This window comes from Elaeis guineensis, chromosome 4 (assembly GCF_000442705.2).
Source record: "Elaeis guineensis isolate ETL-2024a chromosome 4, EG11, whole genome shotgun sequence".
Lineage (NCBI taxonomy): Eukaryota > Viridiplantae > Streptophyta > Magnoliopsida > Arecales > Arecaceae > Elaeis > Elaeis guineensis.
The window spans coordinates 18598830-18743008 of record NC_025996.2 but is presented as its reverse complement, the minus strand read 5'-3'; the positions used below and the strand labels follow the sequence as shown (position 1 = coordinate 18743008).

At 37.3% G+C, this 144179-nt stretch overlaps 7 protein-coding genes across 18 annotated transcripts; 3 read left to right on the top strand and 4 right to left on the bottom strand.

The window, feature by feature from the left end:
* The first annotated feature begins 16025 nt into the window (after positions 1-16025).
* Positions 16026-16899, top strand: LOC105043574 (uncharacterized). Its single transcript, XM_010921145.4, has one exon. The coding sequence runs from the start codon at positions 16041-16043 to the stop codon at positions 16449-16451; it is 411 nt and encodes a 136-aa protein (XP_010919447.2). The 5' UTR covers positions 16026-16040; the 3' UTR covers positions 16452-16899.
* Positions 16900-25164: 8265 nt separating this feature from the next.
* On the top strand, positions 25165-27463 carry LOC140856892 (uncharacterized). Its single transcript, XM_073255109.1, has 5 exons — positions 25165-25955; positions 26052-26290; positions 26416-26801; positions 26896-26979; positions 27060-27463. Exons 1-3 carry the CDS (start codon positions 25757-25759, stop codon positions 26662-26664), a joined length of 687 nt encoding a protein of 228 aa, XP_073111210.1. The 5' UTR covers positions 25165-25756; the 3' UTR covers positions 26665-26801; positions 26896-26979; positions 27060-27463.
* A 9216-nt stretch (positions 27464-36679) lies between these two features.
* On the bottom strand, positions 36680-46451 carry LOC140857185 (probable plastid-lipid-associated protein 10, chloroplastic). Its single transcript, XM_073255764.1, has 8 exons — positions 45615-46451; positions 45422-45526; positions 45196-45330; positions 45006-45101; positions 39883-39963; positions 37490-37576; positions 37007-37062; positions 36680-36917 (listed from the first exon to the last, which is right to left on the bottom strand). Exons 1-8 carry the CDS (start codon positions 45777-45779, stop codon positions 36794-36796), a joined length of 849 nt encoding a protein of 282 aa, XP_073111865.1. The 5' UTR covers positions 45780-46451; the 3' UTR covers positions 36680-36793.
* A 454-nt stretch (positions 46452-46905) lies between these two features.
* LOC109505788 (uncharacterized) lies at positions 46906-50736 on the bottom strand. The gene is made up of 2 exons (XM_019850267.3): positions 50545-50736; positions 46906-48959 (listed from the first exon to the last, which is right to left on the bottom strand). Exon 2 carries the CDS (start codon positions 48904-48906, stop codon positions 48475-48477), a length of 432 nt encoding a protein of 143 aa, XP_019705826.1. The 5' UTR covers positions 48907-48959; positions 50545-50736; the 3' UTR covers positions 46906-48474.
* A 6450-nt stretch (positions 50737-57186) lies between these two features.
* LOC105043577 (probable ribonuclease P/MRP protein subunit POP5) lies at positions 57187-62068 on the top strand. 2 transcript variants are annotated; one of them, XM_010921148.4, is made up of 5 exons: positions 57187-57378; positions 58003-58202; positions 58372-58509; positions 61394-61581; positions 61801-62068. In XM_010921148.4, exons 2-4 carry the CDS (start codon positions 58025-58027, stop codon positions 61540-61542), a joined length of 465 nt encoding a protein of 154 aa, XP_010919450.2. In that variant the 5' UTR covers positions 57187-57378; positions 58003-58024; the 3' UTR covers positions 61543-61581; positions 61801-62068. The 2 variants fall into 2 exon arrangements, with proteins under 2 accessions (XP_010919450.2, XP_010919449.2); XM_010921147.4 differs by having other exon boundaries at positions 61754-61893.
* Positions 62069-78828: 16760 nt separating this feature from the next.
* Positions 78829-112342, bottom strand: LOC105043578 (uncharacterized). The gene is given in 23 exon segments (XM_073255763.1): positions 78829-79092; positions 79206-79368; positions 79489-79778; positions 81213-81283; positions 83796-83899; positions 85515-85597; positions 86718-86845; positions 88604-88651; positions 92707-92834; positions 96703-96850; positions 96965-97048; positions 97604-97827; positions 97830-97857; positions 99673-99732; positions 99811-99934; positions 102008-102090; positions 102169-102225; positions 106215-106265; positions 108071-108154; positions 108247-108414; positions 111803-111946; positions 111948-112045; positions 112048-112342. Coding segments are annotated over 23 exon segments (2496 nt in total). The 5' UTR covers positions 112172-112342; the 3' UTR covers positions 78829-79088.
* Positions 112343-113005: 663 nt separating this feature from the next.
* LOC105043580 (AP-2 complex subunit alpha-1) lies at positions 113006-139879 on the bottom strand. Of its 11 annotated transcripts, XM_073255758.1 has the most exons (29): positions 139453-139878; positions 136433-136564; positions 135461-135586; positions 130726-130788; positions 130547-130644; positions 130242-130449; positions 129522-129593; positions 129350-129442; positions 128446-128547; positions 128173-128270; positions 123636-123717; positions 123298-123386; positions 121227-121332; positions 121050-121115; positions 119663-119769; positions 119459-119563; positions 119209-119329; positions 118897-119073; positions 118576-118815; positions 118228-118308; positions 117869-118033; positions 117697-117783; positions 117467-117592; positions 115249-115329; positions 115105-115176; positions 114962-115013; positions 114547-114866; positions 113738-113817; positions 113605-113662 (listed from the first exon to the last, which is right to left on the bottom strand). In XM_073255758.1, the coding sequence occupies exons 1-27, from the start codon at positions 139582-139584 to the stop codon at positions 114862-114864; spliced, it is 2886 nt and encodes a 961-aa protein (XP_073111859.1). In that variant the 5' UTR covers positions 139585-139878; the 3' UTR covers positions 113605-113662; positions 113738-113817; positions 114547-114861. The 11 variants fall into 11 exon arrangements, with proteins under 11 accessions (XP_073111858.1, XP_073111854.1, XP_073111857.1 ...); XM_073255754.1 differs by having other exon boundaries at positions 114547-115013; XM_073255757.1 differs by lacking the exons at positions 114547-114866; positions 114962-115013 and adding an exon at positions 135764-135857 and having other exon boundaries at positions 113006-113662; positions 118576-119073.
* Between the last annotated feature and the right edge of the window lie 4300 nt (positions 139880-144179).

Here is a 144179-nt window from a genome sequence, read left to right as displayed (position 1 = left end):
CAGAATTCCAAGAAACTGGCAGCAAAGTAGCAGACTTCGAACAAACTGGCAGTCCGTGTCCCACAAATTCTGAAGCTAGATGGGAAGAGTCAGATGACCACAGGAGGATCAAACAACATGCCATCGATCGGGCGATTGAGAAAGATAGAATACAGCACGTCAAGGGCCAGAACTTTGCCTCAAAGTAGTGACCATTGGGAAGATAAGCTGCAAATGAATAGAATATGCTGGAGGCCTCATTACAGCTGCTATCAATGCCTCTTATATATAGTCCTCCTCCTATCTGCCTCCAAGATGGAGAGTAAATCATTTGGAATAACATCATGATTTGACCATGAGCAGTTGCCATGAAAAGCATATTTAGCAACAAGATGTGCAAGCCGATTTGCTTCCCTATAAATATGGTTAGTATAAAAATGATCACAATCTAGGATCCAAGAATGTATGTCATGCAAAATTGGATGGCTCTGGTTGGGCTGGTTGGGTAAGCAGGAGATCACAGAGATTGCAAAAGTTGGACTTGCCAAAATCAGTTGGAAGATTTGGATAGCCCAATAATTCAGCCAATTATTACTATTGCACAAAATACTCAATTGATCCAACAAGTATCAGTGGAAGAAATTAAAAATGTAGTAAAAGAAATGAACCCTGACCATGGGCCTTCTCCCCTTCATTCACACTTCCTGCATCATACACAAACCCTCCCCAAACTGCCTATAAAAACTTCTCAAAAAATTACTTTTATGATCTTGTACAGGTCTAGCACATGGCCTATTATACCGCAAATTTTGTTTGTTAATGAATGCTAAAAAGAGAATTATATAAGTGAAATAAATTTTTTTTGAAAGAAAACTTTCGCTTGCATCTCTTTCTCCCCCCTCCCAGTTATTTTGTTTCCCCTCCATTTTCAAATCAAAGTCTACTGGTCGGCGTCGGATTGCGTATCAATTCAGAATACCTTTTCGATCTACTTTTTACCCACATACGTTCCACGAAGGGTTAGGATTCTGAAGGGCCCAACGTTAGGATAATTGGTGAAGGGCCCTGTGAAACCGTAGGTCCACCGCAGTGTCCAACATCGATAGCTCCAAATGCAACCGACGACTAACTGTTCCGTGGACCACGCCCAGGACCATCCAAACCCCACGGTGGATAACACGCCACACTAATCCTTGTACGTCACGAATCCTCGATTACGCGTTATCCACCGTGCAAGTGCTCAGATTTGCGCTGACATTTTTGCCCTGCTTACGACGTCAGGCGGCAAGGCCATGCTTTTTTTTTTTTTTTTTGGTAAATGCAAGGCCGTGCTTTCGGTAACGTGAAAACAAGGTTAAAATAACGGACGTTATAGGGGTCTGAGCTTTGAAGAGATATTTTTTTTATAGATTTAATTATGCATAAAATTTTAAATTTTTTTTAAAATTTTAAAATTTATTTTAAATTTTTATTTAATATAATTAAATTTTTAATTTTTTTTTTTAATTTGAATCTTAATTGTGATTTTCATCCGCCTGCCGTGATAGTTATAACGTGGCTTGTTTATATAATAAAAATCAATAATGGGGCAAAGTGATGGTTTTTATTCCTAAAATTAGTGCTTCTTTGGTTAAGATTTTGATCTAGAAATTCTCTTCTTCGTCTTCCTCCTCTTCATCCTTAGTCCCAAATGGTAGAAAAGTAGATGCAATCTTAGAGATTTCGCATATCGCTTTGATAGTCGATAGCATCGAGATTCCGCTATTAAACTTCCTGCTATCTCACTAAAATCGCTCCAGATTTCGGTGATTCTCGACAATTCTATTGCCGCAACCTCATCAGCATATCCGGAGGCCACCGAATTGAAGCAATCGAAACTCCGACCGCAATCAGAGGGTAAGAAATCCACCTGCAGAGGATTGGGGTTCGGAGTATTAGAATTTGATATCTCGAGATTCGATCCACATTGAGCCCACAGTGAGGTCCACGACGAAAAAATGTTGTCCAACAAGCTCAAGATCACCTCTAACGGAGTTCGGATGGTCGAGATTCGCTCGATTGAAGCTGGCATGAAATTCGAAGCGGCGAAGGACTGCCGGCGACCGACGGTGGGCCGGCAGAGTGACGGTGGAGTGGCGCAAGCAGCCCAGGCGTGACAGCGCGTGGCCCGACGGCAAGGCATGGGCGAGCGCGCAAGCACAGCCCAGGCCCAGGCGCACGTGCGCGCACACGCACAGGTGCGGCCCAGGCATGCATGCAGGTGCGGCCCAGGCCCACGCGCGCCTGCCTAGAAGCCCATAGCCCGATCCACGGTGGACCGGACGGTGCACAGGTGGTTCTATGGATCGAAGGGGCGTTTCCCCTCGGTTTCTCACAGTCCACCATGGACCGCATGACATTTCACGCATGTTTCTCGTGGTCCACAGACTATTCCATGGATCAATGCGTGATCGGATGGCGTGGGGAGTTTGTGGTCAAGATCCAATGGTTCCAGAGATTTTTCTGAGTAATCTAGGGAGTCCTAATCATGTTCTAACTTGTTTTTAAGCTTTTAAAAGGCTTTGATTAAGAAACAGACGTGGTTTTTGGTGGCACGGATGGCTTCGTGCAGAGAACCAGAGGGAGAATGCTCGGGCATGCTGCTAACAGTAGCAGGAGCAAAGGCTTTAAGAAGATTACTGAACAGCAGACAGTGGTCACTTCAGGAGTTCAGAGGGGTCTTCCTAGAGAGAGAGTTTTTTGTGAGGAAGAACTTTCTGTGAGGGAGAGATTGGGTGTACGAGAGTTGAGGATGAGATCTCCTCTTGTAATATTTCTTTTTCTCATAGTAAAGTTTACATACCTCATGGAGACGAGCTTTTTTTGACTGATTCACATATTTGATTGTTTTCTGTTTTATTTCTTCTTTCTTCTTGCTGCAACGTGCGGTACCGGAAAGATCTTGGAAGATGGTGTTTTGGCCAGATATTCACCTATAAGTGGTATCAAAGCGAGACGGTACAAGGACGCAGATTGTAGCGATGGTGAGCAAGATTGAAGATGGAGAAGACATGATCAATCAAGATGGAGATCAACAAGTTTGATGGAAAGAATAATTTTTCCTTGTGGCAGGCAAGGGTGAAGGATGTACTCATCTAGCAAGGGTTGATCGATGCTCTCTTGTGTGAGGAGAAGCTGACCACTATGAAGATGCATGATTGGAGACGGCTACAGATATAAATGGTGAGTACCATCCGCATGTACCTAGCAGATGAGGTATGCTTAGCGAGACTTCCCCGATGGTGCTGTGGTCAAAACTCGAGGAGTTGTACATGATGAAATCTCTCACCAACACTCTTTTCTTCTGGAGGCAGTTCTATCAGCTGTAGATAGCTGAGGGACAGAGCATGCAGGAGCATCTCAACCACTTTCAGAAGATCCTCACCAACCTCCTCAGCATTGACGAGAATGTTGAGGAGAAGACCTGGGCGCTAATCTTACTAGCGTCGCTTCTCCCTTCGTATGAATCTTTGGGACTGCTCTTCTAGTGGGGAAGAGCACCATCAAGATGGAAGAGGTCACCATGGTGATTCTCCAGAATGAGATTCTCAGGAGGGAGAACCCAGCTTTGAGCTCAGGTGGCGGTAGCTCAACTTTGGTGGTTTTTGGAGGAGCAGGAGGCGGTAGATGGAGTGATAGGAGATCACGACGAGGGCGGTCTAAGTCCAGAATGAGGGACTTAAGTAAGATCAGGTGTTACCGCTGTGACGAGTTAGGGCATCTAGCTAGAGATTGCTCTCAACTCAGAGATCGGACGATGGCTTCTATAGCGACGACCAGTAGCAATTCAGAGGAAGATGTCCTGGAGATATCTGATGAGGTATCTACTTCTTTTCAGTAGTAAATTTTTAATTCTGCATGCATCTATCATGTATGTTGCAGAGAGGAACAGTTTGACTCCCTAAAGAGCAGTGAGGGCACTGTTTATCTGCCGGATGGATCGAGCTGTGCGATCAGAGGCATCGGAACAGTCAGTTAGAGGATATATGATGGTACAGTAAGAAGATTGGGAGAAGTCCGATACATACCCGATTTCAGGCAGAATCTTATCTCACCGAGCAGATTGGATTCGAGAGGCTACAGGATGGTAGCTGGTGGAGGAATCCTAAAGGTGCTACACGGCGATAGAATTGTTCTGAAGAGGAAGAAGAGGAGGAGATAATATTATTACCTGACAGAGAGCCCAATGCGAGGTGGAGCTTCGGGAGCCAGGAGGAGTCCAAAGTGAGGTGGAGCTCCAGATGGAGGTGGATCGAGCACGAGACAAGAGACTCGGGAGGATGAAAGGCGATATCGCATGGTGAGATTCTTATTTCCACAGGATGATAACCCGAGCAGGTCTCAGGTCAGGAGGATCACAGCATACAATGGAGATGGGATTGAGCGACTTGGCTCGACTCCCATGTTTGTCCATCCATGATCAGCAGGCGATTATCCCAGGACATAGGGATGAGGAGATCCAGAAGCTCTCGGAGTCAGAAAAAGGCCGAATATCGAGTCGAAGTAGAGATTGTTAAGATTTGATGCCTCAAGTTTCAGTCCACATTGAGCCCATAGTGAGGTCTATGATAAAAAACAGAGTCCAATGAGCCCAAGATCACCTCAAACGGAGTTCGAATAGTCGAGATACGTTCGATTGAAGCTGATACGAAATCCGAAGTGGTGGAGGACCACCGACGATGGGCCGGCAGAGCTGCAGTGGTGCGGCCACGTGCGGCATCCCGTGGCCCAGGCACGGCAGTGCACGGCTCAACGGTAGGGCGTGGCCCAGGCCCCAGCACACGTGCATGCGGGAATGGCCCAGGCCCATGTGCGCCTGCTTAGGAGCCTATAGCCCGGTCCAACGTGGATCGGACGGTGCACAAGAGGTTCTGTGGATCGAGGGGGCATTTCCCCTCGATTTTTCACGGTCCACCGTGAACCACGTGGCATTTCACATGCATTTCTCACGGTCCACGGACTATTTCATAGATCGGTGCACGATTGAATGGCGTGGGGAGTTTGCAATCGAGATCCAACGGTTCCAGGAGTTTTTCTAGGTGATCTAGGGAGTCCTTGTCATATTCTAACTTGTTTTTAAGCCTTTAAAAGGCTCTGATTAAGGAACAGACGTGGTTTTTGGTGGCACGGACAGCTTCATGCAGAGAACCTGAGAGAGAATGCTCAGACATGGTGCTAACTGTAGCAGGAGCAGAGGCTTCAGGGAGGTTACTAGACAGTTGACAACAGTCACTTCAGGGCTTCAAGGGGGTCTTCCTCGAGAGAGATTTTTTTGTGAGGAAAAACTTCCTATGAGGGAGAGATTGGGTGTACAAGGGTTGAAGGTAAGATCTCCTCTTGTAATATTTCTTTTTCTAATAGTGAAGTTTGCATGCCCCATGGAAGCGAGTCTTTTTTGGCGGATTTATATATTTGATTGTTTTTTATTTTATTTTTTCTTTTTTCCTACCGCAACGCACGATACCGAAAAGGTCCTGGGAGATAGTGTCTTAGCCAGATATCCACCTACATGGGGAAGCCGGCAATGGAGCGAGGAAGGAGGCTACGCCCTATAATTGGGGGGTTAGTGTTTTGGTGAGCTCAGAGAGATCCTATTTGATGCCCTTCGTTAGGGTTCCGGGCTCCATAGGCTCAGGACGATTTTTTAGGCTTCTCCTTTCTCTTCTCCTCATCATTGCCATCATCATTATCAAAGCTCAACAAACATACGAGAGACCTCACCAGCCATGACATCTTCGTTTTTCTCCTCCCTTTTTTTTATTCAATATGGGGAAGAGAAGCCTTTATCTAAAGGCATATAGAGTTATTTATACCGCCATTGTGATGGATGGGAAACATAATTTACACACTATTTTTTGTCATATAAATAGTTTTTGCCATATAGATAAATCAAGTCATAACTCCAATATGGCAGGCCGACGAAAATCATAACTAAAATTTGAATCGAAGAAATTTAAAAGTTTGATGATTTAATTATATTAAATAAAATTTAAAATAAAATTAAAAATTTATAAAAATTTAAAATTTTATGTATAATTAAAATTTTTAATATTAATAAGAAGTTTGGATGCGAAGACAGTATAAGCCGGACCCGGACAGTTGCCCCATAGTTTTGACAGTGTGTCTGCAAATTAAAATGCCCAGCAAACAAAGCTTTGACAGCGTGTCTGCAATACGGAATTTGTGGCGCCAGCTGAGCATCCAGAGACCACGTGTTAAAACAACTAAAAGAGCTAATACAAAAATAAGTAAACATGAAATAGCTTAACACGACTAAAAGAGCTAATACAAAAATAAGTAAACATGAAACAGCAACCGGACACCTGAAGCATACGAAAGTATGATAGACAAGCCGAGCACAGCAAAGCATAACATAAACCCATTGAAATAGGTGGAGAACATGAATATGAGATCCAGGTAGCAACTGCAAAGAGAAGTACAAAAGAAAAAATGATCCCATAACTAGTGCAAAAGCAAGAACGGAACACTCAACCGGATCGACCATAAGTGATACCATAAGCATCAGCCTATAAAAACAGGGAGAAATGCGGTGGCAAAACATCGGTGGCACTAAAAACAAAAGAGCCTTGAGTGAAGAGTTTTTTACCCAAATAATAATAAAAAAAATTATAAAAATAATGTATCTTTCAACTTATTTATAGAAGTAATGCAAAATTATAAAATACTATTTGGAATGACATTTATTGGATAGAAAACATCATTTGGAATGGTGTTTTTTCGCTACACATCCCGACCTTCGTGGCACACTTCAGTACATGTGGCAGTGATAGAAAAAATCGAAAGCGCCATTTGAAATGGCGTTTTCAAATTAATTTTTTAAAAAATAATCCACCACCATCTTGTTAATTTTAATTTTTTATTAATTTTTTATTAATTTTAAAATAATTTATGAAAATAATTTTAAACTAAATTATGAAAATAATCCACCTTCGATCAGAACCGATCGTCCTCCAATCTGATTATGCTAGCTCTCATCTCATCTTCTGATCGAATCTGGATCCTCCCAGCTCATCATTCTCATTCATCCTTTGATCAGATCCTCCAGCTCTTATCCTCCGCTCGGAACGGTCGAATCCTCCCAGCTCTTATTCTCCGGTCGGATCCGATCATCCTCTAGTCGGATCCTATCGGCTCTCATCCGATGGATCTGGATCCTTCCATCTCTCATCCTTCGATCGATCGATCCTCCCAGCTCTCATCCTCCAGTCAGATCCGGTCATCTTCGGATCCTCCCAGCTCTTATCCTTGAGTCGGATCCGATCCTCCCAACTCTCATCGGATCCGATCGTCCTCCAGTAGGATCCAGATCTTTCCAACTCTCATCCTCCAATCATCCTCCGATCTGAACTGATAGGATCCTCCCAGCTCTCATTGAAGGTCGTGGTTCGATGATCAATCAGAAGATGATCTCCAAGCCATCATCATCATGGATGTGTATGGATGCTGACCAGTAAACCCTAAACGCTAAACCTTAAACCTTAAACCCAAACCCTAAATCTTAAACCTTAAACCCTAAATCGAAGGTCGCTAACGTCCAACCAATCTTGTGATGTGCACTGATGTGGACAGAACACTGTAATCTAATCTGACCTAAAGTTCAGTATGATCTGACCTGACCTAAAGCATCGTTTGACCTGACCTAAAGCACTTGGATACTGTGACTTGACCTAAAATTTCTGTGATCTGACCGATCCGTGACCCAATGAGCCACCCGTGACCCAACAGGCCTACATCTGATTGTAGGCGCCTACAATCCAGATGTTGGCGCCTACATCTGGATTGTAGGCACCTACAATCCAGGTTAGGTGTCTAATTTTTTTTTTTAAATTTTTTTAATTAAATATTATTTAAAAAAATAAAAAATTAGATATTTTTGGATTGCAGGCACCTACAATCCAGATGTAGGCGCCTACATCTGGATTGTAGGTTAGGCACCTAATTTTTTTAAAATTTTTTAATTAAATATAGATAATAGTATTTTATTTAAAAAATAAAAAAATTAGGTATTTCTGGATTGTAGGTGCCTACAATTCAAGTTAGGCACCTAATTTTTTTAATTTTTTTAATTAAATATGGATAATAATATTTTATTTTTTTAAAAAAAATTAGGTATTTTTGTATTGCAGGTGCCTACAATCCAAATGTAGGCGCCTACATCTGGATTGTAGGTGCCTACAATTCAGGTTAGGTGCCTAAATTTTTTTTTAATTTTTTTAATTAAATATAGATAATAATATTTTATTTAAAAAAATAAAAAAATCAGGTGTTTCTGGATTGTAGGCACCTATAATCTAGATGTGGGTGCCTACAATCCAAGTTAGGTGCCTAAGTTTTTTTAAATTTTTTTAATTAAATATGGATAATGATATTTTATTTAAAAAAATAAAAAATTAGGTATTTTTGGATTGTAGACGCCTACAATCCAGATGTAGGCACCTACATCTAGATTGTAGGTGCCTACAATCCAGGCACCTATTTTTTTTAATTTTTTTAATTCAATATAGATAATGATATTTTATTTAAAAAAATAAAAAAATTAGGTGTTTCTGGATTGTAGGCACCTACATCTGGATTGTAGGCACCTACAATCCAAGTTAGGCACCTATTTTTTTAAATTTTTTTAATTAAATATCAATAATGATATTTTATTTAAAAAAAATTAAGTGTTAACCACATGTAGGTGCCTACATCTGGATTGTAGGCGCCTGCAATCCAGATGGAGGTGCCTACATCTGGATTGCAGGCACCTACAATCCAAATGTGAACGTCTATTTTTTTTAATTTTTTTAATTAAATATAGATAATTAGATTGTAGACGCCTACAATCCAAATGTAGGTGCTTATATTGGGTTGCTCCCATCTTCGACTTTTATATATTTCGAAATAAAATACTCCTTCATCTTCATCTACTTTTCTTCCATCCTTAGCTCTACTACAAAACCTCCTTCCATCTTCTTCTCTCCATCTCCTTCAAAATTCCTAGCTCGTCTTCACAACCATCTTCTCTCCTTCTCCATCTCCTTCTCGATCAGAATTCCTAGCTGTCATCTTCACAACCATCTTCTCTCCTTCTCCTTCTCCCTTCCTCTCCTTCTCCTTCTGCTAAAACCTCCTTCCATCAACCTCCTCCATCTCATTCTCGGCATCAACCTCCTCTATCTTGTTCTCAGTCAATGGCTCTGAAGATGCGTCTTCCCCAATGCCAAAAAGTAAGCAGAAGTCAAGAAAGTAGAGGAAGGAGAAGAGAAACAACCGAAGCACCATCACCTCCTCCTCCTTCAAGATCTCCTCCGACAACTCCTACCTCAAGATCACCTCTTCCTGCGAGATCTGTAAGTGACAAAAATATTCTTTCCAGCCATGTTGTTGATATGAATTTTTTAGATTCAGAAGAAATTGAGATTGCTAACTTAATTAGAGTCATGGGATGAAAATTTATTTGCACTGCTGAAGCTTCGATATTTATGAAGTTAGTTAGAGAATTTTATAAAAATATTTTATTTGAAGAACATAATGTATCATCTTTAGTGAAAGAAGAAGAAATTTATTTGGATGATGAAATATTTGAAGAAATTTTAAAACTTCCGACGATGGGTGAGTTGCAAGACAGTAGAAGAGATAGAAGTATAAAAATCAAAACTATTATTCAGGTAGAGGATAATGGTCAGTTCCAGAGAATTTATAGAAGATATTTAAATATTAAAATAAGATTACTACATATAATTATTTGTTGGATTATACAACTTCAGGCTGGAGGATTTGACATTATAATTGAGAGAGATTTAGCAATTATGTATCATGTAGTAAAATGCATTCCACTCAACCTTTCAAGAATGATAATCAAGGTTATGCAAGAAGCTATCACTAGGGTACAGACGTCTCTACCTTATGTAATGATGTTAATCCATATTTTTAAACATTATGGAGTAAGATTTCAGGATGAACAATCAACAAAATTAGGTAGAGGTAGCAAAATTAATGAAGGAGCCTTACACAGAATGCATTGGTTTAAAATTGATGGTGAGTAGATTAGAAAGGATAGAAGGAGAGAAGATGAAGATATTTCAGGTGAGAAAAGAGTTAGGAGTGAAGCAGGACCTTCTTCTAGGAGGAGCAGGATCTCCTCTACCTCATAACCCTGCACTTGCTCTCCTCGTCAGCATTTTATATATGCCTTTTTGAAGGTTGAATGTCATTACTCGATGCTGATTAGCTTTAAATTGATCTTCAGCAATCTTAATAGCAACATAAGAAGTAAAAAAGATTATTTGGATTCTCCTGTACATATCTTAAGGCTTGGACATGTCTCGTATTAAAGTATTTCACAAGACGGTAAAATGTCATCTGAATACAAACTATAATTGGCACATTTCTAGCTTCTCGTAAAATACTGTAAAAAATCTTCGATAAATTTATAGTTAACACACCATAGCGCAGACCATCATCATGTACCAATATTCACTTCTCTTTTTCTAATTCAGACAACTAACTCTAAGCCTCTTCATTCACTGTTCTGATCCTGCCCATGATAAAATTAAACTTGCGAACTTGATGAGTGCTTCCTGCTTGCCATACTGCTCTTTTAAGCTGCATATTTTTAAAATGAGTGTTGAAATTACTGCAGATATGTCCTAAGCAGTATCGGTGATAGGCACATGTGGATTCTATCCAATAGATTCATCTGCAATGGTATTAAATGTATCTGGATGCCTGTCAAAAATTAAGCATACTCCATTTCTGTCTTTGACGACATGTATTCTGAGCTGGAAAAGAAACCAACACCAACTGACAGTCATCTCTTTATCCACAATTGTATATGCTAAGAAAAAAATCTCATTCTCTACATCAATTTCTGTTGCAATTAACATCTTACCTTTAAACTTTTCATACAAGTGTGTGCCATCAATACTGATTACAGGATGACAGTACCTAAAACCCTGGATGGATGGTTTGAAAGTCCAAAAGATATAATTTAAAACCCAAACATCAAAATTTATAGTTTGAAAAAAATCCTATAAAACAACAGTATCGGGGTTTGCATGTTGGAGTGCAGCTATATAATAAGGTAATTTTGCATAAGACGGCTCCCATTCTCCATAAATATCAATTAATGCCTTTTGCTTTCCACATCATACTTTTCTGTAAGATACTGTGTACTAAAATTGATCATTAACGGTTGTCACAATAGCTTCAACTCTAACACTGGGATCCTTCTCAATAATATGTCAGATTAGTGTGCCAATCATCCTTCCACTGATATGTTTGTGGTCTCGACTCAACTCCGTAAACAAACAAGTAGAGGACCCTCATATTTTGTAATTTGAAAATATCCATACTTTTTCAACAATACAACATGAAGCCTCCATTTATAATTTTGTACGTTACCTGATGATGCATATCATACGGACCACAACTTTAAATGTGACTGCACCATATTGTATGTCCAATGCTTCATAATGAGATAAAGATCAATAGCTCTCTTTAGATAATCTTTACTATCAAATATTAGATCTTTAAAAAATTTAGTCATCGAGGAGTCTCAAAACTGATAGTCAGAATTCAATCTTCGATCAGTGCTAATACAACCACCATCATTTAAATTTATATTGTTAAAAAATTATGGAGGTTCGTGCAAATAAGATTGAGGTTCTCTCACATTAATATCATCTTCATCATCATTTTCATCTTCATCATCATCACCGCTACTTCCTCATCCATCCAATGGTCTTCTCCTTACTTTCATCTGACTCAAAACCTAGATTATCAAAATTTATTCCATCGTCTACCCAATCATCATCTCCTATATGAGTCTCGTATCCTGCACTTACTACTACTTCCAACATAGGAGAAGTCACCATAGCAGAAGATATCATAGGAGAAGTCACCATAGGACTTTGAATAATGGGACAACTAGGACCAACAGTAGTAGAATATTGTTCTGCAAACATTGTCTCAACACTATCCATTTGCACCATTGGAGTTACTAAAGGAGAAGAAGGCCCAGGAATATTGCCATCTTGGGTTAAAAGCCGACTAAGATATCCAAAACTTGGTGCATCTTTTTTTTCAATATATAATTTTAAAAATTGACATTCTAAATATTTTTAAAAAAATATCAGTATTTTTTGGACATCTTCATCGTCATCAATTAGTACTAGGATATACTTGCTCTGCATTAACTGCCCCAACAGATTAGGAGATCTTCATTTCAATTTAAGTTCATATTTTTCTTTATCTACAGGAATACTACTGTATAAATGATCCAATAATTTTTAATATAATAATAATGAAGATACTCTAATCATTCAATTTGCAAGATAATTATACTACATGCCAGATTCATCATTCTGTATTATGCCATCATAATATAATAGTAGACGAATCTGAGTAGTGTCCATTTTCTCACAAAAATTTATGACAATATTAAAATCCAAAATTTTGTATTAATAATTATTTTATCATTTCAAATGACTTACATGATAAATATGCATCCTATCATCAGCTAAAAGGCAAAGATAGGTCCTATCCCATTCAGAAATTGCATCAATTCTATAAGTTAATCACAGTAATCAAACGATACACAATAAGGACAGAAAAAAAATTCGACAGTATTTTTTCTTAGTTCTCTCCATACGACTGAAAATATGTGAGGAGAACTAAAGTAAAATACTATCCGAAATTTCTTTCGAACTTTTTGTATATTGTTTAATTACTATAATTACTTATAAAATTAAATACAATTCTCAAACTGTCCAAGCTGGACAATCAATTGATTAATATATATATTTTACATATTTTACAGCTTTCATATAAAAATATATAATTAAATTCTAAAAAATATTCTTTGAGTTTAGGTCGAGATTATACTTAAGTCTAATATTTTGAAAAATATACACCTACAGCCCAATATTTATGAAAAATCTACAATTTAATCCTTACTTTAGGGGGGTTAACATGTAGATTTTTCATAGATGTTAGACATATAAGTGTATGTTTTTCAAAATGTTGAACTTATGTGGTAATTTCGATCTAACCTCAATAAAAAAAAAATTTATAATTTAATCATATATTTCTGTCTACAGATATCGTAGAATATTCTACATTACTCAACTGACGGATCTATGGATGCCGGATGCCGTAGAATATTTAAAATTTTTAAATTAATCAATAATATTAATCAACAATATTAATCAAATTGAGTTTAACTCAGACAAAAAAATAAAAAATAAAAAAAATAAAAAATATGGTAATGGTGGGACAGGGGGTTGGTTGAAGGCTCTGGGCGAAGGCACGAGGGGTGGGAGGGAAGGGGTCCCACGACGAGAGAGGACCGTCAAAGGGAGTGAAGGGGGCAAGGGGGCAGCCACTGCCGCTACCAGAGGGTGAGGGAGGAGGGTGGGGAGGGGGCGAGTGCCGGGGGAGGGGTGGGGCTGCCACCGGCTAGAGGGAGTGAGGGGAGGCAGGAGGGGAGGGATGGCGGTCGCTGCGAGGGGGCGAGGCTGCTGCTAGCCCACTGTCGCCAGTGGAGGTGAGGGGAGGCAGGTGGAGAGGGAGCGCGACCGCCGCTGGGGGACAGGGCTGCCATCGGGCCACTGTCGCCGGGGACAGAGGAGAGGTGGGTGGGGAGGGGGCGGTCGCCTCTGAGAGGAGAGGCGGGTGGGGACGGGGTGCGGTCGCTGTCGCTGTCGAGGGTGGGGCTGCTATCGAGCCAAAGGTGGGCGGGGGCCAAAGGGGGGCGGGTGTGGCTGCCGCCCCAGTTCAAAGTGGGGGCGGAGCTATTTGGGCTGGGGGGGTGGGAGTGGCTGAGGGGGTTCGGGGTGGCTGCCGCCGGCAGTGGCAGCGGGAGAGGGAGAGAAGAAGGAGAGGAGGAAGAGAGAAGGAGAAGAGGAGTTTATCGGCACGAAGGAGGAAGAAGAGAAGAGATCAGTCACTGCTGGAGATGGGGAAGTCGCTGTCGGAGAGAAGGAAGAGGTATGATTTTTTTTTGTATGATTTTTTTTTATATATATAGGAGAAACAGAGATGGAAATGATGTTTTTGAAAACGCCATACTGAATGACGCTTTCAAAAAACGCCATTTCACATGGCGCTTCTCTCTTTTCTGTGTGTCCTGACGGGATAGTTTTTTCCTATGTGTCCTGACGGGATAGTTTTTTTTTAATTTTTTTCCTATGTGTCCTGACGGGATAGTTTTTTTTTCTTATTTTTTTTTCTTTTTTTTCTGTGTTGTCCTTTTTTTTTCCATAGCTAACTTCATTTTTTTCTTTTTTTTTGCTGTGAGGAGGTAAGGATTGAAAACGCCATTTGGAATAGCGTCTTCAAAAACACCATTTAGAGTGGCATATTCAAAAACATCATTTCCAATACCGTTTTCAAAAGAGATTCACGTCGGAGAGATCCATGGGGGATGGAGGAGGTCCACCTAGGGAATAGGGGGAGGTGACGTGGGCTGAAAAATCACCATTTCAAATGGTGTTTTCTATCAAAAAAACGTCATCCCAAATAGCGTTTTATGATTTTACATTAGTTTTATAAATAAATTAAAATATATATTATTTTTTTAAAAAAAATTAATATTATTTGGATAATGGACTCCTTGAGTGAAAATATATGTAGCCAACCAATCAGCAACCTAGTTGATTTCCTCGGAAGCGTAAGAGATCCTCAAAAAGTGTAAAACCTCCATCCAAAGATGCACATCCTGCGAGAAAGGCATGGATCAACAGATACGATGATTATGCGATTAAGATAACTATTGCACAACAGTCATTAAATCCCCCTCAATCCAAGATGTTGTAACTGAAGAGATTTAACGGCCTCCCTAATATCAAGCCAGGCACCTAGCAATTTAGCAAAAGGAACAGTAGAGGAAGGAAAAAGACCTGACCAGTAGCTCTTATAATTCTGATGAGAAAAGCTACTGTTGACTCGTGGTTACATACTAGAGCATCAAAAGGAAAAAGACCTGACCAGTAGCTCTTATAATTCTGATGAGAAAAGCTGCTGTTGACTCGTGGTTACATACTAGAGCATCAAAATTCAGCTTACACACTCAAAGGGATGAGGGTTGCCTAACAACATGAGAGGAGAGACCCTATCTAAAAGAATAAGTAGGAGAACAACCCCAGGTCCAAGACCGAGTGGTGAGAGCAAATCAATAGAGAAAAGTAAAGCATTTAATAAGGATATAGTAGTACAAGAAACATGCTGAAAAATCCGTTCATTCCTTGTATTCCAAATAAGCCAAGCCATATGTGCAAGCAACACCTGATATTTTATCTCTATCAAAGCCTCAGCTAGCACATGCACCAAGGTTGACAAAGGTGACAATTAAAAATCTTGCCTGCAAGCATAAGCAAGATGTTGCCGACATTCAACTGGAAAAGGACAACAAATTATAACATGTTCACGATAGTCTTACATATAAGAACACAAATCGCCCTCTATAACATCAAGATCCAATACATAGCAACGAGCTAAAACTTGGAACAGGTTCATTGCATACCATATGCCAACTTTAAAAATTGAAATGCTAGTTATCTTGTAGTAACATTTTCACCCCTTTTTTTTCTCTTTTTTCTTTGTAATGGTGAAAGAGAAGATTATAATTTTTTGTGTAAAATAAACACTCTTAATGACCAGATTGTAACTTGATTGTGATTAGCAGTAGAAAAGATTTAGACTGCCGTATATTATTAATTATTAATAATTATTTCTGTTATTAATCAATATCACAAATAACATTCGCTGTAAGCAAGTACTGCATTACATCGTTCCAAATAATGTCGATCCAGGTAGACTCTCCACGGGAAAACACCGAGGCCGTCATAACGGCGTCAGTGGGGTGGACTCCACTTCACATCAACCCGGCCACGCACCACCGACCGTCTCATTATTGGATGGACCAGGTCCGGGATTTGGGCTGGTCCACTGGACCTGGTCCATGTAATAATTTGTCCACCCGACCTCTCTATTCTCATCTATTTAAGCGGATTCCACTCATGGCCTCCAAGAAAAGGCGGACCGAGTTGCGGGTTCGTTACCTTTCCGTTCATATCCGGGTGGCGCTGGGGATGGCAGCGGCCGGTAAGTTAGGATTCCGGGAGGCGGCGGAGATGGAGGAGCTTCGGCGGAAGAACTCGGAGCTGGAGAGGGAGGCGGCGGAGGCGCGGGAGAGGGAGGAGGAGACACTGCGGGAGCTGGAGCGGACTCGGGAGAGGCTGAGAGCGGTGGAGGAGGCGGAGGAGCGTCTGAGCGTCGAGCTCGGGGAGCTGGAGGCGGAGGCGGTGGCGCAGGCCCGGGCTTACCACCTCCGCATCAAGGCCCTCTCCGACCAGCTGGGGATCGCCCACGACATCCTCACCTCCGCCGGCTGCCACCACAATCTCGTCACCCTCAACAAATCAAATTAGATACTAAATCAGCTGCTACTTTAAGCTTGAGCTTGAAGCCAAGTCGGGTTGCATTCTTGCTCTCTGTACTCTTCTTTTTGTTGTTGTTTTAATTCTATTGGATCACTTACATGCAGCAGGAGCTGTTGGTGACGGTGTGTGTGGACAGACTTGCTGCGTATTTAATTTAGTTTTTTTTTTTTTTTTGGTAGAAATGTAATTTTTTCTGTTAATGCTTATTAAGTTGTGTATATATATATTTTTTTACCTTTTAATTAAGGTTTGTTAGATGAGATCCATCTTGTATACTTTATTATTGAGACTGGGTGGCTGGTCTTTTCTTAGTTTTTTCCTGTCCCATTCTCCATGCCTCCATGTTACGCATGTCAGAAATGTCGCTTTGCTTAGCTTGGCAAAATAATGATCACCATATAAATTAAACTATATCCAAAGGATACTTTCTCTCTTCTATCCTATTTCTAATTTCTCTACATCTGATGCAAGGTTTCATAGTTATGTCTTCTTTGATCACCTATGGGTTGTATGTTTGGTGTACGTTTGTATGTTTCTGTTCCACTTAACTTTTAGTTCCAGCTGCTGTATTCACTTTATGTGTGTAACTTTACCTTATGCTTAATATAAGACATCGGTTTCTTGTTTATCAAAAAGAAAAAAAAAGAAAAAGAAAAAAACTACATCCAAAGGAAAAGAAAATTGCTTGTATTTTGTTTTTTTTTGGTTTCAGCTTGTATGTTGTCTTGGCAAGGTCAGCAATATGTATCTCAAAACAGCAATGAAAAAACTCTGAAAAATTCAGAAGCATCATAAAGTTGAGTTATTATAGAAAGTAGATTTATTTTACTTTTCGAGTTATTAAAAAATTACACACAGCCAGCACACCAGAATATTTTAGAGAAAAACTAGTGATGATGATCTCACAAGCAATTATATATTTGTTGTCCGTTTTTGATCACCAGACCGACCAACTTGAATCAAAAACATTTTCCCACAGCAAAATGCGTTTGAAGTGAAGCTGACTTTTTTTTATAGAATTTTTTTGATAAAAAAAGCTGACTTTGGAATGCTATTGGATGAACACCAAAATAAAAAATGCTGCCGTACAAACCTTACAATAATAAAAAAAACGGATCAGATTTGATCGGTCGGCGGTTGGATCTACTTCCTTTTGCTTTCGACTTTTCTTTTGTCCCTTTTTCTATAGGTTTTGATTACATCAAAATGACTTGGCACGATTCAGTCTTTTTTTTTTTTTTTTTTTTGGTAAACCATAGATTCACTCTTTGGTGGAGCCTAGACCTCTGTGAGAGGATTTGCTAACTGGCGACGGAAACAGCAATTCGTAGATTCACTCTTTCTTTTTTTGGTAAACCATAGATTCACTCTTACGTGGCCTCCTATCTCACCGTCCTTTCGGTCTATTCTTCATCTTTCGCTATAACAAAAATAATTATTAACAATATCTTTAAATATTACTATAGATCAAAAAAAATATCATAAATATTTTTATCAATATTTTTTTATTTTTTTCTTATATATCATTTTAAGATGATGTTGATAATTAATTATCATTATTTTAAAAAAATATCTATAAAAAATTTATTTTAATGATATATATAAGTACCTTTAAAATTTTAATTACATCATATGTAAGTGTCTTGACAAACTTTTAGCTATCAATTTATAACTTATATTATTAATTTATAAATATAATTTATTTAACTTATTAACTTATGTTCATGCCATTAAATAAGTAATACTAAAAATATATATGTATAATAACATATTTTATGAGATTGGTATCACTACAAGAAATTTGATTTTTTGCGATGAAATTTTAGCGACGAAATATTTTTCGTCGCAAAAAAAGTAGGCTTTTGCAACGAAATTTAAATTTCGTCCCCAAAAATTAGGTTTTTGCGACGAAAAAAATTGCGTTGCAAAAAGTTATATCTTTTGCAACGAAATTTTTTTTTTGTTGCTAGAAGTTCGTTTTTAGCGACGAAATTTTTTTTCGTTGCAAAAAATAGTTTTTTTGGCGACGAAATTTTTTTTTCGTAGTTAAAAATTTATTTTTTACGACGAAATTGATTTTTCGTTGCTAAAAAAAAGATTTTTGCGACCAATTTTATTTATATTTAGCGACGAAACTATTGCGTCGCTAAATTTTATTTTATTAAAAAAATTTTAAATATTTTGCGACGAAAATTTAAATTTCGTTGCTAGAATTGATTTTTAGCGACGAAAGTTTTTTCATCGCAAAAAATATTTTTTTTTTGGCGACGGAAAAATTTTTCGTTGCTAAAATTTTTTTTTGCGACGAAAATAATTACGTCGCCAAAAATTTAATTTTTAGCGACGAAATATTTGTTTCGTTGCGAGAAACTTGATTTCCCGATCATTTACGACGAAATTAAATTTTCGTTGCCAAAAATTAATCATTTGCGACGAAAAATTTTTCGTTGCTAAATTTTTTTTTTGCGACGAAAATAATTACGTCGCCAAAAACTTAATTTTTAGCGACGAAATATTTGTTTCGTTGCGAGAAACTTGATTCCTCGATCATTTGCGACGAAATTAAATTTTCGTTGCCAAAAATTAATCATTTGCGACGAAAATATTTTTGTTGCAAAAAATCAAATTTTTTGGCGACAGAAAATTTATTTTTTGCAACGAATTTAATTCGTCGCTAAATATGCTTTGCTTAAAAATAAAACCGAAGGTATATTCTGCCCTAATTTGATTTTTTGCGTTTTCTCCCTCCCGGCCCGATCTCCGCCGCGCTCATCCAAATCTGCTCCCTCCCCGATCTCCGGCGACAGTCGTCGTTCTCCGGTCGCCGGTCGTCTTCCCGGTAAGTCCTCTCCCTCCCCGCCACCATCCTCTCTCTCTCTCCCTCCCCACCGCCGTCGAGCCCTCCCTCCCCGCCACCGTCGTCGCTCGAGCCCACCTCCCAGCTTGCCGGCCATCTCCCTCCCGCCTCGCCACCCTCTCTCCCGCCTCCCTCCAATCCCTCTTCTCTGGCCTCTCCCTCCCTTTCTCAGTCTGTGTTTTTTTTTTTTTGTAGGGCCGCCGCAGCCGCCGCACCGTCGCCGCCGGGCCGCCACCGCCGCGTCGTCGCCGGGCCGGCACCACCGCGCGATCGCGAGATCGCGAGATTACGAGGGTTCTGGATGAGTGCCGGCTCTCCCACGCCGTGCACACCCGGAAGCTGAGAGAGCTCTCCGCCCTCCGCCCCTCCCGGCCTCTTCTTCCCTTCCTTCGCCCGAGCCCTGACCCCTGTCTTCGACTGCGCCCGCCGCTCCCTCGCCGCCGAGCGCACCGTCCGATTCGTCTCCGCCTTCGCCGCCCTTCCCGACGCCAAGGACGCGGCCGCCTCTGGTGCCTTCCTGGAGGAGTTCCTCCTGTTCCTCCTCGTCGCCTCCGGTGCTGCGAACCGGACCGCCAGGTTCCGATCGTTCCAGATCATCTCCGAGGTTTTGTGCCCTTCCATGATTCTGGATCTAGGGTTTTAAATTTTTTTTTAAATATTTTGATCCTTCATAGTTTATCTTCTTATCTTGTGGGATTGGGATTAATTCGGTAGATAGTTTATCACTAGCACATGATAGTCGGAAGCTTGAGCTGAAGGGGTTGCAAAGCACTCAGGCATGGGATCTAATGAGACGTTGGAAATTTCCTTAAGACTGTTATCAGGGAAAGTAGAAAGGGGAATAAAAAAAGATAACTTGGACTTTTTTTTTTTTTTTTTGATGGAAATGTTGGGAGGTTGAGAGTAACCACCCAAAGTTTATTGATAAAAGCAGCTCAGTACAGAGGTTTTCAGATTTTGGTGAGGTTCACAGCTGACGATGCCTGTTCGTCCCCACAATCGACTGCCTCACGGAGACCATAACCCATTGTTAAATCTAAAGTGGTAAGTACAGTAATTTGGAGAAGAGAGAGATTGGAATATATGGTGGGTTTGTGAGGCTGTTACTGTAAAGGTTCGTCATTGAAGCTTCATGTTGTTTTGTTAATTGCTGAGCGTCTGAGTAAGTTTCTGAATGTTTAGTTTCAGTTCTCCATTATGAGCTTCAGTCCAGCTTTCCAATAGGTTGATTGCTTTCTTCAGAATTTGCCAAGGCGAATTTGCTTCCCATCTAAAAATTCTGACGTTTCTTTCCTTCCATATCAACCATATCAATGTTGTAAATAAGCAGTCCAATTCATTCGGTCTTGTGGTGTTCTTTCTTGATCTCCATGAATTCCACATGTGAAGCATGGTGTCTGGTAGTGTATGAATAGATAACTGCCTTTGTATTTGAGACCATATTATTTTCGTGTAAGCACATGTAAAGAAGATATGGTCTGCTGTCTCATCCGCTTCTCCACACATCACACATGCCGTTGATTGAACCCAGTTCTTCTTTCTCATGTTTACTTTTGTTAGTAATTTAGTATTCTGTTGTGAACAGCTAACCAGTTGAAGACTTTGGTTTTTTCTGGGAAAGAGAAAGTGAGAGAATGTCCTAAAGAGCTGGAGGAGTTGGGGGAGAAAATTGTATCAAAATGTCAAGGGTTGCCACTAGCTATCGTCTCTTTAGGCAGCCTGCTGTCCCTGAGAGAGAAAACCAAGTCAGAATGGGGGAAAGTTTATGATCGGCTGAGCTGGGAGTTGAATAACAACCCAAATTTGGACAATGTGAAGCATGTTTTGAATCTCAGCTACAACTATCTACCGAGATATCTTAAGAACTGCTTCTTGCATTGCAGCATGTTCCCGGAGGATCATGTGCTTCGGAGAATCTTTATCTACCTTGTTTTATTTTATTTATATATATTTTTTTTTTGTTCATGTTGGTAGTGTAACCGTAGAAATTAGCTGTTTTTAAACTGTGTTGCATCCTCTGTCTGCAAGCTTGTTATCTTCCTTGTCATATGTGCACGATATACACCTATACTTCTTTTCTATACGGTTTACTACATTTACAGCGCTACCTGATACTCAAGCTTGTCTTTCTTTCAAAGCTCTCTAAATTTATAAGCCTTAGAATTTCCGTTCGAGGATAGCGTGCAAAAATCAATATTTTTTTTTTATGAAAAAAATATTGGTGCTTTACACACTATTCTCGAATTGTCCTCGTGGACAGTTTGGGCACGTGAATGAATTTAATATTGCAACACATGTGCTTGTATATCGCAGAGTTTTGTCGGTATTTTCGATCATGTTCTCTGGATACATAGCACAATTTTAATGCTTGTGTATCTGGAGAACTGCGTCGAAATGCTGCCGAAATTTTTTTGGTATACAAGACATGTATTGCAATATTAAATTCTTACGTTCCTGAATGGAATAGGACCATCACCCTATAGGTAGGAGATATAAGGCGTTAGTCAACTATTATTACATAAAATTGATTGTACAGTTTGCATCATAAATATGTAGGTATGGATCGTGGTTGGATGTCTTTGCGTGATAAGTTCTGTCCCGAGTATATTACGGGTGTGACGACTTTTATGAATGTGGCGTCCAATCATACTAGAGAAGATGGGAAAGCTCGTTGTCCATGTCGTCGATGTAGGAATTTATTTTGGTGTACCTTATCGGACATTCAGAATCATTTATACGAATACGGTATAGATGTGACTTACAAGAGATGGACTTGTCATGGTGAAGATTTGCCGACTAGCTCGAACATGTTGTCCAGGAGTCCCATAAATCCGTCGTCAGTCGGTGGATCATGCAGTCGTGAAAGACAAACACTTGGTGAAGAAGATAGAGAAATTTTAGAAGATCTTCATCCAGAATTATTTGAAGTAAATGTAGAAGCGAGAGCAGAACATCAGCATTCCATTCCGAGACAAGAAGCTGAAGAGGACATTAATATATCTATAAATGATAGATTCGAGCGTCTATTAAGAGATGCACAAAGTGATGTTTATCCTGGTTGTAAGAAGTACTCTCTGTTGTCCGCCGTAATAAAGTTATTACACATGAAGACACTTGGTAAGTGATCAAACAACTCGTTTAATTGATTGCTCAAATTTTTGAAGGACTTACTGCCAGAGGGAGAGTTACTTCCGTCAAGTCATTATGAAGCCAAAAAATTATTGAAAGGACTCGGTTTGGGAGTCGATGACTTGGGCCTACGCTGTGAAAAGATACATGCATGTCCGAATGATTGTGTTCTATTTCGGAAGGATAAACAAGATCTACAAGCATGTCCAATTTGTCATTCAAGCAGATGGAAAGAAAGTCGTGGTAAGGATAAGAAGAAAAAGAAAATACCATGCAAGATTCTGCGGTACTTTCCGATTACACCACGATTGCGTCGATTGTTCATGTCGAGGCATACTGCTTGTGACATGCGGTGGCATAAGGAGGTAAATAATATGGACGATGATGTCATGAGACATCCATCAGATGGAGATGCATGGAAACATTTTGATCGTGAACATCCATGGTTTGCAGCTGATTCACGAAATGTCAGGCTAGGGTTGGCAACAGACGGATTTAATCCATATGGTAATCTTAGTACTGCTTATAGTATGTGGCCTGTTATGGTATTTCCTTATAATTTACCACCATGGAAGTGCATGAAATCACCTTTTAATCTATTGGCCTTGTTGATCCCGGGTCCCCGTGCCCTGGAAGAGACATAGACATATTTTTAGAGCCATTGATCGAAGAGTTACAATATTTGTGGGAAGAAGGATGCGAAACATATGATCATGTTGTAGGAGGCATCTTTCGTATGCATGCAGCATTGCTTTGGACAGTTAACGATTTTTCTGCATATGGAGATATTTCTGGATGGTGTACAAAAGGGTATAAAGCATGCCCAACTTGTAACGATGATATTACATCGGACCGTATTCGCGGAAAGATTTGTTTTACCGGCCATCGACGTTTCTTGCCAGATGATCATAGATGGAGGAGAAGTCTTAAGTTCAATGGCAAGCATGAACGACGTGCGCAGCCAAGATTCTGGTCTACGGACAATATTTTAAATCAGTTACCAAACCCACAGGATGTCATATTTGGTAAGGGTCTGGCCAGCCAAGTAGGGGTGCGAACAAGTATCGGAAATTGGAGAAAAAAGAGCAAGTTGTTTGATCTTCCATATTGGAAAACGCTTCTTCTTCGACATAATCTTGACGTCATGCATATTGAAAAGAATATATTTGATAATGTATTTTATACCATTCTCAATATCGAAGGAAGAACAAAGGATACCGTGAAGGCTCGTCTTGACTTAGAGGATATGCGGATTAGAAAGGAATTACATTTGATTCGACGAGGGGATAGGCTGGTGAAGCCATTGGCATGTTATACACTGAATCGAAGAGAGAGAAATCAATTTCTTTCATATTTGAGATCAGTGAGGTTTCCTGATGGATACGCCTCAAACTTGAAACGGTGCATCAAGTCGAAAGATGGGAAGATCGTCGGGATGAAAAGTCATGATTGTCATGTACTTCTACAGCATGTGCTCCCAGTTGGTTTGCGCGGATTGTTGCCGGATAATGTGTGTGATGCGTTACTTGATCTGGGAACTTATTTTCGAGACTTATGTGCGAAGACATTGAGACGAAGTCAGATCGACATATTGGAGAAGAAGATTATCATTACTCTCTGTAAGCTCGAGATGATATTCCCTCCCGCCTTCTTTGATATCATGGTGCATCTTTCTGTTCATCTTCCACATGAGGCTAGATTGGGTGGGCCAGTACATACAAGATGGATGTACCCAATTGAAAGGTAATTGCATGATATTGTAATATTTATTATTCATTATTGTATTCTTATTATATGTGATATCAATTGATAATTTATTGAATAGGGAGATGCGTGAATACAAGAGTGCCGTCACTAACAAAGCACGGCCTGAAGGTTCAATAGCAGAGGCACATGTTATGAATGAATGTCTGACATTCTGCTCTATGTACCTTCGACGAGTGGAGACCAAATTTACAAGGCCACAGCGGAATATTGATGTTGATGAGATTCTGACCGATGGATTGTCCGTGTTCTCCAATGTTGCCCGACCATATGGTAAAAAAGATTTTCGAATGTTGACACCACAAGAAACGGATGACATGCATTGGTATGTGCTAAACAATTGCGAGGAGGTAGAAGCCTACATGATGTGAGTATATACATTTAATTTTTATTTGTTGATATATCAATGAATGCACGTGGACTCTAAATTAAAATATACATGGTATTACTGTATCACTTCAGAGAACACGAAAGTGAGCTCAGAAGAAGTAATCCTACATTAGCAGCGGCACGACATAGGAATCAATTCGCATCATGGTTTGACGAACGGGTAAGTTATGTTCATGTTCATACATGATTAAAAGTTTGTTTATATAGTATTTATCTTGTCAAATTTAACCTGCTTATTGTTCTTTTAATTGTAGATAGCTCAGCTACGTATAGACAATCCTAACTGTATCAGTAATGACTTAGCTGCACTTGCACGAAAACCTGACAGACGTGTATCAGTATATTCAGCATGCATAGTCAATGGTGTGCGATTCTTAACGGAAGATCGCGATCGTGATCGAACCACACAGAATTGTGGAATAAGCGTGGAGGGCGAGCACAAGGGTGAAATAATAGATTTTTTTGGTGTTCTGCATGAGGTTATAGAGTTGAGATATAGTGGTCTTCGACGGATTGTGTTATTCAAGTATCGATGGTATGACTTAGGACGACACAGGCCAATTGTTATAGATCCTCAACTCGTCAGTGTCCACACTGGTCATGTATGGTATGAAAGTGATCCTTATATTTTTGCAAAGCAAGCAAGACTAGTATGGTATATTGATGATAACAAAATGAAAGAGCCTTGGCGAGTTGCAATAAGGGCTCAGCATAGGCATTTGTTTGATCCTGCACTTTTCATATGCCCGAACGATGAACATCTTGAGAATGAAGTCTGTGCAATTATTGAAAACGAAGCATATCAAATGCAAGCACCAGATAACATATTAGTGCCAGATGATACGATTGACATAGGACAATTACAAAGAGACGACTATGAACCTGAGGATGTTTCTGTTGTTGGATCGTCCATAAGGGCACGGACACGAGCACGATCCAATAATGACTTCGTTAACGACAATGATGATAGTACTTCAGGGTCGAAGTCTTCTATGACTCCCGTCGAAGATGACTATATGGACACGAGTTCAGAATCTGAGGACAATAATTAATATGAATAAGTAATTCAATTTATTTTTTTTTATTATATCATGTAATACTTGAGTTTTGTTGATTACTTACTGATTTAAATTATTTTAATCATTGCAGCATCATGACTGGTCCTGGACGTAGACATTCACGGGATAGGCAGCAGGCTCCGCTTGATGATACACATCCTCACTTTAGCATTTTGCATGATGACTCAGAGGATTTAGATGAGACTCAGTTGCCCGAGTCCACAGAGCCGCCTAGTGCTCAGCCAGAGCTTGCCCAGTCGGAGGCCATGGTACCGCAGCATCATCCCCTTACAGGTACATCTCTATCAATTTATAAACCATATATATTTTTTTGTTATATGCATTTAGTGATACATGATATATGTTCATTTCATCAATTTTTACATGTAGGAACACAGCATCGACGTGCAGTGCGTGGTCCTAGTAGGGGTCTTGTTTTGGAAAAATATGTGCATACACACAATGAAAAACCGAAGGTACATATATTTCGAGATCATCCGGTTGGCACAGAGGCCAGTATCGTCGCAAATGAGATCAGTTTGTATATGTGGAATCATTTTCCGTGGGCTGCTGAAAGTTTCAAGCATGTAGCTCCTCGATACCGTGATGCTCTAGTCTCTCACATCAGGGTAAGAATTAAATTTGGATGTCTTGCATATCATTACATGATCCATATTATTTTTGGTTATATAAATAAATTTTTTATTATATGAATAATTTCATGTATTTGCCTTTTGGTATGATTACTGTGTAGGATAATATTGACTTCGAGGATTGCACTGACGAAGAAGTGACGGCATGTATTCTCAAAATGGCTGCAAATAGATACAGAGATCGGCGATGTAGGCTTCATAAATACTGCAATGAGCTGCAGGCGAAGGGGATTGATCCTGTGACCCAGTCATACAGAAATTGGGCTGGGTCTAGTGACGATTGGCGGTGGTTATGTGAGCATTTTGGAACTGAGGCATTTCAGGTATGTCTAGTGTTCCAAGTTTTTTAATTATGTTATGTCCTTTATTGGTTATAATTGTATGTATTTTGTAGCGACGATCGGAGGCGAATAAGGTGAATAGGAGCAAGATTGATTCTATTCACACGCAAGGAAGTGCCTCTTTTGCACAGGGAATGAAGAGGATGGTATGTAACTACATTTGCAATCATACTTTGTAACTTTTTATTAAATATTTACATTATTTTGATATCTTTTTTTTCTTTTTTTTTGTTTGAACAGGGACTATCCGGAGTCGACGCCTATGCTAAATTCTATCAAAACAAGAGTGGCGAGTTCGTGACCGAGGAGGCGAGGCAGCGTCATGTAAATATCATTACTCTACATTTTGAATACTTTTAAAGAGTTTGAAAAAAATTTATGATTTTATTTTGTTTATTGTGAAGGAAAAAATGTTAGAATTGAGAGAGCAGGCGACGAGGGAGGTGGGATCTGATGGTGATACTGGATCGCAGCAGGTTTGTTTGATGACAGATGATACGATTTTGGATACCGTCCTCGGGCGGCAGCTAGGATCTGGTCATAGCATGCGGTCCAAAAAATCACGCAGTTCGTCATCCGGCCGGTCTGATGATACATCGGTGCCAGAGGCAGTTAGGACATCCATGAGCATGATGCAAGATCAGATTAGTTACTGGATGAATCGTAGTCAGACGCTCGAGAGGATCGTAGCTGCGGTGGCGGGACGGCTCGGTATTGATGCTTCTGAGTTAGCACCTCTACAGCCACATGATGCCGCCTCTGCACCACCATCGCGACACGTATCGGGTCAGGGATCGACGCCTGGAGGAGGGAACGAGGCTAATGAGTCAGATCATACTTAGTTTGTACTTATTTTAAATTTAAAATGGTGTATGGACTTATATTTTTGTATATGACAAAGATGGTTATGAAACTTTTTGTTATTTGAAATTGGTCTTTTGACTTAGAATATTTTTATTGTGTTAACATATTGTTTATTTAAAATATGGTTGATCAGATAATTTGTATTTGAGCAGGTTTTTTTGAAAAATTAATAAAAATTTTATTTTTTATCCAAAATTTATTTTAGCGATGAAATATTAATTTCGTCGCAAAAAAATTTGTGAACCCAAAAAATAAAACATTTATTATTCATTGCGACGAAATTTTTTATTTCGTTGCTATTTTTGCGACGAAAGTCTTAGTTTCGTCGCTAAAAATTATAACTTTTGCGACGAAATTTTTATTTCGTCGCAATTATGCCAGAGAATATTTTTATTTCATCATCCTTATAGCGACGAAATTATTATTTCGTCGCCATTATAGCGACGAAATTTTTTTTTTCGTCGCAACTTTTGCGACGAAATTATTTCGTTGCTATTTTAGCGACGAAAAAAAATTTCGTCGCTAAAAATTTAAACTTTTTGCGACGCAATTTTTATTTCGTTGCAATTTTAGCGACGAAATTATTATTTCGTCGCCATTATAGCGACGAAATTATTATTTCGTCGCCATTATAGCGACGAAATTTTTTATTTTCGTCGTTATTTTAGCGACGAAAATTTTATTTCGTTGCTATTATAGCGACGAAATTTTTTTTCGTCGCTATAATGGCGACGAAAATTTTTTTTTGTCGCAATTTTTGCGACGAACTTTTTGCGACAAAATATTTTGCGACGAAATCCGTCGCTAAGTTTTGCGACGAAACTAATTTTCGTCGCAAAAAATAAGAAAAAAAATTTTTTAATCAAAATATTTAGCGACGAAATTTTTTTTCGTTGCAATTTTAGCGACGAAAATTTAAGCTCTTGCGACAAAATATTTTCGTCGCTAATACAGTACATAACTTCGTCGTCTGGGTTTACTATTTTTTGCGACGAAATAAAATATTTTCGTCGCTAAGGTCTTTTGCTACGAGGCTTTCTCTACAAATTTTTAGCGACGATATATTTCGTTGCAAATACTATTAGCGACGAAAATAAGATTTTTAGCGACGAAAAAATTTCGTCGCAAAAAATCAAATTTTTTGTAGTGTATGATTAATCAAGTTCTATATAAAAATTAATAATTTAAAATTTAATGATAATTTTTTAAAATCTTACAAATTATGATATTATGCACATGCATGTTAGTTAAATGCTATAATAATAGTTCTAGTTTTCCTCATTTCAAGTAATATGCTATAAAATATAAATTTTTAGTGATATTTATAATAAAGTATTACTAATAAAAAAATATTTATTGAAAGATAGTGATATTTTTACTGAAATACAATAAAAAAAATTTAACAATATATAATAAAAAATATCGTAAGTAAGTTGTCTCAAAAAATTATTTTTGTTGTAGTATTTCATCGTAGTTTTTCACTTGATAGCTCTATTATTAACAAAACATATATATATTTTTAATATAATTTTTTTAAAATTTTTTTTTAAAATTTTTTAAAAAGATAAAGTAAAAACCAAATGTAGTGTTGCTGGTTGTTTTGACATCACTATGTTGTACTTGAGTGAAATCAGGGTTAAAGCATTTGTGTCTCTTTGAGCGATATAGTGTCCCAAAGGCATGACGGTGTACGTATATGCTGCCCAATCCTATTCTGTTGCTAAAAATAAGGGGCAGACCAACGCATTACGTAATCATATATATATATATAGAGAGAGAGAGAGAGAGAGAGAGAGAAAGAAAAAATTTATAAATCATTGAGACTATCCACATAAGTAATTATTTTTTATCTATAAATATCACCTAAAAATAAATTAATATTCTATAAATCACTTTTTCAAATTTTTTTTCAAACAATTTTTAATATTTAATAAAAAATATTAAATATCAATATTATATTATTAAAATATGAAATCCATTCATATATATAGTTGAGAATATCAATCAACACTAGCATTCTGCATAACACTAACATTTCGGATGGATGATATTTTTTAATTTATAAATAATTTTTTAACATTCCATAGGTCATGTTTTCAAATTTTTCTTCCAAATAATTTTTAATATTTAATAAAAAAATATTAAATATTAATATTATATTATTAAAATATAAATTTTATTCATATGTATAGTTGAAAATACCAATCAACACTAATATTTTATATGGATAATATTTTTGTTAATTTATAAATATTTTTTTATAAAAAATATTAATCTTAGGATTTATGTGCAATGCATGGATTTTAAACTAGTTGATTAATATAATAAAACCAATGACGTTCGTGATGAGAAGAAAAAAATTATTGAAAATAATAGAGGCCTCCAAAGTTACTTAATTATATAAGACAAGTGTATATGTACCGCTCACGAGGCTCCAACTAACAGCATGGAAGTCTCCGTCACAAGGGTCGTCGTACAAACCGTCATGGGATGTTTTGCGCGAACCTTTAGTTTGTTCGTTGGTCACGCCTCTCAACTAATGATGATAATGTAAGATTCAGTCAACCGATCCGATCTATAAATAATTTATTTTAAATAAATTTTAATTAAATATAAATAAATTTAAATTATAAATAAATTAATTTATTTGAATTTATTTATTAACTAGATCAGATTTAAATTTAAATTTTTGATTTATTTAATTTATTATAATATATTTAATAATTAAATCAGATTATAATCCAACCTATTTAATTTTTTTTAAAATTTATTTAATTGTATAAAATTTGCTAAATTTATTTTTGATATATTTAATTTGACTAATCTAATCTATTTAATTTGATTTGATCTATTTAATAAATAAATTATACAAATTGAACTGAATTATTTATTTAATAAATATATTAAATTTATATTTAAATTTTTAATTTATTTAATAAATATATTAAATTTAAATTAATAATTTTTATTCGATTCATATTCAAAAGATTCGTATATTATCTAAGCAGATCCAATTGCCACCTCTATTCTCTACTAACTAAGTGAACTATAGATCCAATACAAAATTGAACATTTATCTTGTGACAAGGCATAGAAGTATGGTAATGGGGAATTTTGTTACTGCTCTGCTCCTGATTCTGGCCGTGCCAACTCATCAGCCTTACCTTCTTCTACCGGTAATCCTCGTAACTTAAAGAGATCAACTAGATACTTCCGCTATTCACTGCCTTGATTGTAATAGTACCGATGAACTGGCACCGCCTACCCTTGGAGGCAATGACAACGAGTAGCAGTCGTTTCGTAGCCGTGCAATCACAAACGAGGGGACAATGACAATGGCACGCGTATCAGCGCATGCACCATCAGTCATGACATTTCCCTATCAACCACCGACACCAAAAAATGAAACATTATTGTCTATACATCCGTACATCCAATTACAACCACTGATTATAATAATAATATATGAAAATATATATTTGATAAATAAGATTCATAAAAATTAATAATTATTATTGATTATATGGTGCATGCAGCGTAGATAATAATTTTTTTAAAAAATAATCAAAAAAAAAATGGATGAACAAAATCACCTGCCTCTTGGTTCTTTCTGCTTTGCGTGTAGTCGGTGTAGATTATCGTCTGACCTCATCCTTTCTTTAATATTCTTTATTATTATCATGCGTGCTTGCTTGGGATGAGTTGGGATTCAATTTCTCTCTCTTGATGATGTAAAGTCATGCATTATAATTGCATATACCTTTTTTTTTGGTTAAAAATTACACTTATTCCTTGTCTCAAGATAAAGCAAGGCGAAAAGAGCTTACATGATGCGTGGATGCATTATCTAACGTTTCCACAGCCAACTCCTAGTAAGAGATCAAGGAAGAGCACAATCTTACAAAGTCGAGCATGATTTTGTTGTCCCCAATTTTTCCTGATTGGAGTTTTCTTTTCTGATGTAATGGTAGGTAGGACCTACCTAATATTTTATTTCCTCGATTGGAAGATTTTCACTGTTCCAATTTTCCTATGGTCCTTCTTGCGTCCACATTGCAATGCTTCAATGTTGCAATTGGTCCTACACTTCGTCTGAGGCGGAAGAGCTAATTAATGGGGGTTGGAATTATTTCTTTTGCGTGAAGATGAATGATTGATTTTTGTTCACAATGTCAACTATTGACTTGTGCTTTGTAGAGCTTTCAAAGCATAATAAACCTTTTCCACACCATAGATGATAAAATCTTAGAAGTTTTGTAAAACATGACCTAGATGGTCGATGTTACGAAAGAAGATCGATCATTATTTTGCACAAAAGATACAACCCGAATCCAATTAGTGACATGCATGCATAGAGAAGGCAACATTACGTCAGTCCAGACTACAGAGAAACGAGACCCTCTAAAATCTTTTTTGAGTAAAAACAGACTCTCCAAAATCATTGTGTGAATGGCGCTAAGGTAAAAGCCTTTTTTTTTTTTTTTTGGATATAAGAAGACATTTTTTTTATTTTATAAAAATAAATTAAGTGGTAACCACGAACAGCACAATTTGCCAGAACTTGATAGATAACGCCTAACTAGTGGAAACTTCTCAGAATTGAAAAGTGGCCTGGGTCTATAACTACATCAGGGAACATCTCTTGATAACGTAATATGCGTGCTATGTTTGCAAATCATGAAGTTGTCCCTTTATCATAGCAAGGCCAAAGTTATTGTATGGTAGTGACCCCTAAGGAAATTTGGGACTCGCACCCTTGGCAAATAAAATGTGTCCGATGAGTGATGGATATCTAAAATAATAATAATTAACTAAATAAAGACCAAGATGTATGGGATAGGATGTGTCCGCATGAAATTTATACGCATGTTCGGAAGCTTGTCCATATCTTGTCCTAGAGAACGTAAGAAGTGTACAGGTTTGTATTCCCCTTTTTTTTTTTTTTTTTTCCTTTCTTTGTGAAAAAAAAGGATATGTTTAAGTTGCAAATAAGTTAAGCTTTGGGACTTTGTCGAATCTAGATTCTAGATCCTTACAAAGTGTTTCAAGCTTGGTCCCTTCGACCGAGCTTAGCTAAAACTATTCAAGCACGACTCATGAGCTCCCTAAACAAGCCTGTTCAAAGCTAAGAATCGGCCTTCAATTTTATAATCTGGAGACTAACAAGCTTGCCTCTTTCATAACCGAAGTCTTGAGATGTTTGAGATTGGCACGTTATCCAACATCTAAATGAATGAGCACGAACCAGTCAGTTACAGTTTTTTTTTTTTTTTTGATGAAATAGGAGGTCAAAGGACCACCCCAAAGGAGATATTATTAATGGTAGAAGACCCTTTACACATAGGAGAGTTTACATCAGTACAACAGGGTCCTGAGAGGAACAAAAACCAGCGTAGAAGGAGGACCTGTTAACTTATTACCATTGAAAAATCTGAAATACAGAGCAGGTGAGTGATGCCTCCAGCACTTTTGCAAGGAGAGCTGGGCCAATGGATGAGCATAAAAGATTAGAGCGATTTGTGAGAGGTACCGTTCTAATCTTTGACCAGACTTTTGTAAAATCTGGTAAGAACCAGCCAGTTATCAAGTCTCGTTCCAGCTGTCATGAATGGTTTGTTTCATTTGCAGTCCAAGATAGGTTTGAGATAGTCAAATTTGTGACAATTGTGAGAAAGGAAATAAAGATAAGCGTGGGATACGGAACACTGATAACACTTTCAAACTTCAAATCTTCCAAGAAGTCATGCAACCAGCCCACAAATTTGTTGCTGCCACGGTTTCCCTCATTGATAACCTTCCCCCCTCTCTCTCTTCCTCTCTAGATAATGACCGGCACTGGGCATCTAGACGTTCTTTAATTAGATGAAAGAATGATTAAAATTATTTATATGGCAAGATATCTTTTTGTAATGATGTTATGTTAGGGAATGCCATGGCCCAGTTAGGTTTCTCCACATCTATGACCTCTTTGTCTATGTCGTTGCCATCCGCAGCTCTAACTTCAGATTGGTGGTCGCTTGGCGGATATCACCTATTTGATGGTACTGTTTCTGCAGCTGAGCTACAGATGGCTTGAGCAGATGTCTCCTTCACGCGGTTGCAGCTGTGGACAAAGAAACTGATGATAGAGAGTGATTCATCTGTGATCATCGATTGGTTGCAGAAGCAATTGAAGATTGGAGATGCTCATTCTCTTTTTGATGGCATTTGACATCTTATACAGGGTTGCTTCTCGACTGACTCCAAACACATCTATCGGGAGGCCAATAATACAGTGGATTGGGTGGCCTCCCTTGTGCACCGAGGACTTTCTGTGATATTCTTCTTTTCGATCGTTTTGGTTGTATTCAAACTCATAATATATGAGTGCTCCGCTTCTATCATATGTGTGTGTGTGTGTGTGTGTGTGTAACACTAAGAGAATGCATTTACAGAGATAAAGAGGCAAGCAGTTCACTATTCTTTCCTGGGCGAGCGAATAGCTAGTGCTGCAATGAAAGTATAGCAGCATACAGCCAAAAATATATCTAGCTCATCATCTCCTAAATGACGCATATCAAATTTCAGGTGCGGCCATTCCACTATGGGTGTACAATCTTCATTCATCACATCAAGATACCAACCTCCCATCCCATATCCATCCTTCTTGCATCTTTTCTCAAACTAAAAGAGGCTAAACCTCGCCTTCCATCCTTCCTCTGCATGACCGACTCTAGCCCGAATGAAACCCCTACCTTCTTGTCCAAGTAACAAGAGGCTGAAACCAAAGGGTCTGGTCTTACATCTGCCAACCCCACTCTGTATGGTATAATACGAAAACTCTCTTGATCTCTTGCAATTGTCTGGAAAAAAACAGATGAATAAAAATATAAATTGACACATCTAGATTAAATGGATATAACTTAGCAGTCCGAAGCATATGGTATGACAGAATGTTTAATTCCCATTAAAGTTGCAGCAATTAAACATCTTAAAAGGTGACACTACAGGCGGGCCTACAATATCCCCAAACTGGCTGAATGAGGCGGAACTATATGCCACGCGTGTAATTCAATTGTCGAGTCTCACAGGTCAGGCTCAGAAATTATTAGATGGACAAGCCCACGTGGATTAGTCCAAAAGTCACTCACCATAGCCCATAGGTACCATCATTCAAAACTTCAATTTCTTCCTTGAATTTTGCTATAGTACTCCAAAACTTTTTTTTTTAGTTTGTTTATCATGGATATTTTTTAACTCTCTGATTTAAGATGAATGACTTTAATTTATCTTCAATAATTAATTTTAATTCATCATGTACGTGATTGATGCGGTAAATAATTCGAACTGCATAGACATTTTTGCACCAAAAGAAATAATAAGTCCCTGAATTTTGAAACGAAAGATGAGATCCAAGAGAGTAGGATGCCGATGGCCTGATCCATGACAGTCTTGAGGATCCTTGTGATCCATGCACTGCCACCACCTACGAGGACGAGAGATGGAGAGGAGGAGGATCATGGGGGGAGGAGGAGGAGAGCTGCTTGGAGATTGTGGGGCCACTGTTGCTCGAAGATCGTGGGAGATGACCGCTCAAGAAAGAGGAGAACAGTACGAGAAGAGAAAGGAGGAGAAAAAAGCGGAGGAGAAGAGAGAGGAGGAGAAAGAGGAGGAGGAGGAGCATGACACGAAGAGAGGGAGAAGGAAAGACGTCAACATGGGAGGCGATCAATGCAGTGGAAAGGAGGCTGAGGCATTCGACGCAGTGGAGAGACGATCGATGCGGTAAGAAACGACGGCGAGGGGAGGAAGAGGGCCGATGCGGGAGAGATGGCTGTGAGACGAGGAGACGGCCGACGCTATAATTTAATAATGCATTAGATTTATAATTGAAGTTAGAATGATCATGTCTTCTAATATATTTAATTCATAATTGAAATAAAAATTAAAATAAAATTTAATATTAAAAAAATATGAATTGAGTTTTAAAAAATTAAAATAAAATCAAAATGCAAATATATGGGGCTTTGTTCAATCAATTAGATAGAACAGCAGGCGGTCATTTATTTTTATTTTTATTGCTGGGCTTACCTTTTCCGGACAAGATATAGTGATGGTACCTTTATCTATTGGTGACCACGCAAGCCCTCCGATGGCCACTTTCAAAACCCAAAAAAGTATCTTTTGGTGACCACTGGTACGCAAACCCTCCGATGGCCACTTTCAAAACCCGAAAAAGTACCAAATGCCGGCGGCCGACGCGGGAGAGGTGGCAGCGAAAAGTGAAGAAACGGAAGAGAGGGAGGAGGAGGAGAAGCAGGCATAGGAGAGGAGGCCAGTAAGCGGCTGACTCAACGGTGAGGAGACCATTAAGCGGCTGATTCAACGGTGAGGTGAGTCAGCCGGCATAGGGAGAGATAGTCAACCAGCGTAGAGAGACGGTGATGAGATAGGAGTTTTTTGTGATCTTTAATTTAAATTTTTTTGACCATCTCTATCTAATAAAATATAATTAAAAAGCATAGAAGCAAAATAGTTCTTCCTTTTACTATTTAAGATCAAATAGGATAATATATCCCGTTCTCCACCGTACAAATGCCCTGAGATTTGATGCCCATCAAATAATAATATACCCCGTTTTCCACCACGAGCTGCTTACAAACTTGTTTGCCATGCGTTAATACGGTCTCGCTGTACTGCAAGCTGTGAATTGGATAAGACAAACCGAATTCTTATCATATTGCCAAGATTGATGCACTAAAGCAATCTGTTTCCAAACTTTCAAGATTATCGTTTCCTCCGATATTTCAGGCAACATCTTTCGAATTTAACTTGAGAATTAGTTCAACTTACATGTACATAATCGGATGACATAGGCAACGTCGATTTCAAAATTAGATAATTCGTTTCATAATTTTTGCTTTTCCTCATGACCCCTAATAGTTTCCACCTCTCAGAATGTCAGGTTCTGATTACACCTCAGTAATCTGCCTCGCAATTAAGGTAAAATTGTAATGTTGATAAAAAACACAGTAATGTCTGCCCTCAAAAAAAATAAAGACAAACGAAATAAAACGTGGCTGCTCAAAATAAATCGAACAAGCATTCAATTCTTCCCATGACTATATAAAGAAGATTACCTGATTTCCAAAGTCCATATGTGAAGCATGAGATCAAGATCTGGTTGTAAATCTAACATCAGCCTGACAGCATAACTTCCATTGATATTATTAACTGTCAACCATGCATTTATGCTTGTATGTCCTTGGAAATTTTGGAAGGAAAAGCCAATTCACTATGATGCAAGAGATTGTGCTCGGGTGAAAACAAAAACCCCACCACCCCCAACAGAGCGGCCCAAAAGCATGTCACGGTCCACATATGATAGATAATACAACCCTCCGGGTGATCGTCTCCCACTGCAATGAAGGTTGGACTTGAGCTATTCACATCCTATTAAAGATGAAATTGATGTTTCCCATACACAGAAGGGGGGAAAAAAGGGTACCTTTCTGGACTTGTCACTGGCACCTGAGCTCGAAAAGTCCTAAGGAACTGCAAAATCTGCATTCACACACACCATTATGAAGGTAGGCTAAAATAGTCGGTATCATTAAACAGGCATCAGGATTTTTAACACTGAAACACAAAAGCAGCAGCACTGGCACTAAACCAGCAATTGCTGTTTACCATAGAAGCCCGTTAATTTCTAATTACATAATAGTGTCTACAGGGAGATTCAAATCTTATCCACTGAACTCGAAAGGCAGTCAGAAGAGAGCGGTTCAGCCAACAAGCTAAATAGGTAGATGTAAGATATGATTCAACCAGTTATTTAGAACAATTAATAGTCGACATGTATGAACTTGTGCTTAGCAATTTACTCATATGAATTTGTCCGGTACCTAAGAGTATCATATATAATATGGTTTAAATTTCAACAACAGAATGAATAACAAGGTTGATAAACTTATGATGCCTTATGGCATACCTGTAGGTTTAGAAAAGAACGAGGAAGAAGAGCTGGAGCTATCAATGCTTGCAGCTCTTCACTAATCTTGATATTTTCAACAGCAACCTATGAAACAATAGATCAGTGAATCATTAGAACTCAAAGCCACAAAATAATAAGCAACAATATAAAGAACTTTCTTTTTTTCAAAATTTTCTTGACCTAGAAAACAATATGCACAACAATAGAACGCAGTCTTTTGGGAAATTAAGTGCATCATTATGCTAAATAACTTATGTCATCTTTGTCATTACCAAACTTAGATATCAGAACGGACAGGTATGTAAGTCATGTTGCTATTATTTGATATAGAAGTATAACGTATTACATATGATTATAACATGGAAGACATGAAGTGAAGGAGAGAGCCCAAGAAAATATATCAATCAAAAATGTCTTCTTTATCAGGTACATGCCATCGTCATGGTGACAAGGCACTTTGGTAGTGTGCACCTAATTGACAGGGTATTCCTCCTTAAAGTCCACTTTGACAAAATTTATCTTCACCATGCAAAGCAAGTGGTGTTCCAAGTTTCTTTTCAAGAAATTTTAGGTTCGCCTAGTTCATTGAAAGGTTTGTCTAACTCTGTGAGATAAAACACATTACAGAGGCTCTTGAATTGCACAATACTTGAAGAAGATAATATACCCTTGCACCAAAGGACAAACCCAAGATTTTCAATGTGCTCATGAATATCTCAAGTATTCAACAATAAAATATAAAAAAGTGAGAGTATGTCTTCCATGACCTCTAGACGCATAGCCCTTTTGCATAAGTCAATCCTAGTATGTTTGTGTCGAGTGTCCATAAGGGCCTTGTTATACGCTCTTATGTGAAGAAAGTAATCAGTGCTGACTTGGAAAGCCTCTCATTATTTTATTTATCATCAAGGCAATGTTTTAAAATGCAGTTTTTGAGACCACAAATGCACACACATGGTGGATGAAGCCTAGTGACCATACCGCATTGGAGCTGGGCAGCATTGTAAGCTATCAAGTGCCTACATAAGCCTAAGCAGCTCATGTGAGACCTGAGCCCCCACATAATTGTAATGATGATGAATGATATGTTATTTTCTGAATAATATTGACTTCAGAGTGTCTATTTGAATGCTGGTAACTTACACACTACATGTCTAGTTTACTAGCTAGATACTTTAAGATTAACTATAAGCCATGAATCCTTGTTGCTCATTTTTGTTAGTTCATCATTTATTATTCATTGTGTTTGTCTGAAATATGAGCATAATGAGAAGGAGATTTCTACTCCATTTAACATGGCATAATATATAAGACAGGCTGTAAAATAACAAGTTACCAACCACAAAGGTGCCCACATATGCACCCATATACCACATTGCACTAGGCAGTAATTTGATAGCTTGCATATCATGGCTGCTTTCAAAACATTGAACACGGGTCTGACATGGACACCTACAATATAATCTACTCACTATAATCTATAAATAACTCTACTTCGTATAGAGAACCTTGTAAGCTTCCAAACAATGATCTTGACTTCGACTAGCTTTTTAGAACTGAAGATTATGAAAGAGTCCCTTAATGAAAATTTATTACGTGTGCAAAAGGGCTTAAAGGGCAAGAATAAAACTTCAGAATGGAGTAAGCTGTAAGTGATATTCCTGCAACTAAGCACAAGCTGCCGAGGCAGTAACAGATACTAAGAAAACAATTTGACCAGGAGAGATTGCATATATCTAAACAGTACTTTCAGCATTATTTTTAGGAGAATATGGTAAAAAAAATAGCCATTGCAAGTACCTCTGCTGTATAAAGCAAGAACTTGATGTCAGTCAATCATTCTACCTCATTGGAAAGTGGATTGAAGCTCCCCTTTTGAAAAGTCTTAAGTTCTAAAGCAGACATCAGGGGTTCATAGGCATCAAAGAGATAGAAACCAAACATATTGGAATGGGAAATAAATGAGAGATCCCCAAAAGTAAGGGCCAACTTATTTTAAGGACCTTTATGCATCTAAGAACCACTTCTTTCAAGGACTTCTATCATCCAAAACCAGAATCAAGCAATGCAAATATTAGATTTTTGCTTGTTAGAATTGATGGTTCGGCTGATGGAAAAGTGCTTTGAAGTTCTAAAACATTCTTATCATAATTTCTTTCCCATATAATAGCCTGTTCCATTATCACCAAATCATATCTTTAACTTTCAGAAGAAAGAGTTGCATCAGAAAACACAACATTTTAAAAACCACAATCACTCATCAGTTCATTTGGACCAGTATGAACAAGACATTTAAAAGCATGTGCAAGATGAATGGCCTACGAGATATCATACAAGATATCATGTGTATAAGAGATACTACTAAAATCTTATGTGCAAAAAAGGCCTACCTCTTCAAACTGAAGATAGATGTTGCGCTTAGAAAGAACAGAAAATTTTGCAGAGACCAACAGTGTTGCACCCTCTTGCTCCTATAAAGAAAATTTTTATAAGGTTCAAAACATCAAGAAAACCAAGCCCAAAAAATTGCAAAATAAAAGAAATGTATAAACAACAGTGGCAGCACATGAGTAGAACTGTTGCAATTTTATGCAAAAAAGCACACATATAACACACAAAATCAAATTCATGCATGTCATGACAATTGACCAAAATTTGACAAACAATTTAAAAGCAAGAATCCACTTGTAAGAGTTTTCTGATCTTGATCGGATGAATCTAACTGAGACCACTGGAGGTCGTCACGTATAATTACATAATGCACTTTCTTCTATGATATTAACCTTTAACCAATTAAAGCCCGATATACATTGTTGGCCCTTTCCCTAATGGTTCAAGCTTTTGAGGTCTAGAGATTAGTTAACATGATATCAGAGCCTTACAGCCTTGGTGCAATCCACCAAACACTCTTCCATTACTTTTGGTGCTTCTTCAACAATCTTGCTTTGGCATTGTTTTACTTCTTCAAGTGGTCTTCACCTTTGGTGTTGTTGTTCACCCATGTTAGCTCCTCTATATGTTCATCACTGGTCAAATATTCCTGCTGCTCAAAGCTTGTTCTTTTATCTCTATTGAGCCTTCATGGTTCGCGCTACTGCTGCAATCACCAACAGCAGATTCTTTTCTTCAGCCTTATTACACTTTTCTGTTATAGCATCCACAACCTGTTTGAGAATTTGCTAAAAAAGCACCAGCATCTTCCATCTTGATCCAGTTCATTTCCCACCAGCAACAGCAAGGTTTAGAAGCAGCCGACCATCTTCTCTTAACAACAATCAACCAGCAGTGCATTCTCCAAGATGCTTGTAGTACTTGACAATTTGCCTGTTAGGCCTGCTGGTGTTTGCTGCCACTTTGGCCTGTTATTATGACATTAGGCTTTCTCTTCTCATACTGCCCTGAGCAACAAGAGCCCATTTTGCTGTCCTTGCAATTATAGTAGTCTCAATTTGCTCACTTGCAGCTTGACATGCTCTTTTTTTTTTTGAGGCTGCAACTTCAACAATGTGGAGCTGCAAATGGAGCTGCATTTGCTGCTGAAATTGGATTATTAACAGCCTTGGCTGGGAACTCTGCAAGGTCCAGAATAGCATTGTGAGCAAGTAGCATTACTTGCACAGCTATGCTCACCAACTGTTTGATGAAGGGTTTGTATCATTAAGACATCAGCCTAATATTATATAGTCCACTATTTGTTCCTGACACGGCCTAGGCCATGTTTCGATGGAAAGAGAAAGAAAACCCACGAAACAGAAAAACAGCAAAAGAAGAAGAAACTCTCTTCTTCCCTTGCTCTCTTTCTTTGAGCATCATGGAGCCTTCTTGAGTTTTTCCGGTGCTTGGTATTGGGCTCTTATGGCTCTCACAATCAATTATTTTGTTGGAAGTGATTTGGAATTAAAGAAACCCTTCAATCATCATGTACGGACAGCCATTTTTTCCTTCCAATCTACTTTAGGTAGGACAATTGGGTCTTTTTTCTTTTCTTTTTTTTTTTTTCTTTTTTGCAAACATTTCAAGGCCAAAGGACCAACTATTTGGACTTGCAACAATCTCTCCAGGATGAAGAAGATCAACAACCATGTTCCACCATTGCAGGTGCTGCACTTACAGGCTCCTCATGTATGGATGATAGCCACTCCACCGATCGTTCCTTCATAGGTCCATAAGGGATGCTAGCAAAATCTCCCCTTATAAATCACCGATAGTAATTCATCAATCCAAGAAAGGATTATAGCTCCATTACAGCCGTAGAAGGCTCCCACCCCTTGATGGTTTGAACCATTTTCTTCCCTATCAAAATGTTCCCATGCCCAATCTAATGACCCAAGAAGCATGTCTCTTGTTAGGCCAAAGAACACTTTTCCTTCTTTAAATAGAGTTGGTGTATGTGTGTGTGCATATATGTATGTATGTATGTATGTAGAGAGAGAGAGAGAGAGAGATGGACTAGGCTATATTCAAGTTGCCAAGCTCGGACCCAGTCGCCTCTACCACTGTTGGATCAACTCGGATCATGAAACCTAAAAACAAGCTGTTAATAATAGACCCTCCATCGTTACATCTAAAAAAAAAAAAGAGGCAAAGCATTTATGGAATGGGACAGCACTCGTACCCTTGTCCCCCTTTCTTGGGTACAACACTCACCTTTAATGGGATGAGGCATGACATGCCACCCCCTCCCCCGCCACCCCCCCCCCCCCCCCAAACCAAGGCTAGGTCCTTTTTTGTTGTTTTTTACAATGTTTGTGTTTATTTCCGCAAATTAGGTGTTTATTGTCTAGAGGTTGGTGTTTATCGTGGACACATTAGTGTTCATTTGTTTAGAGTTGATGTTTACTTCCAGCAAGTTAATGTTTATTTTCGAGCACCAAGCATTTACTCCAAACTTTCTATTTATCCTCCTTTGTTGTTGTTTACTACAAGGTAGTCCTCACTTAACCAGGGTGGCCAGATCTTTTTCTATTTATTTCTGTATTATTTTTATTTATTCTCACAGACTGGGTGTTTATTATTTTGGTGTTAGTGTTTATCTTGGATGAGGAGAGAAGAGGGGGATAGATAGAGAGCATGGCAGGATGCATCCTGAGGAATAGGTGCTAGCATGGACAGCATGTCCCATCCCATTAATTAATTCTATTCTTTTTTTGAGGAATGGGTGCTGGCATGGACAACAGGTCCTATCTCACTAATTAATCGTTCTCTTTTTTTCCTTGTCATACAATGGACCAGGCTAGGCTGTTAATGGTTGTTTGGAATGCCTCAAGATCCATGCCAATTCGGCAGTGGCGGAGGATACAAGGTCTGGGTTTGGCTACACTTGATTGTAGCCTGGTCCAACTATATGTATATTTGCATGCATGCATATATATATATATATATATATATTATATATATATATATATATATATATAGTTGAGACGAGCATCTCACAGGATATCTTAGATTGTTGGATCAGCTCGAGATGCTCATTCATGCTATCTACCTCCAACTGGATTCTTGATTCTAGAGCCTCCCACAGATGACTGCTAATGTCCTCTTGGTGCACCCATCACTATTGTATACTCCTTTTTAGACAAATAGCTCTCCCTTATCAGTTACCATAATAGTAGTCTTACTCCTCAATTTGATGCTTTAGTTAGTTTTCTATTTCTCATGTCATGTTCCTAAGCCTGCCATGAATATTTATTCCATGAGTCAGCTTGCCAGCAGCCATTATACTATTATCTTTAATCAAAATTTTCCGAGCTGGTACCACCAACCGTATCGACCGACGGATGGTACAGTTCGTACCATACCGAACCGAAATGAATTGATGAAGGCAAGTGGATCCGAACCGGAAGAAGAAAAAGAGAGAGAGAGAAATAAAAAGAGGAGGAAGAAAAAAAAACAAGGAGAGGAAGGAGCCGGCGGGGCCACCAGATGGCCTTCAGCTGGCCACCTTGGTTGTCGAAGGACGCAGTCCACACGCGCGGCACTGCGGGCGGAAACAGAGGTGACGCCCTTGTTTCGTGAGTTTTTTTTTTTAAATCTGGTTTTAAGTGAAAACGGCAAATAGTTTGCCGGCTTCACGGTTTGATTTTTTTATAAAAAAAAATCCCTGAAGTCGGCAACTGAGTTGCCCACTTCATCAGTTTAAAATCAAAAAAAAAAAACAGAACATGCGACTGCCTGTTTCGAAAAAGAAGCGACTCCGCCCGCTCGACGGCCGTCAAGCCATCGGCGTCGGCTCGCGGACCACTGGGGCCTCGCGACGGAAGTGCTGTTCGTCCGATAGATCCCTCCCCCGCTCTCTTTCTCGCTCTCTTGAAAATCCTATCAGGCAATACGGGCTCGAAAGCCCTCCGACGACCGCAGCCAGCCACCGTCGGTCTCTGACAGCTCCTTCCCTCTCTCCTCTCTCTTTCTTTCTCACTTTCCCTCTCCCTCCCGTGCCGTCAATGTACCAAATTTACTGACCGAACCATGCCAATTCTCCGCCGGTCTGATACGATACAGGATGTACCGGCCAGTTCGACATGGTACGAAAAACCCTATCTTTAATTCTTCATCATATTTAGGGTAGGACCGTCATACTAGGAGGGTGATTGGGATGGGCTCCAGACAAGAAGGACTCTACTACATGAATCACTTACATCTCTTAGATTCTGCTTCCATTACCGTAACTAATACTTCATCTCTTACTAAAGTTCATTGTATCAATGCATAATTTCCCATATTAAGCATATCATTTCGTACCGATATGGGAACAAAACTCGGTATCGGGGTGTACCGAGTCTAATTATGCCTAACCGACCTTCATGCTAGGTAGACTAACTTTGTACCAGCATAGTATGCATATAGGATCCTGTATCGAGAATGTGAACCTTGATTAGTCTGTTTGACTTATGGCATGGATAGATGCATATACTTGTCTACAGACCGAACATGGCTTTTCCTTCCCTTAAGTTAGACCATTTGAATAAACCTTTATAGTGCATAGACCTGGTTCTAAACAAAAACATACAATTTCTGTAAAAACTTTGGCAACTATAACTTCTTATCTTTATGTGATGTTTTTGTCTGGAAGCATCAACAGAAAAAACAAGTATTATTTAATGTTATTAACAAATAACAACTCCAAACTGCATACCAAATTTCCACCTTCAAAGAAAGAAACGCTAGAAAAGTTAACATTCTAAAGATTATCTTTTTATAATGGATATTAACTATAACCACTGCTCATACTTCTTCTTCTTCGTCTTCTTCCTCTTTCCGGGGAAAGGGAGGGAATCCTGCCTGTATTATAATTACTTGGGTCTGAATCTGTGAGGATGCACCACTCGAGACAAACACAGAACCTCCAGTTGTTTTATATGCAAGTTGATATGCAATACTAGGAAAACACATCCATTTTTACAGTTGACCAAATGCTTGCATGTCCTCTTTTTTTTTCCCAGTTACAGACAAATTTTATGGAACAAAAGCAGGGAAAACTTTATATCAATGAAGAAAAAGCACATCTATCTGTTACCTCTAATAGGGTTGGAATGCTCCAGCGCACAACATTCCTTACAATTCCTCCATCAGACCGATCCTTACATTCAAACTTCTGAAAAATTTGTCCCACCTACATAAATTTCCCAGGGAATGGAAAAAAAACCATAAGCGATCCAGCAATCCATGAAAAAGAAAACGAAAACAAAAGGGAGCAGGATAGGGACCTGAAGGAAAGGGAGCCTGGCGGCAGCCTCGAAGAGGACAAGAACATCGGAAGCCGAGGTGTAATTGAGCCGCCATGTGCCGTCAAGCTTCGATAGGTCCACCGGCGAGCCCGCATCATATCCTTCCACGCGCACCTGCCCACCCAAGTCCGTGGGTTTGGTTTAGTATCAAGACAAGAAAATTCACCAAGAAAGAAAGACAGTGCCGATGTCTTGTGGTACATACCAAGGCCTCCTCGATGGAGGAGCGTTGGTCGGCGGTGGTGACGAGGCCGCGCTGCGTGTCGTGGACAGCTCTCAGGAGGTCGTACTTCCTGTTCTCCAACTCCACCTACCCCGCCACCGCCTAATGAGGGAAAAGAAAAATTTCCAAGCAAGGGCACCAAAAGACAGTAGGAGAGAAAGAGGAGGATCGTTACTGGAGAAGGGGCGGTGGTGGAGATGGCCGTGACGCGCGTCGAATAGGGCCGAGATGTTCTCTTCGGTGGTCGTTTGGTGCAGGGGTTAGGCCACGGGATCGAATTTCTTGTTCGCTTCACTGTTGGGATTGGGATTTGTAGGAGTACCGGGAAAGGAAGGTCCATTTGGCCCCTTCCTTCTTCCGTAGCGTGGAATAGCGAGTGCTACCAGTGCTGAAGCTGTAGCATTATCACTCACCGTTCCATTTTCGTTTTCACCGTTTGCCTAGAAAAGTGCTACTTGAGTCTTTTCTTCAATTTTAAGATCTAGATGACTAGATCCAGCTTCAATAGGTCCATTAAGAGGCAGTTTGAGTCAGGCTACAGCTCCGGCTTGCTACAAATTGGCTAAGGCCTGACTGCATTATTAACTTGAACCTACAAAAAGTATTGTTAATGCACAATTCACTCTGGATGATACAATCAGAGATCAATGTTAAACATTGTTAGATTGATGGTGTCGGGGACCTTGCCTGCACTCAGAAAATCATTGATTTCCACATTCCCTGGTAAACTGCCTGCACTCAGAAAATCATTGATTTCCACGTTCCCTGATAAACTGAGTTATCCATAGGGGATAATCTATAGCTTTTCGCATTAAAAAATGTTAGTACGAGCCCTACGACTTTACTAAGGGGATGTTTGATTTACAACCAGATTTAGAATGAGAATAAAAATCGAAATGACTTAAAATCAGAATCAGAATGACCAAATTCTCCTAAGCGTTTGATTCGTGACCAAAATCGAAATTGAAATGAAAAATTGAATCCATAAAGAAGAGTAGAGATTGAATTCTATATAAATTGAGCCATTCCCATTCCGCTTCGAAATCGAATTCAAATGAGACTCCTCCCAATCAAACGGTTAGAATGAAAGTCACCTATTCCAATTCCGCACCCCCACTCCTACAAATCAAACACTCCCTAAATGTATATCCTCTCCGATACTCAAGATCTTGAAATAATAATTCTTTCATTAAGAGACTGATGAAAAAGAGTATTATACCTGTTATTGACCATTATAACATTAACGAGCCCATGCTATTTGCCAAAATCACTATTCATATATCATGGTACTACTTCCACGATGCTGCATTTGGTTCTTTGAATGCAAAAAAAAATGGAAATAGATATGGAAGGCAGGAAGTTGGAATCACAGATCCCATTCCCTTATTTGGATATGCAACGACGGAATATGTGGAAAAGAAACAACCGTGACATTCAATATTTCATTGAACTAACAATATATCAAGTTAGAAGCAATAACAAAATGAACGGTTTATATAGAACCATGGAAATGAAAAAGTTGCAGATAAGACATCCCCAGAAAATTTATAATACATCACCATAATACAAAAACTCTTGAGCAATAAACTACTATATCATCCCCAACAAGATGTGCAGATAAACAGTGTGCAATAAACAGATAAACAGATGAGACATGAGAATACGTCAAGAATGACCACCATCCTAGCGTACATGGTCAAGCTTCACAGTTCTTAGAAAACAGTATAGGTGGAGAAAGCTCATGCAGGAGACGATATTCTCAATGGAAAACATCAACATGACCACCTTTACAGGCGCAGCCTGAAGCATCGATGGGCACAGTGAGAGCCTCAAACATGTCAAGTACAGATTAAACTAGCTCAGGACAAAATGACCCTAGTTTCAATACAGTCCAACCATGGTATGCTTCATGAGATCAAACCATCCATTAGGATTTCCTCTTAAAACCTTGCTGCATTGACAAGAACCATTGCTGTCTTTCCACACTGTGGTTAAGCTCCTTGATAATTGTACATAATGTTAGAAGAATTAGCTAGAAGGAATTTCTATGAGCCTTGAGCAGGAATCGACTCTCTGACTGTTGTGTTGTGACAGGCTACATGATAGGAACCATCCTTTTTGTACCTTCAAAATGAAAGGCATCAGGTTAGAGTTTCTACAAATTGAAACGAACAACAATTAACTAAACATCATTTTTCAGTTCTCCTGAGATTCAAGTGCCTGAGTGATCCTGCAAAATAATTTGAAACGTTCACAAATATCAACATGAGAAGCAAAAGACTCATGTCATATGTAAAAATATTTCACCAACAACCTGCAACAAGCTAAGAGGCACGATAAAATAAATAAATAGATAAATAAAGTTTTACCAGAACAAAACAATAGGAGTACATTGAGTGAACCGCCAAAACCTGTCAATTCAAATAAGTCATAGATAATAATACTACTGTTGTGGCAGACAAATTCCATACAAAGGATCTTACACATAAGCAAGATTAAATGACACTCAAAACTAACAATGGAAAATAAAGCACACTTTCAATATAAAGGCATTAAGAAAGGAAAACCATGACTCAAACAAATGTACAAAGAACAGTATTACAGAGCATTAAAATTGCAGTTCATCAAGAGAAAATGGCAGCCAAGATGTCAACATATGGTACCATCTGAATTATCTAATCAAAGCTAAAAATGATGACAGTAGCTTTAGAAGGCCCTCTGTCTAAATTATGAATCAACATACTGCTTGAAAGAAGTAGTAGATCTAATCTGATGGCTTGAAATGCTCGATTAAAAAAACATCCATAAATGGTGCTAACATCTGTTGTAAGTTTTAATGAAATGTTAAACAGTTAGAATATCACCATTCCACTCAGATGGTGCTACAAAGGACTTTCAAGAGTTTCACAACATGTCCATAACATATTTGGTTCACTTCCAAGTCTCAATAGAGCAAGGGCATTCCTAATATGCATCGCAAAGGAAGCAAAGGAAGGTGAAGAAGAAAAAAGAAATGGAAATGGAGCCAATGAGCTTTAACTCATGTCCATGCCATCTCCAACTTGACTGCAGATTGGAGACACCACAGTGAAAGACCTCTCAAAAGGAGGAGGATGCAGCTGTGCATCTCGCCTGCGCTTAAAAGCACAGCCATCAGAGTTCTCTGCTTCAAGCTTCCTCCGAACTCCTCTAACTGCCTGCTGTTCTGCTGGTGAAAGAGGAAAGACCTGCCCGCTCACTCTGCAAAGGGAGTTATAGTTATCATACAAAATCCTCTGGTTACAGTTCTTGTCACAGATGTGTGTAATTCCTGTTAGTTTGCAGCGGTACATGTTTCCCAATACATGTTCATTTTGGCATCTCGTATCACATTTGTGACTAGGGATTGGCTCTTCCCTGTTAAGAATACTGGACAAAAAAATCACATTACTTGGCTCAGCAATCATAGATTTTCCATATACCTCCATCACTCAGTTGATTGATACTTTTGTATGCGTCTCTCTTTCTAGCACCAAAGCCTCTGCAACCCAAAAAACCAGGAGTTTCTTTAGAATAAATTAAATGTTTCATGTGAAATGTGCACCCATTAAAATTAATGAATTTTCCCCTAATTCTACATTTTGGCATGAAACAAATGACTGTTTAAGCTAGACATGGAAAGAAAGCAACATCAAGAGGTAAAAGGTGCTCTATTAGGAGATTTGAGGTCTAAGATGGACACAATCAAGAGAAAGAATAGAATGGGGCATGAGAACAATTGAGCAGACCTAACTACATCTATGTTACAATGCTTGCTCAGGCAACAGTCAACAAGACTATTCTTAACAAACTTCCATCATCACAACCTTATCTTTCCATATGCTCTGAGTTTTTATTACAACTGCAAAAGCTAAATATCAATAATACATCTCAATGGAAAGTTTCCACTGGCAAACTGCTAACTATAGCATGGTCAGAAATAAGTCATTAATGTTTGCAATATAAAGAATACTTAATACAGATAAAAGTTGGTTAGATGGGTGCCACCAGAATTTCAATCATTGGTCATCTAATTATGTCACAAAATAAACATATTACAATACCAATTGGCAATCGCCAGGTACCACTCATGTTATGTCATTGCTATCCTTCTGCACGGGCATTTGATCCTTGTACACAGTGAGCACAGAATGATTCGCATATCAAAGACACACATGGCAATAGTGCAGCGAGAGACAACAAGAAATACTGTTTGAAAACCAAATTTCAAGGCTCAAATCATAGGACCAATCTTCTTCAACCAAAATATACATAAGTCATGTATTTAATTTACCATAAGTTAAGCAACCAAAATTGGGGCTTAAGCACCACCTGACATGGCCAGATAACACACAAAAACTCGAAGCTCCAAGTACTAAACCACAAAGAAGGCTCAATAATGCATATCTATCTGATCATATCACTTAAACAGTATTCGTCTTTCTATCTTGATTTGAACATATCCGACTCATCAAATTACATATTTATAATATAGATCTACATGATATGGCACCTAGTCTCCCAAAGCCAGCTAGGACGTGTAGTTCATGGCACCATGATGACAACGGAAGAGATGGATGTTAAACACTCGCTTGTGGAGACACTGGACAATACTCCCTCTTATCTCAGACCGAGGCTAAGGTGGGCGAAAAAAACCGAGCTAGGAATACACTCCGACTGAAGCTACGATGAGGCCCGAAAGAAATCCAGAAAAAAAAAAAAAAAAAAAAAAATTGAAGCCCATACAACATTACTTGTGCTTCAAAGAAACGATATCAAATTAAGGGAAAAAAAAAACATTGAATAAAAAGAGATTCAGACAAAAATTCAAGCAGTGAAAGAGAAACATCACACTTTTTATAAAAAATTAGTATCAATAATACCCACCAAACCCAATCAAAAATCCACCCTTGAAACCCAGTGCAATTATAATGTTTTCATTTCATAAAAAGATTATAAAAAAAAGACTAAGAAAAAAATCTCACTCAAGATAAAGGGTTGTTCACCAAACCAAACCCTAGCACGAATAATTCGAGCAAATAAAATAAACATTTAGAAAAAAAATAAGAGAAAGACAAGAGACTTACTGTGGTGTGGGTGAGAGATAACCTCAAAACTGGAAGTCACGGACAAGGAAATCAAAAGATCAAAGAAAAGAAAATAAACAAAAGCTAATATCTCCCCTCAACGGACTCGGCCCTCCCCCTTCTGTTCAGACGCCCTGCTCCCCACCTCGCCGCGTGCCAGTCAAAAACGCTCCCGAAGGCGACGCTTGGCTCGCCTATTTATAGAAGATAGACGGACCAAAGGGAGGGACAGAGGTTGTATATTTTGCGGGAAAGATGGATTCTCCTTCCTTCGCTAGAATCCACCGTTGGATCGCTCATGGTCGCCCCGACAGATGTGCATCGGACGAATGAAGGAGTTTGTAGTGCTTTACGATCTATGCATCTAGAGATCCAACGGCCGATATCGTGAAATGAGACCAATCATTCTGTTCCGCGAAAGGTACAACCGACCTGGACCCAAGCACTGCCCTTCCAACTTGCCCGCTAAACGACAGGGCGCACTTCGCTTGATCCGTCTAACGGCTCAGCTGCGTCAGCTCGGCTTACTTCTAAAGAAACAGCGCCATGCCAGTAGTATAACGACACGGGTCACACGGAGGGTTTCTTCCACGCTTTAACCAAGCCGCTGTAGGGCGCGGCAGTAGCTCCAGAGCCACGCGCTGAGAAGTGAACGAGATTTTAGGTCAAGTGGACCACGTGACCAATTAAACAGAACAACGTGGGTCGTTGATCAAGTGGTGGGGCCCGCAGCGACTCTCGCATAAAATACCTAATTTCTCGCTTGACGTGTCGTCGTTTATGGAATCCGAGGAACAATGTTGCCTGACGCGACCTAGCTCGCTCGATGAAGATCGGACGGTCGGATAACGGAGAGGAACCATGGGACGTCCCCTCGTGTGCTAGGATCTTGGGGATGCGATTTTTTGATTTCAAAATCGTTGGATAACGTTGACTTGTTGCGTGAAATGAGGAGGATCGTACGCCGAGAAGGGAGCCATGACGCGATCGGCTATGTGCAAAAGAACGCGAAACATGTTGGCTGCCGTTGGCGCGTCGTAGCGTGGTGGGTGAGTTGCGTGAAGCAAGAAATTTCTTTCTTTCTTCTTTCCTTTTTTTTTTTTTTTTACTACATGATGACAAAAAGAAATAAAAAAGTTGAAGAGATAAATAATGCATCAGAATTTTCTCTCACAGACATTTTTTTTTGCCTCCAAAAAATACTAAGTTTGATTAAAAAAAGCAAATTATTCACGATAGCTTAATCAAATGGTACGTGCATAACAATTTGTTGTTGTAATTTTCTTATTCCATTAACAAATATATTTGGCACTCTTTTTTTTTTCTTATACTAATTTTTCATTTTTATATTTTTTTGAAACATATCAAATAAAGCCTATATTTTGATGGGTGCAAATTTAAGGCTGTAAATGGATAGAAACATGATCGATCCTGATCCAACCTAATGTCATATTCGGATTTTAATGTTGGATATAGGCACAACCCAATAGAAATGCAGGTTGGAATGGATCCACGGAAGATTTTTTGGACCACTGGATTATTTAGTTCTGATCAAGATCACATATATCTTAGTTGGATCTAATAAATTCAAATTTGAATCAACTCATAGCTATATGAGAACAAGACTTTGGTTAATATACCAGAATACTTTCACTAAGATATCTTGTAAAATCAACTTAATTTGCATTGCTAACTTACAAATAAAAACACTACATCAAGGATCCTAGCCTAAGGGTGCAATCAAGTTTAGTCAAGTCAAATAGCTGAAAACTCGAGCTCAAACTCGACTCGATTCAAAATACTTGAACTTGAAATTCAGCTTGAGTTTGATCGAGTCTTAATATTATAAACTCGAACTCGATACGATAAAAAAATATAAAGCTTGAAAACAATTCAACTTGACTCGAATATTAACTAAGCCATATTCAAACTCGAAATCGAGTCTTAATTTACTAATAATATATATAATAATATATATATTATAAATAAAAATAATATTATTAAAAATATATATAAATTCAAATAGGCTCATAAATTTTCGAATCTAGTATTCTACTGCTCAAGCTCGATAATAACCAATTGAGTCAAGCTTAAACTCAAGTCGAGCTCAAGTAGCTCGCGAGCAGTTCGACTCGTTTGCATACCTAATCCAGCTAACAAAGTTGATAGATAACCTAGAAACTGAAATGTATGCAGAATTACAATCCGGTATAATATGAAATTCTAGACCGGAAACAATGTTTCGTGGGCTTTACGAAATAAAAATACCGGCACCGGTTGAGAGAAACGTGAGAAGAAAAATGTAAGAACAATTTAGGATGACTACAATCCTAAGTGATTCATTGCTCTCGGAGTAATGTATGCATGCATAGGCTTTTGTGGGCTGTGAGCTGAATCTATCTTATCTTCCTCTCCTTCTGGTCTCCACTCAACTCTTGTTACGAATCTACAGTGGTTGTAAAAGAAATTTAGCACACTCTTTTTCTTGCTCCAAAAGTCGTCTTTCAAAGGTCCATTGGTTCAAAATTGCTAGCTAAAAATCTCTCAGGCTTCCATTCTTCTAGTTGATCCGAGTACATTTTGTCCATATTAGATGCATAAAGATCGGCAGCAATTTGTAAACATTTGCGAGCTTCTTGAGATGACCTATGCAGTACTGCAAAACCGAAAAGCAGATTTTCAAAAGGTCTCTAGTGCTTAGAATGCTCACTTGTGTCCCAACCACAATGCCATGGCCTCCTACTCGGGTGTCTTCATGGGCACATCTAAGGGGAACAATAGGACAAGGAGATACTTCCTCAGATATCCATGGAAAACAGCATCCAGGAATGGCACCCTTTTTTTAAAAATTTTTTATATCATGGATTAACAAGTCAAATGCGTTTGGGTCGGGTAAGGTGACAAATAAGGACACCCAACTTATCTATAAGGAAAAGCCGGGTTGGGTTGTGTCAAGATTCTATAAACCTAGACTCGATTAAGAAATGCCGAACGAATCCGATTTTGAAACCAAATCCAGCCCTACGGGTTCCTAGAAACAAGTTAAGCCGGGTCGGATCATAGGTCAACTCGGTCCCTTTACAGCCTCATGCAAATCCAAGGAATTCAACAAAAATGATAGAGGTGATGGGCTCCAGCAAGCTGAGAAGATCCATCCGCATTGCTACACAAGTGAAGTTCGCTTGACCAATCCGATCCGATTACATAGCCTCCATGTGAAGATCCTAGGGCACTAATGGCAGAAGGAGATATTTGTGGCCACGCCCTCGTCCTAGTACTTCTAGGGACAACTATGGTAATCTTATGTAATGAACCTTGATCTTGATAGCAACTATTGATGACACTAAATTGGGTTGCCAGGGCTCGAGGATGAGTACTCAGATCGACATCCATGGCCCATTATTACCAGCTTGAGGATAAGCATCTTGGTGGCAACCATCTGTGGCCGCACTGCCCACACCTTGAGCAGGTTTCTCTTGGTAGCAAAATGAAAACCTAGAACATCATCTAACATAACTAGTAGTTGGAATTCATGCTCAAGATTCCATTTAAGTTTGAGGTCCCAAGTAATGAGCTCTGATGATGGTTGTTTGCCTAGAAATATTTTAACCAAACAATGCTTCCATGGCTACCTTAAGCAGTTGAGCTTAACATTATCAAACACAATTTGCCTTGGTGAAACGTGCTGGGGAGGACTCAACATTCTATAGCATTAGCAACTAGGCTAGCAAGATGAAAAACTCCTTGGTTATCAATACTAAGGTTCTGTTTGGCTAAATTTTTAAAATGTCAGAAAGTACTTTCTGACTTTCAAAATTACTTTAAATGATACAGTGATATTTTATTTATAAAAATATCGAAAAACTATTTTAATTTTATCGAAAAGCTGAAAAATGTCACGCTTCTGACCCAAAATCGCAAGTCAGAGGTCGCGGCAACCGCCGCATACTTATGAAGAACTCTCTCCATAAGCATGCAAGACATCTCATCACGATATCAATGCATCACAGCGAAATAAATTTAAATAATTATTATTCAATTTTAATTTAAATAATTAAATAAATATTTTACATCCAATAAAGTTTCACTAGAAATAAAACAGTAGATCTAAGTTCAATGAAATTGACAATGTTAAATCTCACATCTAAAAGCTTTGTCCCAATATTAATTCCCACGCTCGTAATTAATTATCTGAATCTGAAAAATAGAAAGAAAGATAATGAGCTAGACAGCCCAGTAAGTAACAATATCTCAACTAGATATTTAGATATTATATAATTTTCAAGAATAATGCTGCAAATAAATATAAAAATATATTTCATGCTGATTTAATGTAAATTCAATCTTTTCAAATATTCACATATAATATAATCATAAATCGATTCAATTCAAAATACTCGTAACTCAACAGCCTCGACTATGACCAACGTTTAACCTCCACTAGTAGGGTCCACTAAACACCAGTGCACAATCCACTGCAGGGTCCACTAAATACCAGGCACAACCCCCACGGGCAGAGTCCACTGAGTACCAATGTATAATCTCATTGCGAGGCCCACTGAAATATAGTTAGGCTGAGAGCATAAATCGATCTGTATCAAAACACTTTTGTATTATAACATATCATAATTTCTATTGAACATATGTATAATCAATAAACTCATAGTATTTCAGGATCACTTTTCGTTCAAAACATAATTTAATAAATCATGCATAATTTCAAAGAATAATTATTTACTTTCAGAACAAATATGAAATATCTCGAAAGATGATTCATTACTTACCTTTCATAGACCACTGAACGAATAGATCGATTAATCTCTAGAGATTCTTCAGTACCTATTATCCAAAATTATATTCTTGTATTAATTTTATTTCAAAATTAAATCTAACAAATCACAGATCAAAATCTTTCTTAGGATTGGACTCTTACTAAACTCGATCAGAATCATCAAAAGAAGTCTTTCACTATGCTAATCTTAAAAAGATAACTTTGAAAGAGAAACATCTATCAAGAGAGAAACAATTAAGAGAGAAATTTTAGAGAGAGAAATCTAATTCTAAGAGAGAAAGTAAGGGTTCAGACTGAAGGAGAGAAGAAGAGAGAAACTTTCTCTTATTTTTATTTTATTATTTATTTATTTATTTTCTTTCCTTTTCTTTTCTTTTTTTTTTCTTTTTTCTTTTTCTTTTCTTTTCCTTCTTCTTCCTGTGGCCTCCCATGGGTGAAACAGGTAAAATAGGAGACCGTGAGGTCTCCTCATAAGGTTGGCCAACCGACGGCCGGTCGGTACGGAATGGTCGATGGCCGGAGGAGAGCGCACCACCATCAAAAGGAACCCGAAATCATGGCTGGTGGCGACCACCGGCGTCCCAAAAATTAGAAAAAAAATCAAACTTTTATTTTGACAAAATCCGACAACCCCGATCACCGATGAGCGTGCACGTTGGCACAGGAAGGAAGGGAGAGAGGAGAGGAAGAGAACCATATGCTTACCTCAAGCTCCGACGACCTCTCCAGTGAGGAATCGCGGTGAGCACGGTGATGGTTTCACGAAATTTCTGACGATTTTCATCATTTCGCTCCGAGTTTTTACGATTGGAGGAAGGGAGAAGGGCTCCCCCTTAAATAGAGCCAGAGGAGAGGAGTTTGACTCCTCTCCGATGAGGTTTCCGACTCCGATTAGGAGTTGGTCGGAAAAAAAGACTCCATGCAGGAGTCTTCTTCATTTTTTATTTTTTGTGGGCTGGGTTTAAGGCCTACATGGCTAAGTACTACAAAAGACTATTTGGAAAAACTGTATTTTGAAGCTTTCTCCAAAAATACTTTCAGCCTAATATCGGAAAGCTGTTTTGCTTTCTCCAAAGTATTTTATTAATATGGTTACTAAACCGCAAATAGCTTTTTATAAAAGCACTACTTTCAAAAATTCTACTTCTCAAAAGTACTACTTCTAAAAACTTCAAAAGCTCTACTGTCAACAGCAATCCCAAATAAAACCTAAAAATAGTTACTTGCACCATGATGGCCAATGGCCCCTTGAACCACGGAGAGTGATGTAAAGGCCAAACTTCACTTATCTGGCTTGCTTAAAGTGCTCTTCTATGCCAACACCAATGCCATCTCAAGTTGCTCTTACTTGGTTACTCCTAATTATCGTAAGATACTTCTTTGTATTGCATGTGAATGTACGTACACTTTTGAGATTTAATTTCTTATTTATAAATTAAAAATAATAAAACATATTTTTTAACTATTTAAAAATTAAATTTATTTAAAATAGTGCTAGAGTAATTACTATCTAATAAGTCCTCAATGCTCAACAGAACAGTAACTATTAAATCAGAAAAAGGAGAGGACTTCGGAGTTGATGTTTTATGATTTTGATCCTAATAAACCACCCACACTACTACCGTACCAAAAAAAAAAAAATCATCAACTTCGAAAGGTTTATTGATAAATATAATTAAATTTAGAAAAAAATTTATAAATTTTTTATAGAAAATGTGAATTAAATAGAGTAAAAATATGTAATTTTATTTGCCTTTCCCGCATGCTCCGGATTGGGGTTCGGGTTGATAAGGGCCGGACCGGGCCGGCCCGAGGGCGCTTATAGAAGGGGGAGCCTCGCACCAGTAGGTTCAGCCGTTGTTCCCAGAAAAACAGTAGGTCCAGCTGTTGTTCCCTGGGCGCCCTCAGCTTCCTCGATCTTGTAAATTTAGCCCCACCCGATGGTTGTCCGCGGACGATTCTGCGGCTAAGATTTCGGCAAGGCATCGGTGAGCTTTGGCCGATTCCATCTCCGGCGACGAAAAGCGTCCAAGATTCATCGGGTATGTACTTCCTCCCGTCCCCAAGTCCACCGTTCTCTCTCTCAGCCCTAAATCTCGCCAATGGAGCCCCCAAGACTTCTAATCCCACCCGTTAAGCTCCAGTCTCCTACTAAACTCAATACGGCGAAAAATATAATCCCTCTTTGAACCAAATCCTCCTCCCTTGGTCCTCAACGCCAACCGAAGGTTATCTTTTCTGTATTCGGTTAAGGCATGCTTTTTTTCCCATTGAGGGCATGATTTTTTTCTCCAATAAATTGTCAAATGTTTTGTTAGAACAATCTGCTTCTACTTGTCTTCATGAAAACGAAAAGGAAAAAAAATTGTTGCCTTAACCGCAACAACATTGCATGTTCGACTGACTCCGATTTTCATAAACGATGTTTATAATGATATCCATAAATTTGATTCAGCTGATCAATTTAGTATGAAATTTATTTATCGTATACTTATTTGTCAATTTTATATTCATGATGCTTGTTGATTGACTTTATGGCTTTTTCCATGACTTTTTCTTTCGTGCTTTTGTTGCAGTCTGTCAACTGTTGAGGTAGACAAATAATTGGCAGTAGGTTGTGAAATCATTTAGATGTTTCTTCTGACCTTTTTGATTGGCAAGTGCAGGTTGTATATGAATTGAAGCAGCATGGTGCAATTTAAAAATAGATATATGGTACTGGAAGTCTTTATAGATTCAAACAGAGACTTGGCTGACAATGATCCAATAATTATTAGTGATTTCAATGTGTCTAAAGCTATCAAAGATAGCATCCAATTAAACTTTGGGGAGTGTGGTCTGGCCTTAGCACTTGGATCATTTCAAGGTAACCTTCTTTGCAGTATCCACTTTAGTAATTAAAAGTACTATATTGGTGCAGAATCCTGAGTTTCTTTGTTTTTTTAAGTGCTGTTATTTTTATATGGCACCATTTTATGTTTTTCCAAGGTCACGTGTTTCTGAAACTTCTGTTGTGATCATTTCTGATTGTATAGTTAAATATGTGAACTCTACAACCAAGATATGCATCATCAGAACGTCTCGCGAGGATCACAAAAAGGTGTGGTCTGCTATTACAATGGTTAGGAGCATTGGAAAGTGCCCAGTAACATTCAACTTACTGAACTTGAGTGGTAAGTCGAGGGAAATTTGGAACTTTAAATTTGCATCGTGGATTGTAGACTGAACTTAAGCTGCATATTTTCCTAACATAATATTTAATGGAAATCCATATGCTAATATGAATTTGTCTCCTTACTTAGAAAGAATCACTTGTATCTGAGCTGTATGCAACATATATTTCTTATAAATTTGGAAACAATGTTTAAATTCATGCTACCAGTACTTGTCTTGGTTTGGTCAAGGATTGGTACACTACCATCATGGATCAGGGTGGAACAAGATCGACTGGAACAACCAATAACAATTATAGTGGAAATGGAAAAATAACCAGGCCATCCCAAGTGTCCAGACGTACCTACCAAGATGGTTGGGATGCCCTGATTCATTAGCAAACCTCATTGCAATGGTACGATACTGGCAAGATGCATCGAGATGTGAATCCTTGCTTAGCGAGCGACTTTATGTTGTAGCTTGACTGATCAAGTGCATTATCTTATTATCTTGATGCAAATTTAGTAGTTTGGAAATATGTGGTGGATGTTCGAATCTTGCTTCTGGAGCCTTATCTCATGTATGTGCTTGAATACCATTTTAGCTATATTTGTCTAACATGAAATTAGTGCTTACCATGCTATGTAGAAAAGAAATTTATGTGGTTCAATCACAGTAGTCCACTAACAAAGATCGTGCTGCACCATTGGCATGACTCGATAATCTTGAATTAGGGCCAACTCATTTACTACTAAATAAAGAATATAATTCAACTAATACATGGTAACCATCCCCAGTCAAGGTTTGCGAAACCAATCCGAATTGCTTGGTCTGTGGCATACTGAACCAAACCAATGAGAAATTAGGTTGATTTGTTGGTTTAGTTTGGGACTCAGTTCAAAAATGTCTGAACTGAGTGGACCAACTCGGTTTTGCTTGGTATGACTCAGTTTGAGTTGGGTCCCTGCCCTCCCATGAGTAAAAGGGAAGGAGAATGCATCTCGATGCCTGGCTCATCTCCTTTCTGCTAAACATGAAGAGAAAGGTGGGAAGGTTAGGAAAATTGGGGGCAAATATATATATATTTTTTTGTTTGGTGGTTTTGAGTGTCAATCCAAGCCAAGATCAAGTGTAATCTCCTTCATCCTTTCCCTCTCTTTTTTTCTTTGCCTAAATTGGCCAAAAAATGGTAAAATAAAGGGAAATCGTACCAAAATTTTGTATTTTAGCATGATTTCATGACATGCTATATTTTGGTCTTGTCTACAAGTTGCATATAGACTCCATGACAGATTAGATGTTGGTATGTATTTTGTAACTCAAATCTATTAGATATTTATATTTTTAAGCTAAGAACTATGCAATGTCTAATTTATTTATTATAATTGCATCCATCAAGCAATCATATGGTCTACAGGGTAAATATGAAATAAAATAACATTAAAACAACATTAAAATCATGTTTTCAGGATCCCTAAATGTTAAAATAAACATAAAACAATCGAAATGACAGTTTGTAAACATTGAATAGCATTGTACTGATATGCTTCTGCATACCAAGTGTCGATATGGTGCAGCATCGTACTAACTCGAGACCAGATTGGTAAGATTATTGGTACCAAGATTGCAAACTTTGCCATCAAGTGTATTGTTATGGAAAATTGGTCTATTTTTTTGCATTATGATGTTATATTATGATTATAGCTTTTTGAGAGAAACGGAGGGAAAGCCCATCCAATTCATTAAGGGCCTATTTGGTTGGGAGTAATCTAGTATGGAAAAATAAATCCCATGTCAGATTACTATGTTTGATATGAAACGTGTATGAGAAAGATAGTAAAATAAATAGTGGGTCCCATATCCATTTTCCTGAGAGAGAAGGTAAAACATATGCCACCAGGAGGTGGTATATTTGGTTCATCTTGTTATTTTAGTTTGATTCATCTTGTTATCAGCTTTAACTATCTTGATGGTATATTTGGTTTGAGTGAATAATTTTAAATTATATGCCCCCGATGTCTAAATTAAATCGATGAGATTGAAAGCATGATGTTGCATGATCGAATTGATTTCACATTCAAGTGAAAGAATGCAGAGTTTCAAACAACACTCCTCTATCTGGAGGAGGTCCCAGGCAAACTGCAAAGGTGTTTCCCAAGTATTTGACCTAGGAAATTTTCAGATATTTTTCTAAAATAATTGGTGGTTCCCATATGGGCATTTTGATAATTATAATATTTTCTCCTCTCTCTCTCTCTCTCTCTCTCTCTCTCTCTCTCCCTTTTTTTTTTTTTGTGGAAAGAAGCCAACTGAGCATCTTGCTCCAATCTCCCTCCTTATGAGTCTAAACAGTATTTTAGAAAAGTGTCATCACTGAGAGCAAGTGTTTGTGTGTAAGTTATTTTTCTTTATTTCAAGTTTTTGATCAGGTGCTTGTGTTACTCTTTTGTAGAGTATGTGAGTTGGTTTCATCTACATGAATCTGCAAGTGCACCTTTACTTCAGCACGTATATTTTAAACCTATGACGTTCCAGTAATATTTAATTGCTTTTGATTGACATTGATAGGTCGGATCATGTTCTGCATTCTAGATCCATACAGTTATTGTGAGTTTCAACTATAAGCATTGTGAAAGTAGCTGATAAAATTCACGGACTGATTTTGGTTTTCCTGGAGTAGCTGATTGTGTCTTAATCACTAGTGAGGAGTTGAGTGAATACTTCATCTTTGACTATTTCACGGTTCTGTATGTTAGATCTCTTATTGCGCACTTAACTTTTTCACCTATTAGAACTACCCCAACCTTCTTGAGTTGATTTATGGTTGAAGATGGGTTGCTTGTGTAAATTTTTGATGCAGCATTGTTATTGCTAACGTTTGTACCTTTTTGTTTCTCTTAATAGGAACCATCAAAGCCTGTAAGAGGGCTGCCTTAAAGTGTGATGAAGCAAAGTTTGAACAATACAAGCTAGCTGCTGGAGATCGTGTCACACCAGAGATTACTCGTTATGTAAAAGGTCGCTTTGACAAAATCAAAACTTTAGAAAACTAAGGGCAGGAGGTTGCCCATCTGCAGCAATTCTAGGTGGAAGTACGTATATTTAAAATTGCAAATGTTATTGGCCTCTTTCTTGTTTTGTACCATTCAGTTTCTGAGGCTTTCTTTTCCCCCCTTTTCACTGAGCAAAATATATCATGTTAAAAAGAACTTGGGCTTCAGTCTGTTGATCAATTTCTCACCTTTATTTTTTGGTATTTTTCAGTACCAGTTTTCTGCGTTTGCAAAGCTTTATTGGCAATGTATCTGCAGGGGAAAGAAGAAAGAGAAAAGGAAACAGAAGGATATGTTGCCAAAACAAGGAAAGAAGAAAAGAAGGGCCATACCCATACGCCTTGCCTGTTGGAGTTCTAGCATCAGTTTCAGCGGCAAAAGCGCCGTGACGGTGTTTACAAGATTCTTCCAATTACCCTTTTCAAAAAAAAAAAAAAAAAAAAATTATTTGCACTTTTGGTTGGTATATATTTCATTGAACTGATTAAGTCCCGTGATATATCTCAAGTATCTTATAAGTTCTACGAAGTCTAGTTCCTCTTTGTATGCGTGAAAGATTGCGTAGGGAGGGCATGATTATTTCTACATGTAAGGTTCATCATGGATATGGTGAATTAAATAGAAAAGCAAAATAATTAGGATCTTCATGGGGAAGGATATTGTTTTGATAAGCAATTTTAAGTGTGTGGTGCCGTAGGAGTACCATGGCGTGGTTTGAGTTTGTTGAACCAGGCAGTTTAGCCCAGCCAACAAATGTTTTGGTGCTTGAGAGGATGACTTATTTTACTGGTTCATTTTAAATATGATTGTGCCATTGTCCAGAACTTGCTGTCTTGAATTAGTTCAGGCCAATACTGAATCTAATTCATGGTCTGGTTGTACCGATAACGTGCCACATGAGGCCGCCCAGAAATTAAGTAAATTTGGCCCTTGTTTCATGTGAATTTATTTGAAAACTATGCATTCTATATTGTGCCTTGGAATTTCATGCGCATCGAGTATGATCTACCTTGACGCATTGTTGGGTTGTGGTTTGTGATGTCTTGGATTCAAAGGCCGCAGAGAATCTCATTGACTCGTCCTGTAACCCCAAGATCTAGAGACGACATCAGCATTATGATGATGTTTAATGGTTTTGTTCGTTTACCTCCAACTAACCGTCACATGGTGCAGCTGAATTTCATTAGGCAAGATGCTGGGTCAGAACTACCATAAGATAGGTGGAACTCAAATAGAATGTATCTTGGAGGATAAGGTTTGAGGTAAATGCTTGGCTCGGGAGGTTGGTGAATTGCTATACCCTACATATGGATATAACCGAATAGTCCATGAGAATTACCAGGCTTTGATGAGTGAGAAAAGTTCTGGAGGTTCTTCTTCGGGAACAAGGGGAATCGTGGAAGGGTGCTATAGGGAAGGAAAAATTGGGAGAGGTGGAGGCTTCTTTGCCTCTCAAGGGTGGAGATACCCATGTGTGTTCCAAGGTTTTGGACTCTGGGAGCTCATGGTCGCAAGTTGCGCAAGGGTTCAGAGGTTCCATGGAAGACATTTCAAGCTACAAAAAAAGAGTTCACCGTCCTTCAGGAGTGAGACTGAGATGTTGTTGCATTTTCAACCAAAGAGTTGCAGTCGGAACATTGTAATTGGGGTTCTACTAAGTTTTTGGGCTGCGGTCTCCCGCTTGCTTTTGTGCAGAGGGAGTTGAGAGCTAGGTGGGGCATAGAGCACGAACTCTAAATTATGCCGCTCTCCAAAGTTTAAGCTACCTTCTTAGCAGGTGCAGGAGATGGTCCTGGCGAAGGGGCCTTGTGCTCTGGCCAACCAACACCTTTCTCTTTTGAAGTGGCAGCCTAACTTCAAGCCTGGTTGAAATGCTATATCTCATGCAGCTGTATGGCTGCATACGCCGAACTGACCAATTGAATTGTAGAAGAAAGACAAAATTCTATGCATTATAGAGAAGGCAGATAATCCTCTGCTTTTGGATTGTACTGATATTTTAGCTAGGATTGACGATACTTGTTTGTGCATAAGTTTGGATCTTTCTTGTCGGGTATTATAGAGGGTTATCATCAGGATGCAGGAGGATGATCGTTGAAAACAATTTGCATATGAAGATTTGCCTAATCTGTGTTATTATTGTGATCATTTGGGTTACTTATCCTAGGCTTGTTCACAAACCCTGGAATTGACGACTGGCAACTCTGAGGAAGTTTACGGTCGTTGAATTCGTGCTGCAAGGGTGCCGATTAGGGAACCATTGGTCACTCTCGTCTTCTAAATCTGCCTCCGTTATGGCATTTCTCTGTGGCTAGGACCAATGTATGGGCTCCAACTCAGAGGATGGCACGCCGCTGATCGCCGAGAGCTTCATCATCAGAAAAAAAAAAAAAAAATGGTTCCTGATATTAAAGCCTCCACTTTCGCCTTTCTATACGTAGATGTGTCTGGTGATGCCATGAATTTTCAATTTTTGGCGGGAGGATCAATGGCGGGTCGACAGCCGGGTTCTTGAAAGGAAAAGCATAGGCGGTCTCCTTTACAATGGTGAAAGGGGAGTCGTACTTCGGGGTCTGCAACGCCACCTTAAACCAAGGTGCTGGTAGTGTAGTGGATGATATAAGTTTGGTCACCAGCTATAGTTGCTGCTACTCAATTAGTTCGTTCGCCTACCGTGCAATCTTAGCTAGTGGAGGCAAAGTCCCGGCTGGCATTGGATGAAATGCCATGTTATCATCTGCAGCAGCAGATGTGACATCGTGAGCCAAAAATCATAACAATCATCGCATATTCATAAAAAAAATTTTTTATAAGCATACAAAATATCTTATCATTCTATCATAAAACAACAGCGAAATAATTAATCGATAATTTAAATTAAAAATATAACAATCTAAATTTTAACTTTAATATTTCAATAAAGTTAACAAAATTTCATAAATCATACATTAAATTCAATAAGACTTTCAGTCTAAATAAACGTATGAAAATTTTGATTCTAATCACTCTTCCATTCTTATCTTATATCATCTTAATTTCTCAACATCTGTAAAAATAGTAAAATAAGAGATAATAAGCTAGACAGCCCAATAAGTAATGATTATTTTCAATAGATTTCATCAGGTATTTAAGTAAATAATTATTTATAAAAAATAAATATATAGAGTTCATCAATTCGATATCAATTTCGATTATGCAACATAGTTCACGCTAAGTTCATTTCTTTTCAAAAATTCAAATTTTTTTCAAGATTTCAACTTCTTTTATTCTTAAATTTTTTTCATCAGCCATGAGCCCATGAGCTATGACCATATTTTTTCTGTAGCAGGATCATAATACCGCATATCTTCTTACGGTGAACTACGAATCAACTGGCAGCAAAGTCTTTCGGAACCGCTGGTCTCTCTAGCGGTTTGTCGCTAGTCTCTCTGGTGACATGTCGTAGGTCTCGCTGGCGACATAAACCCTCAAGACAAATCAATTGTCAATGTATATGCCCCATTGGCGGGATCCTTTACATAGTCGGGTTGTCAATTCATATTGTTCTTATATCATAATTCTTCATAAATCATATTTCATATTCTAATTTCGATAAGAAAACATATAATCATGTAGTATCGAAATCAATCAATATAATGCATCATGAAATTAATATGTTCAATCATACTTCATCATAACATTTCAAATAAGATATTTTTATAACAAAATATCATTCATCCAATTCATGCATCGTTTTACAAATCATATCAGAAAAATATATTATAATTTATCGATAAATCTAGAAAAAATGAAACATTACTCATCTCGAACGTATTCCAATAAATTCATATAAGTCTATAATTTTTTTTTCAAAATTCTTCAGTTCATAAATCATATCACAATATCCGATTATCAGGTGTCAACGATACCTATACGAGATCAAATTCAATAATCAGAAAGAATACGAATACCATATTTCAACGATTTAGATTGGGTCCGATCATCTAATTTCATCTAATCAAAATCTAATTAGGACATAAACGATTCAAAGTTTGACTATCAGATCAAATCGGATTTGAAGTGATAGGATCGAGGTTTCTCCATTAATTTCATAAAATCAAGTAGAAAGAGAAAATCAGAAGAGAGAAAATTTATGAGATATAATTCAAATTGATCAGGTAACACAATCCAACATTATGATTGGTCCAAAATCTCGATTAGTGAAATCAACATGATCTAATCAAGTCATGACTAGATTGGGATCATGGATGATCAAATCTAATGATTCATGGTCTGATCAAAGTGCTGGCATACTACCTGACAACCACGGATCAAGATGCTTTATTAGAATCATTCAAACTCATCATCACTCAAACTCATCAAAATAATTTTTTTTTCTTGATAAATTCTAAAAAAAATAAACTTCTAGAGAGATACAATTTTAGAGAGAGAAATTCATGAAGATGAATCTGTACTAATTAGGCGATACGGTTCAACAAATTTAATTGATCAGATCAAGATAAATTAATCAAATCATGCTAAAATTATCACATGGATAATTCAATAGAATCATAGGTGATAAAATCTAAAGATATTTGGTCTGATCAAGGTGGATGCCAGTACGCTGTCCGACAATCATGGATCAGATTCTTCATCAGATCAGAAATATTAAAAAAAAAATTTATTGATAAATCGATCAAGAGAGAGAAATAATTTTAGAGAGAGAAAATTCTAAAAAGAAAAAATTCTAGAGAAAAATTCATCTTGAGCTCTTCAGACGATATGATTCAATAAATCCGATCGATCAGATCAAATTATGCTGAAATTATCATATGGATAATTCAATAAAATTATGAAAAATATAATCTTAAAAAATATTAGGTCTGATTAAGGTGGATGTCGGTATACCATCCGACGATTATAGATCAAAAATCCATCACTAGGATCATTTAAATTCATCATCATTCTTCTCAAAATTTTAAAAAATCTTAGGAGAGAAAAATAATCTAGAGAAAAAAGTAGAGAGAGATTAGAGAGAGAAAAAAAAAGTAGAGAGAAGAAAAAAGGGAGAGAGAGAAAGAAGAGAGAGAAAGTCTCTATCTTTCTTCTTCTTCTTTTCTTTTTTCTCTTTTCTTTTTCTCTTTTCTTTTCTTTTTCTTTTTCTTTTCTTTCTTCCTTTTTTTTCTTTTTCTTTTCTTCCTTCTTCTTTTTTTTTTTCCTTTATTCTTTACGGGAGAGGGGACCCACGTGGTCTTCTTCTCTTCTTCTTCTTCTTTCACAGAACAGGGGATCCTTTGATCCCCTTGTTCCCAAGGTAGGGGAGGTCTCCTCCCAGCCGATGACCTCCCAAGGTCGAAGGGTAATCTCAGGCGATGACCGACGACCCAAATTCGATGATCGTTAGTGACCAAAGAGGAAGAAAAAAAATCCAAAACAACATGAAAAAATAGGAGAAACAATTCGAGCCCCTTATTTGGCCAAAATCCGACGATTGTTAGTCAAAGTCCCAGCACCTATAGACTCTGAAAGATGAAGAGAAGGATTGGAGAGAGTTCTTACCCTTTTTTCGATGATCAACGGCCTTGATTTTGGTAAACTCGATGAAAATTTCTCAAGAGAAAAAGAAGGGGACGAAAGGCGGCCAGAGCTCATGGGGTTTGAAGGGAAGGGTTGGCCTCTCTTTAAAGAGGACCAGGGGAGGAGTTTGGCTCAGATTAAATCTACTCATTGGGATTGGAAGAAGACTCTCAACAGGAGTCTTCTTCCTCTCATCAATCCTTTGTTTTTTTTTTCAATTGGGCTTGGGCTTTGGGCTGGATTATAATATTCTTCTCCCAAAAAAAAATTTCATCCTCAAAATTTTTCTTATTTAAGTCTTCATAATTTCTTACTAGAAATTTATGATAAAAATCTTACCCACGAATATTTCAATATTCTAATTCTTGATACAAATTCATTCAATCATTTTATAAAGAAAAAGTCAATAAATCAAATATCGATCTGAAACAGAACCATTCATTTCTTATTATCAAAATCAATATCTCAAAGATTTTCAATATTTTAAGATTTCAAAATCGTGCTCTTGTACCCTATAAAATAATGTTCAATATCTCATGACTTGATCAAAATCAAACCTATCTCTTGTAAATAGAAAAAAAAATTAATATCTTAATTTTTTAAATAAAAAATTTATTTTTTTTCAAAATACTAGCCACTTTTAATCAATCAACCCATCGTAAGATAGGAAAACATACTTCTATGAACCATATAATGACATCCTAATCAATCAAAATTCAAAAATATTTTCTCTCAGTCATACTTCCAAAGATTGAAGATTCACTATTTTAATCTCATCCTCAAACTTTTGATATTTTATTTTTTTTATACCAATTCATTATTAAATCATTTCATAAAGAAAAGATCAATATTACTAATATTGATTAGAATTAATATCACTATTTTTGATCATCAAAATTAATCTCTCAATTCTAAATAAGAATATCAAATTTCTCACCAAAAATTCTTAACTGCTCATGATTTAATCAATTCATCACAAGATCATAAATAAATTTTACCACATTCTCCATAGATAAAAATTTAAGATCAAAATTATTATTCGATAAGTAATCTCAAATTCTTTCTAATAAATAAAAAATTATTCAATTCTAAGATAAAAAATTTATCTCTAAATATTTTAAATCTAAAATCAAAAAATCAAGGATCCACTCATCCTAGAATTAGGATGCTAAATATTTTTGGAGCATAGTAGGTGGAAGCACTACTTTTAAAAATCACATTAAGGATATCCAATTTTTTTTTAAAAATATTATTCTTTCTAATATCGATAAATTTTTTGTATCAAATCATATCATCTATCATGATTCTTTAACTCAAAGAATCAACATTACTGACTTACTCAAAATAATCCAGATCACCATGCTTCCGCTGCGCACTCTGTTCTAATAATCAAAATTTTTTAGGTTCACCAAAAAAATTTTGATCAAATTATTTCATTATCTTATCAATAGAAAAGATCTAAAATTTTAAATTTCAATTGAAGTCAAAGATTAACTTTCGATTCTCATTCAAACTTTTACTGGTGTACAATAATCTTGATTAACTCTTGAGTCCAATATCATATTCAAAATCGTCATATAGGTTTACTATAATCAATATGAATCAAATCTTAATTCTCATATCAATTAAATTCGATAATTTTAAATCAAAATCTTTATAAATCAAATTAATGAGAAAATCCTTCGATGCTTCATTAAGTTAGGACATAATCAGAATATATAAAAATTTTAAATCATTATCTTTTCTAAAATTTCTATTATCAGGATCTTCAATATCTATCAAATATGCTTTCATAACAATCATACAAGTCTCAAAAAATCAATTCTCTACTTAATAGATTCAATCAGAGATCTTATTAACAAAAGTAAAAGAACTCCATATCAATTCTTAAATCTAAATTTTTAAATTATAAATTCATATGGATCTCAAAATTTTAAATAAATATAAATCGAATCTTTTATCTTAATCTAAAGATATCAATTTTTTTATTAACAATCTCAACAATAATATCAGAAAATCTCTTGATCAACTTAGATATGAAATTTTTCAATTAAAATTTCATACACATTATGTAGTCTCTAAAAGATACAAATAAGATCTATTAAAGATTCCAGCACAATGAATTTTCTATAATCTCATAATCAATTTCACCAATAAGAAATAGACTTCTTTACAATATCTCCAAATATGCATTCATCCTTGTTGGGTATAAAATACCCACAGCCGAAGTCCTCAACAGAATCAACGATTCCGTCCACGATGCCGACCTCAAAGGAAGACTCCGCCCGGACTCTTACGGGAGCCGGGCTTCGTCCTCGACTCCAACGGCTGCAGACAGACTTCGTCCGGACTCCTACGGGAGCCGGACTCCGCCGACAACTTCGACCTCAAGTAGACTCCGCCCGGACTCCTACGGGAGCCGGGCTCCGTCCTCAACATCAACTGCTGGTAAGCCCCATCCGGACTCCTACGGGAGCCGGACTTCGCCTTTAACTTTGATTGCAGGAAGACTCCGCCCGGACTCCTACGGGAGCCGGGCTTCGTCCTCGACTCCAACGGCTGCAGACAGACTTCGTCCGGACTCCTACGGGAGCCGGACTCCGCCGACAACTTCGACCTCAAGTAGACTCCGCCCGGACTCCTACGGGAGCCGGGCTCCGTCCTCAACATCAACTGCTGGTAAGCCCCGTCCGGACTCCTACGGGAGCCGGATTTTGCCTTTAACTTTGATTGCAGGAAGACTCCGCCCGGACTCCTACGGGAGCCGGACTTCGTTCTCGACTCCAACGGCTGCAGACAGACTTCGTCCGGACTCCTATGGGAGCCGGACTCCGCCGACAACTTCGACTTCAAGTAGACTCCGCTCGGACTCCTACGGGAGCCGGGCTCCATCCTCAACATCAACTGCTGGTAAGCTCCGTCCGGACTCCTACGGGAGCCGGACTTCGCCTTTAACTTTGATTGCAGGAAGACTCCGCCCGGACTCCTACGGGAGCCGGGCTTCGTCCTCGACTCCAACGGTTGCAGACAGACTTCGTCCGGACTCCTATGGGAGCCGGACTCCGCCGACAACTTCGACCTCAAGTAGACTCCGTCCGGACTCCTACGGGAGCCGGGCTCCGTCCTCAACATCAACTGCTGGTAAGCCCCGTCCGGACTCCTACGGGAGCCGGACTTCGCCTTTAACTTTGATTGCAGGAAGACTCCGCCCGGACTCCTACGGGAGCCGGGCTTCGTCCTCGACTCCAACGGCTGCAGACAGACTTCGTCCGGACTCCTACGGGAGCCAGACTCCGCCGACAACTTCGACTTCAAGTAGACTCCGCCCGGACTCCTACGGGAGCCGGGCTCCGTCCTCAACATCAACTGCTGGTAAGCCCCGTCCGGACTCCTACGGGAGCCGGACTTCGCCTTTAACTTTGATTGCAGGAAGACTCTGCCCGGACTTCTACGGGAGCCGGGCTTCATCCTCGACTCCAACGGTTGCAGACAGACTTCGTCCGGACTCCTACGGGAGCCGGACTCCGCCGACAACTTCGACCTCAAGTAGACTCCGTCCGGACTCCTACGGGAGCCGGGCTCCGTCCTCAACGTCAACTGCTGGTAAGCCCCGTCCGGACTCCTACGGGAGCCGGACTTCGCCTTTAACTTTAATTGCAGGAAGACTCCGCCCGGACTCCTACGAGAATCGGGCTTCGTCCTCGACTCCAACGGCTACGAGCAGACTTCGTCCGGACTCCTACGGGAGCCGGACTCCGCATCTGATTTTGATTGCAGGGGATTCCGCCCGGACTCCTACGGGAGCCGGGTTCCGCCCGCAACTTCAGCTCCGAGAGGGCTCCGCCCGGACTCCCATGGAAGTCGGGCTCCATCCACGACCCCAACCGCAAGGAGGACTCCGCCCGGACCCCTACAGAGGCCGGACTCCGACCGCTGCCGAACTTCAGCCGATGGATCTGCGCCCCCTGGCAGGCCACAATAACAACCATGATCCTGCTCCACTTCCTGCGGCGGATTTCGCGCAGCTCCGTCACCCCTGACAGGTCGCGGTAACGGTCGCAGCCCTGCTCCACTTCCTACAACGGATCCGCGCAGCTCCACTACTCCATGGCAGGCCGCAATAACGGCCACGATCCTGCTCCACTTCCTGCGGCGGATTCCGCGCAGCTCCGTCACCCCTGACAGGCCGCGGTAACGGTCGCAGCCCTGCTCCACTTCCTACAACGGATTCCGCACAGCTCCACTACTCCATGGCAGGCCGCAATAACGGCCACGATCCTGCTCCACTTCCTGCGACGGATACCGGACGATTCTCCCATCCGCTGGCAAGTCACGACAACGGACGCTGCTCCACTCTTCGCAACTGATTCCATGTGGCGAGCTACGGCGATAGCCATGATTCCGCTCCACTACCCTTCGCAATAAATTCTCCCTGACTATGGGCGGCCCACTACCAGACGGTTACAAACGTCGCCATCAATCCGTTACCTCCTCCGCCTATAAAAAGGGGGACCCAGATATGTTATTCTCTAAGCTCTCGTCTTTTTATCTAAAAATTCTGCTAAATTCTCCGTTCGAGCGCTCCATTCTTGTTGAGACAGAGAACTGACTTGAGCGTCGGAGGGTCTTGCCGGAGCAACCCCACCTCTGGTTTAGACTTCCTTTGCAGGTCCCGGCGGCGACTTCCCCAACTCCAGCTTCTCCGGCGCAAGCGGATTTTTGCACCAACAATCCTAATATGCCACTTTATATATGATCCACATATCAAGTTCAATTTTAATAAATATTTCAATCAAGCATCATAAAAGACTTTCTTAGTCCATCCTGGAATAATATTTTATCATCAAATCTTTATCTTGTCAATAATAGTCAACTTCTCAATTAGAAGTAATATTATAGTATTATTCTCACATTGAATTTGAACTTACGATTCACTTGAATAATCAACGATCAAATTAATAACCATAATGCACAATAAAATTTCATGCCAATCTTTTTGTAATTACTTTCGATCAAAATCTAACTAATCATATTATAATCTATAGATCATCCATCATATTTCAAATTCTATATGTCATAATCTCTTGTGATCTTTTCATATATAATCTCAATGTTTAATAAAAAATTATAAAGATTTCTCCCACTACAATCATCAAAGATCTACACCATAATGTCCCTAGTGTCTATCCACTGATACTCATTCTATATACATCTTAGTTCATCCACTAATGCTCTGATACCACCTTAATTATCACACCTCTGATCCAAGATCGCGAATCGAGGGTCATAGCAACCGCTGCATACTCATAGGAAACTCTCCCTATAAGCATGCAAGGTATCTCATCATGCTATCATAAAACAACAACGGAATAATTAGTCGATAATTTAAATCAAAAATATAACAATCTAAATTTTAACTTTAATATCTCAATAAAGTCAACAAAGTTTCATAAGCCTTACATTAAATTCAATAAGACTTTCAGTCTAAATAAAAGTATGGAAGTTCTGCTTCTAATCACTCTTCCGTTCCTATCTTATATCATCTTAATTCCTCAACATCTATAAAAATAGTAAAATAAGAGATAATGAGCTAGACGGCCCAGTAAGCAATGATCACTTTCAGTAAATTTTATCAGATATTTAAATAAATAATTATTTATAGAAAATAAGCATATAAAGTTCATCAATTTGAAATCAATTTCGATTATGCAACATAGTTCATGCCAAATTTATTTCTTTTCAAAAATTCAAGTTTCTTTTGAGATTTCAATTTCTTTCATTCTTAAATTTTTTTCATCAACTATGAGCTATGACCATATTTTTTCTGTAGCAGGATCATAATACCGTGTATCTTTTTACGGTGAGCTGCGAATCATCTGACAGCAAAGTTCTTCAGAACCGCTAGTCTCTCCGATGGTTTGTCGCTGGTCTCTTTGGCAACATGTTGCCGGTCTCGCTGGCGACATAAACTCTTAGCACAAATCAATTGCCAACGTATATGCTCCCATTGGTGGGGTCCTTTACATAGTCAGGTTGTCAATTCATATTATTCTTATATCAGAATTCTTCATAAATTATATTTTATATTTTAATTTTGATAAAAAAATATATAATCATATAGTATCGAAATCAATCAATATAATGTATCATGAAATCAATATGTTCAATCATGCTTCATCATAATATTTCAAATAAGATATTGTTATAACAAAATATCATTCATCCAATTCATGCATTATTTCACAAATCATATCAGAAAAATATATTATAATTTATCGATAAATCTAGAAAAAGTAAAACATTACTTATCTTGAACGCATTCCAATAAATCCACATAATTCTTTAAATTTTTTTTCAAAATTCTTCAGTTCATAAATCATATCACAATATCCGATTATCAGGTGTCAATAATACCTATATGAGATCAAATTCAATATTTAGAAAGAATACGAATATCATATTTCAACGATTTAGATTGGGTCCGATCATCTAATTTCATCAAATCAAAATCTAATTAGGACATAAACGAAGTGATAGGACCGAGGTTTCTTCATTGATTTCATAAAATCAAGTAGAGAGAAAAAATCAGAAGAGAGAGAATTTATGAGGTACAATTCGAATTGATTAGGTAACACAATCCAACATTACGATTGGTCCAATATCTCGATTGGTGAAATCAATATGATCTAATCAAGTCATAGCTAGATCGGGATCATGGATGATCAAATCTAATGATTCATGATCTGATCAAGGTGCTGGCATACTACCTGACAACCACAGATCAGGATGCTTTCACTAGAGTCATTCAAACTCATCATCACTCAAACTCATCAAAATAATTTTTTTTCTTGATAAATTTTTAAAAAATAAACTTCTAGAGAGATATAATTTTAGAGATAGAAATTCATGAAGATGAATTTGTACTAATCAGACGATACGGTTCAATAAATTCGATTGATCAGATCAAGATAAATTAATCAAATTATACTGAAATTACCACATGAATAATTCAATAGAATCATCGGTGATAAAATCTAAAGATATTTGATCTGATCAAGGTGAGTTTCAGTACGTTGTCTGACAATCATGGATCAGAATTCTTCATCAGATCATAAATATTAAAAAAAAATTATTGATAAATCGATCAAGAGAGAGAACAGTTTTAGAGAGAGAAAATTTTAGAAAAAAATTCATCTTGGACTCTTCAAACAATATAATTCAATAAATCCGATCGATCAGATCAAATCATGCTGAAATTATCCTGTGGATAATTCAATAAAATCATAAAAAATAGAATCTTAAAAAATATTAAGTCTGATCAAGATGGATGTCGGTATACCATCCGACGATCACAGATCAAAAATCCATCACTAGGATCATTTAAATTCATCATCATTCTTCTCAAAATTTTAGAAAATCTTAGGAGAGAGAAAAAATAGAGAGAGAAAGTAGAGAGAAGAAAAAAGGGAGAGAGAGAAAGAAGAAAGAGAAAGTCTCTCTCTTTCTTCTTCTTCTTCTTCTTTTCTTTTTTCTCATTTTTTTTCTCTTTTCTTTTCTTTTTCTTTTTCTTTCTTTCTTCGTTTTTTTTTCTTTTTCTTTTCTTTCTTCCTTTTTTTTTTCTTTTTCTTTTCTTCTTTTTTTTTTCCTTTCTTCTTCACGGGAGAGGGGACCTGCGTGGTCTTCTTCTCTTCTTCTTCTTCTTTCACAGAACAGGGGATCCTTTGATCCCCTTGTTCCCAAGGTAGGGGAGGTCTCCTCCCAGCCGATGACCTCCCAAGGTCGAAGGGTAATCTCAGGCGATGACCGACGACCCAAATTCGATGATCGTCAATGACCAAAGAGGAAGAAAAAAAATCTAAAACAACATGGAAAAATAGGGGAAACAATCCGAGCCCCTTATTTGGCCAAAATCCGACGATTGTCAGCCAAAGTCCTAGCACCTATAGACTCTGGAAGATGAGGAGAAGGATTAGAGAGAGTTCTTACCCTTTTTTCGATGATTAATGGCCTTGATTTTGGTGAACTCGACGAAAATTTCTCAAGAGAAGAAAAAGGGGACGGAAGGCGGCCGAAGCTTATGGGGTTTAAAGGGGAGGGTTGGCCTCTCTTTAAAGAGGACCTGGGGAGGAGTTTGGCTCAAATTAAATCTACTCATTGGGGTTGGAAGAAGACTCTCAACGGAAGTCTTCTTCCTCCCGTCAGTCCACTATTTTTTTTTTTTTCAATTGGGCTTGGGTCTTTTCAATTGGGTTTAGGCTTTGGGCTGGGTTATAACAGGTAATGAATCTGATCCACATTCTCTTTTTTGTGGTTTCTTAAATTCTCCCTTGGAGCTTCTCCAATAGGAGATCAGGAGCATAGTGTTATGCAGTGCGGTGGTGCTTTGCCAATAGTTGGTCTGCCAGCAAAGGTTAATCGAGGTGTCGTGGGGAAATCAGCATAAGGGCTGACCCAATCAGCTGATCCTCATTTCAAATGAATCTTTTAGTTTGGAATTGCACAGGTGCAGCTAAGCGTCCTTTTGTCAATTATGCTAAGATTTTAATTCATTGTCATGGTAGTAGGCTATTTTGTAAAGAGCAGGCTGTTAGAGGGATCTCTGTCTCAAATTCAGCATTTGATGGGTCCGCCTGCACTAGGTAGGTCCAATGGTATTGTAATAGTGTGGCAGAAAAATGTGGGTCAATTAAATTTCACCTATATCAATAGACCAGTTGTCTATGAGGTTGTTACCCCTTTTAATGATGCTTCTTGGATGTTAGGTGTGTTATATATGAATACAAATGCTCTTTTACGTAGTGTAGTGTTGGAATCGGTACTACAAATATTATGTACAAATCTTTCTTGTTTATTAGTTGATAATTTGAATTGTATCTTATATCTTTCTGATAAAAAAAAAAGGTAGACCTTTTAAAATCAACAGGGATTATAACAATCCAATTTCATCCAGAAAAATTAGTTAGAAGATATTATTTGAATTTCTTGATCTTGTATGAATATCTAAAATTTTTTTGATAAATAACTAATGTGGGACTAAATATATATCTTCATGGGTCCTTATAAAGATATTCATGAATTCTCCATCATTGTGTTACAAAGAATGATCTTAGCTTTCAGGGACCATCGTATACTTGGTATAGTTATCAACAGGATGCTGCAAGGATTTCCGAAAAGGCTAGATCACACATTTGCTTTGGACGCCTGACTACATAAATATCCGAATTCTATAGTGCTCTGTCTTTTGAGGTTTGCGTCTGATCACCATCCTATATTATTGATTAAGTTGATTGCTAGTGGTAGTTTAGGGTCTAAGCCATTTAGGATTGAAATATTCTGCTTGTCTTGTCAAGAGACTTATCAGGTAGTACAAAGGGCCTGACATTATCGGGGCACCATTTACTAGGGTATGGCTTGCCATTGCTACATAATACGAAAGTGGCATTAGGAAAATATAATTCACGATATGTCGGGATGTATTCCGACATGGAGATGCTCTGTACCATGCTTTGCTGAATTTACAGGCTAAGGAAGCGTACTTACGGGGGGGTCATCTCAAGCGGAGCATCTGAATTTGTTACATAATACGTGGAAGGCTTTTTCAATGGTTGAAAGAGTAATCTTGCTACACTCCGTATTATCTTCGATTTCTCTTTGGTCTAGTTCTTGTCTTTGTATGCCTTTGCCGTCGGAATCAATTGGAAAGGGATTTTCAAAGTTTTTTTCTGGGGCCATTCGTCCAATCGCAGTGGCTTTCATTTGGTTTCTTTGCATCAAGTCTGTTCTCCAAATCAGTGGGGGACTTGGTTTCCATGATTTGGCATTTAGACAGCAAGCATTGCTGTGGAAACAAGCAGCTCAATTAGTGTTAAAACCTGAATTTTTATGGGCATAGTTAGCCACGCAAAAGTATGCTTTTCTGCGTTTTATGGGCTCGTAATGTCTCTTCGATCTGGGAAAGGCTGTCGACTGTAGCTCACTACTTGCAACGTCAATTTAGATGGGCACTTGCTAATGGGACCTGGGTGCATGTTCTCAATGATCCATGGGTTTCATCATCGGCCTGCATTCTTTAATGTTGACTACAGGTTTCTCAGCTGTTATTACCAAATCGAACTAGGAACATGGATCTCTTGCAGGTTCTGTTTCCAGCTGATATGATTACTCACATCACTGCTACTGTTATGTTGGGTTGCTACAAGATTTTCAAGAATTTTAGCGAAAGATTTCTACCATTTTGATCAGAGCCCCTGCTGCCTCAGGTAATCGTTATAACTGTGGCCATATTTGGAAGCTGTTGCTTCCCATGAGGGTTAAGATGTGTTGCTGGAAATTACTTTGGCATCGGCTTCCATGCAAACAATATTTGAGTCGAACTGGTATCCTTCGGATTTAGTGTCCTAGATTTGTGCCCTGCTGAAGATGAGGACATTACCCATGTTTTACCCTGATGGCCCTTTGCCATTCCTTGTTGGAATCTCTTGCAATCTAATTTTCTTATTGGCCCTATCCCGGATTCCTTGCCGGTCTTAGCTATGTTTATAATCAACACCATGGTAGAGATGGGGATTCACTCGGTATGCTTATATGCTGTGGTTGCTGTGGAACGCAAGAAATCTCAGGATTTTCCTGCTCTCTCCCACAACTCCATTACAGTTATTAAGAATGGTAATGTATTTTGTTCATGATCGAGGCCGTTCTATTTATACTTATTCTGGTACACTGTTAAGGAACTGGGGTGGTCCTATTACTCAAATAAACTCCTCTCTTACTCATGTTTTACAGCTGCCTTCTCCCCCCAGGTGTGCTCAAACTAAACTTTGATGCTTCAGTGACGGCATTTGGCTGCAGCTGCTTTTGTGCTCAGGGACTATTCTGGACGATTGTCATACGCTTATGGTAAAAAACCACGGGCCTTTCGGAAACCATTAATCAGTTTCATGCAGGTCAGATATGGGTGGAAGGAGATTCAGCAACAGTTTTATCTTGGATTAATGTACCTTGTCATTTATTAACCATCCCTTATTACAGGATATAGTCCAATGGAAAGGCTGTTTATTTGCTTTTAAAGCTAACCATATACATCGACAGTCGGTTATGCATATAGGGGAGTAGCGTCTTGTTCTTTTCCTGGTACGGCCTCCTCTATGTATCAAAAAAAAAAAAAAAAATCAATAGGCCAAGTCAGATAGACCAGTACCATTCGAGCTCTCTCCCGTCACATAACGATGTCTATTGGACATCATGGCTGTCATCTAGAAACTGTCATTAAGGTCCTCTAGCATGCACTGGCATGATATACTTTGTTAGACTGATACTACCAATTCAATGGACCTCCTTTCTTTCTTTCTTTTTTCTTTTTTTCTGAAGAGAACTCTACAAAGACATTGTGATTCAAGATTGGAAGAAATTGATACATGGCAGGCATGGCTATTTTGTATCAAATGCTTTTTCCTTTTTTTTTTTTACCAAAAAAAACAAGGCATCCCCTTGGCTGCCAAAATTCCTTCTTCAGCACAATGTTGACCTTCCTAAACTCCAAACATGATCGTGTTCAATCAGAAATTGGGTAAAGTGAGCAATCAGTTGTTGTTATGGTTGATTTATAATTGCAGAACTCATCCAGTTCCAGATTGCCTGTCCGTGAGAATGGTGCCAGTCTTTTCCACATCAAATCAATTCTCAGATTTCAGTTGTGCTAACTTGAAGGCAAAATACATAAAGTCCACAAAATAAAAAGTTGCAAGTTCTTCATGTTCAAAGGACCATTTGCTGAATTGTTAGCGTGCAACAACAACCAAAAGATCGTACTTCAGACTATTAAGCTCGTGGCCTCACCAAACATGGCGAAGAAACAATTGTTATTTGAAATTAAGTACAGCGGACTCATATTCCATAATTGTATTGTCACTATATAAATTAAGGTGTACACAGAAACTTCACAAAGAAAAAGCCTATGAATTAGGGAATGATATTTACACGTCTTGACCAAGTCATCTGCAATATAATTGTAAAACAGAAACCTATTAAATGGATTTGACGAGCTGCCGGAGGCTATTATCATGATGTATCTACAATAAATGCAGTTGACATGTCAATGGGAATCTTACACTTGTTGGGTCTCAATGTCTTTCAGTTTTAATCTCAGCTTGATATTACTCGTTTGGACTAGGATCTCCTTTTTAGATGCTTCCACTTTTAACACTATTGCATGCTTACCCAGAGAAGGAACATGAACTGTATCACCAACGCTTGGAATTTTGGTTTGTTTCTCTGAAAAACAGAAAGAAAAGTGTGAGAATACCTTACACCTATTTGGAGACCAATATGAGTTTTCCTTTTCCTATGAAGCATCACCATCTTTAGATCATTTTAAAGTGGCTTAATACCCACCACGAACAAGTGGTGCGTCTGACAGTCTGATCCTTTCTGTAGGAATGGTGGGCAATGATGACTGCTTGACGTTTTCAATGGAGTGCCTGCTCCTATCTGCCTCACCATTTTCTGGTGTCTTTTCAGTCATTGCAAATTGACGAACCTCGTGTAGTTTCTTATGAAGGATTGAACGTGCTGTAGCTGCATTCTCTGAAATCACTTTCACCTTTCTCTTCATTTGGATAGAAACATGGTCTGCAACCTTCTGCTTTGCTATGAACAGACTTTCTTGAAGCTTTCTTGACAGCCTAACATTGTATCAGTAGACACACTCAAATTCAATGTTATAAGGTAACAGATACTGACCTAAATCATATAACAATATTTCCATTTCATAAAAATACAGAATGGATTTCCTGACTTGAACTCTTCATCGTCGATGCAACTAATGGTACAAAATTATTAATGGCACATCCAATAAGAAGATCCGCATTATTGATCCATCTAGATATCAAAACTCATGTTTCTAGAGGTCTCATATTTGAAGCAAATACAAGATATATGGTTTTTATAACAAAAAACAATGATTTGCCTATCAAACTTTGGCTCATGCATGTTTTCAGATGCACTGATGATGACCATCAACATATATTTGCAACACATCCCTATCACACATATTAGCATATTATGAGTACTGCTACATCCACTTTTGTGCCCACAGATACATGGATTGGAGATCTCCAAAGCATGTGGTGTTTACATGCATTTTAGTGCAGTATACTATGTAACATGAACTAGGGCTTGTTTGCCTGGGTGTGGGTGCATATTGAAGTGTCAAATCTATTTAATATCTGAGAATTTCTTTTTACAGAGACACGTTTGAATGGCATACCATTATTTGTGTCTTAAGCATCAACTATAGGCACTTTAGGCTAAATTTAAGGGTCTGGTAACATGGTCAGGAAGATCATGATCAGTAGTGCAGGTCTTCAATTTGGATGATCACTCAATATTTGCTGCATCAGCAACTTTGAATGTTTAATGGGAATCTTATGACATGGTTGGATCAACTTCTCACAGAATCTTTATCATTGGAACCAATAATGAAAAACTAATACGGACCATCCACATTGAATATCCACACTGCTGATTGTGATCTATAACACTCAAAAATACCAATTAAACCAAAGGTTGTAATCTATAATATCATCTAAAGATAAGTGACTTGGATGCCAAAGATCAAGATCACATACAGTTAATGAAAAACTTAGTTTTTTATACTATAACAATAGATTTTTTTTTTTTACTACAATAATATATGCAGATATATAATTTAAGCAAAATAACTTCATAGAAGATAATGCCACATATCTCAAAAACATTCTTGGGGTACCGTTTGAATCTTTCCATGATCTTTTATAAGGGAATGAATCTTTCCAATATCCACTATCAGCTAGGATGCACACATCTTATTGTTTTTTTTTTTTTTAAATGGATTTATTTGTGCAAAATCAATGGTGGGCCAGTCAAGTAAAATATCTGCACCATTGATTGTCATCTACAACTTTTAAGATACCAAAACACCAAAAATCATATTTTCCAGAGGTCTTATGCATACCATTTAAAGAACTAAAATTTGCCCACCAAATCCAATCATGTGGTTTAAGAAAGACATAATTAAGTCTGTTAGACTATATTTATACACGCAACTGTAAAATGTAAGTGAAAATAACTACCCTCACATTAGATAATGTTGTGCCTCTTGAAGATGTTGCTGGAAGTTATGTTTAAATCTTTCCATATCAACTATGACCTGCCCACAACAATTTATATGTCAAACAGAAAGTATTGTATGGGTAATGATCACAAAACATCAAGGTCTTGGAAAAAAGCACGATGTTCCACTTTCAGCATCTCATATCCATGAATTTTTAATAAAGTAAAATAAAAATTTTGCAAGTAACATTGGTAGAGTTATTTATAAGAATTTACATTTGTTGGTTTCTAATATGATAGAACATTTACTTTATCACTCTCTTCACAAAAGAAATTTACATACATAACAACCCACATTTTGGAGAAATTGGTATACAATTGATATTCATAGTGATTGCATTATGAGAAAAACAGTGAAACCTATACCCATGAGGGCAAGTACGGAGTGCAAATTTACAGATACAGGGAACATGTAAGGATTGAAGTATGATCAACCAATGTTTGAGAACTTTAACACAACCTTTTCCAAGTCGCTGTTTTCTAAATAGGCACCAAATTTCAACAAGCTCAAGACCAGCAAAGGGCTTTGTACAGTAGCCTACAAGGCTAGTTGGTCCAGAGGGAGTTCAATCTGATCAGTTATGCAGTTTAAACTATTGAAACAGGCAAAAACTCGATGATATGCCTAATTCAGAAAGAGTGGACAAAGAGAAAAGATATCAAGGTTCATATAGGAATTTTCTCATGCAGTGATTATAAGACAAACAGCCAACAGAAACACAATCTCTTGTAAAGTGCAAAACTCTGCCTCTGTTTACATGAACAACAATATTTTGCAAGTAAACATTTTGCATTCGAAATACGGTAGTGCGCTAATAAGGTAAACAAAGGGAATATGCTGTCAGATTTGCAACTTTGAACATCAAAATTCAAAATTCTTTGACATATATAGAGAAGAATTCAAGTGGCAATACCCACCCAAATTCAGTAACTACAAGTTGACACAAAAAATAGTAGCCTCAATAGCCAACTTTATGTATATTGCTCTGCAAGTCAAATAATGTATGTTGATTGGTTGAATAATTCAGTTTGAAAATTCTTATGCCATAATGAGATTTGTCTAAATTTTCTGCAACGGTTATATATTTACCAATAACATTTGATCCTAGATTAACAAAGAATATGGTCATGCAGAAAGTTGTGTTGCTTTTACAGAGGATAAAGGGCTAAATTGACAAAATATGACTTGAAGATTTTATAAATACTTCATATTTACGTAGAATGACTTTCACTAGTAAATAAAATATAGCATAGGTATGCAAGGTGCAAGAAAAGAGAATACAAAATCCATAAGAAATATAAGTTTGGTCAATGAGAATGACTTACAAATGAGTTTGACATCAAAACATGCTTCTATAGGACACCAAGCAAGGTTCGCCATTTCAGTACTGGATCCGATACCGATAAAATCCTGCTGTAATATCGGTACACGATTTAGTACGATACGATAGTATCGGTACGTTCTGGATGACGTACCGGTATGGTATGGTACGCTCCATACCAGGCGGTATGGTATGGTATGGTATGCCTCATATCGGACAGTAAAGAGTGATACAGTATTCCATAACACCAAGATTTTAAATCCTAGTCCAGGACCTAGTATCAATCAAGGACTAGGTTGGGATGGTATTAGGACCATACCATCTCAACAACTTGAAAATTGGGATAGTATTGAGATGCTATTTTCTCCACACTTGGCATAGTACCAAAATGGTACTGTTTCAACACTTGGGATAGGGCTGGTATCCCAGTAATTCATTGGGAAGCAGTTTTTCTTTTTTATTTAATTTCTTTGTCCTTTGTTTCTTCTGTTGTTTGTTTTCAGTGATTATTTACAGGCCCTTTATGGTTCTCCTATATTATAATTTAGATTAAGGAGTCTTTTAAGGTAATAAGTGGCAGTGCCTACTGATACGGTACCAGAACTATGTTTCTTTTGGTTGTTTCCTTCATCCAGAAGAGGAAGGACAGAAGGGAGAGAGGGGAAAAAGGGAAGAGCCATATCCAGCTTCTATTGCTCAGATCAAGCCTTCTTCAAGTCCAATCCAAATTAAAACCCGGTAATCTTCCCTGCTTGTCTCCCACCTCTCTTTTTATTTTTTGCCATTTTTTATCAGAAATCAGAAAAATCTGTTATCACTACCACAAGCCACCTATTGCCACAAAAACATTCCCTAATCCTAAATTATGACATAAATAAACCCTAAAAATATATAACAACCATTAAAAATAACAAGCAACATAAAAAATGGGTGTCCTAGTAAATTGCTGGGACTCCAACCCATCTGAGTTTGTACCAGCTGGTACCAGTCAGGAGTACCCAATATTTCATTTACCATGGTCCCAAAACCCTCCTAGGACCTGGTATCTTATCAGTCCACTTAGCGATGGACTGGGATAAACCAGGACTACTAATCCTTGATAGGAACTGTTAAACATCAAAATATTTTAGATAGATGCTCTCAAGACTTTTGAAGCAATAGTCACACAAGGAAACACAATTTGTAATCAAGAGAAGAATGCATATAGAATTCTTTAGATAACTTTACCTCATTGACTTCAGCATGAGCTGTTCCATGAAGTTTGCGCGCTCTATCTAGAACATCATGGGGTAAACCTAATCTTTCAGCAATATTAACTGCATTTGAGCGGCCTGTAACATGGATGTTTCGAAGATTAATATTGAAGGCCAGAAAAGAAAAGGATAAAATCTTTACGCACTTAGACAAATTAAAGATGTTCAGCATTAGCATTTGAAAGAAATAAAAATTCACATTACATAAAAATGATATGAATTGTATGAGGGGTGTGGCTTAAAGGCATCACAAGATTGACTTGAATTACTTTCTATCCATTGCTGTATTAAGAAAAGGATAATTTTCTTTTGCATCAATAATAAATCCCATCATGCCAAAGGCCTCAGTTTCAGACATTTTTATTTCTCCATATATTCAAAATTGTGAATCAAATGACCTTTAGGGATCTTGTTCTAGTCTATCTCATTAGCTTACAATTCGTGCACTAGAGATGAACACAATTGTTTTTTTAATATCAAATTCGCCATCTCACCTCTTTGACTAGACTATTTTGAGTTTAAGGTGGACCTTGTACAGTACCCTCCACACCTCAAAATAATTGATATCAAACTAAAATTGGTCAGAGGCATTCAATAAGATGTTAAGATGCTATTCACTTTTCTTATGGCCTGTTACCTCAAAAGATTTTCTAAATTTTAGTTGTATTGCTATCTGAAATCGCTTGCAGATTTGTGAAGAAACAATGATCTTGTGATCAGAGCTTTGCAAAGAATGCCTTTTCTCCTTCAAAGGACTCTGGTTGTAGCTTTCCATGTAACTTCACACTTAACCCATCCTACATCACCTTATCATCCAGTGTTAAAGCATAGTACTTCATGAATATCATTTTTGATATGTTGCAAAGAACCATTTAGCTTTTGCGCTTCATCACAAATTTCACTTTCCATTTTACCTCCTACTGTACAACAGTATTGATAAACTTTATTAACAAATCAATAACTGAAAATCATAAATATCCTTCTGTGACCTCTAATTCTGCTCCTGCTCCCACTCCCTCTAACGGATTGAAAGGTTCACATCTTTTACAGGTTCAATATGCACTTTCCATTTTGTTTGTTATTGATGTAACATAAGGTTGCAGGCACCTCCACTATGTTCTTTAGAGCACTTTCTTGTATACTTCTTTTGAAGTTTTCATCCAACCATTTTGTTCTTAGGTAGTATAAGCATTTAACTCCTGGCAGCACTGGGCATGCCAACCCGTGGCCCACACGGCATGGCACACTTCTAATGCAAATAAAGAAAAGAGTCTTAACTCTTACGCATGGCATAAGACAGTACCAACATGCTGGGTGCCAACCCAGGGTTGGGTGCTGGCACCGGGGACAAACCCAGTTCTGGATGCCCGTCCTGGTCCGCAAGAACCAGCATTTGGCAGCACTCAGCAGTTAAATCCATGGGGAAATGTCACTTACAAATATGGTTAATATTCGGATGGATGATATTTAACATGGTTTGTTTAGAAACTAGACACAGATTCTATTCATCATTCATGAATCTAGTTCAGCATATATAATGATGACCAAACTATATTAAAAAAAATGAAGTTACTTGCTCATCTTGTTAGAACTCAAAGTACCATAATCAAAAGCATAGCAACAGGAAAAAAATCTTAATACATCATTAACATTCTGTTAATTTGAGCAGAGGTGCATGAAATAAGGAAAAAACCTGGTATTCCCCAGAGTATCTTATATGTTGGCTTTAAGCTCTCTTCATCAAATTCTACACATGCATTCTCAAATGCATTATTGCTGCAACAAGGTCATTTAGAATTTAAATTTATATATTCAAAAGGCTAGAAAGTAGAAAGCATTCTATGGACAAATATCTCAATGAAATAAAGATGAAAGTAAGCAAAGACATAGGGTTTGAAATAGCTGATTCATATTTGGTAAAAGGAGGGTCAACATCATATCCTGATGCATGAGAGCTCACTTTGATCTCACTGATGGTACAACCATACCAGTGCTCACAATAAGTGTATTAGACTGTCCGAATTTTTTATGCAAATCAAAAATGGTGCTTTTGTGATAACTTGCTGTTTGACACCTTAATCCAGAGAAACTGTAGAGTGTAGACTTTCTAATTGGACCAATTACATTACGTTGTCCTTATTATCAAAATCTAGTTATTGTTGATGTTATTTACATTACTTGTTACTATTAGCTTCTTATTGTTTTTCATGATATATAGAGCAAACAAAGCCTCCAAGACAATATTTAACATGTTGTTTTAGCAAAAAGAGATAACAACTTGCATAGCAAGATGGACCAACAGCTGCTGCAAAAACTAAAGACTGCAGTTTTTATATGACAAGACATGTCAGGCAGTACATATGAAACAATGAATAAGTCTAGCAGACAAAAAAGTTCACCTTAGTTCATTTAAAGCAAGAATCAGACAGGACATTATGGAAAGACACAAGTATACGAGGGCCTTCCCAAGAATATTACCATTATCATAACTTCCAAACCTAGCTACCTCCTTTCTATGAATGATGTACTTATGGCTAGCTATAGTGAGTTGAAAAAATCTACTTCATCTGCTGAACTGAATTAGTCATAAGGGAAAATTCAGGTCCACCCCCTCAAATAACTGCATTTTACATTTAGCCCTTGTTGGGCAAAAAATTTCTCTCTGACCCTTGATTTCAGTGTCATTTTATGTTCAAACCCTGGCCCATGCAAAAATTTGTCCAGAACAGGCATAGCTGTGTGCAGAAACAGGCATAAATGTGTGCAAAAACAGGTCTACATAAAATGCTACCTGTGTCAGGGCTAGAAGTAAATTGGCAGTCAAATGAAGGACTGAGTGTTAAGTTCTCTTATTCATAATGACAACCATCTTCTGTTAACATGAAGTGCTACAAACCTGTATTTCAATGTTTTTAGTTCTCCATGATGGGTAGTTGCTATTGTTAAAAATGAAGTTTCAGCAAAAGATTCTAGAAGTGACATCCCCAAAGCTGCCCCTTCAAGTGGATTGGTCCCAGCACCAACCTAACATAATAAGAAAGTTAATAATATATTATCAATAGATATTATAAATGAACCATTAAAAAATGTTTTTCTATTAGTTTGCCCAGTCAACAACTTGTCAACACATACAAATGTTTACTTGCAACCAGCACACCATTTTAATTTAAACAGATCCTACCAGACACAAGGAACATTATAAATAGGACCATGATTAGTTTGCTAAAAGAGGTGACTGATGATAGTTTAGCGCTCTAGTCCTCAACTCTACCTTCTGCCACTGACTATATGCAAATACACTAGGAAATGTGTCCCATGATTTACCATGCTAGCAAGTCTTCTTTTGTATGCAACCCTTGCAACGTCTAAAACTCTAAATTCTGGGTGAAGATATGTAGCTCGTAATTATTTATGTTCAAATTTCTGTCAAGAAATGATAGCATAAAAATTGTTTAGGACCTTAGGTACACAATTTCTACATAAGGATTTTGATCAAGCAAAAGTGGGATAAGCCTTGCAGTTTAAAAATTTCTATTACCATGGATTTCGTTTTAGTTTCAAATTCTTCATATGAAATCATTGTAAGATGAAATAGTAGGTTTAGTTTTTAGAGCCTTTTCATTTAATTTTTTTTTCCTGAAATGCCGTTTTAACACAAAATTTGGAGGGACATAACTTTAAATTTGGAAGCTGATTTTGACATTGCATATGCTTCTAAAGTAAAAACAGTTCAAATTGCAAAGCACAGCAAAGGATTTGTATGGACAGAATTATATAGCTCTGAACTGTGTTACGTTGTAAAGCAAAATGACTGTATGATTATATATCTAGCTGATATAGATGATTAGGTAACACTCAGTTTTCATCAATGGTTCAAATTGATAAAGTTTCTCACTAAATCATTCTTGCTTTTAAGGAGTCTGAAGGGTCAAGCAACGAAGACAAATCATCCCAAAAATTTGGTTTTTTTTTTTTCCTCAAGAAGTAGTTCTATAGAATAATATCGTCAATCAGAGGCCAATTAAGCCTTGTTTCAGAAAAATGTAGAAATTCACTAGGAACAAGAAGACAGCTCTAGGCATTGATACTTTTTATTCTGAGTCACAGAAAAGAAAATTTTCACATCATTATTTTTCCATTATTATATTTTAGAATAGCTTTCATTTTATCTATCTGCAATTATGGAGCAATGACCAACGAAGACACATCATTTTCACCATTTTGATTGGCAATAACAATCAAGGATGATACACAAGACATAGAAGCGCCATATGATAGAACAAAAGCAGACTTGGTTGCATTGTTTTCAGGAATGAATATCACTATTTGCACACTGAATTTCTTTAGAAATTAGAATTCTATGAGCATGTAGGATAGGCAATCTTATCTAAAGTTCATGCATAGTTTATTACCCTATTTGATTTGTGTATTTTTAAGATATAATGATCATCAGATGAAGAAATTACAAATTTTATTTAATCCATATTTAACAAATTCCGGTGAGCTTGATGTTTAAAAAATAAAATCATATCAAGTTATCAACAATCACCAAAATGAATCAGTCTAGATACGGCAATCATGGACTTAAACATTTCAAGCCACTCCATTAGTTTTGCATCTGCAAACAACATGAAACATTCCATTAAGAGCTCTTAATGGGAAAAAAGGGACTTTCCCTTAACACAAAGCTGTTTCTTATGCATAATTATGACCGATCCCTGAAATTATAAAAAACCAAAAAAGAGCTGACCAAAAGCACTACTTTTCTTGTTGGGTACATACTTCATCTAAAAGAACCAATGATTTTCTCGTCGATTGTGAACGAATAACCTGGAAAAATAAACTCAAAAGTAAGATCAAGAGTTCCATCTTCAAGATAATTTATAAAATTAGTTTCAGGTATGAGCAGACACTAAGATTATACATTGCTATCATATTATTTGAAAGATGCTACAATTTTGAAATGCTTATGTTTCATGCAAGATGATAGATGCAAAGGTACTAGAATGAGCCAGCTTGACAAGATATTACGATGTTGTAGTTTTCAGCCATCATAACATTAAGTACAACTAAATCGCATCTATAATGAAATACTTTGATAGATTTCTCAAGTTTATTCAATACTTTTGAACACCTACCAATTTTAACTGCTTTGTGTTCAATTTGTAGACATTCGTAATTAGTAAAGATAGTCTTCAACTAACCTATATTAAAGCTAGGATTATAAATCATTTTTTAGACATCTATGCCACTTGCAATTTAACATGTGTATTACATAATTTAAGTAATTTGTCAAATAAATTAACATTATCTGACAATTTTACAATTAGCAATACTAATAAGCTCAAATTCATAATAGAAATATAGGGGAACATGCAACCATGTCTGCACATGAACATGTTTAAAAACCTAACTGTTTACACATTGTTGAGCCGGTACCATCGGTCGTATCGACCGGCCGACGGTACGGTTCGGTATGATTTCGTACCGTACCGAGAAAAATCGACGAAGGCAAGCGGACCCGAATCGAAAGAAAAAAAAAGAGAGAAAGAGAGAGAAATAGAGAGAGAGGAGGAAGAAAGAAAGAGGGGAAGGAGCTGGCAAGGCCGTCGACGGCCTCCGACTGGCCACCATGGCCGCCGGAGGGCGCAATCCACGCGCACAGCGCCGCGGGCATGAAACAGGGGCGACGCCCCTATTTCGCGAGTTTTTTTAAAAAAAGCTAGTTTTAAGTGAAGCTGGCAAATGGTTTGCCGGCTTCACGATTTTTAAATTTTTTTTAAAAAAATCTCTAAAGTCGGCAACTGGGTTGCTGACTTCATCAGTTTAAAACCAAAAAAAATAAAAAACAAAAACAGACGACGATGTGTTTTGAAAAAGAATAAGGGGGCGGAGCCGTGAAGGGGCTCCACCCGCTCGACCGTCCTCAGGCTGTCGGCTCGGCTCGCCGGCCATCGGGGGCCTCGCGACGGAGACGCTGTCCGTCCGGTAGGTCCCCCCCACCTGAGCGCTCTCTCTCTCTTTCTCGCTCTCTTGAAAGCCCTATCGGATGATACGGGGCTGGAAGCCCTCCGACGCCGCAGCTGGCCACCGCCGGCCTCCGACGGCTCCCACCTCCCTCCCTCTCCTCCTCTCTCTCTTTCTCATTTTTTTTTCCTTCCATACCATCGGTATACCGAATTTACCGGTCGAATCATGCCGATTCTCCGCCAGTCTGATACGATACGGGATGTACCGACCGGTTCGGCACGATATGAAAAACCTTGGTTAGTACTATAAGAAGCTTATACACTGATACATTTGTGAAAAGCTTATTTCCTTAAGTTTTTTAATTGAAACATCAAGTATGCTCTATGGTCCTTCAAATTCTTGTTGTGAACAAAATAATAGGAAAGAGCTGTTGACCACCTAGACTAAAAATAAAAGCTATTCGAGATGGTTGACTATAGGTTTAATTGTTTAAATGGAAAAGCTGTGTAGAAACCTCTAGTATAATTTATCAGATTGCATTTATTAGTAAGGAAGATGGAATGGTCTCGAACCACCTGATTCGGGGCATAATGAGCCGTACTAGTGGCAGATTGGGATAGTTCTAGCAATAAAATCAAGAAATCGGAGACGAAGGAGGAGAGGGAGAAAAAAAGAGATGGAGAGAGAGAGAGCAGAGAGAGGGCTTTGACCCTTCATGCATTAGAATAGGGGCTCTGCCCATGTTTTGAAAGGAAATAGAGGCTTCGACCTTTTTATATTTTTTGATTTTTTTTTATGAAATTGGCAGCCACTACCAGCTTCACTTATTATTTCTTTTTGAAATTTTTATGGCTACCAACTTCACTTAAAAAATTCAAAAAATAATAATAATAAGTGAAGTCGGCAGTGCCCACCCACTTCACTATATATATATATATATATATATATATATATATAAAGCTCGAAGCCCTTATTTTCTTGTGTAACAAGGGCTCCACCCCCGTTACGACCCATAGACAAGAGAGGGCATTGGAAGCCCTCTCTCCTCCCTCCCTCGACCGTGCTTTGGCAGCCACCTCTCACCAGTGCACTCTCTCTCTTCCTCTTCCTCTCTTAAAGCCCTCTCTCCTCCCTCCCTCAGCCATGTTTTGGCAGCCACCTCTCACCACCGCACTCTCTCTCTTCCTCTTCCTCTCCTTCCTTATCCCTCCCCCCTACTGCACTCTCACTCACTCCTCTCTCTCTCTTTTCTTCCTCTCCCTCTCCCTTGCCGATTTTCCTGTCGGTTCACATCGGAACGGTACAGCAGGGAGCATACCATACTGTATCACTGGCCTACTGGCATGGTTGCCGGTTCCGATGCTACAGACTTGTTTATTAGTATACGAAGAGATATGCATTGATACAATTAGATGCACATTGATGTGGGCAAGCACATACTCTTGCCATGCCAATAACATGCCAGGATGGTATCATAGGTAGGCCATGGTATTCTTGATCCCTGATGTGTGCTACCATGATATGCTATAGTAAAATAGTATGTCGGAGCATATGCCTTGCAGAAAGTATGGTAAGCCGGTTTTGACAAACTATGTCAAATATGACCTTTAAAAGGCAGGCGGTCAGCAATCTATCTAAGCACGTGACCTGAATCCAATACCTTGGTGAAGTTTTAAATTTGCTCTCAAGAGAAGAATGACTAAAATATGAGAAAGAATCATTCATCTTAAAGGTAAGCAGCCAATTGCCTTTTCTTTTCTTCTTCTTGCCCTGCTTTCTTTTGTCCAATCTTATCAAAGAGTTGTTGACATAGGCAGTCCAATATGTTCTTTATACAAAATCTCTTCTATCATAAATCCAAAGCTCCTTTTGACAAATAGGGTTATTGCTTTTTCTGTAGCAGAATCAATTAACTCATTTCCTTTTTTACTACAATTTTGCCTATGCACAAGCTTTCCTTTTTCTCTTCAATGCCTTGTTACATTTTATTCTTCCACATTGTAGGTTCTTCAAATGAAGGGGATGATTAATAGATCACATTTTTGATGGTTCATACTTCATACAACTGAATCTATATTCTAATTAAAATTTTCTTATCACCCGTCAAATTAATGTACCACCTAAACAAGGACATTGTTTTTTTGGCATTTCAGGTTTGGACATTGTACAACTCTTCTTTGATCTTGAAAATGTAAGAGAGTGTATTTTTGCATTTGTTCATTCAATCATTTAGAGTAGTGATAGAGTTGCATATAGAATTGAGAAGGTAGGATTTTTTTTTTTTTTTTCAGTGAAAGAGTTTGTTATCATGATTGACAAATATTCTACAATAATTATTTTAGAATGGCCGAAGCTGTTCAAGTCACTCATATCACAAGCTCTTGCAGCTTGATGGGCTTACATGCACTGATTGTATTCATTACAAACATGTTTTATGTTTCATCTTTCAACATTCTTGCTCTCAATCCTAAATTTTTGGGATCTTCCTACCGAACCAGAAATAATTAAAATTTTATCATGCTGCTCGGATGTTTTCATAGTAGTACGCAACTAGGTTAACTTTATGCATCACATCAGAAAAATCTATCCAAATGAAGTCTATCATGTTAGACAACTATATTGTGGATTCAATCATGAGACAGTTTTTCTCTTCAATATCTCATGTAAACCTCCTCTATTTCACCACTGGAGTAACATATGCCTTGGAAGTAACATTTTAAATTTACTTGCCTACATCATCCTCTCAAGGATGGTGCATATTTTAGTAGCCATCAGGAAATCAAAACAGTAAACAAAGTTTATTATTTCTCTATATGCCCACAGCTTTTGTCAAGGTGCAATAAATGTCTGAAAATCATCAGTAATCCTGATATAAATGGATTAGAAATTGTATCCAAAGAATCCAAAGAACCTACACCAATCTGTTTTAGGTGGCCAGAAAAGGTAGACAATGATTGTGTCAAAGACTGCTCATCACCAATATCAGCATAAATTGCATCAAACCATGGGATTTTAACAGGCTCGGAAGCCATAACATAAAGACCTGCAAAGATCAAGTGATATTATACACTATTCCATACCCAAGATCTGAAATATAATTTTCAAATGTGTAAAACAAGTCAAATGAAAAATGAATGTAGATTCTCAAGCTTTGCCTTGTCTGACGATCCTGATCTGAAAATATGTATGGAAAAAAAAGGACAATACCATTCTGAAAGATGAGCAATATATTATTTCAATAAAAAAGTAACTAAATTTTGCTGATGTTATAAACTTCATAGAATTAGCTCCTAACCTCAAATAGCATTTCCAAGCATGACAGAGAAGTTTCTTTTGGGGGTGAAATTTTCATGCCAGAGGACATGGACTTGGTTTAAATATGCAATTTTAGAATTCACAATCACAATTCAGCGAAAATATAAAAGTTTTTATATGGAAAAATAAAAAATTAGAGCGTGAGGCAAAGCCTTGGTGCAACAGTAAGGCTGCATCATTGTCATTGTAATTTTGAGGTTACGCATTTGAAACACGAAAACAACCTCACTGCATATAGGGTAAGGCTATATACATCTGACACTCTCCAAATCCCACATTGGCAGGAGCCTCGTGCACTAGGCCGAAGGAACAAGTCAAGATTGTTAGCAGCAGTTTGAATATGTAAAGAACAAAAAGATCAATAACTAGCACTAGAGGGAAAAAACCATCTTTTTTACTTTCGCCTACTGCTAACATAAAACATGTAGTATGCTATCATAGATTAAAAATTATCCACACTGAGTAGGAGCTGAAGAGCTAAATGATGCATATGTAATGCAATTATAGTTATATAATGGTTGTAAATGAGGCTCCAATAAGAATTCATGGTCAAGAGGGTAACTTTGAGGGATCATAATCTCTATCTTGGTTCTACAACATAGAAAAATGGAAAAAAAAGAAAGAAGGAATATATTGTACAAGTCAAGCACAAAGAAATGGAGAGCTTTTGAGTGCCAATGTACTACCACTACTTTCTGAGGCTTGATGAAAAACTTTTGTAAGCTAATAGCAACAAGGAAATGTGGTTTAAGTCAAAAATGTTGGCAAGCAACGATGACAAAATAGAATGATAGCTAGGATAGGAACACTGAACTGCATGCATGGTAAACTAAGAAGCATAGACTTAATTAAGGGAGAAAAAAGCAAAAAAAGAGGATAAATTGTTTAGGAACCAATGATGATGGAAAGTGGCCTAAAATAGGGGCTAGAATTTGTTCACAGGATTCAAGAAACATACAAACTAAGAATGTTGAAGCCTTATAATGTGGTATATATAATAGGCTCATGAATAAGTTAAATCCAGCATGCCGTGCTAAATATCCGAGCTCACCCAGCTCGAATGCAAGTTGGGTCGACCAAATCTTGGCATGATGCAACCCAATCAAGGATCCCAACAAGACCCAACCTGGAACCTGACCTAACCTAATTTCCAATCGAGGGCGCTGTGAGGCGATCATTGTGGCCATTCTATCTTTGCCCTCTCCTTTGCCTCCGCCCTCACACCCTATTTGTTGCTATCTCTTACTTTCCTCACCCTCTTCTTCACTACCATCTCCTACCTTTCGCACGCTGGTGCCATCATCAACCCCTATCCCATCTCTGCCCTATCCTCTATCTCCTCCCTCTTGTCCCTCTTTGCAGCCACCTCCTCCACTCCTCCCTCTCTTCTCTATCATTGCTTCCTTCATCACCCCAGCCACCACCACCTCCTACCTTCCTCATTGTCGCTAATCCCATCCCATCTCCACCTTCTCCTCCACCTCCTTACTCCCCACCCCTCTCCACCGCCACCTCCTCCCCTCCCCTACCACCCCCCCAAGGTGACAGATGGTGGAGGTGGAAGCATGGCTCATGGCTGTGTTGGGAAGAGAGGAAAACAAGGAAGAGAATGGTGGATCTGTTTGGGTTAGGTTGGACCCATGATGGCCAGGTCAAGTTGAGCTCAAGTCACTATGTAGGAGTTTCATGCCAGGTCAGGACTCGACCCGTTAACAGGCTTAGAATATAGCCCTTAATAGTAATAGATGCTAACAATGGATTCATACTGCCAGACCACACTAGTCAGAATAAGGCTTGTCAGTTTAATGCCATGGTTATGAAGCATGAAAATCTAGTTGCAACAACTTCTGAAAAGAAAATCTGGTTGCAACGGATGACCAATAGCATTTACTGTGGCATTAAAAAGCCATGCATCCTCATATATTTGCATGTGTAATTTATCTTTAAATAATACTTTATTTAATTGAAAAAACATGGTGGACTTGTCATGAAGACCAAAACTAACTTGAAAAAAATTATGAAACATTCAGATCTAAAATGACATTCTTACCCAAAGTAGATGGGTAAAACTGGTTAAATTATGGCTTAGGGTCTAACTTGTAAAATGGAAATTTCAATGCTTTTGTACAAAAGTTCTATTGACATCATGGTTCAATGTCTCACTCAAGTCGTGACTTGCCAGATTTGATTAATGCATGCTTCAGCTGTGCATTAGTATCATCCAAATTCATTAAAGTTCAAGTGACCAAATATGTTAGTCCTCACTTAGGCCATGTTAATCTACTTATAATTGCTCAAACAGAGTAACATTACATCAGAGGAGAGAATTGGAAATTAGATAAGTAGATCAAAAGGTATAGATCAACTGAGGATGTCATACAGTCCAACAGATTAGTATACCGAGAAAGTGACTTTTCACTTCAACTATTCTGGACCCATTATTTACTTTCGTTTATGTACCTAAAAGGAACACTTAATGGCTGGGGAGAAATCTCAGTTTAATAATGAATGGAGCCTACTACACCACAAGAATCTTACATTGTGATTCCACTTGTGGTTCTCCCCGTATATCTGCAACTTTCATTTAAATTATCTTCCAAATTAAAAACCACAATGTTATAGCAACAAAGTGACCCAAGTACTTAGCAACATATGAAAAAGGTCTGAAACATATTTGCTCAACTCATTCCACTTCCTTAAATACCACTGGAACGTCTATCATGTCAAAACAAGAAATATTTCACAGAGTATTATATCAAAAGCAGACAAATGGGCCGTAATAAATTAGATTTGTATTGGAAGACACCTTTGGGTCATATAGGATACACTAAAAGAATCATGGCCTGCCATATGGACCTGTACCATCTCGTACCGGATGTACCACATCGTAAGGTAAGCTACCAGTATGGTATCGAGGTTTGATTTGAATTACGAGCAAAACCAGTCTGAACCAAGTGGAACCGCCCCATATCACCCAGTGCAGTGTTGCAGCAACCAGTACCACCCAGTTTTATTTTGCACCATGCTTGGGGAGGAGGATGTGATGTGTCGGTACCACATGCATACTGTATCGTACCAATAAGGTACCCCATACGGCCATACCAATAAGGTACTGATACAGTGGCCGGTACTTGCATAGCAAACCTTAAAAGTAATTTTGGTAATTTGGTATTAAACCATATCATTGCAAACTTATGCATAATTCATTGGTAGCATATATCTGTGGGGTTAGAAGATTGTTAAAAGATTTTTCCTACTTTCATCATGTTATTTTTGAAAAGTTCTATATTTCTGTTTTATGTGACCGAACTTCCATGGGTATAATTTTGGCTTGTACATACTGGTGACCTGATTTGCTTCATATCTTGTCATGAAAAAAATGCATGACCAAGTACTTATCCACGAATGCACAACCACAAAATTTTGGGTTTAATATATTAAATTCATATAATTTTTGGTTTTCTAAATTTCTTAGCAGTAATTTTGTCTAGACAAGTGGTTGGCTGATTAAAGGAAAGAGTGCTAAAATAAATTCTATTAAAAGGGTAAGCATGACAAATATTATAAAAACTAAAAAGGATTTAAAAAGAGCCAACCTGTTTTAGCCATCAAAGATGCTAGACCAACTGTCTTCAAGCTGATAGTTTTGCCCCCTGTATTTGGACCAGTTATAACCAGCACTCCAGTTTTTGCAGAAACCATAAAATCTACAGGAATAGGATGATTCTTTCCCAATGCAATAACCTGAAAGCAGAACACAATTAAAATTAAGGAATAAGAAATTTCAAACATGTGAAGCTCCCAAACAATTGCATGAAGAAAATTGAATTCCATTTCATGTCAAAATTTAAATATCACCTGGAGTTTCATGGATGCAAGATGTGAATCCACCTCATCTTCTTCTGTAATATTCTTCCCTTGAAATTTTCTTCTCCTGATTTCCTATAGATTTAAAACCATCACAAATTCACAAGATGCAAAATCCAAAACAGCAAGTGATGGAGGCAACTTAGGCACTGTTCGGATGCACAAACAGCCTATTCATGCATAGCCTCTTCATATAAGAGATTTTAAGGGACATTTGTGTTGGAAAGTAGTTTTAACAGATTAGGAGAGGGATTGAAGGACAGTTTGATTCGTTTATCCCTATTATGTAATAATAATTTAAATCATCTTTTTGGTCAAATTGTTCGTCCTTATTTTCAGGATGACTTGTCTTGACCAAGTTTTAATTACCTTCAAATACTACTCCAATGCATCAGTTGCTCCTCAGTCCATTCTTGTGTGGGGAGTTATGCACAGATAATTCATCTGCACATCCAAACAGGCCCTAAAGGAGCTTTGTAGTTGACATTTCTCATTATTTTAATATGTACCAGATAATCATAAGTTTCAGTTCCAAAAGCTGTTAAATGGTGAATTTTTATTTTTAACCAGATAGGGGAAAAAAGAAATGAGATTAGCATATTAGCTATCTAGTTCTGAATTTCAACTCACAGCAGTAGCATTAGCAACATCCTTTCTGGCCCTACGTAAGCAATCATGATGCTGCTGAAGTAACAGAGGATGGTAGGCTTTTGGCATATATAATTTCCATTCTCGTGGAGGGTGAGGAGATAGGGAGACCTTGCTGAAAGTTTTCTTTAGAGAGAAGTTGCTTTCAGTGATGCATACTCCACCCTTATCACTTGGCAGATATAAGTCTGGAAAGGCACCATCAATGCAACACTGTACTTTGCTCGTGCGGTGATCTGCAACCAAAAAGAAACTCTGAAAAGAATTAGAAAAGCAGGCATATAAGAGATGATGAAAGCAGTTGCATGCGCACAACTGCAAATATTAGCTAATTATATGTTGTAAAAGTGCTAGTCAAAGAAGACCCATCCAAAAAGTTGGAGAAAACAGATGGGAGGAAGAAAAGCAATTAAAATAGACTCAATTGACAAATGGGAGACAAGAACTAATCATTAAATGCAACTCAAAGAAAGCTTCACTATGTTTAAGCAACCCATTTGTAGATATAGAATTCTCAGAACTGACACTGGATTCACTGGAACCTACTCACATCCATATGTGCTAAATAAGAAGATTTTTTTCAGTTATGAAAAGAAAAGAGAGAGAAAAAAATCTAAGCATGATTTAATTCAGCAATTAGTTAAGAGTTTGATAGCATCTCTAACCGATCAATGCTGAGTTCATTAAATATTTAATCTTGAACTTTGGCCAGATCAGATTACGTGAGACTTATTTCATCAAATCTGTGAGATTTATATCCTAAATTGAGCTAGCCAGCTAAGTAGCTAACCAACAACTTAAGTCTAAATCAGTCACCAGGACCCTTTGCTTCTTATCAGCTAGGGCTATGGCATGTGCATCAGCACCAATTTTTGGTACCATACGATCCATCTAGAATTGACTAACACATGAACAATATACATCATATTCTAAGCATGCTCACAAACATCATCTTTAATTATTAGTAAATGAACATGAATTATTCTTCTCATTATAATGGTAGTTGGTTCACAATTTTGCACAAGAAATTTGGAAAATCATTACATCCCATGATCTATCTAATCTCACTCCTTTGTCAAAGATGGTGTATAAGTTCCAGTCTAGGTATGGACCATTAGGCTTACCTAAGGGAAAAAAATTGAAAATCAAAGAAACAGTAATTTGTCCTCATGCTTGAAGTGCATGAAACTAGAAGAAATGATGAGGTCCGTGTTCTAGTGGCATGCTTTAAAAGGAACAACTGAATTTGCTCTATGCAAGGATTGAGGTATCATGTATTGGTGCTGTGCTAGCTAGCACTGACACTGTATATGCAAAGGTGTGCCAATGCTTGGCATGCTCTTGGCATGCAGCTAGTACCATGCCAGTGTCACATGTCAGTAAGGCACTGGCATCGTACATACTACATGCAATGACATATCAGCATGTCAACTGGAACTTTAATCCACGGTTATTCTATTATCAACATGTACTTGCATGGTAGGTGCCTCCTTAAATTTTGTCGGCTATACAAATTGAGTTTGGGTGGAAAAACATTTTGAGGGATCTATGGGTATTAAAAAGCTAACACTGGAAGCTCTAGCATATTGTCGACTACTGCAATTAGTTAATGACAAATGAGCAAAATATGGACTTATAACTTGAATTCCACATCATTCTATTAACAATTACACAGAAATCAGGTGATACATAAGTTAATGTGCTAAATATACCATTAATAAAGGTAAACTATAATATCACCAGCAAGAGATACTTTTAGGCTCTTGATATGGAACAAATTGCTGAAAACTAAGTGCTCTGGAAAACACTCAATCTTATGGATTGAATACAAAAGCAATGGCAAAGAAGAGGGGACACAATTAAAAAACATGGAATCCATGAAATTATATACATTATGCATACCATAGCATTAGCTGGTCCCAAAAAGTCTCACCATAATCAATTGCAGACAGTAGAAAGTCTGTACATTTGCGGATGCATGTGCAATATAGACATGATTTTAAATGCTATCATGGAGGTTTATAAGAGAAAAAACATTACGAGACACTTACCACATCAAGCCAAATTATGGTGTGCAACAAATTTTGGATGTCATCAAGTTCTGCCAGCATCTGTAAATAAGAAATGGAATAGTCAGATAAAATCATAATACTATCAAAAGCATAATGATTTGTCAAGCGTGCCTGAACCTTATCAGTTAACCTTGACAGCACATCTTCCTCATCTCTGGCGACTGAAACTCTGGCTTGTTGCAACTCATCATTTAGTGAAACAGCAACAATTGGCTCTATTATACTTCCAACATCTGATCCACTAAAACACATGATGTATATCAAGAGAAGCATCTCTTAGACATTTGAATAAATTATTCACGTTAACAGTGTAGAGCAACTTTATAAAAAAGGGGCTATGCTAGATTCATAGAAGCATAAGTTGAAAAGCCATGTTAAAAATAGAACAACATCCATATGTGGAAAAAGATGCACAGTCAGCCCCAAATAAATAGGTTAACAGCTGTTAGTAATAATAATTGTAACAAATCATTTGAACATGCAAGTTCTTAACACCATTGTACTTCATTCCAAAATTCAGCAACATGCAAACAGATAACCAACCTTTTTTCTCAGTTATTCGGCATTTACTCTGGAATTTCTATTTGACTTCTGTTTCATGCTTAATCCAAGTTTTTTAACGTTGTAACTTTGTAAGTATGTATATCCCTTTCTCAAAAACATGTTTGGTCTTTAAATACAATATCTGCACCTAATCTAGGACCCCTTTGACATATGCTGCAGACTTCCAATTTTCTATCCTCTACTTGTACTGTTTCTGACCTTCTATTAATGTAACAATTTCAACTAATTTCTTATTATCTTACAATAGACCCAACCAAGCATCCATGATTTTTGTTTTTCCATGCTTTCTAATTTCTTGCGAAAGCCAAGAACAAGGAGCGCATTTCATGCTCAAAGTTGCTGCATTGATTGCTCTAAAAAAAAAAAAGCTTCTGACAGCATTTGTAACATATTGGAACAAAAAGGTGAACTTTGTTAAATCAGCATTATGATGTTTAGTTACTGGATTAAAACTAGCTCAGACAAATTTGTTTTACCACTTCAACAATCTTGAGGCACATAAGCACCACGTCCACTTTGCAGGCAGATTTAGAAGATTTAGTCCACAAAATTAGTTACAAAGAGTAAATACTTGGTGGATGCTGTAGCTTCAGCATGAATAATTATTGGTAGAACATGTGCTACAAGTTGGAGAAAAATTATAATCTAAATAGGTAAACTGAGACTATATGGACTATGGATGAAATAACAACAGTCAAAACTGCTCAACTCTACGCTTTAATCCATCACCATGCAGAGCAGAGTACAAAACAAGATAGGTGTTTCTACAGTATGATAGATCAAGGATGTACTTATTTGGTCCTTATGCAGTTGCGCTTCAAATCACCAAAAGCCTGGGGGAAGGAGGGGGCAGTTCAGTAAGTAGGTCTCACATGTCACCTCATAGGACAGAGAATGGTAAGACCGTAAGAGAGATAATAACCCACACAGATTTTTAAAGAGGTTGCTACCACTGAAAACTAAATTTAAACATCCAATCCTGAATTCAGCTGCACTAGAAAGAAGTGAAGAGCATGGAGGTTGTTGGGCCTAAAACATGGAAATATTCTTTTTTTTCTTTCTTTTTTGTGAGAAAACAAGAATCTCACTTCTTATAGAAAGCTAGACTATGCATCCAATGGTCAAAATGGATATAATACTTATTTTTTTGACCACTACATCATAGGCTAAGGATCTCCAAGTCAGATAGGTTTTTTGATAGTAATCAATTTAGAGATAGTAGATCACATTTAACAGGTTGTTTCATCAATCCTTAGGCCCTGGTCATCTAGTGAAGACCGACTTTATTTGCACTATTAATTGGGGACCTACATGTTATCTCTATATATATGCACATATGTGCATATTGCAAGATTTGCCATACTGATCGGTAACGATGCAAACCGACCGTACCATACCACACCAATACTAAATAGGTACATAGTATGGAGAGCGTATTGACACTCGGTATGCCGAACCAGCCTCCATACTGGATGTACCAACACTATAATAAGATAGTACGGATATAAGGTCCAGTACCGATATGGCAAACCTTACAATGTTGCTTAGCCCACTCACTTAAATATCAAAAAATTGCCCACAAAAAAAAACATCTCAACATGCAACCTCCATCTTGAGACTGCATTCATGAAATATATGCATTTCAGCTGAACAAATATTTGCACACAGGCACAGACAAACACAACAGGCACTAAGAAATGCATGGAGCCATGGACAATACTTAATGTGCATGGATAATACTTAAATACACCTGGACAGTAGTAATCCATCGAATGTTGTAAGCTGATCAGCCATCACTTTCAAGCAGCATCTGCCATTAACAACACAAACTTCCTAAAGCAAAATGTGAAGGATGTTCACTACTTATCCATGCAAGATGCAAAAGGAAATTTGCCAATATTAAGACCATACCAAAGTGGAAGCTTCATTATCATTGTTCCTTATTAACTTGTCTATTAGCTGATATAACTGAAGAACAAATAAGAAGAACAATTAGTAGCTGGAGAGCTGGTATCTACAATTTAAAATGAGGAATCATGCACAAATATGCCAGACAACAATATAATGCATGTCAAGGTGTAAAATACTGGTACCAAGATCAATATAACAGTATAACTAAAGCATCTCTCTCTTCCTCCCCCTCCCCATCTCTCTTTCTTGGTCTCCACCTATAGTACCCTCTGAATAATGCAAGTAGAAGAGAGCCTGGCTCCCTGCAACCTATGTTATCTGGACACTCCATTTTTAAGCTATTTGGAAGTGTCACTTGGACACAATAGAAGATGACATCACACAGTTGGACACTCATAGTTGAATTGTCTTGCTGATATCGGTACAAGTGAAGTACCCAATACTTGGCACTTTTTCTGGAGTGTAATGCAGGGGACTCCTAGTTTTAACTGCTGGATACTTCTAGTTAAGTGCCGTTAAGTTTTCTTCGACACTTCAAGTCTTCAAGTATCCTTAAGATTTCAAAATAAAATTATCAAGCAAGGTTTGCTGTACTAGTATTGGCTATCATAGGGTATCTTAGTAGTGCAATATGGTTGGTATTGTACAGTATGCACGCTATATTGACACAATATTTTCTGAAACCCTACCATAGTACTGCCCAAAATCAGGAAATAAGGGTCTGTATAACAAAGAACTCGGCAGTATGAGGCAATTTCCACTCAATTCAGACTGGTGCAGCACATATAGCCAGCCGAACATCAGTATCATATCGGTACTTATCAGTATACTATAGGTGGTATGGGGCGGTACAAGTCAATATGACAAACTTTCTTATCAAGATTAAATGGATATTTTACACAACATATTATCACATATTTGCTATAAAATTATCACAGTTTCAGGAACACTTTAAACAAAATCTAATTATATGTTAAATAAAAACATATCATGATTAGATATCATTTTTAAGTATCTTACTACGTGTTAAAGGAACCCACAAAGTAAATTGAACGACTTGCAAACTTTCCACTAATTTATGTGTTAAATATAATTCTTAGTTTCTCTTTTTTTGAGTAAGCATCAAAATACACAAACATACTACACACATCCACAAAAATAGATAAATACACAAATACATATAGTCAATATAACTGAATTTTACATATGTGCGGTCTCCCAATGCCTAGATTTTTGGAATGTTGCTGGGTCCAACACTTGAGGACACTTAGATAATTGGCAGCCATGCCAAATATCTACGTAACACTGCCCACTACTTTCCTTTTTTCTCTTAAAAGCACCATCAATTGATCTTCACTATTCAACCAATGCCTATGGATGTTAGCATGATTTCATCTCCCAGTCAAGTGGGTCCATGGTAGCTAGCACATATTGTGCTAAGCTATATGGGCACTAGGCACAAGGCTAGTACCATGTACAAAAGCTGCATGGTATCAAGCAATGCCGATCAACAACTATTGATGCAAATCTTGCACAAGCCAAGATGGCTTGTTTCCAAGCCAAAATGGCTCTTTGGTTACTTGTTTGTTTGTTTGTTTTGCACAGCAGAACACATGCAACATGACACAACACGTGTAGCATGGCACATGCATGGTGCATCCATTGGCTAAGATAGCATGACCTATGCCAGCAGCATGCAAAAACCCTTACTTCTCATCGTACTACTAATATGTGTGTAATGCCTATAATGTGTTGTTAATGCGTGTTTATATAGTACCAATCCCTTATAAATTATTATAATGAATTTTGAGCTTATTTCTATTGCTAATGTGCAAATATAGCTGTGTTGAAGGCAGCAAATGAGTCTAGTTGACCGTGACCTAATCCAACCTGATCCAATCCGTTGAGATCCGATCCGAACCATTTTTAAGGAGCCGTGGAGCCGAGCCGGGTTTTAAAATTGGACCTATTATATTTTTCGGGTCGGGTCCGGGTTTACTGAATTCTAACCTGACCCGCTTAGTTTTTTAGGTTGATTTGGATCTTATGCTCAGTGACCTAACCTGACCCGACCCAACCTGACCTATTCATAGTCTTTAGGGTTTGGATTTTCTTAAGACAGGCTTTACAATGTCATCTTAATTTGTCTACCAAAAGGAATAATATGCATTTGCTTTTCCAATATTACTGCTGCGGAAAGAGTGGAACATTCCTTTTGAGTCCAAACAAGAGCTTCAATCGCAAAAGAAAAAGCCTAAGAAGCCATTTTGAGAGATTGACCAACAATCGTCATCTTTTCTCAAGTATGAGTTATCCATCTCACTAGCCAGAAAGTTTTGATCTATGGGCCCATTAGTGTTGCATCTATGACTAAAGATCATTGCTTTAAATAAAATAAATATTATTTTGTAATCAAAACGATGATGAAGGGAAAAAAATGTGAAGTATAATTTTGTATATTCTTGATCCCTAAAATCTTAGTAGACTAGATACATATTGTGAAGTACTTTTTGCATATCTTTCTATTAAGAAGAAAATATTTTTCTATATAGCATTTTATTAAGAAGTATGTTTATTAAGTACTATACATGTAATTGTATTGATTATTTGGATTCAGATATAATCTATGTAAGGCTACACAAGGATAAGCAAAGATCATTTGCTCTAGTATTTCAATACTCTTTTGAATATTGGGGGAAAATATATTGGTGCTGTACTTGGAGTAAGCTAGTAGCCAGAATGAGTGTCAAAACTCTTTCAATGGGATGGAGAAAGAAGCAGAATTTTAAATCTTGCAATATTTAAAATGGATGATGAAAGACAATGAACCTTATTGATGGGAGATGCTGGCACAGGTTGTAAAATTCCCCAAACCTAATCCAGACCCAAACTGGACATGTTTTTTATGTGTTGGGGCTGAGTTATACATGGACCCAACACAACCTGAATGACCTGTTGAGTCAAAAAGTTTGATCGTGGACCCGATCTGATCCTCGATTGGGCTAGGTCCATGTCCAACAACAAGACCCGATCAATGAGATGGGTCGGTCAGGATCACTCATGACCCGGTTTGACCCAACCCATTTGCACCCCTAGTTGTGTGATTTTTGCATCACTAAAGACTTGAGATTACTCAATGCTCATGTTAAATATCGATCAACAAAAAATATCTAGATGATAACCATCCCAAATTCCTAAGGTTCACTTAAAAACTATGCTTATTTGATTTGAACATGTATACATTAGTATAAAGCAATTCAAATTAATTATATTAAAAAAATTGAACAATATAGAAATCTTAATGAACCTTTCTGTACACCATTCCAAGGATCAGAATTTGGTACCCTTGCCATGCCAACCTTGGCTGGCAGGGGCATGATACACATTAGTTTACTCTATGATAAATTTTCCAACCATGTAAAATTCGAAAGGAAATGGAACTACTTGCAGCAAATCAAATGGATAATCTGAAAAACAACAAAAATGGTTGAGTTGTCTTGGGTCAACATCAGGTCATCCTTATATATTTAGATAAATAGGTTTCACCCATAGCCAACCAACCGACTAGCAGGCCATTGTTTGTTGACCCATGCCCACCAGCCTTATTAGTGCAAACTTAGTCCACGTATTATGCTTATCAACATCATCAACCTCTTGAACTTGAACAAAGTTTCTTCACACAATTCATTTTACTCCCTTTAACAGTAAATACATGAATGAAGCTAATTAATCCATAAATGGCCACAGCGGTAAAATTCTTTTGAAAAATCTGATAGGAGATCAACATATTCTAATATAAGCAACATATAAAGGTTCTTGAGTCTTTACAATAATATTCCTGGGGGTCATAGTCATCCACTCAGGGTGTTAACCAGTGCTTGACTGATGCCCAATTTGCAAGTGAGACATGCAATATCCATAGTTCCATATCCATATTAGTAGGTTCGGTATTTGGGTTGGATCCAAAAATCACCATCCCTGATCTGAGACAAACCATGATTCTCCATATAAAGAAGTTGACTTTAGATAAAACATATATAAAGTACCTTCCTTTCAAGGGCACAAACTTGATCTCGAGATCTTTTCAGCTCAGGACTCTGAAAAAACAAAAACATAAACTTTTTAATTAAACTGTATAGAGTTATGCTGTACAAGCAGTATACGCAAAAATAGTAATTGGTGATAGTTTATCAAAAAGGAAAAACAATGTCAATAACGCTGCTTTTGTAGAGTTGATTATTACTTCAATATATTTTGAGAAACCGAAGGTTTAAACTACATAGATAACTTCTTACGATTCTTGCTAAAAGAGAATTTGATGTAATAAAAACATTCTGCATATGTTCACTTTTTAAAAAAAAAGTTCTGACACATAAGCAAGGTCAGCATGCATGTAGCCACATAAAAACGCTTCTCAGAAGTCATTGACTTAATCTCCAGGTGCAATTCGAGAGTCATGTGGCTCGGATTGTGAAACTAACAGTCACATGCATATATGTTGATTGAATGAGATCCAATCCATAACTTTACTGGAGGAGGAAAAAAGATTACAAAAGTAATACTCCACATCACTCCTAAGCTTTCATAAATCATAAAAAGAGACCATTCATGATACTTCTTTAGCTTTAATCACTTAAACGTTTCATGTCATAATTGCATCATCCACATACCTGCAGCAGCTCTAATTGTGTCCAGACTTATCTCTTTAGCTTAAAAAATGTTGTCGGCAATAAGAATTATTCAAATTGCCACCCACTCCAGTAGGGAGCCCAAGTTGAGGGCAAGGAGTAGAAGGCTCTCAAACATCGATGAATTGTATGGTGATCTTGAAGGCCAACTAAATATAGATGGAATAATGCTAGTCAGAGTGCAACTTATGCATGCCAGAACAACCTAAATATGGAATAGGATATCCAATGAAAATTCTTGGTCTACCCTCAGATCCTACTCTAAAATAAATAGACAGCACTAGCACATTTTCTCAAATAAAATGGCTTATAGATAGTCATCCCATATGGTGATTCCCTTAGCTGACAGGCCTTCCCCAATCAGCATTCTGCTCAATTGATTTCTAGACGTAACCCAATGCATGCTCCCTTCGGTCCTTTGGTTCTTTGATATTGGCTCTTTGTATGATCCTTTGTGCATTTGATCATTTGATCTTATCTATAGGCTCAGACACATGTTCTTCAGATCAAAATAATTCAAAAATAGTTATTCCTTGGTCAAGTATAATGCATATATAGCCATTCCTTGGTCAAGTATAACACATAAATCTGGTGATTCCTTAGTTGATTGTCCTTTCCCCATCAGCATCTGCTCTTAATTGTTTCTTTGATGCTATAAGATGGATTCTCATTTCATTGCTTTGGTTCTTTTGCATGATCTTTTGTGCATTTGAATTTATCCTAAGCCACAGAGTTGCATAAGATATATCACTAGAAACCTTAGACATTGCTCTCAGTCTCCCCTTTCATGAATATTTCTGAATTACAGTGTTCTCTATTATTTCGTTCTACTTTACTGGATCCAATATGTGTTTGGCTTTAATTATTTTCTTGTGTTTAACTAATTGTTTGGAGTCTTGAGAGTGTTTCTATCAACAATGTGAACAGGAAACTTGTGAAACAAATCAGATTACAAGAAATTACATAACTTTAATCACATGTAAGTTTCGAAGAAGTAGTTTGACCATTCTGAAAGTAATGGATAGCTATTACACATAGAAGACGAATGTAGAAAAATCATGAAATATGATCAATTGTTATATCTCACTTTAGTGTCTACCACATAAATTATTTATTGCAGTTTCTAATTAATAGAAGATCCAATAATAATCATAAGCTATTTTCTTCATACAATAAGCAGCCAAATTTTAGGACAGGGATCTCAGGAAACAAACTGCACTATCTTTGACAGAGCCATCTTCATCTATCACTTGTTGTACTGACTTTGCAAATGATCGGCTTATAGCAACATCCATTATCTACAGTTAGCTCAAAAAACAAAGAGTTAACTATACACACAACAGCAACATAATAGAAATCATATAGAGTAAGATATGACATAAGAGCTTACCACTTCTGTAAGAGGCATAAAACGGTTGTACCAATCTGCATCTTCCTTCACTGCTGCTTTCAGAGTAATTTGCAGATTTTCAGCAAACAGTATGAGGCTAAGAACAGCTATTGCTTCCATTCCATCTAATGGAGAACCTCTAGAAACATGGTGAATTGCTGATTTTACCTTTGAAGAGTGACCAGATTAATAGCAAAAAAAAAAAAAAAATGCAAGAAATCATTGACTAGTGCAGCAGGTGAGGAGGCAAAAGTGTAGACAATTCCTCTAATAATTAATGACCAAAACCATAAAATGATAGTGTATAAATAGTATATGACATTTAGAAGTTTGACTGAAATAGAATTCTTAAAAATCTACCTATATAAGAATGGTGCGCATAGGAAGCTCTATATAAACGATCTGAGATGATTGCCATTACCAAAGAGAGGTCACCCCTTAGTCTTCTAATATTATTTTTCTGAGAACTATTCTACATGCATGCACAATGTACATGAAAACTAAAAAAATGAATTTAACAAAAAAATTTGTATCAAAATAGAAAAGATTACAAAGATAGAAATAAATTATATGGAGAGAGGGAGGGGGAGGGGGTGCTTCTAAGCCAGTTCATGGAGAGCAAAGAGAAAAGATGATGATGAAGGGAAGTTTCTGTCCTTAAATTTGTATCAACTCTATGCTACTAAGAGAGCCGTGTATTTTACCAACTTTGCCCATGGACACTATCTGTACAATAGAAAGATTCAACAGAAAGGTTAATTGATTTTCCTATATGGGCAAATTTGACAAAACCAAAACTGAACTCAGCTATACAATGTAACTGTAAGAGCTATTAGGTCTTTTTATTGGTGCATTAAAAGCCACAAAACAGTACAAGTTATTGCAAAAAAGCTCCACAAGCATAAAAAGTAGTGATGAGTGAACCTAGACAATATATCATTATCGAGGACAGAACATTTGTCTTTCAAAAAAACAATCATTCTGATTTCTGATGTCCATGGAAACCAATATCTTCGAAGTTTAACACAGATCAGAAAAAAAGGTGAAGCATTTCAATCAACAACTTGAATATAATTGTCATCCTCTGCAGATTCGAACATAAAGCACCACAAGAAGCTAACAAATTATTGTTTCAAGCAAGATTCGCTGCACCGGTATCGGACGGCGTGCCGGTCCCGGACCGGTACGGTACCGGTACATACCGGTACGGTACCGGTACCGTACCGATACATGGTACGTCTAGGCGTACCGGTCCGGTACCGGTACACAATATTTTTTTTGATTTTCAAATTTTTTTTTGAATTTTTGAAGTTAATAATTGATAAATACAACTTCAATATGGCATTATATTGCATATTATTGACATATTTTGGTTCAATTTGGAGTTAGATTGCGATACAAAGACTCTTAATCCAAAATTTCAAACATATATTTATTTACATTATATTTCAACTATGTCATCTTAAAACTAAAGAAAAAATATATAAAATACGCATTAAAATGTATCTAAATATTTAAATACAAAGCGCAATAACTGATATACGAACCTTAAGATGTACTCTGCATTTAATTTCTTGTCGAGTGTCTGTGACGCTCGTAGATGTCTGGATCATCAACATAATCTGAAGGGATATCAGTCCAACCCTCTAGCCAAGCTGCACCGTACTCTCGAATATTCATCATCCCATAAGGCATCCTCTCTGAATTATAAGACATCTCAGACCTCTCGCTAAAATTCTGACTTTGAGAAATATCCTCGAGATGATGGTACGGTTGTGGAGGAGCCCATCCAAATATGCCAATAGCAAAATCTGATCCGTAAGATGCTCCAGGCTGCATAGGTAGTAACCACTAGAAGATGATGCCTCGGATGCACCATATGCATATGGATCATAAGATGGCTATGGATAATAGGATCCATAATGCGAGGATGATCTAGATACATCTATGGACTCTACTCCACGTGCAAGATCGTCCGCAGTATATATATAATTAAAATATATGCAAGTATAACAAAATACGATAGTTTAATGATAATTAAAATAATTATATATAATTTTAAAATAATTTTAATAATTATTTTAAAACTTATAAATTCAAAATAAATATGTTATATGCTTCAAATAATATTTTTAAATTAACTAAAATATAACACTATTTTTATATATTTTTTATTTTATAACTAATTTTTTAATTTAAATAATTTAAAAATAATTTTTTAATTTAAATATTTGAAAAAAAATTTAAAATTAGATTTAAGTAGCTTGAATCATTCTAAACATGATTCCCAAACTCTAATTTTTTTCCTAAAATTTAATTTTTTTTAAAATTTTTAAATAAATAAATATTTAAAAATATTTAAAAAATATATAATTAACAAAAATTAATAATTTTGGTGTCATCGTGTAGATCTTCCAAAGATCTATCACATATAATTAAATCATACCAAAATCATAAGATTTTGGCATGATTTTCTCCTACTTTTATATTACCTCATTTTTATCCTATTTCTAACAACAAAAACAAAAAAAAAATATTTACTAACAAAATAACAGATTATCTTATCTCCGGCCAAAGATCAGCCTCTTCTCAAATCACTCCTCCAATTTTACGAAATTTTGCTTCTTTTCTAATTTTTTGGAGGTCTCAACGATTAAGTTGCCCATGGCCATGGGTGTTCTCTGAGAACTCTCAAAGAATACCGAAGGTCTGGTGCTTATTAAAGCACCAGCCCTCCCCCCATGTGAAGTGAGCCACACCCATTTCTCTCCTCCCTCCCTCCCCCCAACCATGTGAAAAGGCCCCCACCTTCCCCCCTCTCCCCCTTTCCATGGACGTACGGTTCGGTTCACCTCGAACCGGTCCAGAACCGAGCCGTACCGCCCGATTCCGGGCGGTATGGGCCCGAACCGGACGGTTCGGTGCGGTTTGCCCGGTCCGATGCGGTTCGGGATCCTTTTCCGAAAAACAAGTTCGAACCGGACCGATAAGGGACCGGTCTAGCTCGATACGCACCGTACCAGCGGTTCGGCCCGGTACGGCGAACCATGGACTTTCAAGGATAATGATGGGTGCAGATATGCTCAAAACCATTGAAAGAATATATGCCCAAAATGTGTTGTCTGAGGCTATCAGAAACCAATAAAATACAACTAAGAAAAATTTTCAGAGTCAATATTTAGCGTTCTTCTTCAACATTCTTCAAGACTAGGCTAACTGAGACTTGATGACTGGGAATTGTATTCAGTTATTTTTATTTTCAAACGGGCATTTTCTTGATTTTCCCAGGTCATAAAATGATCAAACTTGCGTTCTTTAGGCGGGTTCGTTGGTAGCAGAAAAGGAGGTAAATTACAGCAAACATATCGATTTTAAGGGAAAAAAAACTATCAAGATTTTATTGGGGCATCCATATGGAACTGCACGCTCTTCGTCTTCGCTCGTTGATAGAACAAGCGTTAAGGAAAAATCTAAAAAACTGTTAACCTAAAAAATTCCGAAAAGAAAGAACAAAAAGAAGAAAAAAAAGAACGAAAGAAAGAAAGAAAGAACTCACCAAATTAGTATCTATACAGCCAAAATCCATCCCACCAGCACCATACTTGATCAGTTCAATCGCAGCGGAGGTCTCGTCCAAGAGCTTCTTGCTCTCCTCGTAGCTCACATCTATCGACCAAAGCTGCGCCTGAGGCATACCAGAAAGAGAGCAAAGGTTTCAAGAACCAAGAAACGGAGTGCGGCGGCGCGAGGAGAGTGACAAGTCCGAGGTCGGAGACGACGGCAGATTTGGGAGGGCGGCAGTGGAACCGACCTGAGAAGGGAGGAGACTGGCGCGGGGGTGGAGATGAGAGGCGCGGCGGTAGGAGAAGGCGACCGCGGTGCCAAAAATTGGTACAGAGCGGAAGGCGAGGGAGAAGAGGAACATAGGAAGGCGACTCGGATTTGGGAGAGCCGTTGGGCGGAGGCGAGGGAAACCTTGATGATATGAGCGCGTCTGGATAGAAGGTGGAAATGACGATAAATAGGCCGGGGTATTATGCCGTTATTTAGACGCTAAGAAATTAAATGGTTGTGCCGCATAGCTCGCTCTTCAGGTTTGTGAGGTTGGGGGAAGACTTTTCATGTGTCACCTGACACCATTAATAATAACTTGAGACATTAGTTCTGAGAAATTTGATCCATCTTCACACTGATATTTTTATAAATTTATCTAAAAAAATAGCGTTTTTTTATGCAATCTAATCTATAACTCTTGTACGCAACATGTAAGAAATGATGCGTGAATTAGAAGCAACAGATAGAAGTCGTCTTCAGTATCAGAACAGGGCCAAGAAAGGATTGGCAAATGATAGAGAGACATGAATCACTTCTTAAAGAGTAGAGGAATATTGGTTCTGGAAATGCTTTTAGAAAAATCATACGAAAAGTGCAACAACAATTCACACTATGAGCTTGTGAAATGAATACAGCAGCAGAATTCCGACCTGAATTATTGAAGCCCAACAGCTTCTAATTCATATGCCAGTGAAGTGTTGCACCATTGACAGGGTCAGGCACCCTAAGTTACCTAAATTACCTTATGGACTGTCACAGTTAAATTATTTTCACCTTTGACCTGAAGTCATGCTAATCACCCCACCCCATTGCCATGTGCCATTTCATGGTGAAATTCATGGTATGTGGTAGACTATTTTGTTCCCCGTACTTTTGTAAGCTTGGCATCAAAGAAGTTCTTGAAGGAAATTAATGACAAGCAGTGTACCATAAATTAATGACCCATATTTCTTGGGTAATTACATTGCACGAGAATAAAGGTTACACATCTCCATGAGAAAACCAATAAACGTTCCAGTTTGCTATAAATACAAAAGCATGGAACTGATGTCAGAAAAAACATTTACGGTGGCCTTCTGCAAACAGTGAATCCAATACACTGCTAAACAAATTACAGATATTTGACCACCAGATCTTAGAAAAAAATGGATTATAATAAAAAAAAAGAGAAGGAAAAAAATTAAACACCGTGATAATTCGTCTGTAAAGGGCCCGGAGCAGAGGCCCCAAAGAATTTAACACTTCCTCAGAGAAAATTCAACTAGAAACCATGTCAATCACAATAAGCTTGCCTTCGCCCCGCCAGCCCTGGCACTTGCAGTCCTCTCCCAAGTATCCTTTTCTCTCCACTTTTGCTGGGTCTAAGGGCATTCTCTGGAAAATTAAATAAGCACATCCAGAAACTACCGCTTAAGATGTCATCAAAGTAGCCCAGCAAGCATGACACCAGGATCAGTATATCCTGCAGGCGTAATAGGTGATTGTGGCTGTAATGGAACTGCAGCAGGGGCAGGAGCAGGAGCAGGGGGCATGGGTTGACATAGGGATGTTGACCAAATGTTCCTTGATAAACTCCTTCAACCTGTCGTAACAAACGTTTATAGAAATCTTCTGGTAGGACAAACCAAATAAAGGGAGAGTAGAGAAAGAGACGTACTCAAATGTTAATGTTGGATCTCCTGATGCAATAGTTATCCGGAGCTGGGTTCTGTCAGATGGATCTGTTTCAACTCTAATCTGGAAATTTTTTTTTTAAAAAAAAAAACCTATTAGATAATAAACTAATAAAGCTCCAATGTGTAGGATGGAAGCATTGACCAGAAAATCAACAAGTTGTACAAATTTAAGCTCAACTTGTTCCACCTTTTATTATAATAGGCTAAGAAAACAGGAATAGAATGTTGCTTAGGGAAAAAGAGAGCACAGTTTTATTATAATAGGCTAAGAAAACAGGAATAGAATGTTGCTTAGGGAAAAAGAGAGCACAGTAAGAACTCGATGACTCCTCTTGATAAGAAATAAGCCCACTACTCTGAGAATACAACAAAGACTAGACATGCAGTCTGCTACTTGTAACATAAACACAAATGCATAGAACAATAGGTAACTTTAAAATTACTCAAGATTGCAACATTATTCACAAGGTTGAAAAAGTAGACAAGCAACAGGGATAAACAAATTGCAACAGAGCATAAAGTGAAATCCCAAGGTCCTTATAGGCATACATTGCAATAGCCAATAGATAGGGCATCCCAATGCATGAGGCTCCCACAACTGCAGGGTTTAGGGAGGGTCAGATATAAGCAGCCTTATTCCCATGAGGTTTAGAGGCCGTTTCTGTGTTTCGAAAATGTGACACCCCGGTCACGATGGAGCAACCTTAGCATCACTCCAAGGCTCATACTCTATGCATTGCAACAGATAATTTTGTAAAATTGGAAAACAGCGGGGACCACGTAACCTCACACTTGAACATATCCCAAAGCAAGAGATCCACCAACATCTAGCCCTGGTGTCAAAGCTTCCGCTAGGAGAAGGGGATGCCCTCAACATCACAGTCACCAAGGCTTTGTTTGGATCCTGGTTAACCCATGGCTAGGGGGAGGTTATTCAATTATGCAGCCCAACACCATTGCCTTTTGGGTATTTGGATCCCCCTCCCTGCATTTTTTTCCTCCCAATTCTTCCCTTCAGCCCTCACCTTTTTACTCCTCTTTACTGCTGCCTTTTCTTGGTCCATATAACCCAAAAGTGGCACATAACCACTAATCTCATGCCATGTTAACCTGCCAACATATTTACCACACCAGCAAAAAGGAATGGATAAGCAGCAGCCAAACAACAGTTTTTTCAGCTTCATGAAATGGATAAGGTAGGATACCTATGGTTACAGTTATCCACCCCTTTTTAGCTATGTTGCAAGCAAATGCACCCTAAGAGGTTGTTAAAAGACAGTTTTAGTAATATAGGGCAGCAAGAAATTTCGTACCTACAGAAGGAATCAGAGATTTTTTATTTTCTTACCAGGCAAAGCATGGCTCGAGTGCCCTCTGAATAGAAGCCAGTGCAAGAAACCAGATTATTTGGATTTGTATCCTGATAAAGAACATCAAAGATTAACTATGTGAAATACGAAGGCAGTTAAAATTCAAACAAATGACAACTTACAAGTCCTGGAATAACTCCCAAGTGAAGGCTAGCAAACAAGTTTGCCATTTCAAGAAGAGACATTGGTTTTACCCCTCTAACCTGCTCAAATGGTCACATGCAGTTCATCATAAAAGTAGTTCATGAAGACATTAATATGCATCTAATTTACTACCAGAACAGAGGAAATAACTATAAGCAAAATGTGGTAGGGCATGTTCCACAAGCTGATGCTCGTCTCAGTCCCATAGGCCCTTAGGCTGACAATTATGGCTGTGGCTTTGATGATTCACCCCAAGCAGCATCAGTGACATTTAAAGACATGCAGAGGGCACAAGCAGTTTAATAGCAGCAAATGATAATGTGATTGGGTATAAGATGGCCATTTTATCAGACCAATACTCACTAAATGAAAAGAGACAATAGAGACATGTCACATTCAAATCCTAAATCAAAGTAAAGCAAGGAACTGCATGAGTCATCACTCTGATTGCATCCAAACCCAAAATGACATTTATATCTGACAAAATCTATCATCGATATCTAAAATGACAATTAACTGGAATGCAGTAAGTATCATTTCTTTTTGCCAATTATTTTTGTGACAGTCAGAGTTACCATTTGACTAAATGCCTCTTAATGGGCACTATTCAGAATCATGGCAATTCAAGGTCCCTAATCATCAAATTCTGCAGAAGATTAGGACGTAAGCAATTGAGAAAAGGAGAAAAAAAGATTGATAGCAAGGTCTGTGAAAAAGCAAATATAACAGTCTAGCAGATATCTATTGATTTATTCCACCTTCCAGGACAAGTCTCTATGGACAGCAGGTTAACCAAACAGTGCATGAAAGATAAAGCAGAACCCTTCAAATTTTGAGATGAAAAGTGGTAAAATGGTGCATCTTGGGTTTGTCAGATTTCTAAGGAGTAATGTGATGAATTTAGCTACTTCATGGAATGACTAAAAATCTTAGCTGAATTGGGAGTTGGTGCCCAATCAGATCCGGTTCCAGGAAACAGCAAAATATGGTAGCACATAGGAAACAAGCACAGAAGAGGGTATAGCAGCCCAGGAACAAGATGCCAGATACTAGCTAAAGACTACTAATTATAACACTAGTCTTTTGAAAGTCATTGCCACATCCTACAAGATAATAAGAAAAGCACTAAACTGCAGCACCATTCTATAAACCTCTCATCTCCTCCCAAACTTGGGACCATGTTGCAAGCCAAAAGGGTTGTGACAAAAATAACAAGGTGAGTGAATGGTATCGCTGTCACACTGACATTCCCCTCAAATTTCTCTTGAAATCAATTTTAGATTACAGGCATACTGTTAACAATAGTTTTATTTGGAATCATTGTCTCGGAAGAAATATATATACTCGGAATGTGTGTGTGTGTGTGTAACCAATGGAAAATGATAGTGTTGTTTCTTCCTCAATGTTAATATAATTGGCCTTGAGTAGTAATGTTTTATGTAACACGCCGCCATCAATCCTCTTTAAGTACAAACCCTTGCAAGAAATAGTATAACATGGCAAGGAAAGAACATGGGTTGGATAGCAACTAACACATGGACTCTTAGTATGGTGAAGAAATCAAACATGCAATGCTTTAATTGGCTGCTACAACAAATAAAATCTCTGGCTAGAAATATCAGATCATGAAACTGTTCCAAAAAAAATAGCATCTACATGCAAGAATTGTCTAAAATAATTTAACTAAGAAAATTCTTGAAAAGAGAAGTCATCAAGCACACTGTTTGCTGGTTTATTCGGTCATGCAAGCTAAGGGATTTTAGAAGCAGCCGACTTTTAGGTCAAACGGATTGATAAAACCTTGTCCGGTTTAGGATGGAGCAACTTGTGGATTGGGGGGAACTTATTACTGGTGAAGTTGTTTTCTATTTCTGGTCATGCTTTCCATTAGTTCATCTACCTTTGTTGTCTATTGACTCTATCCTTTACCTAGTCCCTTAAGTGGGTATGTATCTCATGTAACTTGGATTTTGGATTCCTTTTCCTGGATGAAGAGATAAGGTTTCCATGTACCATCCTTTATTGCCATTTTAAATTTTAATCCTAGTAAATAATTCAGTACCATCACATAGCATTGCATAGAATACCAAAATGACAACCTAAAAGCACTTTATATCTATTGGTTTCAACCTCATACATTCTTTTTCACCATTTATCTTCAGAAAGGACTAAATCAGGAGGTACGTGCAAGCTTACCACTTCTTGAAGCTTCAAAGGTGGTCCAGACAATGAATTCCACTGGGGGAAAAACTCTTCAGCAGAGACTGATATAGGTCGCAAAAACTTATTTAAGACAGCTGGAAGCTGTAGCTTTACACTAACCTGAAAGAAATAAAGTATATCACCATAAATCAGGAACAAAGAAAACATCCATTTAGAATTACAGACAAGAAGTTGATAAAACCAAGGTTAAAAGTAGGATGGACCACTGCAGTTCCAAATTTATACAAGAAATCAAGAACGGCAACATCCCTGCTTGCTCGAAGATTTACAACTTCAAGCAGGCATTGCACCTAGAACATGTAAGAGAGAAATGTTGATGGGCCATCACACAAGTAAAAGAATTCACAGAAGGCAACACATTGTAGTGCTCCTGACCTGTGCTCTAGGAGGAATAGTCTCAGGTACTAATGAGAGTTCCATTTTTAAATGAGATGGAGGCAATATCAAAGCTCGCACTGACAAGAGAGGTGAAGTATTCTTGTTTCCCAAGAAAAGAACAAGATGCCCATGATGGGCTCGCCACTCTGCTTTTATGCCAATCTAAACAAAAAAGACAGCAAATACAAACAAACATTTCATAGAAAAAGGAAAAGCATGGAAGAATCTGATTTCAAGACAGCATAGTTAAGTACCAAGCATGGTATTAGAATGAATACGCAGTATAGGGCATTTTACATGTCAATTATCTGATTTATGTCCACATAATAAAATAATAAAAGATGTTCGGTACCAACCTGAATGTAGGGGTCCTCATATAGCACCCCACTGTCTTGCAGGCACAGTGCATGAAACCTTTCTGCAATATTAACAATTGGCTGCAGAACAGGCAAAGAATTACTTGAACAGCATGGACAACCAAAAGAAAAAATAGGAAAGGGAGGGGGGATGGGTTACCATGAACCCAGGGCATGAGAACTGCATTATTTATAGGAAAAAGTTATTTATTCTAAGAGTAAGGAACGGTGCCATTTAAAGGTTAAGTGCAAAATAATTTGCATGTCGTATGCTAAAAACAAGATCATTGAGGTATCGACTATCTCAAAAGCTTGGAAATCTTAAGGCATGGAAAAATTATTTAGTACCTGGACTGAGTTTGATTGATCACCAACAGTTGCTAATGCTAATGCACCAGCAGCATCAGGAGTAGCTTCCAATGCTGAGATCATATTTTTCTCGCCTGAAACTGGAGCAGCTGGAGGGCCCTCCATTGCAAGAGGACCTAAAAGGTCTCCAAGAAGATCTGCTGATGGGGTAGGTTCTGGATCAACTTTACTGACAGCTCCATTTTCTTTGGTCAGTCCTTGATTGTGCGTACTAGCTTCCTGCATATATCCACAATTTTTAATGGACTCATCACAAAATGACCATTTGCAGGACCGTGAACAGAGAAGAGCAACTCCAACCATTTTCTGACTTGGCATTTTAACAAGGCCTAGCTGGTTGCCCAGAATAGATCCATTGACATGCTGCTGATCAGTTACAACCAGCGCATTTGACGTCTGTTGTTGACTCCGTAGTTTTATGGCGCTTTGATCTGCTGTATCAACTTCAGCATCTTCAGCCTTTTTCAGCAAAGCAGACTGGTATTGACAATGGTAAACAGAATTAGTTTCAAGCATGATGCCTCAAACACATCCCTTGCATCAGCCTTCTCAATCTTTCAAATAACAAAGTTTTGTCAAATTTTTGATAGAAGGACTTATGCAGATTTGTACCTGTCGTTCAGGAAACTTGGGCATTTCAGCCAAAACATCCACCAAAGCTGCACCTTTCCTACTCAGTACAAAATATTCAACTGCTCTTTGCTGTATCTCGACATCAATATAACTCTCATATCTGACCAAAATGCACATAGGGGTAAACTTTCAAAGTTATGGTCATGACACAAAATTTAAAATAATAATAAGAGGTTAAAAGCAGCACTCACAGAAATCAAATAAAAGACGAGCTAATGGTGAAACTTACTTTCTGAATATTGCCCAGATTTGTTCCTGCAGTTCTGGATAGGGGGGTTGAGTGTGCATCATTATCTTGGCATAAGTTGAAAGAAGGATGGCAACCGTAGGCTTTCTGAAACAGACGATATTCTTAAGCTTATAGAAAACGTGCGGCACTGTTATAGACAGGAAATGAGTCAATGACAAAGATGGAAAAAAATGATCATCTTACGATACTGTAGGAAGCTTCTCATTTATAATAGCAAAAATTTCCTTAGGTCTACAGCCAGGTCTTCTGGCCAAAAGGTGACTGTACTCCCCAAGAATATAAGCACTGACCTGTTGCAGGAGTTCAAATAAATAAGATTTCTGCAGAACTGCCATACTCTGTAATAAAATGCAACTCCAGTCCAAATTAATAACACTTCTCTGACCTAGAAATGTTTTGCCCTCTCATGAGTGAAACAAGTGTAAGCATCAAACCCAGAAAAAAAAACTTCACACTAAGATTGGGTAAAGCATTTCAAGTACAAAGCTTTTGACCTTGGACCCAGCTAAGTTGAAAATGAATATAGCTTTTAAGTCCAGACCAATCTCAAATAGGAAAAAATAGGCATGGTTTGGGATAGCTGTCTCACATTCTTTATCATGTCTTTGGACTTAAGCAAATGAGCCTACCAATACCTTCCCTACAATTTAATTTCCATCCAAGGTCAACAATATTTATGACCGCAATTGGTTCAGCTATAGATGAACACAGCCTAACTATTACCCTAGGTATTTCAGTATAGACTTGTAATATTGTCTATTTGAACAAAAAGTTTATCATCATGATGGCCCATGAATAGGCAGACTTGCTGCATGCATAGGGTTGATGAGAATAATATAACATGAAATTAACAGAAACTAAACAAGGAGGTTAAGTGGAGAGAAAAAAAAAAAAGGTAGCTAGGCAGACAGACAAATGGGGTAGGACGAAAATACTTCCTATCCAGTATTACTGGCCATAATCAGTCAAATAAGTAAATAATAAATTCTGGAACTTCATAATGGCTTTCATATGAAGAATCCAATAACACTTCAAAACAGAATCTAAATGGCTTTGGCAGTTACGCCCAAAATGTCAGAACAATAACTTTTAAAGGATATTCCAAATATGGTTGGGAGAAGACCAGCATTTATATTTGATATCATAAACACATTCCAAACCAACTTTAAATTGAAGTCCTTAATAACAGACCTTCCTAACGATCTACACCCATCTAGAGACCACCTTAATTTTCTTCTTTAGAGGACCAGAAAAAATGTTAAATATTTTTTAGAGGAAAAAAAAAAGGTGTTTAATATACGAACACTTCTTTAACCTGCATCAGAGTGAATTTGAATTTGCAAATTTAATTTCAGCTAGTTGAAAGTTCTGACTATTTTAAAGATTCCTTTTAATATTTAGGTTGAAATCTTTTCATGTGAACCATGTACTTTCATGCAAAGGACAAATCAGGTTTGCTCCAAGACAAAGCATGTTTTCAATGCCTAGCTTTATTAAATACTTTCAGTTGTCAATTTATGTGGAACATTATTGATCAGGGAAGAAATGGAGATTGGGACAAGACAGACACCTTAACCATTGTCTCATGCAAAGCAGGCTTGTCAAGGTACTCTCTCGCCTTGGCTGCTGCATATGGCTGATACATTACAAGAGTCAGATTTTTAAACAAAAAGAAAATGTACAGTGATAGCTTAGAAGGTCATATTAATTAAGAAAAGCATCAGTGCTGATCGCAAATTAAGTAGACCTGTAAATCTTCATTGTTGGTGACAAATTGAACCACACGATACCATATGTCGTCACTAACAAAATCTCCCGCTTTGTCAATCAACTGAAGAATAACATCAACATACCTATAAGAAAAGAAGGATTAGCAATTACAGATCTGACCAAGACATGAAAAACTTGAAGGGTAAATAGGCATTATGGAAGATATTATCACATCATAGATCCCACCCATCATAAAACTTAATCACCTAACCACCTCAGCACATATATTTGTATCAATACAAAGTTTCAAGCAAAAACCTGCTAATTTTACAGAGGATTCTATGGTAGACAGAAACAAAGGGATATCATATTCTTTGGAAGGTTCACGTCTACATAACTAAAATATGTTTTACGGTTTTACCAATCTTTTCCATAGGCTCAAAAACCTACCCCATGGATAGTTTTGCAACCACCTTCTTATAGTACTATGATGTCTTTATTCACTTCCATCCTATACATGAAATACCATGCAATCTTCCATCCATAGTCAAAACTGAGTCATAATAATTCCATTTAAATTATTTTGGACATCCATTTTTCCCTGATTAACCATTTCTAAGTTTCAGATGTTTCTTCTCCTGGAAGTCTCCATCTGAAAGGGTCAGTGCTACTTACAGTCCACGATCTCTGGAGATGAGTGTTTTTGCTCTTACAAATGTCTAGACACAAATAGCAGTACAGAAGTACTAAGCTGATTCTCAGAGCAAGGAAAGACAGCCACATCAAGTTAGCAAGCGCGGGCCTCCTGGGCCCAAACCTCTTCCTAAAAAGCAAGTAGGCCCACCATGTTACATGAGGCTTCCCCAATGTGCATTGTCCCTGATTTTAGTTTATATGAAAGCCAGTATTTTTCGGTACTTAGAGCTTGAAAAGGCCAATTCTACATAGAATATCCCTCAATAACACCACAAGTGTATTCTTTTTAAGGAAGCAGGAGAGGCCTTAAGAACACAACCTATTACCATCCAACATTCTCAAGTAACAGAAGCAGAACAACCACTAAAGAGTTCTAGAATAATTTTCCAACACTTGTTTAGTGCCCTAAACATAATATAAACCAAGGTTTTCTGCACCACCATGGGCTTCTGTACTGAGACAAAGGTACAACAGCTGTCTCGCCTCTAGTAGTCTACTATATGTCGGTACAACAGTGTACATTCAGTATGGGGTTCAATACTGAGAACCTTGATTCACACGGGCCTGACCCATCAAATTGAAAACCATGAATGCAAGGAATGAAGCGCAGGAATATGCCATAACTTCTCAAATGGTAAACATTACACTAATAATAAAATGACCAAGAAATGTATATCAACTTTGACTGTGGTTGGTTGGTCAGTACTGACTTTTTTAAGTTCACACCTCCCCCACCGCCACCACCCACCCCGGGGCACCTGGGTGGGTGGGAGATGACAGAAGATGCAGTCACTCCAAATAAAACTCACATGAAGAAAACTTCATTAACATATATTTGGTATAATTGCCATTTCAGATTTGAGATAATAGATATCACAACTCAGACATGGTAACTTATAATATAACCTTTAAGAACTGGTATTAAATAATCAATATCCTAGATATGTTCATATCCTTTGGCTGCCAGCCATTTCACAGCATCATGAAGATTATGCTTCATGAAAATTATGCTTCACAGTACAGACTCACCTCCAACCTATTCTTTTAAGTGGTATGGTGGTAATGTGCTGCCACCAGGGTCTGAACCCTGGACCTCCCTCAAAGGCAAGCTCCTAGGAGAGGGGTGCCAACCAGCCAAGCTAACAGCATTTGGCAGACTCATCTTCACCCTATAGAGCTATTCTTTTAGGGTGGAAAAAATCAAGTTTCCATGTGTTGTTTTCAATGAGAAAATTGTAATTTCCTCTTGCATTGCTAATTAATTGTTCTCTGACCAAAGCAGTGGAATCAAAATCTTTAAGCATTCTGCCAACCCTTGAAGCAAAAGTTAAAAAAGAAAAAATAACAAGACAATAGGATATAAAATAAGAAATAGTTTCACATAAAGCCCATGTGGAAGCTGGTATTCTTACCAAGAGAGGTCTGGGGCAAATTTCTCTGCTAGAATGGCAGCTTTTAGTGCCAGTTCTTCACGCATTGCAAAATCTGCTGTGCTCAGATACTGAGGAAAAAGAAAAACAGTGAGATGACTTGCTTAATTCAGGTGCCAACTGTAAGTATATGGTGTGTATTAACCAATTGCTATTGCAAAATCTGCTGTGCTAAGACTGATGAAGAAGGAGAGTTAAGATAACTTTCACAATTTGTATTGCAACTAAAAATATGCAACATATATTAATCTAATTAATAGTTATTTGTAGGCACTCATATTCAGAAAAAGCTCTTTCTATATCATAAGGTTCCCTTGTACCTGCAATAACTCCTCAACTATATCCTTGGCATTTGTCACATCACACATTCCATAGAGCAAATCAAGAGCACGTCTTCTAATACTGCAAATATAACAGCAATATGAGGGACAAGATTCGCTATAGATAAGGAAGAAATTGCATTTATGCAGGAGAAGAGGCATTCAATAAAATGTTTGACAATCCCATACCCTGCAAGTAAAATTACAAGTGAGCTATTAAACATGCTTAAGAACCACAAATTTCTGAATGGAAAAAAGTTAAGTCTAATATTGAAGCATACCAGCAGGAATATGTGCTCAAGAAAGGTAACATCCAAATACAAGAATAAGAGAAGCCATGAGCCCATGACAGATTTTATTTTTCCAAAAGCTAAAGCCAAAATATGACCTAAAATCTGTTACCACTGATTTCTAAATCTAGATACAGTAATTTAAGCCCTTACATACATCATAACTAATGGACCAGGAAAATATTCAGAGAACACTATGAGACATGAAGAACACCCACATTGAGAAAGGTTTGGAACTTTGGAAAGTAATTTATCCACATGAAGGAAGATAATGAACGCAACAGTTAGAAAAGTGAAATGTTTTCACCGAAAAAGGAAGCTTTTTCCTTTTTTCCCCTAAAAAGACAAGAAAGTAAATGGAATCTTTTCTTAGAAAAATTTGATCATGTTCAAGACATTTTAATCAATGTGGAACAATCTGGAAGACAAGGGGCACTAGAAAAAAAAATGTTTGGAAGCACTAGTGCTTATATTCCATTTCAGAATTTGACTTGATTTTACCTGCCACCGGGCAGGCAGATTTAAATTGGCTAGGCAGTCAGATTGAAACTGTCCACAAAGGAAAGCCAGAGGAAACTGAAGGTTCTACCCCCTTTGTCAGGAATGCTTTCAAAAAAGTGTTTGAATGTATTGAACCTGCACCAATCAGAGCCCAGAAGGATAAAAATGACCAATATAGATACACATATATATACATATAATATACTTTTTAGTTAAGAAAACCACAATCAATGAGTACTGCCCCAACTATTCTGATGGATTTTATGAAGCTCTATTTACAAGCGGTCCTATCTAGGGTTTTCAATTAAGTCATTTTGAGCTTTTTATGTACTTTGTCGCAACCTCCATCCAAGTTACCTCAGATCTTCCCCTCCTTTTCCTACACATCCTTCAACAAAAATTAATGTGCACCTTATTCTGAACTAAGAAAGGAATATTTTTATATTTGTTTCAATCAAACTGAGCACTAACCAAGTGGTCGCACCCATGCTCCACATGGCAGGAGGTTTTGGTTTTGAATCTTGGCGTAGTTTCCCACATATTTGGCCTGAATAACTATATTAGGTGGTTCTCCCAACTTCTAATATTTGAAGAATCAGCTGCAAAATTGTGCGGCGATGCCATCCCATGGAAAAGTGGACCTGAAAAGTATAAAATGTGGTAAATTCACCATGATCATATTTTTCCCCTCTTTTTCCCCCACTTCTGCATCTCCTTGCTGGTGGACAGGATCTAACAAAAGCAGGCCTCATTATTTAGAGATGATGCCGCAACTCCTAAAACCAACGACATACAGATGGGATACAAAATGGTAGTGTTAAGGTGGTACCGAAGGCTGGAAGTCCTAATAAGTGGCAGTGAATATCCAAATTTCATGGGGATGGACAGTGGACAAGTGATTAAAAGTCCAATTTGGAGCCAATCCCTTCCACATCAGCTACCATACTCTAATTCAGTGGTAGAGTCTCGCTAAGGATCCTGTGATTATGAAGCAATGATGCAGATGAACTAATTTTAGCTTAGATTATCATTTTTTTAATATATATCCAAGTTCTATTTGAGGTGCAGCTTCAATAAGCAATTTGCAAATCCAAAGTATCATGTGCATTAATTCATAATATGATACTACAATCATGGTCTGATTCTTGACATTATCGACATTGGGTGGAAAAACATTGGCACAGCTTCAAGCCCAATCCAGTTAATTCCTATACTTATGGGCATTAATTATGATATTAACAAGACAAGGATTTCCTCATTTTTCAGAAAACCCTTCATGGCAAGTCTATGACAGCATTGCTCAAGAACTAGGTTCCATGCTTTGACTTTGGCAACTTTTTTCCCCAGAATGCACAGCAGTGGCTCTAATAAAACCCCTCTTTACTTGGCCTTTTAGATGCAATTGAAAATAAAAAATTTTAAAGTTGTTAACCATGGATAAAATTGTCTCTTTTGTTATCATGGGGGTGGACTGGGAGTAGTAATTAGAACTCCAACTTCTGAAAAGACAAGTGGTATTCTCCCTTCAGGCAACCACCAACCATGATATTGGCAAAGTACGGTGGTTCAAACAAGCTATTTACCTAATGTCCTTCAGTCTCTTAATTGATCATTCCAGTTAGACAACAGATTTGGTAAGAAAACTTGCAGCTAACAAGAATTGCCATTAAGTATGTGTAGCATGTTTATATTATAAATTATTGTCTTCTGTATATCAGTATGTATACCTAAACACTATTATAACATAGAATGTACTGAATATGATTTACTTAATAAAAAAAATATACTATCATAATAGATATATAACATATCTAGGTTTTTAAGTATCAATACCAGCAACCAACTGGTACAAGGATCATACCAAGAGTCGGTGTGGTATGCTGAAACAGTATCTGCTATCTAGTGTTGGGTTTGGGGGCATACCTAGCACCAGTTTCCTCCTGATCTGTTATAGACTTATAGTGCTCCAAATACAGACCATATTTAAGATCTTGATATAAACCAACAAAATATAGCATATTTTAGTAGTACATGATGCTTACCGTTAGCAATGAAGACTTAAGCAGCATCAATATATTGAAAATATATGTTAACATGATATAATAGATAATATATTGTATAACATTTTAAATAATATTCAACATAAGATAAATAATTGTGGGGTTTTATTTCCACTGTTGCCCCTAGAACACAAATGGGCACTTAAACCTAGAGTAACCAAATTCCACCAATACCTGGAAACAGTCATACTTGGATGAGGGGCATCACGTGGAATAACGATTGAACCTTATTCTTAGTACAAACTATGATGTTTAACTGGAATAACGATTCCCCCTTATCAAACACTATTCCCCAACTAAATTAGGATGAAGTGTTCCTAAGGACTAACATCACAAATGAGTTGGTCTTTCAGATCAATGGCCTAGAGGATTAAAATGGTTTTCAATGCCCTAAAGAATGTTACCACAAGAAAATGACAGATAAATAAATAAATTTTAGTTTTAGTTAACAGCATACTGAACTCAATCATTTCCTAACTAGGCTCCCTACTTATAAAACTTTCTACTTGTGCCTCCCTCCCCAAACTTTCTTGAGCCCATATCATCTATTAACACTTTTTTCAGTTTGAATCATGATCCGAAGATGTTCATAAAGGTCAATATAACAAACTGTTGAAACGAGTTTTCCCAAACTTCTTTGAAAGTCACATTTGCTGACAAGTATTACATACTTTTTAATTTAATAGAGAATATAGTGTCACTGATAAACTGAAATGCACTAAGGGCCTGGTTAGTTGCTTGCAATGAGGAATGCAGTATAAATGGAGTTTCATGCAGTTACAATTCCAGTATTTTGAATTGTAAGTTAGCTGTCGGGTTGTCTGTGGTGAGAAATAAAACTTAAGGAGTCTGGTTGTGTTATATATAAGATACATTATTGAAGCATATATAAGATCATCATCTTACTGTGCATAACTATCACAATGTTACTGGGCATGACTATCGTAATATTATTACTGTACCTTTACATATAATATTATCTTGTCAAAATCTTGCAATGAGCCACAATTTGACACTGTTGCACCATTAAGCTAAATGAAGCTAAACACTGGATATCAGTTGCAGACACTAGAATTATATCAAGTTCAGTGAATACAACCAAACAGGCCTTAGACATTGCAGCCTAATGTACATGCCCAGACTAGAATACCATAGCTATTCTCATAAAACATAAGTATGCGTAAGGCATCTAAAACTTTAAGTGCCAGATGTAATTAGGATTTCATCGTAAAAGACTTCATTTCTTGACAATCTGTATGAGATGATCAACAGAAATAATAGATAGAAAAAGAGAGAAAGCATCAAGTCAAACATGCAATTTGGTGACATATACCAACAATTTTTTATGATCTTTAACAAGCTAAATTGGATCAGCAAATCACACAAAATTGTCAATTCCCTTTTAATTAAATCAAAAGTTCTGGCATGCCTCTGCAGTTGTTAGAGCCCACAGTAAATGCACTGCTCATGAATACAAGGAATGAAAAAGACTGAGACCCAGATTCATAGATTGCAAACTAAATTGACAAGTCAAACCAAGCTAACAAACAAATATAGATTATGAAGCAATGATTTGAAAATTTGAAGTAACCAAGATTATGATAGCACAGAATTTAGCATGAATATATGCAGATTGCTCCCAACATTTGTCATGAAAGCAAAAACCGTCAAGAGCCTGAAAGCTACCTGATATCAGGATCTTTCAAAGAAGTAAGGATCTGTGTTTGATGTCTTTTAATAATATCCTGCACATCTGTGATCAACAACATCCTGGTCATATTCTCCTGCACCAATTTATTAAAATTTATGTAAGAATACAGCTGATATATTTCAATATGACCAATGGGCTGTCTTTAAAGAACTTCAATATCCACAAATGATATACCTCCAGTAGTACAAATGCCCAAAGACCAAATGCAAATAAAAATCCACATTGTAATGTTGATTTTGAACACTTACTAGGCCAAGATATCGAATATTGGGTTCTCGGACAGCTATAAATTTCCCAAGCAAAGCCACACACTGAGACATCATCTCCTTTTCAGCATCAAGGTGCATAACCTGTAACAGAAACAATGAAGGAAGCATTATAAATTATTTTTGCCACCAAACACCGGGATCCCTATATCAGATATTGATTAATACCATCAAGCAGTAAAACTCTAGACTCCCTATAAAAAAGCAAGCTCCTATGGCAAAGATGCACAGTATCTAACACAAAATTTTGACAAAAAAGTAGAAGCTAAAATAGTCAACAAGCATCCAAGAATGAACAATCTTTCCTGTTTTGACTTTGAAAAAGGTCATAAAACTTAACAAGTGGAAAACTAGATAAACAGACTCAGCTGAACAAATGACCATAATTGCTAAGAATTTCTCACCAAGAACCATGCAAGCGCATGAAGAAAACAATTTTTGATTGTACAAACATATAATGTAAGTAGAAAAATCTACATCTATAGATAGAACCACCTTCAATAAAATAATAACCATGTATAAGTGAAATAACTTGAGGATTAACTTTCGAGATCAAAATAAATAGCTTTTATCTTTATTTAACTTGACAACTGCTTCATATTAAAACAATTTTGTAGACAATTAATTAAGTGTCTAATTGACTCAGACTTGGCCTTTACAGCTTCATTTATTAAAATTGAAAAATAAAAATTAGTTTTGATAAATTGAGACATTTTAGAATAATACAGATGCTTCATGGTAGTCCCAAAATACATGTAAGAGTTTCATAAACACCTATATTTTGTCCTGGTAAGATAACATGACATTATGGTTGAGACCACAAAATCTAGACAAAGCTAATTAATACAGTGCATTACATGCGCCAAACTTTAAGCCACAATCTTACCAGAGCAAGGGCTTCAAAAAGAACGGCATGTGATGCATTGTTCTTGTTAACATTTTTAACAACATCTGTGCCCATCAAAATACGTTGCAGAACCTACAAAAATGACATGGTATATGAGAAATTCTAAGCTAACTGAGCATACCGACATACTCCATTCCAGAAAAAGCTGTACCTCAAACAAAGCTCTTCTGGTGTTTGGGTCTTCAACAGTTGGAAAATACTGAAGAGCCTTCGTCGTCTTTACCTGCATCAAGTAAAACATCTATTAAGATGCTATGAAGATTTTTGTTACATAAAAGTTTAAATTTCCCTTTGTGATCCTTCAGTTCAGTAAGCAACATGGCGAAATGAAGCCAGCGCCTATAAGCAGCTGTCTTACAAAGTGCAAAAGTGCAGTAGGCTAGCTGAAACAGATCTCTTGTATTAAAATTCGGTGTGGAACTATATTCTGTATCCTTTAAATATCAGGAAGCCTACATCATATAGTGGACATGGAGAATGTGTGGACGAGGCATGCCTTGCAACAGCCATGCCCAATTGCCCATAATGAAGAAGTGCTACTCTGAGAAAGCAGCATATCGCCTTCCTATACCTCCTTTCTTATCTTCTATCCTCTCTCCAACTCTGTAACTAACCAGTCTAGCCAATTAAGAAGGCCATCCCTGACATACGACTTTCATGTTCTACAGTCAATCATGCTTTGTTGCTGAATAGTGACCAAATTGAAGAGATGACAGCCTTAACAATATAAATTAACAGAATAAGTGATATGAATGAATGTAGTTAGACTAATGGTCATCATATGAAAGTCACTCCATCTCTTCTCTCATTCAAAATACTGACCTTTAGTCAATAATTAGTATTAAGAATAAAGTAACAGAATTTCACAGACCTGAAGCCAAGGAGATGGAATTCCATAGTAAGTGTATTCTTGTGGAATATCTTGATTCCTAGCCAATCGTTCTAAAATTTTAACACATTTTGGAAGACAATTCCGATATGCTTCATTGTTATTCGAGACCAGTGCAACAAAAAGGCTCATGACAGATGTCAATACACCTAAATCACGTTCATCAAGAAGCTGTGACATACAATCCGACCTGAAAACAAGAAAACCCACCAAACATACAGTTATTTATAAATATAATAATGCATGCAAGCATGCATGTATATTTATACATATACATATATGCCTACCACCCATCTATATTGACAACATCTGGGTTCTTCCTATAAAGACGCAACAGGCATAGTGCAGCCTTTTTTCTGACTAGTGGTCTGCAACTACTTGAAATCTGATGAAGAAAACAGTAGCTCCTTTTATTAGCACTCCTCACATGATAAGAAATAGGAATGAAAATTTCTGATTATCTTACAAGCAGTCGTTGGACATCAGGAGCTAGTGATTCAGCAAACTCCTTCCCACCAATATTTCCTACCTGCAAGGAACAAGAGATATTAAAAAAATAAATAAATAAATAAATAAAGCACACAAACAAGCATAAATACACAGCCAATTTGTTCTTCAAGAAGTAATATATTTTATTGCCCACCATGGCACAACAAAGCAACATGGTCAGCAATTGTTATTCTCATATTCCACCTCAGTTTCATATGTTTCTACAGTTTTTGATTTTTTTTTTAATTTCTGAACAAAATTGATAAAAAATGAAATAAGTACTCTCGTGAAGTTACCAGCTTAGCTTTCTTAATTTTATTTTAAAGTTTGTCTAGACCTACTAAATTTCAGTCTTGATCCAAATTAAGCCAAAGGTTCCATCTATCATAAGTCGGAACCAAATAGTTGAATTATGGTTTTATACTAATGTATATGTGTGTGTATGTCACAACATTCTTCTAGTTAATTTCTAAAACTTGCTTGCCAAACTTCACCTTTGGTTTCACTCTTTCCAAGCATAGATTGTTTCTAAATGAACTCAAAAAATAACATGTCTCTCATTAGATCCAAAAAATACTACTCCATTACTAGATTCCTTAATTTGGTGGTAATGAGTTACAGAGGAAACAATGCCCATGTTATGTCTGAAGTGATAAGCCTACGCTAACCTCCTGATTTTCATAAACTCTAGAGGTAGAAAATTTCATTAATTATAAATACATTTAAAGGGATGCCATGCATTACTTTTTGTAATCACTTTTAGAACCATTCAAGATGAATGCAAGCTCTAATAAGTAAAGTTCGAAACATCAATAATGATTTTCAACCTAGTATGCAAAAGAGACATCTAAAAAGATTCATGTTGAAAAACAAAATAAAGATGACTTGACCAAATCACAGATCACCAACTGCTTGGTTGAAAAAGACTTAACCAAATCACAGATCACCAACTGTGTGGTTGAAAAATATCTCTATGCAGCTGTGACTAATGCTTGCATTCAATACCCATAACTGTGCTGCCAAGTGCCAAGACTACATTTAAGTCAACCATACATATTAACTACAGTTCAGATTCTAAGGAGAATTAATTGCCACAGCCCACGAGTATGAACACCCAATGTTGGTAGCAAGCCATAAAGCAAGCAAAACTGGAGTTCATGCAGAACTTTAATATCCTCCGTCCATGATATTGTGAAAAAATGAATGAAGCAGATGACGCTCAATCGTGAACACGTGTGTGCATGATCCCATGCATTCATTAATTATATTACATAATGAAGTAACTTGAGCAAGAACCATGCCAGGAGATACACAATTTCACACACATATACCCATTCTTAAACTATATAAAAACAGCTTAATTTTCCAATTTCTCAATTCCAAAAAAATAACCTAATCAGATTACTCAATTTCAATTAAGTGTTCCTAATAATCCTAATAAAATTTTTCTCTTAAATGGCTTAAACCATGCCAGACTTTCATAGAAGATGGGATTCTAACATTTCTGGTCTACGAGCAAAATTCAATTTAGCAAGAAAGGAATATTTCAAAAACTTCTAAAAAAGATATCTTACTGCATCTGGACTTTAAGACCTTTCAAGGGAGAAGGAAGAGAGATGCTTTCAAAGCAACAGTCAGAGGTAAAATATGACGCATAAAAAAAAATTATGAGTTATTTTCAGGTCCTTTTAGAATTAAGTTTTTTACATAATTATTCCAAATTAAAAATATTTAGCAACCATGTGCATCTGCATGTACATCACAACTGGTATATGTATACACACATATACACATAGATATATATATAACATATTCACAAAAACACCATCCATATAATTTATAAGTTAAAAAATAAAAAATGAAAGAATGAAAAATTGGACATCGTATAAGACATAAAGGCATTGGACATAATTTTATGTGATGTTATACCATTTCTAGCGCTCCCTCCCCAACTTTCTAAACTTAAGGAAGCTATACACCATGAGTTTGCTGAAAGACCAAGTAAAACATGAGGAGAGAGTTTGTTCACTGACATGGAAGAAGGAACACACGGAAGGTATCATAAAAACTTTCAATGCATCGATGTGTTAGGCAAGTTAAAGCAAGTTAAAGCACCGGAGGCACAATGCTGGTGACTGTGTTAGTTTGCAAGCATGATTAAGCCAAATTGATGATCATGGAAGTGGCATATCATAATAGAGGCAGTTGGACTAAGTGCCAATACACAGAGTCTACTATTGAAAGAACCTGAATTATGCCACTAATGGCTTGGATATTTTTTGAGAAAGATACCTCAATAAGTAGACGAACCTAGTGATGTCAAGGACATAAGCTAGGGTGTGATGACATAATTGACAGAGTAGTAAAACAAATCAACAGTACATAAAGCAAACAAGAAGCAAAACAAATCATATGGACAACTATTTAAACTAGAACAATATTACGCCAAGAATCATCAAGCAGAGAATGCTGAAGGAATTAAATATATTGACCCTGTCAAATGTCATATATTTGTCAAATTACATATGTGGTATATTCTACTCTCACCAAAATTTGCATAATTGCATTTACATTTGTATGTACAATCATGAACAAAAACAAAGATGATGTCTTTACTGACAGGTTATATGCAGATGTTTTTTTTTTTCTTTTTTTCCCTTTTTTTTGGGGGGGTTTGGGTGGGGGGGTGGTGGGGGAGGGGGTAATAGGATGTCAAAAGAATGAGAGATTTTAGCACATTTTAGTGGGTTACCATAGTGCGTTTGGAGGTCCTTGGTTATTGGTGGTATGGAATAGCTGAGGGGAAGTACTTGTGGGCAATTATGGAGAAAAAGTGCAGAGTGAATGAGTGATCAAAGATTGTGATAGGGCAGTAAGCAATCATCAGAAAGAATTAGAGATCAGCATGTTTAACTTCTTCACGGAGGGATATAGCTCTCTCTGTAAGGTATCTTTGGTTATGGAATGAATATTTTAAGGGATATCCTTTGTATTGTTCAAGGGATAGACCTATTCCGCGATTGGCATCTGGCCGAAGGAATAAATGCAGGGAATAAGGTACATTTAATATGCATGGAATTTCGAGATGCTTTGGATTTTATCATGAATAAATGCAGGGAATAAGGTACATTTAATATGCATGGAATTTTGAGATGCTTTGGATTTTATCATGGAGACCAAATCGCCCCCTGACTTTTCAATGTGTTTAAATAGTGGATAAGGGCAAAAAGGTAATTGGGGACGAGCCTACTCTACAATATGTCTAATCCACCAAAATGGTGGAACAGCATTATACCATATGAGCCCATGTAAAACCTGACACAATATAAGCCCTATTTCATGGCCATTTTTTATATTTGGCAATGGTATCCCCTGCTTATTCCGCAACCAGGCCCTAAATGTGCAATTTGTATGAGCATGCATGGATACAACATCTACTCTAGTTTCCCAAGTAATAACCAAAATATTCCCTACCACCAAAATACTAATTGATCATCCAAATTAATAATACACAGTGATCATGATTTGTTTATCTTGAAATGCATGCCAACCGAATAGTATCTGTTTGAATTTTCCCAACCATGATTAATATAAACCATTTACTTGTTATGAAAGAAAAAAATGTTTGGTTGTTGATCATGTGATGCAAATTTAGAATCCCATAGAGCATTGGTTCTATGGTGCTCAGTCATTTTGAATGAGTACGCCATGATAAACATGTGAATCCTTGAGTTTGAATGTCCCAGCATCCATTTTGACTCTAGGGCTTAACTATTCAATCATGCCCCAAAAACAAAAAAGAAATAACTTATAAGTATCCTCAAAGTTTTAAATCTCATGGGATAGGGCCATCTCGATTTTTTTATGAAACGAAACATGCCGCCGTCCCACCCCGTCCCAACACTTGCGACACAGGATGTCCCAAGACATTCCAATCAAGACGTTGAGACACTAGCAGGACGGCCCTATCCCGATACATGAGATAGTACCCCATCCCGATATCCCGCTGGGATCTAAATCCTTGAGTATACTATTTGATTCAACCTTCCATATCACTTGACACTATTTGAGAGTCAAAAACTCCTCCCCCCATCCCAGCCTTTATGACAATGAGGATTAATTTTTAACACATTCTTTCTATCTCTTATCATATGGAGAATTAGGTCAATGAAAAAAGAGGTTCAATTGAAACCCTCTAATCATATTGCCATTTCATGTAAAAAAATCCTTACCATTCATCCACTAAACTGTAATCTGTTTAGATTGGTTGTTTTAACATAAACATAAAACGTCAATATATGTTCAAAATAGTGTTGCTTATGTATCCAAGTATGTAGACATATGTGCACCATGCATGGGTGGCTGCACGCTGCAGTGCTTGTTTTTATGAAGATTTGCTGTATCAAAACCCATAGACATGGCCCTTGTAGCAGCAGAGTTCATGTGGGCCATAATTATTGACATGGTTGCAACAAATTCACTCATGAAACATGTGGATACATGCATAGATGTAGTAGAAAGTATTAAACTAAATTTCTGTATGGTATACAGGTGATCAAGTTTTGGTGAAAAAGTAACCAATGCCACAGCATGAGCAACATTTATAAAGGCTTATACAATGTACGAAGAAGATTAGTTCTAAACAAAGAGACATCAATTAGAGTCTGCACGAGCACAAATTCTCAATCTAACAGAAGGGAGCAATATCATACCATTGTAAGTGCCAAGCATTGGAAGGTTTCATTTCTTCCAATTATATCATTGCGTACAGCATTTATAACCACTCTTAGGAAGTCATGGTTCTCATTGAGTAAGCAAGATGTCACAATGTATCCCACCTGCAGCATCATCCAGTAATATACAAAAAGAAAGCAATATGAAATCACTTAACACGTCATTTTCAATGAAAGTAAGCTGACATCATCATGCATCACAGATGAACATATATATCATCATCAAAATATATGAAGCCAGAAAGTTCTAAAATTCAGGATCTTGGGCAACAAGAAAATTACTGAGTTTGGAATTCCCATCATCAACAACATAATTAATTCAGCCATTCCATGAAAAATCAACGTCTGATAATGAACAGAGAGCAAGGACCATTGCCTACAAAAACAATTATTAGCCTGCAGAGCAGTTATATCTAATTTTCATCTATTAACAGCTTAAAAAAGTGAATGGTAGTAAATCATATGAAAGAGAGGAGCCATTGTTGTAAACAACTTAAGAAAGAGCCTATTTGAAAACAAATAGAGAAAGCTACGCTATTCATAGAATATTTTGCTTATATGTTGTAAGAGAAATTCTTCATGGCAGCAACTGGCTTCATGTATGCAACAGCTTTTGAGGCATTTATGTTATATAGGAGGGAACTAGGGATAACTGGTACTTAACATCTTCTATACTCGTATTTCAATTGATACACTGTGTGGAACATCATCTCTACCTAGCATCCGTGCATCCACAACCACATATATGCATATACATGTATAAAGAATAGCATTGTCTATAAACCTCACAACACCAAAAGGTTATCACATTCTAGAAATGATAAGAACCCCATATTCGAGCAAAAGAAAGGAAAGCATCCTGGTAAAATATATATAGACATTCTAAAGAGTTAATTAACTTGAGGATCTGATGCAACACAAAACTGCAAAAATGGACTAAGCATATGTTACCTGCTTCTCAGGATACTTTGGTGCAGATATTAAAGAAATAGCCTCCATATGGCCAAAATCAACATCATAGCCCAGCATGTAAATGTAAAGCATTTTCCAGACATATTTCTTTTTTTCATAAGGTGTCAAGCCCTGTCAAAGAAAGCAAATTTTACATCTCTATCTTTTCCACAGCAATTGAATAAAGAGACAGGGTTTCCAATATTAATAGGACTACCAGAAACATGCATAATTCAAAGCTAAGGTTTCCAAATATTAACAGGATATCAGAAACATACCGACTTCTCATTGTCTCAATGTGCAAAAAAAAAAAAAAAAATTAAAAGGCTTTTTCATTTTCACATCCCCTAAAGGAAAGGTTAGCAAGAAGAAGGTAACAAGCATCTGATGATCAATATGGTAGCCAAAAACACAAACAAAAGTTAAAATAAATATGTGGTTCTTAAAGAATTGGATAATACTTTGATCTGAAGAGACACCTTTTTCAAAATAATCAGCACCTAAGAGAATGTTTGAAGTTGTTCCAAAGAATGGTAACAAAACTCTATACTTCAAGATCATTATTATAACTTGAATTAAGAATGATGAAAAAAGACAAAAAAACTTGACTGTCCCAAAGTAACATCACTAAAGCAATTGCACAACCACTGGCATGGAGGAAACTAATTGTATAATGATCTTCTCTGATTTTTCTTGTATAAACCAGCATTTTTTTCCAAGGAAGATAGACTAAAGCATTGTTTAATAAGACCAAAGCAAAACTCAAAATGCACAAAAAAAAAAAAAAAAAACTTTGATTTCACTCAAAATCAGTCCAAAATAAAAGTCTGTTTTCTCAGGTTTGGCTCAAATAAACTTACAGGGACATGTTTGACACATAAATGGGCAGAATATGCTTTGTTTGAACATTTATTCATTTATTCATTCGTTCATTTATATGAATTTCAAGAAGTATTGTATCAAATTCGACAAAGATTTTGCAGATTTTGATAAATATTGAAGCATCTAAGTGTTTGATTCCAACAAATTCAATAGAAAAAAGGTAAATTTTTTCAAAGGTCTCCAGAATTTTTAAGTAACTTTTTGGGAAAAGAGGTTCATGGAGTAGATTGGGACCAGTGAAAAATGAATTTTCAAGCTCTTTCCTTCAATTTACAAAATTCTAGCACAAATTTCATATCTGCAGGATCAAACTAAAATCCGAAAGACTTTTTTAGGCATACATCTGAAGCCAATCCTCATTACTCTAATATTTTTATACTTATCATCTCCATGTGTAAATTTTGATTCATGTAATCATGAAATATAGAGGGATCATTGCTTGATGCAGTTGTAAAGGGCTTGGGTTAACCAGTGCAATGGCACAGATTCGAGTCTTGGGATAGCCACTTTGAGCAAAAAAATGCCAAAGGTTAGGTCCGTCCTTAGGTTGTCCTTGCGATTGCCTGGACCATAAGTGGGTAATGGTGTAATCATGAAATATATTGATATCTCAGTCCTACATTATTTTACACAAACATTAGCACAATTCATATCACACGAGCTCATCCTTTTTACTCATCCAGTTGAAATGAGTTAAATTACCATTGAGCAGTTAATAATTTATTACCCTCTAAAACAATATAAACATGCTTCATGACATATTAACAGAATTATCTTGAAACAACCATAAATGTATCTTCAAATATCGTAAACTATGCAATCCACTTTAAATTATCCCGACTATGTTATCTTACATCATTTTAGGTTTTATTATTGTCAGTTCTTTACTTTTGGATTGTTATATCTTTTATTATTTTTTCGTTGAAACATTAGCAACATGAAACTTCTACCTTGGTTAATGCATCCGCTTTAGAATCTCCTTTGAAACTTGTTCCCACAACTGCTTCTAATTGAGGAAACTAAATCTGAAAATGCTGAAAGTAAAGCTCATTCTCCCTGACCAGAAAACCAGGATGAAGAGCAAGATCGTAAAACTTATTCATAGATTTTAGTGCTGATTTATGTTATACCTCAATGACATGATCTTTTGGTAGCATTAAACATACCAACAGTGTCATTTGACCAAGCTATCGTTGACAATAAAGTTTTATATAAGATTAGATTTTTTTTTTTACTATGTTTTTTGTTTTCTATATGGTTAGGAGATGTCTTGTTGTAGTCCATCGATTATATTGCTTTGGATTAATTTACTTTTGAAACTCATTTGATATAAGCTCTATATATTGAAAACATGTTTATTACTGACTTAATTCTGTCCAGTAATTAATTTTCATATTCAAGGCTCAATAAAGAGAATATATTCATGAAATCTCCTCCAAGTGGTGGGATTTCAATGAGGCTCTATTGGACGAGAAATCAGACTCCAAGTTAAAGAACAGAATTCACACCATTGACTATCTTTTCCCGTCTTTTTGAATACCTAATCTCAGAAAAAATATGAAAGGGAAAGATTTTAAGTTGATGTTTCATTCATGTTCGTCCTCATTTGAAGTTTCTTGTTTCATCGTATCACAATTTGCAATAATCATACAAATCTAGTCAGTAACATACGGAATTTGAACTTGAGCTCTTTGAGAACAATCAAGTAATGCCGCAAGAAAACAAATCATCCGTAGACACCGTTGTCCCCACGCCTCACCACCCCCCCCCCCCCCCAAAACCCCCTCCACCAAAAAAAAAGAAAAAAGAAAAAAAAGACCACTCACACAAACAAAAAAAAAAAGGAAAGAAAGAAAAAAAAAGCCATGGGTTAAAGATGCTTCTGAAGCATGGTCGAAATTTGAATCCATTTGCCGGAACGAGCTAGATATTGATGCTCTTATTTCTAAAGAAGTAGTTCAAATAAGTTAACGGACGGCGTGTTTCGATCGATCATATGGACATGTCTCAACAATTCACTCCAGAATCTAGTGACTGGCAGCAATATTACAACCGTGCGCACAAAACCAAGGCTTTTAGCAAGAAAAGGGTGAATCAAGAAGTGAAAGAGATGAGAGGAAGGAAAAAAAGAAGCTGACCTTCTCGTTCTTGAAGCGGGTCCGGATGTTGCCGAGCTCCTTGTCGATCCTGAGCCGCTCCTGCTCCTTGTTCTGGCAATTACGGACGTCGCTGATGAAGACGGATAGGCCTCTCATCCCCGACAACGCCATCGCCTCCTCCTCCGATCCACCCTAGCCCGGCGTATCGGATCACGCCCGCCACTGGACCTGATCGATCGGAAGGCGCCTCGGATCCGCCGGATCTGCTGCCGGATAGAGAGAGAAAGAGAAAAAAACCCGGAGCTGAGCAGCTGTAGCGGACTTGGAGAACGCGCCGATTGCCTTTTCTTCTCGCTTCTATATTTTGTTTCCCTTTCTACTAATTTTCTCTCTTTTCTCTATCTGGTTATTTCTTTCGTTATATATTTTGGTTTTCTTTTCGTTCGGCGCGGGCCAAACGGCATTCCTGACGATTTTGATCGGTTAGCGGAGGGTATGACTTATTTTAACCGCGACGGGGTGCTTGTATGGTTATCACCTCAAGTACCTCGCCGGCTCGCCCCCTGCATTGAAGAGCAGATGCTGGTCGACCCTATGTTTTTTTTTTTTTTTTTACTCATTGGATTTCAAAATTTCCACTGTGAATTGGATTTCAAAATGTAAAAGCGCCCACGATTAAGCGGCATTTCGCACTTTTTTTTTTTTTTTGAGATTAGTCAGACATGAAAAATACCTTGTAAATCATCTTCTAGAAATATTTGATAAGATAACTAATGTAGCATATGTTTTCTTTAACGGCATTATATCAGCTTGAAATTACTTGAAGCTCACAAGCGTGTCAAAGTAAACATTTGTAAGTATAGCTGATACTATATAAGCTAATCCCATGAGAAAGGTTCCATCAAATGGTCCATTTGGTGATGCTCAAGGATCATATTTTCTTGTAGATATGTACATTAGCCCTTTGTGAGTAGAAAAATGTCGCAAAATTGTCTCCAGCGTCTGGAGATGACGGTTTATTCTATTAATACTGAAAGAGGATAATACTTAAATACCAAAAAATAGAAGATAATACTCCACAGCAAATGAGGAATTCATGTCAAAAAATTAAGAGTCTCGGGTGCACAATGAGAAAATAAACATTACCCTAGCTTCGATTTTGAATTTAGCAAGAACAGAATTCTTTAGATAGGAGGAGCTCTGATACAAAATGAGCACATAATCCATCACATATTAATTTGACCATGTCAAATTGGTTTAGATGAGTTTTAAGAGTAAGAACCACTGTATCTAGAATTTAATCGGATATTATAATTGTGGAAAGTCAACAGCTCAAAGGAATTCTTTCCTTTTTCTTGACAAGATCACAGAATGATGAGACTAATCTGCCTGACAAAGATTATTGTTAATATTTCTTTTTGTTATCAGTTCTTAGTTGAGAACCCATGCAAAATATAGATGGTTATAATGCAAAACTCGTCATCTTGGGGAAAAAAATCTATAGCAATCACGTTCAAAATTTGACATCAAGTTTTTTTCATTGCAAAAATAGCATATGGGTGAAGACTCATGGAACCTTTCAATAAGATAGAGCCAAAGGATTCAAGAAAATGGTGATCAATGATGTGGATTCAGCGTCAAGCTTTACTCAGACTTACTTATTTTAGCTTAACTTATGTTTTTGGCCTCTAAATTTTAGGTTAGATTTTTAAAACACCTCTAAAGTTTTAAAAGCTCAAATTTAGTTCCTTTATTCTCTCGATTATTTTAATGTGATCCTTTCCTTCGGATTCCAATCATTTTTCTCTTATCGAAAGTTCTAGCTAGCAATAATTAGTACTTACATGACTGATTATGCAGTAAAAATCACTTAGATAGATGATTACATGGTCGATTGAAAAAATGGTGATATATAGATAATGACATGGTATGTAGATAATGATATGATAAAATAAATAAAAAAATTTTATTCGAATGATGCAGTATATGGGTGATGTTATGAAATATAAATGATAATATGGCATATAGATAATAATGTGGTGTTCGACAAGTTGACACTTTTAGTTACAAAAATTATACAAAATATGCCACGCCATTATTTATATGCTATGTTATGATCGATATACTATATCATCACTCATATATTATATTATCAAAATAAAAAAAATTTATTTTATTGTACTATCATCTATCCATTATGTTATTGCAAATCTGTAATATCATCGGCCACATACTCACCAATTAATATCAGCAAAAATTTTTGATGAGAGAAAAATAATAAAATCCAAAAGAAGGATTATGTTAAAATAATTATAAAAATAGATGGATCAAATTTAATTTTTTTAATTTTAGATATATTTTTAAATTTGATATAAATTTTAGAGGAATAAAAAATATAATTTATCTTTTTTATCCATCTTTAAAATAATCCCGAGCATGCATGATGCATTGTTGACGAGAAGAGACGGCATCATCTCACGTAATACGTGTTTTATTTTAATCTATGTTACTAAATACCCTACCATTTCTACCTCATGAAGGCATATCTTGCCTATACTTTTTCTCTGAAGAACCAAGCCCAGAGGAGGGTGCGTATCGACCGATAAAACAAATAAAGAAAATAAAAAGAAACAGAAGGTGTCCTAGAACGATACATGGACTCGCGAAAAAACGCTCAAGGCCTCCGCCCCTATAAAATAATAAAAAAACGTCTTTTTTTTTTCCCCTCTCTTTCTCTTTTTTTTTTTTTTTTTCTTTTTTTTTTTTTTGATACAAGCGGTGCCCTCTCTCTTTTTAACCCTTAAATAATTGTAGAGACTCCATGAATTATTTCGTCGGGATGGTACCACGCAAGCGATCACCCCAACAAATGGAGGGGTACAGCTGCTATAATGCAGCTCGACAGGGCCTTCTGTCCTCGCGCCAGTGGCTGCACTCACGAGAGGTTTTTTTTTTTAAAAAAAACAGAATTGCATGTGATTTCTGTAAATGAAGTAATTTCTTACTTGAGAAGTCAAACCGGTTGAATATGGAATGAAGAGGAAAGGGACTCTTAGCTTCATTGGATATTCAATTGAGTGCAGTCTTGCTCGTCCTTCCCATAAAGAATGCTGTCAGGCCTACTCTTTTACTGTTTAGTTACGTAACCCTTAATAATCAAATTCAAAAGCCTCTGGCAATGAACTTTGTCATTTTTCCGAGAGAACTGACAAGATGATATTTGAATCGGCAAACCATAGTACGTCAGATATTCTGCGAATTTGATATTTGTAGCTAAATATCTTCTTTCCAATCATCTTCCTCCTTCGCTGGGTAAGCATTATTTATACGTAGAGAAATAATAGAATTGGAGTTTGAAGAAGTTCTCCATTATACGTGTATTCTTCGTAACTGATGTCTTAATGATATAATCTGTCATTAATTGCATTGCCTCCATTAGGTCTTTATCTAATCGATGATAAAAGGTTCTCTTTTTTCGGTAAGGATAAAGGTTTTCTTTTTATCCTACCGTACCTATTTCTAAGAGTGAGTATGGACCGATTTCATATTCGAACATAAATCGAATCAGTCTTGAACGGTTTAGCATTTTTAGAAACTAAATCAGATCAAAAAAAGATTGAAATCAAACTAAACCAATATGATTTAAATAGTCTGGTTTGGTTTGGTTTAGTTTATCGATTTATATTATTATTATTATTTGAAATTTATGAAAACTTGTTTCTTTTTCATATAAGAATACTATCAAGAGTATTTATCCAGTAAAATAATTTAAATTGACATAAGATATTACCACTCAATAAAATAAAATTCTTAAACAAATACTATCATTAAGGATTAAGATAAATATCTCCAATATATTACAAAAAAAAAAATAAATCAATAAGTAAGTCACTTAGGATTTAAGGCTAATCAACATAAAATTAAATTATAAACACATCATAAATCCAAAATTATTTTATAATATATTAATATTTAACATAAACAGTATCCTAATCAAAATGACGTCGTTTTATTAAAGCCGATCTGATTCAGTTTGAGAATAGTTTTATTTACTGAAAATCTGAATCAATCCAAACTTATTTTTTATATGTCAAAAATCAACCAAACCAAGCCGAATAAAATTTTAAACCAAATTAAATCTGCATTTGGTTCAATTTTATTGGTTTGATTGGTTCAGATTCGATTTTTACTCACCCCTACCTACTTCATTGTGCTAAGCTTAGTTGCAAATTAAATTTTATGGGGGTAAAAAAACTTATCTGGATAATAAGATTTCTTTCATATGATAGAAGCTTTTGATGTTTGTTAGAAGAATAAGTGCAAGAAATAAAATATATTTAATATGCATTAAATTTTGTAATAATTTGAATCTTATTACAAAGAAAAATTTTCATTATGTTTCTTTCCATACATTTAGAGAGTGGATGGAGTAAAAAGTAATTAAAGGATAACTTTATTTTTTCCATGATGTAAATCTAATCTATCAAAATGGTGGAATAAAACTACAGCATTTGATTTTTTATTTAACCCTTCTCAGTATAAGGCTATTCCTCTCCTTTCTTAGGTGTTTGGCGGGATATATCCTACCTTGGAGAGATATCCTCCGCTGTTCTTCGACGAAACATGCAATCCTTAGCTTGATCTCCCTCTTGCATATTATCAAATTTAATATCTTTATTTCTCTATGGTTATCAACTTTTGTAGTTGATCATGTTGTTAGTTAGTATCTAGTGATCTAAGTTCCTATCCCAATACATCAAGCCAAT

Bases quoted from the DNA above. Each gene is read 5' to 3' on its own strand.
- LOC105043574 (XM_010921145.4), top strand. From the start codon at position 16,041: ATGGCCTCCAAGAAAAGGCGGACCGAGTTGCGGGTTCGTTACCTTTCC.
- LOC109505788 (XM_019850267.3), bottom strand. From the start codon at position 48,906: ATGGAGGTATATGGAAAATCTATGATTGCTGAGCCAAGTAATGTGATT.
- LOC105043577 (XM_010921148.4), top strand. From the start codon at position 58,025: ATGGTGCAATTTAAAAATAGATATATGGTACTGGAAGTCTTTATAGAT. The intron at 58,203-58,371 runs GTAACCTTCTTT...CTGATTGTATAG, and splicing joins AGCACTTGGATCATTTCAAG to TTAAATATGTGAACTCTACA. The intron at 58,510-61,393 runs GTAAGTCGAGGG...TTCTCTTAATAG, and splicing joins CAACTTACTGAACTTGAGTG to GAACCATCAAAGCCTGTAAG.
- LOC140856892 (XM_073255109.1), top strand. From the start codon at position 25,757: ATGACTGGTCCTGGACGTAGACATTCACGGGATAGGCAGCAGGCTCCG. The intron at 25,956-26,051 runs GTACATCTCTAT...TTTTACATGTAG, and splicing joins GCAGCATCATCCCCTTACAG to GAACACAGCATCGACGTGCA. The intron at 26,291-26,415 runs GTAAGAATTAAA...ATTACTGTGTAG, and splicing joins CTCTAGTCTCTCACATCAGG to GATAATATTGACTTCGAGGA.
- LOC105043580 (XM_073255752.1), bottom strand. From the start codon at position 139,584: ATGGCGTTGTCGGGGATGAGAGGCCTATCCGTCTTCATCAGCGACGTC. The intron at 135,587-136,432 runs GTAACATATGCT...ATGATGCTGCAG, and splicing joins CAAAGTATCCTGAGAAGCAG to GTGGGATACATTGTGACATC. The intron at 129,443-129,521 runs GTACAGCTTTTT...TCATTTTTGTAG, and splicing joins CCAGAAGAGCTTTGTTTGAG to GTTCTGCAACGTATTTTGAT.
- LOC140857185 (XM_073255764.1), bottom strand. From the start codon at position 45,779: ATGGACCTTCCTTTCCCGGTACTCCTACAAATCCCAATCCCAACAGTG. The intron at 39,964-45,005 runs GTAACAGATAGA...TTTTCTTTATAG, and splicing joins GCATTCCAACCCTATTAGAG to GAGCAAGAGGGTGCAACACT. The intron at 36,918-37,006 runs GTACCCTTTTTT...CCTTCATTGCAG, and splicing joins CCAGTGACAAGTCCAGAAAG to TGGGAGACGATCACCCGGAG.